Source organism: Falco cherrug, chromosome 3 (assembly GCF_023634085.1).
Source record: "Falco cherrug isolate bFalChe1 chromosome 3, bFalChe1.pri, whole genome shotgun sequence".
Taxonomy (NCBI): Eukaryota; Metazoa; Chordata; class Aves; order Falconiformes; family Falconidae; genus Falco; species Falco cherrug.
In genome coordinates, this window is record NC_073699.1 from 77,673,768 (window position 1) to 77,817,946 (window position 144,179).

Here is a 144,179-nt window from a genome sequence, read left to right on the forward strand (position 1 = left end):
CTTTCTGTGATGCACTCAAATGGGTACTATGTAGAGGAATTTTGGTATTGGGGAAAGGGGGGGGGGGCATTGGTGGTTTGGGGTTTTTTTTCTTTCAATGATTAGTTTTACTGCAATTTTTGAGGGCTTGTGTTTTCTTTCTGGGTTTTGGTAGATAAGACCAAGGATATGAAAGGCCACTGCAAGGCGGGAGGGACCATCTCTCTCCGTATCTGTAACAATGAAGAAATAAAGGTATTAACTTTGCAGCAAGGAAGATTCAGATTGTATTACAAAGAGCTTTTTTCAGAGAAGGCCAGCTTCACACTTGAAGAGCTTGCTTTTGAAGGTTTTGAAAAACAGGTTAGACATCTGCCACAAAAGATTGTGCACAGTTGATTCTACCAAGAGACAGAAGTGTAGATTAGATGACCTCTCAAGGATTTTTCCAGTTCAGTTTTCTGTGACTGTCTATTCCATCGTTATTTGTAAAAGGGATGTGCTTTCACACAGAGAAGTGAGAATGTGAGGCTAGTGGTACGGGGTCAGAGTGTTCAACCCAGTACATCATCCTCAGCGGGAGCTGAAAGCAGATGTGTGGAGAAGACTGTACAAACAGGGCAACTACGCAAGACGATACTTTTCTGTAGATGGTTTCTGTGTATTTAGTAGCTCTTGGTAGATTCCAGTTCTGTAAATTCATCCAATGCCTCTGGAACAAGTCTGAGCTGTTAGTGTTCATGGTGTCCCACAACCAGAAGTTTTGCAGCTGAGTCATGTGTGTGAAGACCCACCTCCTCCTTGCTTTGAACCTGACTCCCTTCTAGCCACATTTGGTCCTTTTTGGCACTTGTTTTTTGGAGAGACATTAGAGATCCATCCTCTCCTTTGCCACTAAAAACTTTATAGACCTTTCCTTTATTCAGTGTTAAACATTTCTGCTTCCAGACTCAAGAGTTCTAGCTTACTTAGCTACTTTTTATATGGAAGGTGATGCCTGGATTCACCTTGTTGCCCTGTTTGGAACATTTTCAGCTCTACATCCTTTCAGATGGAGGGAACAAACCGCATGCAGTGTTTAAGATGCAGGCACTCTATAGGTAGCAAAGGGATGTTCTCTGTTTTATTCTAATTTCCTTTTTGAGTAAGTTATTTTCTTTCCTTGACTATGGTTGCGCACCAAGCTTATGTTTCCATAATCTGTCTGTCCTAACCTGAAGGTCTCTCTTCCTGAGTGATACTGGTTGACTCATTGTATATCTGAAATTTGGACAGCTTTATTCTCCTGTGTACCTTTTTGTATTTATCTATATTGAATTTCCTGTGGTGGTTTATTGCCTGTTTAGTAAGTCACATAAGGTCTGTATGTAGTTCTTCATTATGAGCCCTCACTTTCACTATGCTAAATAATGAACTAGCATCAGCAGCTTTTGCCACCTTGCTACACCCTTTTTCTAGCTGGTTATAAATACAATGAGCAGCACGGAGTCCCAGGACAGGAGTCTACTTCCCTAACTCTTTTAGGCAATTATATTCTATTTTTTGACAAGTTCTCTATCTGTGCAAGAACTTTAATTGTTTTTTTGGTAGGTACTTAGGTTTTGTAAACCTTCTGCAAATCCAGATAGATTGTATCAACTGGATTTCCACTGCCCATGTGCTTGTGGGCGTAAAAATACAACAGTAGTAGCAAACAATGTGATTCTCTTTTACATGAGAAACTATTCTCACCAAATACAAATACAGTATTACATTCCTAGTTCTGATGCATAGAATTGCTGTGTTTTTTAATGCTCAGAATACAATGATTTCATCTGTGTCTTCATTTTTGAAATACTGGAATTATAAATGGATGCATTTTACCACTTGAAGAAAGATTTTGATGAAGAACATTAACTGTGTGCTGTTGAGTATGTCATGTTGTACAGTACAAAATTTGCAACCCATTTGAATCTTTTCAATAGGCATGATTAGTATTTAAACAAACTATATTTTTCCAGCATTGCTTAGTGTTGTGTTATTGCTGAGATTATTAAAAAAAAATAGGTGAGTCAGCCAGTTGTAGTGCCTTTTTTATTTCCTAATTTGTAGTTGAATATGGCTCAGCAAACTTGAGTGAGAGGAAAAAGTAGCTTCAAGTCAGGGTTATGCTCTCCTGGTCATGTCCGTTGCTCTGAGTTTGGCAAAAGGGCCGAGTTTACTTGCTTGCATTAGGGGTGTGTGTATATATATATATATATATATTTATATATATGTCCCCTTGCAAAAAAGGAATTTTGCTAATTATTTCATTGTCTGAGCAAGCTAAGTTCTCTGCCCCTTTAACAGAGAGGAGCCCTTCATTAAAAAATGTAATGCATGTTTTCAGGTAATGAAAAATGGTGCTGCTGAGTACTTTTCAAGGATTTTTTCCCTTCCCCCAATTCCTTCCTTCCTCCAACACAGTTCTGGCATGGGGGTTTGTTGTTTCCTGTAGCAAATATTAAGGGCTGATATGAGCAAAAGATACTGTCTTATCACCTTTTATGATTGAAAACAAATGTTTTCTGCATGATCTTGATTTTAAAAACCCCTACAAATATAATTTAAATTCCCCTCTTGAAAGGTTCTAAGGAATCTGTCTTCTCCAGCTAAGGATCTGAGAATGCATATAATTATACCTAATAATTTCACCACTGTCAGATTAGATTGATTTTTAGTCACTTTTGTGCAGATTAGGTTCAGCTCAGGTGCTCAAAGTGAAAGAAGGTGCATTAATCTGCAGTGACGTTCTGTCTCTCCTAATTAGCAAGTTCTAAGAGATGTTAGATAATGCAAGTTTGATGGTGTGAAGCATTTTTGCTCTCCCATGGATTTAGTAAACTTAAGGAGGTTTAGGCCTTCAAAGGCAACCATTAGCAGCTTAGGTGTTGGGCCTACAAAAAAAAGCATGAAAAATTAATGGAAATAAAGAATATTCCTGACGTATTTAAAGGCTGGAGACAAATGTTGGTGGTTAAATTGAGATTCTGAGGGACACTTTTTAAAACTTATGTTTCTGTAATGTAAGCTTGTAGTGTACACATCTTTGTGCAATGAAAATCTATCTTTCAAAATTTTGGTTAGAGTATTGACATTTATAATGTGTGTAAGTTTGCATGTAGCGGTTTCTCTAATGCTGCATAACCTTGTCATCAGGCATGTATGTGTTTCTGTGTAGTGTTGAAGGTCGTGCACTCATTTCTTCAAGCTGCATGCGGTCAGACTATAATTTTAATTATTTCCAAAGCAATAGTACATTAGCATTACAGAAGTGAACAGTGAAGGACAAAGTACTGAGAAATGAAGTGCAAATAAATGACATTGCAGTGTGTGCATGTCTTCTGATTTGGCAGAATTAATGCTGGCAAGGCTTTGCTGTAGCTCAAAGTATATGTTTATTGCTTAATTATCTCAGTTACTGAATATGCTTATTACATAATCTGGGGTAGCAGTAATTGAGTCCCTTACTGTAGATAAACAATTGCCAATTTATAGTACTTCAGAAAAAAAGTCTTGACTGTAAACAGATGTTACAAAATCTGAAATATTGATGCTATCTTACTTTTACCATGATGAAATCGTACATGATTTTCTTAATGTGTGCTCTGCCAATGCTTGTTGAAAATTGCCAATATTTTCTTTTTATTTATTGGAGAAAGGAGTCTACTCCAATTAAATTAAGATAATTTTTCCTTTTCACACTTTCCTTAATTCTTGGATCAGCTATTACTTTTTTTGTTTGTTTGTTTAATGTTGGTATTAGCTAATGTTAAGAAGCTAGGCTTTTTTAATAACTTGAGAAGATTGGCTTTTGATTAAATCAGAGCAATATGGGGTGTAATTTTAACTGATAGAGCAATGATGATTTTGTAGGCGTGTAGGCAGTTTTCAGTCTCCTACTTAAAAAGATATAATAAGTTCATCCTGTTTCAGGAATGTTTGCATAAATCCAAATTTAGTGTTAAAACAAACGAAAAAAACAACCTGGTAGGAGCTCAATATTAATACTAGAAACTAGTTTGAACAGCATGGTGAGATGTAGGGGGTTTCTTGCAGATCATAATCCCTTCTAATTTCTAGGTTTAATTCCTGATATCTTGCGAGAATGTTAACCTGGCTAATTCCAAAGCAGTGGTCAGTATCTACTTCCTCACTTTCATAAAATCTGATTGTTTAAAATTGTACCATAGGTTGGAAAGAGGGAATTTTGCTACATCTGATATAATCCACATAAGAAATAGGTTTAGTTGAGTGTGGGTTTTTTTGTTTTTCTCCTTTTATTGGTGAATCTGAATTATCTGGTGCTTTAAAATATATAACTACCAGACCCAACCCCCTGCATCAGCAGGGACACCATAGTCTTGTCTGAATTGTTTCTGTTTGGATGCAGCAAGGCCTGGGCTGATTTTTCTTGGAAGCTCAGGAAAACTTTCAATTGACCGTAGTTGGAGATAGAATTCCTCTAGGCAGAGGAGTTACTTCATATACTCAATAAGATTATGAGATTCTCAAATTGGAATTGGGACCTCTAATGTCTTATGAGAATGAAGCTGCAGCCTTTATGAAAGGCTTCCTGTCTTCTAACCATCTTGCTTTGTAAGCTTATATATGCTCGTATTATATGCTATTCAGCAGTGATAGATTGGATTTTAATACATGTATGAATATAGAAAGATTTTAATATTAATGTAACTGGAAGTCACATATATATATATATAAAGATAAAACTTTTATGTACGTATATAGAAGTGTATATGAGTGAGTGTATTGTAAAAGCAATTCAGAGGGCTCTCCTACAATCATTAAAGTTTTGCTATAGATTATAGTAAGAGTGAGTACATGCCTCCTGTTACGCAGAATTATTCTCCCAGTCTCAAGGGGCAATTTTGTATCTTATGCCTGCAAAATGAAACTGATCTCACAAGTACTTAGCCCAGAAGTGTTCATTTAATCTTGGAAGTAGTCCCACTGAATTTAATGAGCCCTTAGATGGTAAATTCTTTGGGGCTGTTATTTTCCTTTGTGCCTTATTCAGTGGTAAGCACAATCTCCATTAGCTTTTACATTAACATCTACTGTTACTTACAGCAAAATGCTTTTAGGTTTTGGCTTGAAAATGCTCAATTCAAGCACATAGGCACAAAAAAACCTCTGAGGCAAAAGGCAACAATTAAATTAGAATGACTCCAAAATTACATTTGAAGAATCTGAGTTGGATTTGTGAAATTTCAAAAACTACATTTTTGAGTACTGCTGCAGGGGTTGTATGATTTGGTCTTAATTGGAAAGAGTCTTACAGCCATTGGGATTTTTGAGAGTGGAAGGATTATAGACCTCGGATAGTAAATGCTCCAACCTGATGATGAACACTGATAGTCAAGGTAACTTGGACTTCTAGGTAGCGGGGAGTTCAGTGTAGAAAACCACAGCTTTGGTTGACTACGATGCTGACAGCCAAAGGTATCCAACTGTCAGCCATCAGAGTCCTCTGACATCCATTCGAGTTAACAGCATTCTTCCAAATGACTGCTCCAGCTCTGGATGAGCCTTCTCTTCTGCATGCTTCCCAAATCACATGCCTAAAATAAGCTTCCTGCAGGCTGGATTTGCTCAGTAGAATTGATGTGGTCTGATTATGTATTTATTAATAAGCTATATGTAAAGCACAAGCTCATTTTAGATAATTGACACTTTGGGGTTTTTTCTTCCCAGATGGTTTCAATGTTTAGTTTCAGAACAAAGGATAATTTAACCTTGCCAGCAGAGAATTTCTCAACTTTCTGAGTTTATAAACTTTGTAATCTTTTTGATTTAGTTAGAACAGCATTTCTATTCTGGTAGTATAAAACAATGTCCCACACTGACCAGAGGTCAGTATGAGGCTTACAGTGCATGACCATATTCCTTTAGCAGGAATTCATGGGAGATTATGCATGGTTTCTTACGTATTTTTATCTTAAGGTTTACTCTGCTAACATCTGTTTATTTTCTCTTTTGAGAAAAAAAGAGAGGGGTGGGAAATGGGATGAAGAGGGAGCAGTAATAAATACAAATGTATGCAATAAAACCAAACTAGTCTATCATTGCTATGAGAAAATTAGGTGAGATGAGTTGATTTGTGTATTGGTTTTCACTTTAAAACTGTGTTTGAAAGGCATATTATCTACTGCACTGGTTTTCATGTTAAAAAATGGTATTCTGGCTCAGCAGTGCTGTCAAGAAGTACAATATGTCCCACCTCATTAAGTACCATCTTTTTCCTCTCCATCTGTCTAGAACAGCAGGAAAACTAGTTTTCAAATGGAGAAATAATCAGTTTTGTACATTTATTTTCTTTACCTCTGTATCTGTACTCATCTAAAAATTCAACCAGATTTCCAGGGAAGTGCCTGTAGAACAATAATCCTAATAAAAGTGCCATTCAGAACATCAGGGCCTGTTGTTTGGGATTTAGCAAGGTGAGCAACCAAGCAAAAATATATTGGACACATGAGGGAAGGAAAATCTGCCTATTTAATAGAAATATAAACTGTGGCTGATTTGTAGCATAGCTAGAAGAAATTTAGAAAGGGAGGCATTTCCTCTGTTTTAATATGTGACCGAGTTCACTGTTCAGGTGTTAGAAGCAGTGCAGCACTTTGTGCCTATGGAAGTTATTTATTTGAAAGTAATTAACTGTGCCATATGTAAGAGAAATGCCCAGGAGGTTATATGATTCATTATGGACAGTACTGTTCGGATTAAGGGCCTGATCCGCCATAACCAAAGTGTAATGCTTGCTACTTGCTTAGCTGAGTAGGCAGCAGCAAACTGCAGATGCTGGCTTTACTGCTGGAACTAACAGAAAAACAACCCCAAAAGCCAGGAAGAAAAGGCAACAGCAGAAACATCAAAACATTGCCTATGTTTTCCGGTAATTACCTTCATCACCATTCAGCTTTGGGGAATTCCAGCATTCTTCAGGCTAAAGCAACTCTCCTCATGAGACTCATATCAGTGCCGTCTCCTTGTTCTTCACAGCAGCCACTCAGAGGTTCTGCAAGAAATCAATTTTAAGCCTGTATTGTCTTTCTGAAGAATGCTCCCAAAGACTGAATGAGGGTCTCTGATTAAACCTTTTCCTTTCAGAGGCCTCAGATCATACTGATACTGTTCAACTAGTTGGAGTAGTGATACTGAATGAATAAAACAGTGTTAATTTCAAAAGGTCACTCCTTTGCAAAGTCAGAGTGGCTATGGGCAGAAGTTGGCTGTACACGAGGCTGAAGTCCCACATCAAAGGTTGGGTAGAAAATTGTATTTTGCAGCTGAGGTAATACCAGAGGATGTGTAACTGTGTGTATGAGCATTGTTTGCAACACAAAAAGCTGTTTTTGAAAAGTAAATAAATACAAGTTTAGAAAAAAGCAAATCAGCTACCATAATGTTCTCTGCATCCTAAACTATTTGCATCTTTAGTTACATTGTAGACACAAAAGGTAAGAGACCCCAGTGTGTAACAAAAGGAATAAGCCTGCAAATCAATTTCAGACAACAGACATCAGTTACCAATTTGCCACTAGGTGATGTTTAACAATCTGAGAGTAATGAAAGGAATTTTCAGGGAGAATAATTTACTGTGTTCTGGGCTGTGCGTGTGCTATGGATGAAGTCATACTCTGAAAGAATAACTATGCAGACCATATTCAGCTAGACAGATTTAACACTTACTTTCCAAGACAGGAGTGTATCTTCGAAGAAAACACTTTTCTTTTTATGCAAAGCATTCTCTTTATCCAAAGAAGGACATTTCAAATCAAAAAGAAACTTTTACTCTTAAAACTGTGCTGAACAGTGGTATGCTATAGTGAAAAGGGAGATGCGTGTAATAAAATAGGAGCATGACCCAATAATGAAGCACAGGAGTGGGAGGGGAGGTAAGACCCTGAATCCTTTTGGCACGATGTCATTGACTTGCTTTGCTACCTGGGGCAAGATGCCAGTTTGCCTCTCTAAAAGCAGGGGTAACTTGCTTTACAGGGTCACATGAAGTTTAGTTTGGATTCAGTGTGGTGTCCCCCATCCTTGGTATATGTGTAGCTGTTTGTCTAACAAGAATGGGACTGAGACAGTGGCATCAGCAAAAGCTGTGAGAACCTTGGGTTAAAAATGTGGTGGATGTACAACATGTTTACTTACCTAAGACTTGCGGTGACTGAAGTGCCAGTGTTCCAAACACTCAATAATACTCAAATCTTGTGTACATTCAGATGAGCAGACAAAAAGAGAGACTTTGTTTAGATGCAAAAGAGCAACTTTAAAACAACATTTAGGAAATTATGATACTGTGCTTACTCTTGACTCTGATGGAAGTGATTGGCCCCAGAATTAGTACCAGGCAAGTGGAATGCAGTTTATAACCTTGAGCAGGTACTATATTACCTTCCATGGCCACCGCCACACGCTGCATCTTGCTGTTGACTTTGCCAGACTGACAGGTTCACACAAAGGTTGTTGGACTTCGGAATAGTTCGAAAATGAAACATCACATTCTTGCACTGTCCTTGACTTTCTTCCATTGTCTCTTCTACAGCAACCTTCAAGATCCCACTGGGACTTGTGGTATTTGGGCATTGTATTAAGCACTTTATCTAAGCTCTCTGGAAATACCTACTTACTGAGCTCTACTGGACACATCTGCTGCTCACTTACACTGGAAAGCTTGCAGACTTTTCCCTTTTGCATTATGGGATACCATCTCAGAAATGGCACTCTGGAAAGTCAAAATATTTTTTCTCTCTTTTTTTTTTTTTTTTTTTTTTAAATAGAAGACTGGAGGAAAATAAAGGTATGAAAGTAGATTCATATAAAATTAAATACTTGAATTTACTTCAATGCTGCTGTGCTGGTTCTAGACTATATACTACATCTTTTTCTCATCTCCAAAGCGTCTAACTCATTGCTTGCACAGTCTCTGTGCTTGTTACATTTGATGAAATAATCTTTCTGTATTATCCACCTGCGCTAGGATTTCTGAGCATATATCCAAGAAATAATGCGGCTTCTTTTTAAGTTAACAATGTAATATTTGGGTGGGGCTGGGGGAAAGGGAGGGGAGGTTTCTGTGGCTGTATTGCGTAATAGGGAAGAAAACAGCCTTTCTCCTGGATCCACAAGATTACTCTCCAGGTAGAACTATTTGCACTGCATAAAGGAAGAGTTAAAAAATGCAGGCAAGCCACAAGGTGGGAAGGAGAAGTAGATCAACAGTTCAGGCAGATCTTCCTTATTTTGTCCATTCCAAGCACTGTTGGTTTGGCTGTGGCAGCTGCTGTACCTCTAGGGCTGAAACAGCAGCTGCCAAGTATGACCCTGAGGTGCTGGATATTTTTTTTTTCCTCTAACCCTCCACGCTGGGCTCGTGCTCAGCCATGATGTGCTTGGTTCTGGTGCAGGATTCAGGAATCTTGCAGTAAGCTTTAAAACAGCTCCAGACAAAGTGATTTTTGTCCACCTGCTCTAAAATCCATGCAACTCTAGAAGGAAGGCAGTGAATGTACTAATATCCAAAATCATTTCCACACAGCAAGGCAGAAGAAAACTTGTTAGAATACCCTTATTACTCAAACGTATCCTAGGTAAAGTATTTTATACTTGCATATAGTTTGAGATTGTGGGGTAATAGGATTTAAGAATAAGAATGGAGCTTTAAGAATGTTAGACAATTTCCTAATACTCAACAATTGTTAGCAAAGAAGTTCTGAATGACAGATTATTCCTTGGTTTTAAAGCAAAGCCTTTTTATACTTTGGATAAATTATTTGGCCCCCTCAACATGTCATCCACTGGTTCCAGAAATCAAAACCCTAGGGAAAGTATGCGAATCCCTATGGTCTGGTGAGATCAGAAGGGAGAAACTGAATTAAGACTTGCCTTTTGCTTTTGCTAGCAGCTTTCATATCTACAAAGCTCACCTGCAGCAATTAAGTATTGCCAGTACATTTCAATTAAGCACATATTTAAGCGGAGACCCAGATGAGGATGATCTTCAGGATTACTGCCTCTGCAGACTTCTGCAAGTTGTAGAAAAAAAATGAACTGCAAATCACCTTTTTATTGAAAACAGAAACTAAACCCAAGTTCAGCTGGAAGCCAGAGAGGTGCCACCATGGGTTTATAGTGGCCCGTGTAATCTTTTCTGGGATACCCAGTTCAGGGGGTGTCAGAGAGAGGATATGAAGCTAGACAGACCTTTGGTTTGACCCAAACCATCCCTTTGTGCAGGTGTGGCTCATTTGCAATGTCATTTAGGTAAATGTAATTAAATCATTGAATTGCAGTGGGTGTTGACTATTTTAAAACATTAATTGGGCAATAAAACTGGAATCTAGATTATAGGTGGAGTCTTTTGGCTGGAAGTAACATGTGGGAATGCTAATTAACGCACATAATGTAGGAGCACCAGATTAATGGGAAAACCTACCAAATACTTATTAAGGGCTTGCTTTACCTGAAAGGTGAGTGTTAAGTAGTGTATTTTTATCACATCAGTCCACTTCCTTTACCTGCCACTTGTAATTGAAATGTTCCTGCTTGCTTTTGCTGCTTGTGCTTCACAAGCCATATATATAACAAATAGCGCTTTTCTAACATAACTGTTTATTAAGTTCCAATCATTGACTCCGCTAGAAACCTGCTGAAGGCAAATGGACTATTCAGTTGTCACTGAAGGCATAATTTAAGGATGCAGTGTTTCTCTACACTGATGAATTCAGCCTTTTTATTGTGGTTGATCTATGATGTATGGAGCAGACGGTACCTTCGTTTTGCAGACCTGCCTGTGGGAAGCCCATTTCCTGTCCTTTGCTATTCTGTATGTGATAAACAGAGCCTATTTATTGAAGAAGCCACCAAAGTACAAAGTTGAAGCCCTCGGGTGCCACTTCTACAGTCCCTTTTCAGAATGTACCTCCTCTTCCTTCAAGCAAGTGGTTTCCAAGCAGCCTCAGGCATCCCCTACAAGATTGCCTTGCTTCACATTTGGCAAAAAAATTATGTTGCTGACCCACTGTGTTAACAGCGATGGTAAATAGTGAAGGATAGATGGAAGCATTTGGGTGAGTAATCTGTGACAGGCTTTTATGTGAAAACATTTAGTATCTGCTCTCGCTTTAATCACTTATTGTTTTTAAGTCAATGACAAAAACATCCTGCTGAAATCAGAACACTGGGATCCCATCTGCAGGGAGAACGGATGGTGTTAGACAGACCTTACTATTGTGTAGACGCAACAGTATATCAGGCAAACAAAAAAAAAAATTAGTTGCTAGTTTTACTGTTGTTTTTAAGACTGCTTGAGAAAAGTTGCTTTAACCAGGCTTATGAACTTTCAAATGGCTACATAAAATTGCATCTTGTCTTTGTTTATCCATAACATAAAGCTACTCTGGTAAAAATAAAATAGAGACTTCATCTTTTAGAGGTTTACTATACCTTTGTGTTGCCTTCAGCTGCTTCTATTTTTCTTGGGAGAAAGCTCATTCATATTTCTTCCAGAATAGGACCAGTCACTTTCACTTTGTAAAGGCTAGAGCTGTTTCTGATAAATTGTCAGTCCTTTCGGTCACACCTGTATTTGAATGAAGTGTAATAGTTATTTTTCTTTCGTGGTTTAAACATCCACATTTTGTAGTTGTGGATTAAGTGTTTTGTAATATATTGAAACATGTCATTGCTGTAACAGAAATATGCTAGAAACATACGCTTTTCTTTTTTCTGTAACAAACTTAGAAATAAGTATCCAAAGAAATTACAACATATGAAATAACAACAGGCTGTGTAAGAATGATGAATAAGCTCCAGGTTTAATGCAGATGGAAATGGAAGCACTTTCATACCTGCCAAAACATTTTTAACATTTTGAAAACTGGTGTTTACATTCTTTGCAATGTTTATACCTAGAAGCAACCTCCTTCCTTGGCAAACTTGTTTTATATCATCTTGGACCTCTGACAACCAAACTGATGAATATACCGATATGCTCTGATGTTGTCCTAAAGCTTGTTTTCCATAGGAGAGTTAACAGAAGTGAAAAATTAAGGGCTGGGATTTGAGAAACTAGCTCCTGATGAGGAACTAACACGCTGACAACGTTAGCCTCTGGCGGTTTGCTCCAAGTAGGCCCCAACAGAAAAAATGTAGTATCAGTCAAGATGATTTTTTAGGAATATTGAAAAAAGACACTGCAGGAGTTGCCAAAAGCATTCTCTTTTACCAAATGCTTTCCTTCATTATGCATGGTCTCCTGCAACTTCTGACCCTTCTGTGGTACAATATTGCAGCATAGATGGCAGTAACACTGTGCAGCTGCTGTTCAGCTTGCACATGGTACCAAATGATTCAGTAATTATCAGGTTGTCAAACTCACATGATATCTGTAGGGTTAGGCTTACCTAAGTCCAGTTTTGCCAGTCCCGTGTCACTGGTTTTCTGTCCTTAACTTTCTCCTCAGATACAGGACAGTGTCCCAGTTGCAGCCCAATACAGGGAAGGAATGGGGTGAAGGAGACCTGTTCTTGCTCTTACTCTTCCCCAGCAAAGGAGCAAAGCAGACAAGAGCTGGGCACTCATGGGCTCAGGGAGCATCCATGGCATGAGAGTGCTGGGACACTTGCACCCTGGGACTTGAGAAGGTGCTCTACCCTCCCCTCTGGGGTACCAACACAGATCCCAGCTGTTCCCTCCTCCCACCCTTACAAGTGAGGTGAGATCAGATCAGCTGGGGGGTGAGATTAGGTTCATGAAGGATAGACAAGTTCTTATGGTGCTCTCCTTTTCTTGCTTGCCATTTGCCCCAAAGGGGATTTTTATTGTTATGAAGAAAAAATCACCTAGTACAGTCACAGCTCTCTTGGAGCAAAGCAGTGGTATAGGTGAGGAGCACAGAGATTATCTGCTCCTGTTTGCTTGGTTTGAGCAAATGAGCTTTACCCATCTTTATTCATTGCATGTCAGCAGAACAAATGGAGAACATAAAGTGCTTTGTTCTTGCCCAGGCTGGAGAAAAAAGGAAGTCATCACATTTAATAGACTGAAGTCTTGGATTCTGGAGTAGAAGCCATCTATGACTACCTCTCAGATGACACTCCAATTCAGGAAAAGTGGTGAAAGGACATCTGTTGGCAAATGGCCTTTTTGGGTTATTGAAAGCAGCAAGTTGAAAAACAGAAGAGATGAGGATACATGGGATCCCAGCTGACCATAAGAAATCAAATTGCACTCATTAAAAGAAAACTGATTACCAGACATATTAAGCTTTAATCTTATTTGCAGTTAGTAGCCCCAAAGAGAATGCTTTGTTGGAGACCTTCCAAGAACAGCTATTGCAGACAGCTTGTAAAACAAAGACAATGCGATGGAAATAATGCAAATATAGTTTAACATTTGCTACAATAAAGTTACTTTATGACACCTTTTGTAACAACCTGAACAATAAATGCCAATTTTTTCATTGGCAATTAGCTCTGATGGGACAAACCCTACCCCAAAGTTGATGTGAAGACAGTGCTTATACATTCCTTTCTTTTTACAAAGTGGATTGTATCTGGCATGTAAGTATACTTTTTATTTCTAAGGTTTTCTTTTTAAAATGCCATTTAAATACTGAATGAGTGCAAAATGACCTCTATTAAGATACTGCTTGTTTGTATTCCGTTCAAATGGGATGCTGCTTCAGATTCCAATGCAGTGAACTGCCAAACTCTGACACAGTGACCTGCTTCAGCTGGGGAATGTTTTAATCCCAGTTCTGTGAGGATTCCTTGGCAAGGCTGCTCCTGGCTATTGTCCTCATGACACTAAGCCATGCTGCTGACACGAATTACAGTTGCACATCCCCTGGGATCTGGCACCTGGTGCCTCTGTTTACCTTGCAGGTAGTTCGAACTTCAGTTCCTCATCTACCCTGAGCCTGGCAGCTTTGGCATTTGTCCTGGTCAATTCACCTCTCTGCAGCTGTAGGAGGGCTGCGCATGTAGGATGGAGACCGATGTAGGAAACTGTGCCAGTTAGTACCTGCTACAGTACAAATTACACAGCGGGGTCCCCTCTGCAGTATACTAGCTGTTTTCCCCAGACCTGGTATTTTGTGGGGTTCTGGGCACATCAGAGGAGTGGCACAGCTTGGACAAACATGTAACCAAAGCAAGAGAAATCCTAGAAATCCTGCCCGCCCTCCCCCCCCAGCTTTCTGCAGTATGTATGTCAGAGCAATTTGAGAGTGTCATGAAATCAGAAGGATAGCAATAGCATTGACTGTAATTACAAACCATCACAAAGATTTTTAAAATCTATTTGTTCTCATGACTTGGGGATGTACATATTTTAAAATATCCCTCCAATAATAATTTTATAAACTTGACTTAGTAGTGCTCCACAATCCATAAATCTGAATCTCAATATACTTCTCTTAATACAAATGCTATAAACTTAGTCCTTAAATTACAGACTACATGTTTGAATGTACACTTACTCCAAAATTACATCTTCTTATCTACATGGTTTAGTGAATTCATATCGCTTCTTAAAGTGTCTTTGGCTGTATCTAGATGTCTCACACTGACTTCTTTTCACAAAATGGATAACATTTTTGTTAAGTGAGTTTCCTGGACTTGGTTGCAATGCAATAGCATAGATAATTGAGGTGTCATAAAGATACTCCACCATGGGGATTTGGGATATGTCCTATAGCATCATCAATCATAACAGAACAAGTGTTAAGCTGCTTGCATGCAGTAAACTGCTTGCATACAATAGATCGTTCTTCCTAAAACTTTTTAGTATAAATTGAAAACACACATTTTTGGCATAGGAAAGCCTGATACTTCTTATATTACCTGCCTGTGTATAAATACACACATAGTCAATCCCCAGCCTATAAATGCTAAATGAAGGCAGCTCTATAGTTCTTGCACTGGCGTGTGTTACCGCTCACAGGGAAGCTGCCTGTTGTAGTACGCAGTCCCTGGTGAATGTATCAGCTGAGCAATACAGCAAAGCTCAAACACTGAAGTTGTTTAAGCACACAAGGAATCCCATTCAGCTCATTGAGGGTGAACACATGTGCGAGTCCTGCGCTGGGCGAAGAATGCCTCCTTGTCCTACTGTTTATGCATTGGCTACCTTGGTATTTTTACACGCATGTTTACTCTGTCACCTAGCTACAATTTTTAGCATTTTTCAAAATGTTTTTTACTAGAACTACGTCAGTCAACATTAGTCAAAGCCACTTTTAGTCTATTCCTTGGCTTACCCTGGCTAGATGTCTCCTCTCCTCAGGAATCCATCATCCACTTTTGACTGTCCCCAGCGAGGGAGGAACAGGCAGATGGAGTCCAAGTGCAACCACTGTGCTGCTGCCTGTCTCATCCTGCTTAGAGATGCTGGGGCTGAAATATCTTCTTTAGCAATTGCAAAAGTAGGCAAGTATACAGCTGTCAAAATATGCGTGCATCAAAATACATGGAGAAACAGGATTCTGTATGCTCTCTGCCCAGCAAACCAAGGACTCATCCTCAACAGGTCTGTGGGGGCACACAAGGATTCGGAACTTGCTGGGTTTGTCTGAAGAAAAAATGTCCCAAAGGAATGGCTGGGAAACCTAAGTGCCTTTAGAAAAAGGCCTAAGTTACTTCTGAGAGAGGCAGGAGCAAGGAGCACTTGCGTATGTGGCAAAGAGTAAGAAAATGAATCTTGGGGTTAGACAAAATAAAAATACCATAGGGGTAGTGGCAGCTGCAAGTGTGTGGTGGGTAAAGGACTAGAACGAGTCAGCATCTGAACAGAAACAGCTTTGAAGAGAGAAATAAATGGAAGCACCAGCAAAAAAACCCCGTCGATATAGCAGTGTTCGGCACTCACCTAACTTGGTCTGCACACTGTCTTTATTTTTTTTTCCTTTCCACGTTTAAATTGTATTTAGAATATAGGGTTTCTGCCAAGGAACTTGTTAAATATGTTTATAATGAGCACAGCATGGGTTTTGGGTTCTGTAAACAAATACCTCTTTAAAACTATACATCATTTCAGAGACTTTAAGATTCACTCGTCAAGGAACCCCAGCGTTTCCTTCGCTGAAAACTTTGCTAGTTGGACCTTTTAAAGAGGGCACACAATCTTTGATCTATAAACTTTAAAAAGCCGAATTTAAGAGTAGGGAAAAACAATTCCCAGAATTCAAGTGTCAAAATATGTCTCGAGGGGGGTTTGGAAGTGATTTCCCAGCTGTGTAAAATAACCCCTGCACACAAACGCTGGTACAGGGCACACTGTCACCCTTCGATGCTGCAACGGGCCGCACGCCCGCGGCCAGCGCCTGGCGCGGGGGGCACCGCTCGGAGGGGCCTGGCACGGCCCGGCGCGACGTTTCGCTCAGCCCCGGGCCCCCAGACCTCCTTTCGGCGGGCGCAGCGGGTGCCCGCACCGCACCGGCCCGCGCCCCACCAGCCGTTCGCCCCGTGCGGAGCCACAGCCCCCGCGCGAGGCACGGCCGCCCGCCCGCCGCGCCGCCACAGGGCTGGGGGGCGCGGGCCCGCGACGCGCGCACCCGCCTCCTTGGCGGGAACCGGGCGAGGCGAGCGCGCCCGGCGGGGGGGCAGAGCTGCCGGCGGCCGCCAGCGCCGCCGTACCGGGGCGGGCACACGCGCCGGCCGCGCGCCACGGTCCGTCCCTCCCCGCGCCGCCGGGTGCCCCCGCACATCCGGGGTAGCGGCGGGGCGGGGCGGGCGCGCGGGGGACGTGTCCGCGCGCCGGGGCGGTGACCGCCCCTTTCCCTGCGCCCGCCCCCCCGCGCCGCCGCCCCCGCGCCGGTGATGGAGCCGCGGCGCTGAGGAGGGCTCGCGCGGCAGCGGCGCGCGCGGGAGGGCGGGCAGGAGCCGCCGGCGGCAGCGGTGGGGCGTGGGGCATGCGGAGCGGGCGCCGCCGGGGGCTGCAGCTGCGGGCTCCGGGGCGCTGAGGGAGGCGGCGGCGCCTCCGCCGGGCTCCGTGCGACCGCGCCGCTGCGCCCGGAGCGCGGTTCCCGGCAGCCGCAGGAAGAGGGGGGCCGAGGCGGCGGCGGCGGCGCGGCGCTACCTCCCCGTCCGCGGAGCCAGGCGGCGAGCGGAGGCGCCGGTTCCCCGCGGCTGTAGCGGCGGCGGCCGCCGGCGGCAGCCCGGCTGCGCGACGGCAACGGCGGCCGCGCCTCAACTTGCTGCGAGGTAGCGGCCGCCGCGACGAGTGGCCGGTGCGCGGTTCGTGCCCGTCCCCGCCGCCGCCCGGAGGATTTACCCTGCGGGACTCTCCGCCCCGGGCGCACGGTGACAGGCGCAGCAGCGGCGGGGCCGGCGGCGTCCGTTGCCTCCCGCCAGCGACCGGCCGGCCGGCCGCCCTCCGCCGGCCGCCCCGCAGCGGCAGAGAGGGCCGAGGTGAGTGCGGGCTCCGGGCGCCTCGGGTTCCGCTTCCCCTCCGCGCTGCCGCCCCGCGGCTCGGGGGAAGGGCAGCGTCGGGCTTCTTCCCCCCTCCGGCCGCCGGCGGGGGAGCCGCCGCCTCGGCCCCTCGCCGCTTCCTCCCCGCCGGGCGGCCGGAGGAGCGGGGCGGCCCCGCCGCGGTGCCTGCTCGGGGGGCAGCCGTGGGGGGAGCGGGGCGGGGGGCCGGGCACACGCCGCCTGCGCGCTGCCTGCCGGCGGCTCCTGGGCGGCCGCTGGCCGGGGAAGGGGGCGGGCGGGGGCTGGGGTGTCCCGTTGCTGCTTCCAAGGGCTCGGGGTGCTGCGGCGTGTCGGCAGCCTCCGGGAGCGCGTGTGTGTGTGTGTGAGCACCGGGGCAGCATCCCCGGCCGTACCGCGGCACCGCTGTCACATCAAGTTCGATCACTTAATGTTTATTACATAACATGTGACTAATATTTTAGACTTTGTCTTATCTGCCGGAATCCGGATCAACCTTATTTATTTCCTTTTTAATTTATAAAGCTGACTGAAGAGGGTCGGGGGAACTAAGGCTCCCGTTCCAAGCAGTTGCCTAAAAGCAAATTAGTTTTCATGTGACTTTACCCGTGTGAACAGAGGGTTACAGCCTTCTTTCTCTCCAAGAAAGCAGAAGTGTGCGTCGTCTGTCCCCCCTCCCCGTTTATTATTAAATACGGTCAAGTTTCTTTAGGTCCTTCTTGTTTTTAGCAGTCTCTAGAACCTGCCGCTTCATAAACTTACAGGGTGAGATACTGAAATAGAAACTGATTTTTGTGCAGCAGCTGCTGAGAGAAATAACTTTTATGGCGATGAACAGGAGTGAACCAGCCTCTTCTGTTTACATAAATGATGTTGGCACTACATGAACTGTAAATGAACATAGCCAACAGCTGTGCAAACCAAAACTATGTAACTGACCATGTATTTTTATACACTGCTATTCTCAACTTTGTTCCTTTGCAAAGGCAGCGAAAATCATGCTACTCTGAACGCTTGGAACACCACAGAACTAGTTTTTCTTGTAAATACAAAGGATTGCTTATATTGGAGAAAGCATTTCACTTTCTGGTGCCAGCTTCATCTTTTTCTGTGACTTGGAATTTTGTCCATGTGCTCCTGTGATGTTGGCCTGCCTTAAGTGGTATTGTTAGTGCTTTGAATTTGGATTTGCTGCATTTTAGCAGGCTTACCTTATCTGTAAAATGCAAATGCACATCAGAGAGAAATATTCTTCGAATGATTGTTGATAGGGAGATTGTGGCAGCATGATAGTCTTCAGAAAAATGATATGAATGGTACCTGGCAAGGACACCACATGCAAGCCACCCTTGAGATCAAGGTGATAATGATAACACTTGGACTATTATTGGATGCTGCCTGGCTTTTCAGAATTGTAAGCTGCGTGAGTGAGGATACCTTGTTTCTCATATATACCTTGTTCCTGTAGGAATAGGGCAATTCAAAGATGCTAATGAAAGTCATGAAAATGTTTTAAAAATACTGTGTGACAGTCACTGCATAGCCTAGTGGTGAGGCAGTACTGTTTCACTTTTATACAAAGATTTATTCCTCCCCCCTCATCATCTCAAACTAGATTTGCTCAAATGAGTTCAGCAATAAGGTATAAAAAGAATGGAGGTAATTTAGAATAAATTTCAGTGCCAAGTTGCTGCTTTAGCAAAACAGTACCCTACTGTCCTTTCTTTGTTGTGTGTATGGTGGTAAACTATACGTTAGCTGTAAATTTGTTAAATATTTTTTTTCTATTATGGAAAGGGCATGATGTTTGTCTTGGGATGAGAACAAACAATAGCTCCAGGGACACTCATTTAAAAACAGGGTGCTTCCAAATACTTAAATAATTTGAATATTGTTTACATTATATTTAGTTCAAGAGACAAGATTCTTGACAGATTTTGTTAGTGATTTTTTTTTTTTTTGTAGTACACATGATAAGTCTCAAACTATTCATCTGGCACAAAAGTTTGATTCACAGGACCAAAATGGTCTGATCTTTGGCTCTGCAGTCCTCCCAGGTCTGTTTCATTAGGTTTCTTCTATGTGGAAGTGCAGGAACTATCTCTAGATGCAAGTTGACCTGTGCTGGGAGCCTTCACTGCTTACAAGGAAAAGGACTGGCCTACAAATTGAAATAGAACTATTTTTTTTAATATATATATAAGATGCATTAAAATGCCTTTTAGCAGTTGGACTGGTGCTGTTTCACACTTAAGAACTAATCACTTTATCAAGAATTTTTGAGTTCTTTTATTTGTCTTAAACTATTAACCAAAATCTGGAAGTCTGTAGTGCTGTTCAGGACAAGTTGTAGTGTGTGTTTTGCATTCCAGTGTTGCTCTTCAGGACCTTGATTTTTAAAGTTTATTTGGGCGGTGGTGTTTTGGCAGTGTTCCTCCTGTGTCGTCCCCCTGCCCCACAGGTCCAACACGGTGATTTTAGCATTGAAATTGTGGCAGTGGGGTTTATTTGGAGTTCATCTAGATGAATAGCTTGTAGCAGATACAAGAAGTGTTAAAGGAAGCAAATGTTGAATACTTCTGTTATGGTATGGATCTTATACTTCATAGAAGTAGTCATGGATCCTTAAACGTGATGTTCATCATCCCAGTCTAGTTTTCTGTGCTGCTTTGACTATTGGCAGATTCTTTATTATAAAGATGGACTAGAAATTACTTTGAATATTTAATTAAGCATTGCATCAAAAAAAGCATACCTCTGAACTGTATACTTCCCACTTTCACTGAGCAGCATCTGAATTTTTGGTGTAAATTATTTCCTTTCTATTTATGTTGTTAAGTCTACTTATACCCATGCATTTTTTCATGTCTTGCTTTGTGATTCTTTGTATTAACAGTACTAATTTCTAATTCTCCACCTAATCTAATACTGTAGCAGCTTTTTTTAAGTAAAGATTGAGAATGAAGCACTAGTTTTATATGAAGATACCACAGTTCTGCGAGTGCTTACCATTGCTTCTTTTGAATCTTTTGAATTCTGATACTTTTAATTTTCAACAGCTATGTTCTCATATTGAACAGAGATCTTTCTTGAGTTCCACAGGGATGCTTGTAATCCTCTTGTTTGTACTAGGTCTGCTTAATTTAGAAGGCTGCTGACCATACTAATAATTCTGTCTTTACCTTTCAGTGACACTTCTTCTGCATTTATTAATATTGAATTTTACTTGCTGCTTTGTTACCTGTCCATCATGGTTGAACTTTGTTTTCTGTACTTGACTAACCTACATAACTGTTAACTTTTTTTACTTTCTTTTTCAGATCATTAGTGCCTTTAAATGTTGCTTGCTTTATGGATCCTTGAAGCATCCTGCTGATACCCTTTTGCTGTGTTGAAGTTTGTGAATTCATAGTCCAAGCTTCCTGTTTCTTAGCTAGGGATAAACCAAAATATTTAAAGCAAAATATAACAGAAATCTGCAAGATATATCTGCAGTGCTGTAATCATCACTTTTATTTAACTTTTAGCACCAAATATTTTCTTGCCAATAGTGTTCTAAATTTAACATCCCCAAATAAAATGTTTTAGCTGTGTGATTGTCGTAAAAGCATTTTGACACCATCTTCCACTAATTCTGGCAAAGCATTTTTTCCCTTTTACAGTCTTTCTAGCAAGCTTAATCCATTATGTGAAATTGGCCCATCATAAAAATCAATGGAATTGATATACTTTTACCTAATGTATTAAAGAGCTGGCTAATTGCTCTATTATTCACTTTTTGATCACTTAAATATGGTTTTGTGCTATGAAATATGAGGATTCTTAAGGGGCATTTACTTTTTGGCTGAATTAGAAGCTTGTGACTTTGAGCACTGCATAAATATCTTGTGCATGTACTGTTGTAGTAACTCCCGACTCATTGAGGCATTCTTACCATCAGGTTCACATAAAGGTCTGGTTATAATCCACTAAAGAGAATTACTTGAATTCTAAAGCCCTGGATTATGCAGGTTACTTGGTGGTTTGTAGTTTCTTGTAGGAAATGTAACTTTCTAAGAAACATAGAAACATTTAGATTGGAAAAGACTTTCGAAATCAGCAAGTCCAACTGTTAACCCAGGATTGCCCAGTCCATCACTAAACCATGCCTCTAAGCACTGCTTCTACGCGTTTTGTAAATACCTCCAAGGGGGGATGGGATTCCACCACCTCCCTGGGCAGCCTGTTCCAGTGCTGATCACCCTTTCAGTGAAGACATTTTTCCTAATATCCAATATAAACCTCCCCTTTTGTAATTTCAGGCTGTTTCCTCTTGTTCTGTTGCTTGTTATATGGGAGAAGAGACTAACACCCAGCTGCCTGTAGCCTCCTTTCAGGTAGTTGTAGAGAGTCTTCCCTCCATGCTAAACAATGCCAGTTCCCTCAGCTGCTTCTCATAAGACTTGTTCTCTACACCCTTCACCAGCCTTGTTGCCCATCTCTGGACAAGCTCCAGCCCGTCTACATCCCGTTTGGAGTGAGGGCCCCAAACTGAACACAGTATTGTAGGTGCGACGTCCACAGTGCTGAGTACAGGGGGGCGATCACTGCCCTGGTCCTGCTGGCCACACTGCTTCTGATACAAGCCAGGGTGCTGTTGGCTGCCTTGGCCCCCTGGGCACACTGCTGGCTCATGTTCAGCCAGCCATCAGCCAGCACCCCCAGGTCCTTTCCCACCAGGCACTTTCCAGCCGCTCTTCCCCAGGCCTGTAGCGCTGCGTGGGGTGGTTGTGCCCCAGGTGCAGGACCTGGCACTTCTCCTGGTGGAACCTCATACAATTGGCCTTGGCCCATCAGTCCAGCCTGTCCAGATCCCTCCGCAGAGCCTTCCTGCCCTCCAGCAGATCAACACTCCTGCCCAGCTTGGCGTCATCTGCAATTTACTGAGGTTTCGCTCTATTCCCTCATCCAGATTGTCGCTGAAGGTATTAATCAGGACTGGCCCCAGCACTGAGCCCCGGGGAACGCCACTGGTGGCCTGCTGCCAGCTGAATGTAGCTCCATTCACCACCGGTCTTTGGGCTTGGCTGTCCAGCCAGTTTTTAACCCAGTGTAGAGTACACCCATTCAAGGCATGAGCAGCCAGTTTCTCCAGGAGAATGGTGTGGGAGGTGGTGTCAGAGGCTTTACTAATGTCCAGCCTTTCCTTCATCTACAAGGCAGGTCACCTTGTCATAGAAGGAGATTGGATTTGGCAAGCAGGACCTGCCTTTCATAACCCCATGCTGGCTGGGCCTGATCCCCTGGCTGTCCTGCACGTACTGTGTGGTGGTGCTCAGGATGACCATTTCCGTAACCTTCCCTGGCACCGAGGTCAGTCTGACAGGCCTGTAGTTCCCTGGATCCTCCTTCCTGCCTTTCTTGTAGATGGATGTCACATTGGCTGACCCCCAGTCTTCTGGGACCTCTCCAGTGTGCCAGAGCTGTTGATAAATGATGTAGAGTGGCTTGGTGAGCTGCTCCACCAGCTCCCTCAGTACCCTCAGGTGGATCCCATCTGGCCCCATAGACTGGTGCATGTCTGAGTGGAGCAGCAGGTCACTGGCCCTTTCCTCCTGGACTGTGGGGCTTCATTCCGCTCCTCATCCCTCTCTTCCAGCTCAGGGATCAGAGTACCCAGAGGGAAGCTGGATTTGCTATGAAAGACTGAGGCAAAGAAAGCTTTAAGTATCTCAGCCTTTTCCTCATCCAACATGTGGCAATGTTCCCCTCTGCATCTAAAAAAGGATGAAGTTTATCCTTGGCTCTTTGATTCCTCGTGTCGTTGTTTGAAGGGCCAATGGAATTGAACAGTTAACATAAAGGTGTGTTTAACTGATAGCCTCCGTTGTCACTGAAAGCAGATGTGCTTGGAGACTTGGTCACTTAAGAGTAGGTACACTTGATAAGGTGGTCTCCCTAGATTGTCTCTTGATACCGCTTACTATCCTTGCTTCTGTGATTCAGGGATTTATTTTCAGTCATTAAAATAACCCACTGCTTTTTGTTTTTCTTCCCTTATCTTATTCTGCCTTTAAATGGTAGGTGTGGTATGGAACTTGATTGTTAAGTGGCTTCAGAACTTTTTTTTTTTGCTGAGGTATTTGGTTTTGGTATTGGAGTGGCCACCTTTATTTTTCTGTGGAATTCAAAAGTTATCCTCAGCAGTCAATGCTTTGTAATGGTGCCTTTTCACTGGAATCAGCGTTAAATGACCACTGCAGCTTTCATTGATAGTTTCAGCTTGTGTATTTTTCCTGTATTAACAGTTCTTTTCCAGCATTTAAGACTGATATACAGGTAGGGTTATTAAGCGCTGTTTGTGTTGTAGACTGCTATTCTGCATAATCTGATTGTACTTAAGACATTTGTGTGTGTTCTTCTGTGAGAAGTTACTCTAGTGAAGAACAGTATACAGCAGCAGCAGTTTGCTGCTGTGGAAGTTCAGACTGTGGGACAAGCTGATGTACAGCTGCTGTGAAATTCATTCCTAGTCGAGGAGGGAAGTGTTTTCATACTTTTTTTTTTTTTTTCCCCTCCTTGTGCCATGCTAGTATCAACTTTCAGAAACTTTACTCTCTTAGAAAACTTAGCCAAAAGATAAGCCAGTTCAGTGTTCTGCTGTCTGGCTGAAAGAGCATTAGCGTCCTTTGGAGGCAGGTGTGAACTAGTCCTCTGTTCCATAACACTTGTCTTGCTTTTAAAAAAATTACAAGCTAGTGTAATACTGTAAATGTTTTGGAAAGCCTACTTTAGTTTCACTAGTGCTAATATTGGTTAAGCTGTGCAAGTGGTAGAGTCTCTAGGAATCGTTTTTTGGTGGGATTTCTTACTGTAGACAAACTTTGCATTTTTTATACATATACTGTTTTGTACTGGGGTGCAGTACTATTTTCATGTTGAGTTCCAATATTTCTTCATGTTAAGAGAATTCCTGATGTGTAAGTGAAGTCATGTGACAAAATTTGTAATCCTAGTTATGTGGAACATTTGAATCGGGATGACATTCAACATCCAAGTTGCCTGTGAAAACTTGTTACAGGCAAGTGAGAGGGTACATAATTTTCTTTGACTTTTTTTTTTACAGTGCATCAGAGTAGACTCCAGAGCTTCAGCTGGTGCTTTACATCAGCCACAAGAATTATGATAATATCACAGTTAAATATTAAATAAATACAGAACATTAAGTAGTTCTACAGGAGACAAGGAATACTAGCTTTATTTTACGGTCACAACATGGTGAAGGTCAACAGAGCCTGAAGAACTTGAATCCAAATTTGTTGACTTTTCTGTAGCCGCAGGTCATCATTATCATCTCTTTTCCCATGCGGTCTGTATGCTGGCAATGCTTTAGCGCCAATTGTGAATGATAACCAGAATTACACTGAAAATTAAGAGGGAAGTGATATTACCGGGAATTCTTCCAGGGAGAGGGAAACCAATGTTTTTTTTGGAGGTCTCTGTGAGGAACACACCAGGGGATGGGAATATTGGTGAAGGTCAATTGTCAGTGTGGAGAGAGATTTGGAAGAGCTCATTGCATATCTGAATGAAGAAGCTGACTGAAAAGCTAACTGAGAAATGGATCAAATGACCATGGACCTCTGTAAAGAGAAAGAGATCTCTAGTACTGGTCTTAATCAAATGTCTCCGGAACAGTGTTCTAAAATTAGTTTAACTAAAGAGGCCAGGATGAGTAAGGACTAAGACCAAACATAAAGCTGTCTCTCACTCCAGCCAAAAGTGGATGACAAGCAGATGTGATTTCATGTGGTCAGTTCTTAACTTTGCTAGGTGATGCTTTTAACACCTCCCCCCCCCTCCAAAAAAAAAAACAACCACCACCCACCCACAAGTACAATAGACTTCTGAATCTTCAGATGGTCCAAGTGCAAGTTAGTGGTAGGTGAAAAAAAACAGGACTGGTCAGAGCTGTGCTTTCACTCTGTGATATTTATCAGTTTGATTACCATTATGAATAATTTAGCATTAAGAACAAGCTGGGCTCTTATGATGTGTCCTGTTCATGATGTTTCTGCACTAAATACATTGAAGAGAGAACATTCACTGATGGGGCATTTTTAAACTATCTTTAAGGACTCATTTAAGTTAAAATTAAACTAATGGATTTATTTAATTTTCACTTCATTGTGTACTCAGGGTAATTGGAATTGATATACTTTTCAAACACAGAAGCTGAATCCAAATTCTAGATGCAAAATTCAGCTTTGACTATTGTTTCCAGACAGTACTTCTGTAAGAAATTACTTCAATTTCTGATTGCAATGCTACTTTAAATGTCCAGTTTGTGAGTTAGTGACTGTAGTGAAGAGGGTAGGGATGCATTTCCACAGAAGGTGGTTTTTTTAAGTCCAATTTGTGGTTTTAAACTCTGTCTATAGTATCATGTCAACAAAATTCATGTCTGCTCTCTTTATCTTTGAAAAAATGGTTGAAGACGACATACCAGAGCAGTCCTGTTCCAAAGAGATACTTGGAACAACAGGTATACTTCAAATAGCCAAAAGCACCCCACTCTTGCAGGCAGTGTGTGACTTAGTTCGCCCCTTTTCCAATATACTCTTGCAATTTTTTCTTCAGGGGTGGCTGATCAGAAGTTTAAGAAATACAGATACTTAAACCAGTAGTAGTTTAATAAACCTTTTTTGTTTTCATTTTTCAAATTCTGGAGGTAGTGTGGACATGTACACATCGTACTATAAATATTAAGCTTCCTGAAATGCAGAAGTACGGCAGTTTAAATATGTTTATTTGAAATATATATTTCAAAAACCCGAAATTCACCCCTTAAGGCCCTCTGCCTGCAAAGAGAGATTACAAAATTGAAGTCCCTTTTCAGTCTGACGCTTCCAAATATTAGATTTTGTTGTTTATTTTCCTGAACGGAAAGTCTCAAACAGCATGAAAAATACAAAGTTGTTCAGTTCAGTAACTTTACAGAGTAGGAAAGCACAGTACCACCTTCAGGAGCCCTAATGCAGTTTACACATTAGACACTCTTTGTAACTTCTTGCATGCTTTGAAAGGCCTTTAGATTCATATCACGACTTATTCCTTGCTCCAGTGCTGTTCATGTATAAAAAGGGTTACAGATGGGATACGAAAGTCCAGTAAGTTAACCTTGCATTTGCTTAAGACTTTGCTTTAAGTGTCTGGCCTCTTTAAAGAACAGACTGGTAATGTTTTGGAAATGTGGTCTAAGATAACTGTGGGAAAACAACTCCAAGCTGCTCAGTGGTCCCTTTTCTTCAACTTCTGCTGTGGTTTATTTGGGCACTGAAGTGGATAGGGAGAATAATGTGACAGGAAGGATGCACAGGAATTCTTTATTCTTTGTAAAAGCTCAAGTTCCCTGCTAAAGCAGAACAAAATAGGGCAGCTGCTGCTATGTTAGATGGCATAATCAAAAAAAATGGTTTGTTTTTTTTTTTTCAGTTCAGATTGGTTTTGATGTATGGCATCACAAGTTTTATGAACATTGGACTTAAATATTTTCAAAGTGTATAGATCAACACCATCCTTAAGGACTTTCAGCTGTGCAGAGTTCCAGAAGTAAATGGCTGATAATCTTGCCTTCAAATAACTCCAGTGGGCTGAGAACTTAAAAAGTATTGGTAGTGTACCTTTAGAAAAAAATAGTGTTCATTATAGGTTTTATATGCTCTAAAATATGTATTTGATGTTCGACTGTGAATAGATTAATTGAATTGCTGGGAGCTGCATTAATATTTTATCAAGTCTAAAATAATTTGTATGTTTGTAGTTGAAATACTACTTTGTTGTACAGATTGTTAAAGAATGAGGAAACCTTTGGTACTGTGACTGTCCAGTAACACTAACAGACTCCTGCTGAAAATATTGAACAATCAATCAACTCTTGTAGAAGTGTAGTTGGAAGAACGACGCTGAAATGTAGTACAGCAGAATCAGAGTTACTCTGACAAAAGCATCTGAAAAAAAATTCAACTTACATATTCAGAAGGCATATGGTATAGTCATTAAAAGTCAAATACTTTTTTTTTTTTGGTATTACGAATTCAAGTACTATTTCATGATATTATTCACATTATTCTGCTATGGTGTCATGTCATCAAATGAAAAAGGGTATTTAAAAATGAATAAGCTGAAGAGTCCAGTGAGTAACAGAACTGGTTAGAACATTTTAAAGCAACATGCACCTTGTGTATGCATACTCAACGCAAAACTTTTTTCTCTATCAGAATAGGCTGTCAGGCTATATAATAACTAATTTTGCACTGCAGTTCTAAATCATAAAAACATAAATCTTGAGTAGTTAATAATAAAAAATGTAAGTTAACCAATGCCCCAAAATTCCCAAGTAATCTTGTATATAGAATTTGTTAAATCTTTAAAAAAGAAACCCTGCAAAACCCAGAAAACCAAACCCTCTGTTTCTGGAAGTTACGTATTTTCTTTCCTGCCTTCCTTCGTCTCTTCCTCATGTTTCTATCTTTTAGTTCCTTTTAGATTTTGCAGAGTTGTCAAATCACATCTTTTATTTTGCCTTTCCATGTCCAGGAAAGCTAATCACTCTTCTGCAACCAGTTAATGCTTGAAATCTGCTGTGCGCAAGAAACCAATTGTCCTGATCTCAGCTGTGATCTGATTCACAGAAGTACAATAATATGTAATTTTCTTGCTCTGCATTATAGCAAAGCTTTTTTATGGAGCTTTAGACTGTCATGAGTATTGCTTTTTTCCTCAAAATTTTACTTTTCCAAACACACTAAGAACTTCCTAGAGCTGAAACAACGGTTTCTGTATATTTGAAAGACATCTAAGGACTCTTTTCAACCATGTTTTCCTCTATTGAAAACTACATAAAACATTTTGGCTTCTGCCAGGAAAACAATGCCTTTAATTTTTTATAGCATACCTCATGTTATTTGCAGTAGAGTTGAATAGCACTGAGTTGTGGTCACTCGTTTGCACTAATCCACTAGCTGCAATCACTAGCATTTTTGAACAAAGAATCCACAATGGGATGGTTTTTAAAATGAGCAGGCTTTCTTTATTGTCACTTCTATGCAGAAGAGCCCAGACTTAAATAGCATGCAAGTCAGGCACTGATTTTGAAATCAAATATTTGACCTTGGGATCCTCGTAGCTAACTTTTCAACTCTGAGGCTGTAAAAATATGTGATACCAACTTTCTTATAATGAAACTATCTTTTGTTGTGGTGGCTAATGAAATTATGATTCACTGCCACTTCCGTCTGCAGGGATGAGTATTTTTATGGAGCAGAAACAAGAACAATTTATTGTTATTCTAAGGGACTGTGTGTGTTTATGTATCTGTCACTTGTAAAATGCTGGCTAATTGTTAGTTTAAAACAGTTTTTATCAATTACTGTTGTAGCTTAAGTTGTATCAGCTTAAGTTTGCCATAATGTGTCGTTTCTCCATGTTTTCCTTTTCTTTGAATATGTAATGAGTGGTTGGTTGCATCATTAATTCTTATACAGAAGGATGTGGTAATGATTCAAGAATGGCAGCGGAGAAATATATCTGAAAGAAGTGAAAATAATAGAAATTGCTAGTAGTTTGTTTTTTTGGTTATCTAGTTTGACATGTCTTAGAGACCTGGTTGTCTGAAAGTGAAGCTCAACCTTTTTCAGCAAATCATCACTTTTTTCATTTAACTCAAGTATTTCAGAATTAAAATAAAATTATCTCAAAGTCAGCTTACTGAGAATGTTCATTTTAGTGTACTGGTGCCTGGAGAGTATTCAGAAAAGGTGTGAGGTCTTGTATTTTCATTTGCATGCAAATTCTTGACATAATTTAGTTTAATTTAATAGAGATGTTTCAATATATTATGAATAACTTAATGAGTTCCTTTGTGTTTTAACAATGTATGAAACCATTACATAAAAGGTAAACTAGGATATGTCAGGAGAAAGAGACAAGACTTCTTTAAGAGAAAAGTGATGACTGGCATCTTTGAAATAAATTGAAATCTATTTATGGCCAGGCATATTGAAGAGGAAGTGAACACAGTGGCCCAAGTGACAAACACTGTTTAAATGTTTCCAAATCAGAGTCTTGCGGTTTGGAGGAAAGGGAATTAGTTTGGCTCTTTGGTGGCAGCTGGAACTGCTACTGCTTTGGCATCATGAAACTTGTCATGGGGTCGAGCTGACACTTTCAGACACAAGAAGGAGAAAGTTTAGCCAGTCTTATTATGCAAAAAGTTGTTGAAGAATTATCTTTCTTTTCCAAAAGGGCTTTGTTTCAGATGGAGAGGAAAAAAATGATAGTTATTTATAAAAGCTTGAATGCTTAAGGAGAAATATTACTGAAAAGCCTCTAAGCTTATGAAATCAACTGTATATAGATGGGAAATTTTAAGAGACTTCTATCTTAAAACTGTGTATCTGTCTGAAAATCTTTGTATCTACTGTAAATGAAAGGTTATGGAAGAAAAGTGTTCTTTTTGAAGCTGAACAGAAAACAGTATAATAGAGTTATAAATAAACATTTTTATTTTTTTTTTTACATGGTTCTTTCAGGAGAAAGGAAAGTAAAGAGACAACTTTAATACACAAAAGGTTTGAAGGACATTTTGAAAAACTTGAAGGCACTTGCTTTGGCTGCATCTGTGTGGATCACATGTCCAGTCTTCAGGAGATGGGAGGGGTGTTTCCCTGGCCACAGCAGCACTGGCTGGGGTCCTGTTCTCCGCCTGCCGGTTGTCTGTTTTCTCATCATGTATCAAATACGGTAACATCATCCCCTGTGACAGTCCTTGTTGTAAAAGCTAATAGTGTTTTCAGGTGAATGCTTGCCCCAGCCAGGAAACAAAAATCCCTTTGGCAGGAGAGGAAATGTTGCCCTTTGAGACAGTTTGATCTCCTGCTCTGTTCACATTTCAGCCCTCTATTGCTCTTTCCCTATACAGACCACTCCCCCACCCCCTATTTGCAGACTGCTTTTAGTTATACTCTATGGGGAAAAGTCGCCAAAATATTAAATTGGCACAAATCGGGAGAAAATTGATGCTGAGGAAGAAGAAAGATAACTCAACAGTTGTCTGTTCTTTCCTAGCCTGCCAGCTCACCAGTGAGCCATGGTTTTGACTGACTGGATGGTATTCTGGAACCTTGGGACAAACCCTGGCATGTGATACTTCTTGCTGATTTGGCAATTAAGAGACATAGGGAAGCTAAAATAGTATCATGTGGGGAATGGATGTTTTGGGAGTGGAGGAATAAAGGAGAGCTTGTAAGGGGCAGCCAGCAGCAAGGTGCTGAGTTTATTGCTCTTCACTGAAATCTGTGGGAGATCAACCCACAAGTTCTACTTTCCACAAGGCAGGATAACTTGTTTTAGCAATGGCTGTTTGCAGATAGACTGTGATTTATTTGTAAGCATCCGCGTTCCAACAGATATTTTTCAGTGTGCTGCACCTCCTACTGCAGCGGGTCCTTTTAAACTGTAAGAAAGTAGCCAGCTGCTGCTACAGGGTAGGTTTTCTAGAAGAACATAGTGGTCAAAGTTAAACCGCTTTGCTTGTAGTAATGAGTAGTTGGTCATATTTCTTTTCCCTGACACAAAGTTTCAACAGTTTGGTTGTGAACTCTCGGTCTGAATTCACTGAATGTGTGTGTGTTTTTTAAATTTTTGTTTCTTTAATGGGAATAGTTTGAAAGCTGCTTATAGAAGAGATAACTAGCTTATAAAGTGGCTATTTTGGAAGTATACCTTCTCCTGAAAAAACAGAGGAGGAGAACAGACTTCAGACAAGATGAAAAGATTAATGTATTGTTTGTACATCTAAAGTATGTAAGCTGATGTAATTAGGGACAGTGATAACCTAGTTTGTTTACTCTCTGAATACCATGAGGAAAAGGAATGAAAGAAGCTCAATTCATTGTCTTCGTGCTAATATTTTCTACACAAAAATATTAAACTGGATACCTTACCACACTGGGAAAACTGAGGATTATTTCTTAACAGTGACAGCAACTTGCACAGAAGAGTGGTACGAGAAAATTGATAAAAGCAACTGTCTGCTCAGACATTCTTCAAATGCAGTTGTTGGATATTTAGTTATGACCTAGTTTCTTTGGTGGACATGTGTTCTAAGCTGTAATGGCACAGAAACTATTAGGAAGGACTTCTTACACTATAAATCATATTCTCCCACCTTCCTGAAGGTATGCTACTAAATGATATGATTTTAGGGACTTGATGTTACTAAGAAGTGAAATGTTATTGTAAGTGTGGACATATTTTTATTTAATTACCAGAATTAGCTGCTTTTTTCACATTTAATATGTAACATTATAACAACTTCCTTGGCATTAAAAAAAATTAAATCTAAAGAATTGATTGCTTCAAGCCTTGAAATTAATAAATACTAAGAAAAAGCTTAGGTTGTCTTAAGGTGTATTGTAACTATTTTTTCCATTTGATGTTAATGGTATCTGATTCATGTGTTTATGTTGATCTGCCTAATGGGGATTACTTCCCCCCCCCCCCCCCGCCCCCCCGCCCCCAGTTTAGCATATTAACAAAAAAATTGCAGATTACATGTAATATAATACATTCTGTTACACTCAAATTTTCCTTCATTCTGGTAATGTTCAGGGGTCACTGACATTCTTTTCACAGCATTATAAGTAAACCACTGGGTCACAGTATTGAAATACTGTAATGTTGGCTCCTCACCTCGTAATTATTTTTATAAGTATGTAAGATGTAAATGGTCAAAAGCTACACCTCAGCTTGAAAAAAACAAAATGAAATCTCATAATGAGACATTGCTTTGTTGAAGGCTCTTTCAAAGGAGGTACATTGCCTCAAAGTGCAAATGTTTGAGACTGAGGAAGATTGGAACTGGGTGGCATAACTGATGTTACCAAGCATCTTTTTAAGGATTAGAAGTAGTTGAGGGTGGGTCAGAATTAGATGCTTTGATAGCATATGAACAGCTTTGAAATAAAAACTCTGGTACAAGATCCTGTTGATGAGAATAAAGCTGTGATCTCAACTTTCTCTGGACTGAGTAATGTGAAGGAAGCAGCGACATTCCCCTCTTCAGCTTTTTACTTTGCTGCAGCTACAAGCAGCATTGGAGAGTCAGTGCTTTGCCTAAAGGCGTGCGGTGGTGGCTCCAAGTATAGGCAGACAGGAAACTGGGCAGCAAACACCTGTAGGAGAAGGGAACAGAGGAGCTGGCAAGAGATAATAAGGTAGGTGTCTTGTTCTAGAAGATAACAATATTCAGATGGCTAAATAGTATCTTGCCATTTCTTTTTTCAAATAGCGACACGGTTGTGTAGCAAGCTAATTAGTAAAACAGTTAGAAAATCCCTAACTGTTAAGAGAATGTAGGTGTAGTTTAGGGAGAATTTACCAGTTGGCAGGTGAAAGTTTTGACTAGTGTAGTTACCCTGTCTAGTAAGTTTTAGGTAGGAAAAAAATCAACTGGACTTCCATCCTGCCCTTCTTGACTCTGACACGAGTGAAGTTTACTCTTGATATAGAACTTAGTTTTCTTTTTGTGCTTGCTTGTGCTTTCTGGAAATGAAACATAAAAATGGGGGGAAAATGCTTTAAATTCTAAATATTTTGATATAACTCGGGTAAAAGAGGGTAAGCTATGATTAGCAGAAGAGTATCAGTGGGAACTTGGCAAGAAATGGGAGGGGGTTTTATACCCCAGTAAAGTGTAAAGTAGACATACTGTCTGCTTTCGTTTACAGCATAGGGCACACTGTTACAGCCCTGGGGTATGTTGTATTAATTGTTGAGGAGGTAGACAGGACAGTTGATATATTTGGATAAGATGTGATGTCAGTTGAGAGAAAAATTACATGGCACTCCAAAGCAGACTGAGAAGATAGTTATATAAGAAGTTAAATTTACATGTTCTCTACAGACTTGTAGTTTTCTTTTATGTACATGTGCTGAAGATAGCACTGAGCTTTATGTCTTGTACAAACTTTTGTCATATTCATTCTGGATGAGTAAGCAGAATATTGTTGTTAGGATATGGAAGATCAGGTTGAATTTTCCATTCTGTATTTAAAGGGCTTTTGCTGAAAAGACCATATATAAGTCATCATCTGTTTATTTAGAACTTAGTTTCTGGAAGTGTGGAATGCATTTTGGTGCAAATCTAAGAGTAATGTTGACAAGTTACTGGCTTGAGCATACCTGGTTTGTAGAACACTTCAGCTTGCAAAGCAAATAACTCTTCTCAGCATTTGCTATTCTTTTGAAGCTGATGAAGCACTTGAAATGCTACATATAAATTGGTTCTTATTAATTTTATATCAAAGTGATTTGAAGCTAAATGTACATGTATCATACTGTGAAAACCCAGCTTAGGTATTCTGACAAATGGATGGTCTTCTGTTCTGGTGGGAGCCTCTCAGGGAGGTAATCACAAGCCCCAAGTTTTCAGTTGCAGAGAAGGTCTTAAAAATGCTTTTACAGCTGGTACCCGTTCTCTGGTTTAGTTAGTAATGGTGAATTGGATTTTAGTTTTTCAAAAACAGTACGTTTCCCAGTATGCACAGAAAGTTAGTTGATACCTTTCACAGGAGCCAGCATTAAGAAGTGGTTTGCTAAGGGTATGACTTTGTCAAACCGTTTTGCTGAAAGCTGAATGAGTTGGCAGGCTTTGTTTTGGCCTATCATGAGGTGTGCAAAAGTGTTCAGCGCTTCCTGCTTGCTTTTCTTAATGTCACGTTAAACATTTCAAGATAAGTGGTTTAAAAGAGTTCTAGTACTTCCAAAAATTTTTCCCATCTGTATAAAGGAATAGTTCAGTGTCAATTGAACAAAAATAATATATTCATATTTCTGTTGCTTATTTAACTGTATTTTTAAAAGGTGCCTTCTTTCATTTTGGTGCTTGCAGAAGTATTCTATAGTGTAGCGTACCTGCTATCAAATAAAATGTTAAAATTTTATTCTTCTGTAAGTCATGGTTCAATCTGTATCCTGACCTTCCTTTCAACACTGGAAGTACCTAGCCTACTTGTTACACTATTTTGTCGTTAATAACTTTGTTTCTAGGGACTGATTAGAAAGTTAAACATTCTGAATGTTTTTGTATTCCTGCCTAACTTTTGATGTAACCTAGGATGAGCTTCTAGATGGAAGATTCCCGTTTCATCCCTTTCTAGAATATTCAAACAAGAATTATTCCTCAACTGTCATCCAGCCAGGTGTTTTAGGGAAGCAAGTTTATATAACTGATGTATTTCCAGTTACTGAAAATGCTAAATGGCTGAATTTATATCTGAATAGCTGATGGAGATTTCCAATAGTGAAAGTTTCTCAGACCCTGAAGCGTTCTGCCAGGTGTCAGATTAATAATCCTTCTCTCATTATGTTATGATGTAATTTAGTGTTCCTGGTCCAGCTGCTAAAGTAGCCTTTAAATTGACGTGGAAAGCAGATACAGAATAACTGAAAACCAAACAATTAGAGAAAATAGAAGACATAATTGCCACATAACAGGTCTGTTGAGATTTAGTGTAACAACAATGGCAAGTCTCAAAATTGAAAAATTAGGTTGTTAACTTCGTGACTGTGCCAGTCTGCCACTGCTGCTGAAGTAAACAGTCTTTTCCTGGCCATACTTTCTCTTCCTTAGGCATGTATTGTGAAATATATTGCAAAATTTTCTGGATTGCAGTACGTTTCTGTGCTAAATTAGTTCTAACCTGTACACAAACATGGTGATGTCAGGAAGGAGTGTAGGGATAGAAGCAAATGCTTAGGGACTAGGAGATGTTATTATGCACTCCTTGAGCAGCAGTGCTGATTTTCAGTATTCTTGATTTATATTTTTAACTTTATTTTAGGCATGAGGTATATGTAAACTGCATACCAAGGTATCTTCTGAGTTCGTGCTTGTAAAAAGAATGGTACTGGAAACAGATGACTTACTCAGCAATTAGTAAACTATGTAAAACAAGGTATTTCTAGGAAGAAACCTTAAAGTTTGCAGCATGATTTGGGAAACTGTATGCTAAAATGCTGCATTGTCAAAGAATGCATTAAAACAGAAGTGCTTTTTTTAGAAAAGCTAATTCATTGGCTTATTGTCACAGCTTCCTCATCCTGGTGGTGACAGTGTTAATATCTCTCAGTATTCTGTTTCAACTGCCTGCTACTGATTTCACAGAAAGGGACAAGAAAAAAGTTAGGATCCGCATTACTAACTGAATCCATTGTTTTGGAAACTTGATAACGTAATGTTTCCTGTGTTCCTTGGTGGTAAACAAAACTTCCTGAAATAGGGACCATTATCTTACCTGCAGCCAGAAAATGTTTGGCTGCCTGTTTCTGCTCAGAAGAATGGAAGAAACTTTTTTTTGTTTAAAGTGATCTTCCTACTTTTGCAGATGAGAAATGATAGTCATTTGTCAGCTCAGCCAAATTTCAGATACTGTTGCAAGCTTTGCCTGGAGGCAGATGAAGATATCCGAAACTAGAATTTCTGTGGGAGAGTTAGTATTTGTGTATGAAGACATATGCTCAGTCAAGCAGCTTGTTGTTTTAGGGTACATATTCTCCTGTTGACACTGACAGACAGTCTTACTGAAATGCTTTATATCTGGCAGAAGGCAGCAAACCATTCCCTCTTCACTTCTATTTATTTCCCTCACCACAAAATTTCTGTTTTAAATAGTGTGTTAATATTTTCAAAGAACTGAGCCCTCAGGCCAGACTTTTTTTCCTAGACATGGTTCTACATATTACTTCTGTGTTCTAGGCTGAGGTTTTTCTAAAGGTTTACTTTTATGTGCTGTAAACTTAGTGTTGCCTGAGTTAAAAGTCCTCCTAATAAGCAGTGCATAATTTTGGACTTCGGAGTTATGATATGCTTGTTCACTTCTTAAACAGCTGTCTCTAATACTTCCATTACTTACTGGGGGACTAATGTAATGTGTGATAATATAGGGCTTCATAAAAGCCTGTAGACAAGAACACAATTTCCACATTTTCCTCTTTGATTAACAAGTGCTAATTGCATCCTGCAAGAGAATACTTCCTATTTGATTTGTGACTTTTTTTTGGTTACATTTGGTTCCTAAGTTAGTATACAAAACAGCCTTTTTTAGCTCTGTATACAGCGATAAATTATTTGGTTTAGAGTAAGGACTCTAATATTTGTATTTCTTTCACAGTAAAGGTACAGAGCTGAATAGACAGTAGACTCTCTGTTTTGCCAGAATGCTGGAAGAAATGATTTCTTAGTGTCTAAACAGACATAATTAGATGTGTGGAGCAGTGGTTTTACTTTGGGGACTTCCTACCACTTAGCACTTTGTTTATTATATTCATGAGAAAATATCGTTGAGATGCTTTGTAAATATTGAGAAGCATTGTGTAAATTTGACATTTGCTTTTACAAATTTACCAGTTGACTTATTTCAAGTACTGCCTGTTCTGAATGGCAAGTCTTAGGATCTTGCTTAGATACCTCCCCCTCCCACTTTTCTCACTTTAAGTAATATGCTACAGTGCACACCATAATACTGTATATGTGTGTGATCTCCAAAAAATCTTAAGCCTTTGGTTAGAAGTAGAACAGTTCTGTAGTTCTCTTTCTCTACATACAGGACAGAGTTGCTGTAATTTTATTATCCCACAGTTGCCCGTTTCCACTTGCAAACTGATTTCTTGGCCCATGGAAGGATGAGGTTGTGATCTTTTAAGCACCATTAAAGCAGCATGTATGAATGTCCATAATTTTGCATTCCCCTGGTGTACCTGAGGTAATGGGAAATATTTGTGGTTATCTTGCTCTCTGTAGTTCCATTAAAAATTATCAGTGGAAATGGAGAAACTGGGTATGACGATAACTCAGTTTATCGTAATTTAATATTTTATTATATATTTTATATTTATATTCAATTTATATTTACTGTATATTTTATATTTTATTATATTATCATTTTCTAAATTCTGTTCTCCTGCACTCTTTCCCTGTAAGCTTTCCTGCTGTTTGTTTTTTTTGCAGTATATCAGAAAGAGAGGTTATAGATTATTCAGTAGAGTATTATACCTGAGAATATAGCAGGCTGCTTTCCTGAAGCTCTCTGCTCACTGTTGAAGAAAGCGTTGGTCATCATAGGGCATGCAAGTTTACCGAACATTTATGAAGGTAGCTGTGATTGATTTTAACGTAGTTATGTATTTAACTATTTTGTATTCATAATTAATTAGGATTTTTGTTTTCCTCAGCAGGTCTGGGAACTTTTTTTCTAATGAGTCAAGGGAGACTAGGAAAGCTTAAACAGAAGGCATCATCTTTCTCAGCTGAAGGGATCCTATGTTTGTTTGCCAATGTTAATGTCACGTATGCTTTTTCTAGCAAAGAACAGTACTCTGAAAATGGGAGTCAAGCCACATTCATAAGAACTAATTGAAGTAATCCACTTAGTGTACATACCCATGCACCTGTACACATGCACACATCTGTATAGGCAGCTGGGATTAATGCCAGTTGACATACTGGAGCAGGTTGATGATTCTGCCTAGTTGCTGCTGCTTGGTTTAAGGCTGTTGCTCTACTCACATTTTTTGAGGAAGATGGTTACTTGAGCTGTTACAGTAAGTGATAATTATCTGATGACTCCTGAGTTTCATGTGACTTGTGGTGAAGAGTTGTCAGTGAGGTCCAAAGTATACACTCTGTATACAGGAAGCATTTTGTCTGTTATGTCAGGGGTGTGCGCCTACTGCTGGTCCTACCTGAGCTCTGTGAGCCAGGGGAGAGAAGGCAAGACTGGAGTTGGAACTATTGCAAAATAGGAGATTTTGAGAGGGAAGTACAGCTCAGTCTTTGAGTTTTCAGTAGCTGGTTACAATAGAAAAATTACTGAAAAGCTAAATTACCCACTCTTTATAAACAAACGAAACTTGTAGTGGACACTAAATCTTATTTTTTTTCACTTCTGGGTTCCTTCGTAGTGAATGCTTTGTCAACTGAAGGAGCTGAGAGGTGTCTAATGCATTTTGCTCTGTGGCTCACATCCTCCATATGAATCCACATTGGTTGCTTTGCATACTTGTGAAACAATGAGTGTACTGTTTCCTGGTGGCTGAAGAGAAGGTGCAGAGGGTGTCTGCCAGCTCACAACAGTCAACACACAACTCTTTGTTGATAGTCCCAGTGAAGGCAAGCATGCCTGGACCATTGATGCTCCATGCTTTTACTTAAGGCTGATATATGTTAATGCTATCAAAATAAATTGGTTGTGATGATTGCTTTCTAATGTTTTTGAATCACAATAGTTAAGAAAGACTTCTGTCATCTTTACAGACCTGTAATGCTGCTCCTGATTTACAAATAATTTGGTTTTTGTCTTTCCGGAGAGCAGTGTGAGGTTATGAAAGACAGCTTTTTTCCCCCCAAGTAATTCCGCATAGGTACTGTTTGAATTATGACAAAGATATTTCTTATAGTCCAAGGAGACTTAATAATGATGCTGAATATGATAGTAGACGTTTTACTGTTGAGAGCAGTAGATTGTCTTGTATTTTTTTTTCTTCTGCTTTCCAGCAGTGTAATACTCTCAAGCAAAGTGAAAATGGGCTTTGCTGGATTCTTGATTTGGGGGCGTGTGTGTGTGTGTGCATTTTGCAGGTGACTTCTAAAATTAATATTTCCTTAAAAAAATCCCTGTGGGTTCAATCACTCTTGGTCTCTTTCATACATTGCTAGTGTTGGCTTGTGTTGCTTTGAGTCAGTGTCCTCAGAAGGCAGGAGGCCTGTGAGAGGAAGGTGACGCTGTGTTGTTTGCATGGCCGTACTTGCCAGAATCATGGCTTCGTTGGTGAACCTACAAGAAAAGTAAGGTCATACACTTTAGATGTCAGCTTGATCGAAATAACTGTTACCTTGACAATTTTTTATGAGTTTTGGGGAGATAGTATGGTAGCAGTGTGTACTTTACACCTGTTAAGCACATACCTGTGTTTATGGTTTGCTGATTGTATTATAAATTACACCTATGGATCTTACTTTTTTCTGACAAATTGCATGCAGGAAAAAAATCTTGGGATTGTCTCCATTAGGAAAGATTTATTTAAATTATTATTTTCCTTGCTGTCTTTCTGTATAAGATAAAGCCATGGAGACTTAAGGAATAAAACCATGGTTGTGTTGTTGTATGCTCTGGGGTGTTTTATGTATTGTTGGTCACTTCAAGACCAACAGGTAGAAGGTGTGGTTTTCTTAGTGTTATAAATCTGTTTTCTCTGGAGTTTCATGGCAGGCTAATAATGTTGTCTCCTTTTCATGCTTTCCTATTCACTCCCCTACTCTTGTGTTTCTGGTCATGTGCAGGGTCATACCACTGGACTGAGCTGGTAGAAAAACAAGCTGATGAAATGGAGTTTGCTACATACCTTATGGCAACTGGATGATTTTGTGTGGGGTGGGTGGTATGTCACTGAATAAAGAGAAATTGACTGTACAGACTGGGAAGGTAATGCATGACTGAAAAATCATAGTTAATCCAATATTATATTTGGGAAGAGGTGAAAGTGGTAAGTGGAATGGAGTGACAATTGGAAATAGATATTTTATTGTGCATAGATAACTCTGCATGATCATTGCTGTTATTAACATTAAATGTGTTAGAAGGAAGTTCTCTGAATAATGTGAGTGCAAATATTCAGACTGTTCAGCATAGACACTTAATATGAGACAATTATATTTGTACTCAATGTTGTGACTTTGAATCTGGTCAGCATATCAGAGTGGCTAGCTAAAATTTGCTTTGGTTTAAATAAAAACCTCAAGAGTATTCAATTCCCCTTAAAGTTCAGTTTTCAAAAAAATCCCTTTCTTTGTTTTATGTGTCACTTAAAAAAGCTGAGGCACCTACTGGTGCTTGTGATGACAGAATGGTGGTAATGGGGTATAAAACAGGACAGTGAAAATTATTGGCAAGGGAGATCTCTACCTAGAATATCTTCATCTAACCTTCATCCTGTGAAATACTTGGGAGTTGATATAAGAACTTATTAACAGAAGCTGCTTGGATTCCAAATTCCAAAATCCCAGCTCCAATAATTTCCTTTGAAGTCTGTAGGCTATTTTGTATGCACAGTTTAAAAGCAGTAGTAGTCTTCAGTTTAGACTGCATAGCAGTGTAATGCTGTATGGAGCATTGAAAGCCAATGGCTACTGGTAACCTTAATCTACGTACTCATAAGTGCTATTGCAGCAGATGCTTTCTTGTTTTTGTTCACCTACATATCCTGTTGTTGGTGTTCTTGTCTCCAAACCCACTTGCCTGCCCACATCAGGTTGGGTGTGTGTTGGTTATTAGTTTTTTCTGGGTTACTTTGGATTTACATGAAGAAAATGAAAGGGCACACTGCATCTTCTTTACCTTGGTTTCTTTTGCCTGTTTCTAGCTAAAATGACTTTTGTTTTGAGTCAGAACCATGAGAAAATCACCAGTGAGTTCTGCACACATACTGTGCCTTGATTTTTGTTCTTGACAGGATATAATGGAAAATCCAGTTAGAGTAGAATACTGAAGAGATGTAGTTACAGGTAAGATAGTCCTCTCTGAACATGCTGTTTAGGGAAGCAAATTTGAAAGCCTTCTGTGAAGATCAGAAATGCATTATCAAGCCGGTCTAACATCCTCTAAAACAGGAAGCTTATGGACTGGGGAAAGCCACATGTGATACTCTTACAGACCAACCAAAGGAAACGTGGCCTAGATTAATAAAAAAAAAAAAAAAGAGGCTGTTTTAGCATGTGTGTAAAATCATTAGGTTAACAGTAGCCAGAGTTTTGTTTTTCAGTAGTTCACTTTCAGCAAGGGGAAAGCATATTGTATGGGATTTTGTGTAGTTGTTTCAGACTATTGTTCCTGATCATGAATTGGGCAATGGAATAGCATATGATTGTGAGACCTGAAGACAAGATATGTTTGGGAATAAATGCAGATACACGAAGTTGGGCTGGCAATTCACTGAATCACAGAATGGTCAGAGTTGGAAGGGGCCTCTGGAAATCATTTAGCAGAGTCCAACCCCCTGCTAAAGCAGGTTCTCCTAGAGTAATTCATTCAGAAGAATCTTGAATGTTGGGAAAATGGCCTGAAAGAATAGGATGCATTTTAGAAGAATAAGTGAAATGGTTTATATGTGGGTCAAAATAGCACAAAAATAAAAGGTGAACAACTGTTTAAGTTGTTCCTGCCACCCTGTTCCCCACCCTGACCGCAAGCCATGAGTTACAAAATGAGAGTTAACAAAGTGGCGTTCTTTAGAAAGAATAGGTGTGTTATATATTGGCATGAATAAATGGTGGTATAATCTAGAGAACATGTGGAGTTGAACCTTGCTCTGTTCTGTATTGTAAGATTAAAGTACTGTATCAGTTTTTGTTATTGTACTTCAAGAAAGATGTAGGCACAGTTAATTTGCCTCAGGAGGGTGATGGTAATGACTGGTGATTTAGGAAAGATGGTATGTGCAGAAAGAATGACCGAATTGACATTTTTGTAACCCAAAGAAAAATCAAGGGAAATTACATGCTTGTAAGTGTGTGGAAGTTCACTATGAAGAAGCGAACATCTGCCCTTGGTAGATGTGCTTTGCTTACTAATGGCAACGTGGACCATTCTCTGTGTGTCCTGCTTTTATTGTTCGCTTTTTGTTTGTGGGTTTTATAGGAGCTATTTCTGTCCAGTGTCTGGAGCACACTGAACAAAGAGCCTGTCGTCTTAGGATCCTTTGAAGAAATACTTAAATTAGCAAAATCACTAGAATATGGATCTTCATCGAACTGGACAGATGTATAGATAGATACTTCAGTTACAACTCTTGAGCAAGTAGAATAAAACTTAATCCCAGATTTGGCAGCTGCTTAGCCAGTAATGGACTAGTTTCCCCATCTGTAAAAATGGATTGTGTTCTCCATCTCTGTAAGGCACTTGAGTTTTACTGAAGAAAAGTGATATAAAAAAAAGTTAATTTAACATAAGCATCGCTGATTTTTTTTTCTGTATTGTATGTGACAGTACAATGTGTAGAGCCTTGTCAGATATGTCACAGAAGTCTGTGTGTTTCACTTTCTTGAAGCCTGTGACTAATTTGCTTTGATAAAGGCGGTTGGATCTCTTCAGAATTGTCATGATCTCTTAATATTTAACACGTTCAGAAAGGTAACAGTCATGTGATTTATGTCAGGTGTCCTGCTGGGTGTGGCTTGGATCATCCTGTGAACCCGTATTTTTCTGGCCCTTTGAAACTTCCTTATTTTTTTCAGATTTGATAAAAATTGATGTTATTTCTGGGAGATTCTTAGCCACTCTTTTAAAATTCAGACTGTAAGCCACTTCTGTGGATATAAAACTGCTTACTATTCCTATTCTATCAGTATGTTTTATCAGTATTTTGGTAATCTATCCTCAAATGGAGAACAAAATTAGGACTTGAGACATTTTCCCTTTCTACTTTGATACCCAAAAAAATGGGAAACTGCCAAGTATTATACTTGCTGCACCTGCCTCGGTACTGGGGGTCATAATTTGTGTCAGAATAAGCAGTTGACAAACATGTTTTCAATCACTGCCAGTCTTAGCTTTCCTTACCATGTATTTCCTCCATACTGTCATGTTATCATAGTGTCAGCATCTTAATTTTTTTTCCTCCCTAGTACATAATTCTTCATCTGGACAGGCAATGCATAAAGCCAACAGTTTAAACAGAACAGTAAACTTAAATAACTTAGTAGGCTCATATACAATATGGCAAATACAACACACAAGGTCATGATGTATGGCAAATATTCCTTAAGTGTAGGCAGGTTACAAGCATTTAACATTGAAAAAAAATCTGCTTTCTTATTTGTTAAGATATTTTGTTTACTTTTCAGCTGCTTAGAATTTCCTTCAGATAGTGCTGTATCAACTGGGTAAAGGAAAAGATTTGAAAGAGTTCATTCAATATTGCTAAAATTTTAACAAAGCCTTGGAAAGGCTCAGCCATCATTTTTCAGGTGTCACTTTTAGAAGTGAAAAAACATTGCTTCTTAAGCATCAGGTCAGTGTTAGATTAGTAACACCTGTTTTTTTTACAAAAGCTGTCGTTATAAATGCTAATGTTTAACTTGTGGGCGAGAGATGAAAGAATGTGAAAAACCCTTACATCTATAAACTAGAATATGTATGGAAAAATTTAGTCCAAAAGAATGATCATCTGGGGAGCTGCTCATGTGAATGTGTGCTGTTGAGGAGGCTGTTTTCTAGCCTTATCAAGAACAATTCATAGTTTGTTGTGCTAAGTGTTTATGATTGGATAGAGGGCGACATATATAGAACTCAAAAATAGAGAACTGCTTATTTGGGAGGACAGGCAGTCCTCCCACTTAAATCATATCATCTGAAAGGCTAAAAAATTTTGATGACTTGTTCCACCTCTCCACTCTACCCTGCATATGTTGTTTTCCTCACAGGCTCAGTTCACTGCCTCTTTTTAGAAGCAGTCTTTTGGCTCCTTCTCCCTTGCACAGGATTTTGGATTTTGAAGTCTTAAATGCTGGGAAACTTCCCTTCCCCTTCCACCTCAAGCTATGCCAGAATTGAATCTGGAACTTATCTGAATTTCTGTTTTTCTTCTAGGACAGCCTTAAAACCTTGTGGATGGAAGAAATCTTCTGCTTCTACATTCATGTCAGAATGACCTAGGCGAGTCTGTTGCTCTATGGTCCCTACCCACAGGTGCCCTACAGCAATGTATCGGGATTTTGCCACCAGTGTTAGTGGACCATCCAGATGGCTGTGAACCTGCAGAGGAGGTTAGTACAAAATTTGATCTAGGAATTTTTGATGCTTTGGTCAGGTCTGTCTGCTTTGGATGTATCTTAGAGCAAAGGGAGACTGCATGTATGCTACTACTTTGTCGTTGCGTTGTATAGGGTTTGCATAGCACAGTTTTGGTATGGGGGGAGATGCAGGGGTGGCTTCTGTGGGAAGCTGCTAGAGGCTTCGCCGATGTCTGATAGAGGTAATGCCAGCCGGCTCCAAGACCAGACCCACTGCTAGCCAAGGCTGAGCCCATCAGCAATGGTGGTAGCACCTCTGTGATAATGTATTTAAGAAGGGGGGAAAAAATCCAGCAGCTGAAGAGATGCTTGAGAATGAAAGAAACAACTCTGCAGACCTGAAGGTCAGTGAAGGAGGGGGAGGAGGTGCTCCAGGCACTGGAGCAGAGATTTCCCTGCAGCCCATGGTGAAGGCCATGGTGAGGCAGGCTGTCCCCCTCAGCCCATGGAGGTCCCTGGTAGAGCAGATATCCACCTGCAGCCAGTGGACAGCCCCATGCCAGGTGTGACCCCCTGGAAAGGCTGCACTGGAGCAGGCTCCTGGCAGGACCCGTGGAGAGAGGAGCCCAGGCTGGAGCAGGTTTGCTGCCAGGACTTGTGACTCTGGGGGTACCCACGCTGGAGCAGTGTGTGAAGAAGTGCAGCCTGTGGGAAGGACTCACATTGGAGAAATTTGTGGAGGACTGTCTCCCATGGGGGGGACCCCAGGCTGGAGCAGCGGCAGAGTGTGAGGAGCCTCCCCCTGAGGGGGAAGGAGCCCCAGAGACAACGTGTGATGAACTGACCACAGCCCCATTCCCTGTTCCTCTGCGCCACTATGGGGGAGGAGGCAGAGAAAATTGGGAGTGAAATTAAGCCAGGAAGAAGGGAGGGGTGATGGGAAGGTGTTTTTAAGATTTGGTTTTTATTTCTCATTACCCTACTCTGGTTTGGTAAATTAAACTAATTTCCCTGAGTTTGGTCTGTTTTCCCCATGACAGTAATTGGTGAATAATCTCCCTGTCCTTGTCTTGACCCATGAGCTCTTCATTATATTTTCTCTCCGCTGTCCAGCTGAGAAGGGGATTGATAGGGTGGCTTGGTGGGCATCTGGTGTCCAGCCAGGGTCAATCCACCAAATGCATGTTCCATATTTTTGTGTTCCTTCAGGGTCCTGGTGAGCTAGTGCAGTTGTCTACAGCTATTAAACAGGTGTCCATAAGAATGCCTTTAGATACTAGCACAGGCCTAACTTAATCTGGTACTGTGGTTGTCTCTGGGTATTAGAAAGTACAATACCCAAGTGGGTAAAGCACCCCATTTTTAGTTTTCCTAAATGTACTTTTACTTTCTCAGTATGAGAATCACCTTGAGAAGAGTGACCTAGGGCAATGAACTGGAATGCAGATCAATAATTTTCTATCCATTTGAAATAAGAAAGTCTGGGGGTTTTTTCTGTGTTTCTACAGTAAACACAGTTCCCTTAAAGTATCCTTGTCATACGAGCCAAGGCCACTGTGTCACTGGCTGTCCAGTGACATGTTTAACAGCTAAGCTCTTGTCAAGCCTTCTCTCTGTGTGCATCTCCCACGTACTACTGTTTGGGGTTTTTTTAGCTTGATTGAAACAAGTTGGAGAACCAAATTTAATGGGACAAACTGGCAAAGATGTGGTACAACAAATGATGTTTCCTTTGGCAAAAAAGGTTAACCAGTTCAATGTATTTAGTGTGTTAAATGTTGTCTTCTGGTTGATATCTTTGGTATTGACATTTTGTGCTTATTTTTCACCTTTATTTTTTTATTTCCTGCAAACCTGTTAGCACATTTCATAAGATTAATTTTCGCAGACTGAGTTCTGAAGAACTCATTGGGACTAACTTTGAAGTTCAGGTTCAGTGGGGTAAAAAGGAAAAAGCCTGTTTCAGGTCTAAGTGGATCCTTTTCCAGTTGACTTCAAAAGATCTTAATCTGGCATGTACTCTTACATTTAGTGCTTAAAAAGTATAGCTTGAACAAGCATAATTTCAGGGGAGAAGGAAAAATATATCCAAAATTATTACCTAATGCTGTTAAACATTAGTAGAGGCTACTCAGAATAAAAAATAATTAGGGTAATTTTTTTTTCAATTTATTTCTGGATTTAAGGCTTTTGGTCTTTCGAGCTATAGCTCCACTGATATTTCTTCTGCTGTAGCCCAACCACCTCTTGGTTTTTGACTTTAACGGTGAATTTAATAAGGTTATGGATTTGAGTGGAAATAACTGCTGTTGGGGGAGGGTTACCTGGTTGGTCTGTATTGTTTGGTCTGGGTTTGCACTGGGAGGCTGATGTGGCTGAAAAAGCACTATTGTTTTTGGTTATTTTTCAGTTGTATTATTTCCTGGTTGAGTTTCTTCATTGCTGTGTAAATTTTTACTGGCAAAGCAGGAGGCTGGCATATTGGAATAAGAGAGAAGATAGAGTAGCAACTACTTACGCAGTAGCGTGTTGGTGAATCTTTAGCTATGGTCTAACCATATGGTATGGCTTCTTAGGCATGTCTACTTTCTCGTGTTGTAAAGACTAGTATTTTCAGAGAAGTTGCAAATCGTTTGGAAAGGTTACTGAAAAGTAATTTAGAATGTATTTGAGCACAGAATTTTAAAAAAGACTTTTTAAATTTAATCAGGTACTTTTAAAAGTGATTGTATTACTCAAATGCTGCAGTCTCCAATTAATGTATAGCTGAATTTGCAAAACAGTTCCATCTTATTCCCTTTTTTTAATGTTTTCTGACAGATTAACCTTTTTTACAGTGACCTGTTTCTCTCTTGGCTTCTAGTCAGATATGAATTTTGAATTGTAAAAAAGCTTAGAGTTGCTACCAGCTTTATACCTTCAAAAAATGATGTGTCAAATTATATATTAAGTGTTTTTTTACAAAGTGCCTGACAACTTCTGGAAAAAATTGGCAAAGTAGGAAGCACCTAAGTATCTGAAGAAACTTAAGTAATGTACTGAAGTCTAATACATCTCTGCCATACCTAATGTTCTGCTGATTTCTTTGTCTATGCAACTATGCAGAAAATTCTTAGCATCAGTCTTACAGGTAACTGGGGGGGAAATGTGAACTCTTTCAGGAAATAAACTTTCTACCTTAAATTTCATATCAGACTTCAGATTTCTCTGTACTACTGCACAGTGCAAGAAATAACAAATTCTAAGTTGTTGGTGGTTTTTTTTTCCCTTTACTGATGCAATGCCTATGTCTTGATATGGCTATTTTATTTAAATTTGCCAAACCTTTTTCATATTAGTATGAAAACTTAGAAGTTAAGCTAGATGGAAAACATTTTATTGGAGTCACTAGCTGTAAGAGTATAGTCTTGACATTTAACGTGTGAGCGAATCTGCCATTTTTCCTCTAGAGTATTAAGAAATAAAATCCAGCAACATTTGGAAGTATTTATTACAGAATGCTGAAAATATAGCATTTTTCTTGTCAAAATGACTTTGTTTAAATACTTTCTGTGATCTAAGTGAAAACTAATTTTTTCTGTTTACTGATTTGTGTTTTTCTAGCATTTTCTTTCACAAATGAACTCAAAACATGGTAGGTTTGCTTGTTTAAAAGGAGTACAGATTTTTGAAGCTGTTAGAGAATAGCAATCCTGATTTGCTATAGGACTCAACTTACTGTTTCCATACTATGGCTTTTTGACCAACTGTGAACTTGAATATCAATTGGTTTATGTTTCAATGAAGTTGAAAGCTCTAAAGAGTGCTCAGTGGTTCTGTTTTAACCTTTTGGAAATCCAAATTTTGCATCCAGTCCTGCATAAATGCTGTGAATACAGTGACTTGATAGGGCAACCCAAGTGCTTCTTTAAATTTACATCTGCCTGTTTGATGTAGACCTTTTTCTTTCTTGTTATGCCTTCTCTTATTTAATAGTGGTATACTTTTTATAAAGGTTGGTCCAGAGTGCAGAATAAAGTTCATTCTGTAAAACTATAAACCCAAGACATTCTTTGTCATACTTGGCTGGACCTAAATGCAACATACTCTTGGTCTCAGTGATCATACTTTACATTTTGAAGTTTCAGCAAACCAAGTTTAACTAGTGGATTTTATTTTATTTTTTCTAAATTGTTTGGAAGTACAACTTTAGTGAATATGAAGAGGCTTAAAATATTTATTGTAGTATTGGAGATGAGTCTAAGGAAAGTCTTCAATGTAGCCAGCGTTTAGTCTGTCTAGAAATAGTGGCAAATGAAGTCTTGGTTTGTAAGTATTTTTTTTACAACGCTATCTAACATGTCTGGTTGGGGGCAGAGGAGAGAGGACAAAGTTGTTCACAATGAAATTAATAGACTGGATTTCTTGTCTTTTTTAGTCTTTGGTGGTTTTCTTTTTTTTTTCCTGTATAGTCTCAGTAGTCTTCAATTAAAAGTGATTTTATTCTGCTGAACAGCCAGATAGTGTCTTTTTTGTTTGTTTGCCATCAAACTTTTGCCAGTCTTTCATGACTATTCAGTTGGGCTTTTTGATTTGTCTGCCAATCTAGCTTTTTCATGTATTCATATTTGTAGGGACTGCTAATGTAAAATCAGTTTCATTTATTTCCATTAGGACTGGCATGGGACCTGGGTGGATCAAACAGAGTTCTCTCCCTTCCACTTAATGGAATATGGAAACTCTGCCTGCACATAACTTGTAATGAGCTAGACATGTCCATGGTTAATTACAATTTCCATGCTTAGGTCCATTGTTTATCATTTTCTACTTTTACAGTTACAGAAGGACATTAGGTGGATAGGTGAATACTGTGTGCTTCAGGTTTTTTGAATCATATGGGCAGTTGCATATTTCTTAGACAGGTGAGGTCTTGTCTTCTCCTCCTTATTCCTCCTTTCGTTATATAATCTTGATTCCAGCAGCAACAGAAGATCACTTTTTCACCCTGCCTCTGCTTCACCTGTTATCTTAATTTTTGTTTGTGTGATAGCAGCCTAGGAGATGTAGGTGTAAGAGCAATGGGGGAAGGAAAGTGCATCTGCTTGCATGGAACAGAATTGGTCAGAGCTGCTGCCTGCTGGAAAGTTAAGGATAGTTTGCTTGCTGAATATCAAAGGGGAAAATGCAGTGAAGAGGAAAAGGAGAGTAGATTTCTGTTGTGAGACTGTCCCAAAATGTGAAACCAGTCTTTGAACAGTTCAAAATGAACAGTACTCATAATTGTGTAAATTCTCTTATACTGTCAGGCATCACAGGTGCTTCAGCATATAAACCTCTACAGCTCACCTGAAGTCTGAATTGTGGAGTTTAAGCTCTGGTCGTTTGGAAATACCAGTACCAGATCTAAAGACCAAGATGCTGTGGGGACAAAGTACCTAGGACCCTAGTCCTGAAGAAGAGCTGTTGCTGTACTGGGCTGTTTACAAACTATTATAGCAACTTCTCTCTTTCAGTTTCTTCTTTTCTTGTGTAATCTTGCAATTGATCCCAAGTTCTAAAGGATTTCCAGAACTCTGTTTTATTATTCTGCCTATTTAGCATTTTATCTGACAGTTCTTTTCTTGTTTACCTATTCAAACTAGAACCCAAAATACAAACATTGCCTACTTTAGAAATAGACTTTACATGGACAAATATATAGGTCCTTGAAGAAAATCTCATCGTTGTTCTTTTTATACTGTGTGTACATTTGCATGGATTGACGATAGAAATAAAAAATTTAGAAGCATGGTATTTCTCAAGCTTGTGTTGTCAGAGATCTCTGGGAAGACAGAATTAAGAAAAACTAAATCTAAAGCAAGTGAGTATAAGAGGGAAAGTGAAGGATGGATGTGAAGAATCTTATCCTTAGTGCAATACTGTGCATGTTAATTAAGTACAAAACAGTTGCTGGCAGCAGAAGTTACCTGCTGAGCAGACAGCTTTATGATGTGAAAACAGACTTCATGTGTGAATGTATGCTTCAGAGCTATGTGGCATGTCTGTATAAATACAGCCATTTTCTTTTGATGTAGACTTTAATTTGCATAGGGAGATAGCAAAGGGGCACAAATTTTGGACAATGCCGTTTTTTCTTTTTTTCTCCATATCTGATCCAGCTTTTCATAGAATCATTTAGGTTGTAAAAGACCTTTGAAATCAAGTCCAACTGTTAACCCAGGATTGCCCAGTCCATCACTAAAACATACCCCTAAGAACTGCTTCTACGCGTTTTGTAAATACCTCCAAGGGGGGATGGTAATTCTACCTCCCTGGGCAGCCTGTTCCAGTGCTGATCACCCTTTCAGTGAAGACATTTTTCCTAATATCCAATATAAACCTCCCCTTTTGTAATTTCAGGCTGTTTCCTCTTGTTCTGTTGCTTGTTATATGGGAGAAGAGACTAACACCCAGCTGCCTGTAGCCTCCTTTCAGGTAGTTGTAGAGAGTCTTCCCTCCATGCTAAACAATGCCAGTTCCCTCAGCTGCTTCTCATAAGACTTGTTCTCTACACCCTTCACCAGCCTTGTTGCCCATCTCTGGACAAGCTCCAGCCTGTCTACATCCCGTTTGGAGTGAGGGCCCCAAACTGAACACAGTATTGTAGGTGCGACGTCCACAGTGCTGAGTGCAGGGGGGCGATCACTGCCCTGGTCCTGCTGGCCACACTGCTTCTGATACAAGCCAGGGTGCTGTTGGCTGCCTTGGCCCCCTGGGCACACTGCTGGCCCATGTTCAGCCAGCCATCAGCCAGCACCCCCAGGTCCTTTCCCACCAGGCAGCTTTGCAGCCGCTCTTCCCCAGGCCTGTAGCGCTGCGTGGGGTGGTTGTGCCCCAGGTGCAGGACCCGGCACTTCTCCTTGTGGAACCTCATACAATTGGCCTTGGCCCATCAGTCCAGCCTGTCCAGATCCCTCCGCAGAACCTTCCTGCCCTCCAGCAGATCAACACTCCTGCCCAGCTTGGCGTCATCTGCAATTTACTGAGGTTTCGCTCTATTCCCTCATCCAGATTGTCGCTGAAGGTATTAATCAGGACTGGCCCCAGCACTGAGCCCCGGGGAACGCCACTGGTGGCCTGCTGCCAGCTGAATGTAGCTCCATTCACCACCGGTCTTTGGGCTTGGCTGTCCAGCCAGTTTTTAACCCAGTGTAGAGTACACCCATTCAAGGCATGAGCAGCCAGTTTCTCCAGGAGAATGGTGTGGGAGGTGGTGTCAGAGGCTTTACTAATGTCCAGGTAGACAACATCCACAGCCTTTCCTTCATCTACAAGGCAGGTCACCTTGTCATAGAAGGAGATTGGATTTGGCAAGCAGGACCTGCCTTTCATAACCCCATGCTGGCTGGGCCTGATCCCCTGGCTGTCCTGCACGTACTGTGTGGTGGTGCTCAGGATGACCATTTCCGTAACCTTCCCTGGCACCGAGGTCAGTCTGACAGGCCTGTAGTTCCCTGGATCCTCCTTCCTGCCTTTCTTGTAGATGGATGTCACGTTGGCTGACCCCCAGTCTTCTGGGACCTCTCCAGTTTGCCAGAGCTGTTGATAAATGATGTAGAGTGGCTTGGTGAGCTGCTCCACCAGCTCCCTCAGTACCCTCAGGTGGATCCCATCTGGCCCCATAGACTGGTGCATGTCTGAGTGGAGCAGCAGGTCACTGACTGTTTCCTCCTGGACTGTGGGGCTTCATTCTGCTCCTCATCCCTGTCTTCCAGCTCAAGATGGGGGGAAAGAGAAAAAGGAACAGAAGCATATATTCAAGTTGTTTTCTTTCTTGGGGCTTACTAGTTTTTTTGGATGGAGATCTGATATTTTCTCTGTATTTCAAAAAGTATTTAGGCCTGAAAACCTGATGAGCTACTTTAGGGTTAGTATTTTGGTATTTCCCTAAATGTGGAGGGGGTGGTGGTGGTATATCTTTAGTATTTTTTTCTTAAACTATCTTTAGTGTCACTGTTGGAAGTAAAGCTTATTACCAAAACTTTTGAATTCTTCACCATTCTTCATTTTATTTGAGAGAATATAACCCACCATGGGTTAAATGTTTGTCACCCTTATTTTGTCAAATTACATTTCCTAATTCCTTAAATTTTCACATTTAGTCACATGCTTTGTCCTATTAAACATTTTTTAACTTGACATCTGCCAGTGTTTGATTTTTCAGCGTGTTCTGCAGTTACTCTGGGCAGAATTCTGCCAGCTTCTCTAGGATAAACACCCCGTGGTCCCAGCATGTAGTATCCTTTTTTTGTTTACTTGTGGTGTTTTCAAAGCTTTTTTTTCTAGAATACTTACTATTTTCTTGAATATTTTCTACATATTTTGGAGGGAGAGAAAAAATGTTCTTTGAATGCATTTGCTGTTTCTTCAAGTTCCCCTTCTGGATTTTTAATCTATGATAGGAAGTTTTCAGAATTTGAAGTTTCTGCAGTTACACACGTAAGGATGGTTTAATCAGTTCACTGCAATTTACCCTATGTTTCCAGGAATCTCCTTTATAGTATTTTCTAATTAGCTGACTCTGCTTTTCTTTAATTCAAATTTTTGCCCATTAGTGGTTCATCCTTAATGATGAGTATTTGCCTATGTAATTTTCTGCTGTCTTTAAAATTGTTTGAAGAATTAATGAACAATTTTATTCCACTCTAGATATGTATCAAAGCCAAAAGCTGAAGAATAATCAGAAGCTTTATGGAAGTTTGATATTTTAGAATATTTGAGACATAGCTTGCAAGATTTAACAATTTTTGTAATGTATGAGGAACGTTTCAAGGATGCCTTGTAGAAGATTTATTCACTTGATTGTTCATAGTCTGCTTAGGTCTTTGTCTATGAAAAATGTGTAACTAGCTTGGCAACAGTGAATTCTTCTGACCTTTAAGCAGTGAAGGATTTCTTCTTGAAATTTGTGATTCTTTAATACAGACACGTGAGTTGCTAGTTTTCATCTCTTCTAGCAATAGTAGAATAAATGCCAACCCCCTTTGTGTTCATCAGTGTTTTCAAGAAGAACCTGCTTATTTTCTCAAAATATTTCAAAGCAAATACTACAAAATTTGAAAATTCTACTGATATTTGACACATCTGTATTAAAAGTGATCTATTAATAAGATTAGTGTTCTTTTTAGTTCAGTCAGCTGGTAAAAACTGAGTTTGCAGTTTGACATTTTAATGTGGAACTTCTAATAAAATTTGGAAGTAAATTTGATTTTCTGAACTAAGCAGAAACATTATAAAGGAAGATGGAGAATATGAGCATTGAGAATGGGAAAAGCTTGCTGTATTTTTACTTCCACGTAGTCTAATCTAGTGCTTGTTATTTGTTAAAGAAGATTGTTCGCAATAGTAAATCTTAATTTTTTCCAGTAAGAATTTGAACTCTAAAAGAAGTTGTGTCAGCTAGCCTATTCTACTTATAGCTCATCTTGCACCTGTGAGATGATTTTAAATAGTTCTTGAATTGTGTGATTTCTTGATTATTAGAAATTCTTGACTGCTGCATGCATTTGATCTTAGTGAATCTATGCCTTGTAAGGCCAAGTGATGCTTCTTTTGGCTGGAAGCCTTCAGGCTGTGTTACATCATGTCACAAACTTGAATATCTAAAATACGTGGAGGTGTTCACAGGTTTTTGTTGCAGACAGCAAATAGTATACTAATAGCCTGATCTCTACTACTGTGACACTATCCCATTGTAATATAAATTTTGGGTAGTTCAGCTTTTTATTTCTTAAAAAGAGCCTTGGAACCACCATTTAGTTCTAATAAGGAAACTAAAATTAGTTTTAAAAAATCTGTTTCTTCTGAGTAATAATGAACTTGCAAGGTCTGTAGCTCACATGACAGAATTGTTTTTCTTGAGGAAATTGAGGTCTTCACCTAGAACACCTGTACTGATGTGACCTGTATTTTCCGCTTCCAGCCCTGTAGTGTTGGGGTTGGAAGTCCAACTAGCACAGCTCATCAGGGATTTATTAAATGTTGGAGTCACTTTACAGCTCTGGGATGCTGATTGGCAGGAGTGTTGCTTGTACTGAAAAAGCTAAGTGCTGGGTCACCAACTGTGACTCTTCCAAAAAGAAAAAACAAAGAAAATCCTACCTCAACCTATTAGGCAAAGGGTAGTAGAAAGCTTGAGTAAGTCTTACTGATGCATCTTCAGCCATTAATTACTATATGCTGGGGATTTAGGAGCTTGATACATTGCTAGCACTGACGTTAAAATCCTCTCTTGCTGCTGTTGGTAACAATTGCATGTTGTCTTCACGCTGCCTGTGATACCGATGAAAATACTGTCTGTATTCTCTAGCTGGCTGTTATTCTTAAGTCAAGCACACTCAGTAGCGCTCCCAGAGTGCGTATGTGAAGTAGCTGTGGCTTTGAAGAGGAGTGTTTATTCTGTCAGCATCTGAGGCATCAGTAGCCCAACTTAAGACTGCAGTTGCTTCAGGAAAAGAAATAACTGTCTATCAGCTTATAAATCTACTTTCCTAAAAGGATTGCCTGTTCTGTAGCTGTCACGAGAGGCAATGTCTGCTGTTCAGTGTAAGAAGGAAAAGACCTGAATAATGGAGTTTTGAACCTGCCTGCCAGTACTGTTAATACCCAATAACTTAATGACTGTGCAAAAACTTCCTGCTGTTGACTTCAAGGTACTATATATCTGTGTATTCATTTCATCATGTTGTAATTAAATTGAACTAATGATGTACTTCTAATATTTGAAGCAGTACTGTAAAAATGTGTAAGGTTTTTTTTGTATAGGATTGGCATTATTAAATAACGTATACTATTATGACCAGTGAACAATCAGAAGTATATTTTAAATCTCAAAGCAGTTGAGAGAATGGAATTGTCTGTAGAATCCCTGACTAAGTCTATTTTTAAACAATTTTCATTCAACCTGGAGAGCAGACAGAAAACCTAAAATGTTGCCTCAGTCATTTGAAAGCTACTTTAAAGTCATGGGAGTCTAGCAAATCTCAGCTGTTTATATGAGTACAGTAGTCTTTGCACTTGTATTTTTGGTTTCCAAAATTTAGCTATCTTCTTGAGCTTTTGTGTTTACAGTGATATTCTGAGAGGCAATATTTGTCTCCCTCCTGGATCTATTTATTTTTTTCTTGAATAGCAAAAATTCTTGTAAAAGAGAATGTAAATCCAAAATTTGTGGATTAAATTGTTTTTTAACTTTTGATTAAAATATTCTTCATCCGGTCCTTTAAAACCTTGCCTATTGCACTTTCTCTCTGCAAGCAACACTGGGTTCTCTTAAAGTCAGTCGGAAAAGTATTGGCTACAGCTGGGGGGAAAAAGTAACTTAAGCAGCTTTTCAGAGACTTTCATTTGAGGAGTTCTGTGAATAATTTTTTATTCTCAGAAACAATCTATTGGGAGAATTTTATTCCTTCTAAAAGGCTAACAAACAACAACAACAACAAAAAAACCCACCCAAAACCAAACACCCCAAACACAGAGCTCGTATGGAGGAGTTTTATGAAAAAGATCTGGCATCTACATTTGCTTCTGGAAGTGATATATTTAGGCCTTTTCACTTGTGTTCATTACTCTCCTACGAATTCCAGGCTGGAAGAGGAGGAGTAGAAGGGGCCATCTGGATCACTGTGTCCAGTCCCCTGCAGTGGTCTCTTACAAATCCACAGGGCTCTGCTCTGAAACATCTCGTTTGCTAAACACATAGCTCTCCCTTTGTCCTTGCCTTGTGCTTCGTACAATGGTTTCTGGTTTTATGTCTAAGAATACCTAAATGATGTATCCAAAAATCTCATTGGCCTTTTATCCATGACTGGATGACAGTGGCAGCTCAGTGTTACTGTTATGAGCATTTGCTTTATTGAAACTCTTCAGCTGAGAGCAGTTACATGCTCCGGTGCATACTATTGAACATACTTTATTAAATGTTATCTTGATTCTGTTATTCCAGTCCACAAACCCATCTTTCTTCATACCTTATCACTTGTTCCTTTTTAATGGCAACAGGTCTTAAGATTGCCCATCTAGATCTAGCACCAAGGTTACTAAAGAAAACAGTTGTTAGATTATTGAAAGTCCATTCTCATCAGCCTATGAAGTTGGTTTTTTAATAAATCTTTAGTTGTTTATCCACATTATTTTTTGTATTAGTCCTGATCTTCCTCACCTTAAATAACAATTTGCCTGTGGGAGCTACATTTAAAATGTTTTGCACTAGCTGATAGCAGTAACTTATATCTATAAAACAATCAATTATGGATTGAATGAAATTTACACTGTCCTAATTTTATCAAAATTGTATTTCTTTTTTATTACACTTCTGGTCTGCTTACATCTCTGATCATTCACTTGGTCTGTTATAGAAACATTTGCAGTATTTATATACTGTATTAATTACTATTCTAATGTATAGTATGTTAATGCCGTATTAATATACTTTATTATATTAAACTAAGCATGTATGTCTGAACAACTTGCTGTCCTTTTAAATGCCCTTGAATTTATGCCTGTTTTAGGCAGTAAATTACCAGACTCTTCTGCTATCACACCTTGAAATTTCACGTGGCAGTTCTTTCTGGGCTCTACTGAAGGGATTATACAGGCTGTCCTGGTTTTACCAGAGTAGGTGGTCTCAGTTGGTTTTGCTTCCTCTTGGGTTTGATCATTTCCATTCTTTGTCCCTGTTGCAATTAATTTTCACATATTTCATCTTTATTAAATGGAGGTAAACCATATTTCTTGTATAGCTAGTATTTGGATCATACTAGGTAGTTATTAATCTGCAACTTATTATTTTTATTTGAGTAGTGCTGATTAGGAAGAGAATCAGGAAGGACTGTGTAGTAGTGGGAGCTACTTGAAAGTGTTGACCAAATGCTTGCTTGATTTCTTGAAAATTTTAAGATTTAATCAAGATAGTACATACTACTTACAAACTCATTTGAGAAACTGCTAAGCAATAATTTGCAAAATGATAAATTGTTTTCAGAAGTTAAATGATTGTAGTTAAGAGGTTTCTGAAAAGTGTAGGTACCAAAATAGCAGTGTCTTTTAAATTTTCTTGCAGTAACTGAAAGAAGAGCTTGGATTTGAAAGTGTTTTTTCTGAATTTAGAAATGTTATTTCCTCACTATGTATCTGTAGAAGTAGTATTAGAACTAGTCATAAAAATTTAGAGGTGAAGTAAAGACTACTTAGATAAGAAGGTCCCTTCCAACCCGAATTATTCTATGGTTCTGTGATTTTACACTGGAAGAATCCGAGGTTCAAGAGCACAGTGACTTAGTTCTATACACTTTGACAGAGTTGTGGATGGAGTACATACCTGTTGTTCAATTTTTGGCATTGCTTTTCTATGTGATGAGCAGGATTTTCATCTCATAAGAGCTTCTACTTTTATAAGCATATTTATGCATTTTAATTTAACTGGAGAAAGGCCTTTATGAACCAATAAATTCAGCTTCTGTGTGAAGTTCATCCTTGTTTTTCAAGTGTAGTCAGCTAATCCTATGTTTCTATTTTACTCCTCCTTCATTCCAAGGCCCACCAGTTTTAGAAACTTAACTGATGAGGTTTTTCAAATGGTCAATTTAAAAAATTGACTTATGAATTGAAAATTCACTTCTAATTAATTGGAAGTTCAGTCTTCCTACACAGACCAAGAAGAATAGAAATTGATGTTATTCACCTACATTTCTCAGATTTTTCTGAAGAGTAGGCTTGCTTTTAATGAATTAATGTCATACTGCTCAGACTAGTATGATCTGTTTTCTCTCATCACTTGTTCAGAACTTACTGTTTCTGAATCGTACCGAACAGATGACTTTTGAATACTAAAACCTTTCAAAATCCATCAAATGAGTGTAGGCCAATGAAGAGTACTTCTGTGTTAATTTCTGAGCAGAAGAGAGTACTGGCATTCTTGAGCTCATGAATATTTTTTTGCCTGATGAAATTTACCAGGTGTGTTTGTGTTTCTGTGAAGAAGCCAAAGAATACACCTGTTTTGCATAGTGATGGGTTGACCCTCTGATTCAAATGGTATTTTAAATTTGCTTTTGTAGCATTGAAACTAGGCAATGCTTTATTTGTCCTCAAATAGACCTATTTACTGATGAGCTGATGGTAATGAGCTCTCTGCAAAGCACTAATAATTTAACAGAGCATGTGCCAGTTAAAAGAAACCAACCCAAGCATCATCACAGTAGAAAAACTACTTCAGAAACCTGAGTCTAGTCGCTTCTGTTCTCAAATAGAGACATACTAAACTAGATAGGCCTCATTAATAGTTCAGATATATGAAGTTTTAGACAATACTCAATGCCAATTTGCGTTTGCTTCATTTTTCAGAAGTTTGTTCAAAAATCCATACATATGCCTAATATGTTACCTTAGAGTATGCCAGTATTTTCTCCCTCATTACTAAATGGACTGAGGAGCTGAAAATTCAATTTTGTGTAGGCCATCAATCTTTTCTTATATGCTGTTCAGTTAATTGCTTTCCATTTTGTTTAAATTGATATTAATGGCTTAGAAATAGCAAATGTGCCAGGATCTTGATGAACCCTTACTTTGTGCCAACTTCTGTTTATTCATATCTGCAAGTTTGGAAAGCAAACTTTACATCAGCTTTTTCAGTGCCACATCCAGTGTAGGATCCTGATTTCATTGAATAACAGCAATGAAGTCCTGTGTCAAGTCTGTTACAAAGTCGTATTGAAGACTGATTACTAGTGTAAATAAAGATGAAGTTGGTCCAAAGATAAAAATGACTCAATAGTCACGTGTCGTATTGAAAAGACTAAGCATTTTTTTCAATGCCAACTGTGTTGGTAAGAGAGGTGGTAAAGTGAAACAATGCACATTATAAGACCAGTAATTTTAAAGATGACCTTCTTCTATAGTGTATCATGGATTTTGTCGGAGGGGGGAATCACTTGACCTTCAGAAGTAACAAGACTTGAACATAGCCATTTTTCCTCCTTTCAGTTTATTCTTGCCAAGTTACAGCCTCTCTTTCTACTTCCAAGGTGTTTTTAATACTACTTTTACTTCCATGGTGTAAAGGTTTTGTGGTCTATTATCCAGTATATTGAAGGGAGGAAAAATGCCTGGTTTGGCAAAAATCTTCAGTGTTATTACATTACTCAGTAGCAAAGGCAATTATTAAACCAATGCCTTTTGGGATTATTGCTGTGGTTACCGGACTTGTTTATAGGTGCAGTTGGCTTTCTTTGCTGTAAGAACACACTAATTCATATTAAACTCGCTATCAGGCTCTAAAGGTTTCTTTCTGCAGAACAGCTTCCTAGCCTCTTGTCATCCAGTCCAAATGGATAATAAGGTTATTCAGTGCTGGGTACAGGACTTTGTACTTGGATTTGTTGCACTTTGTGAGGTTTTCAACCCAACTGTTTTTCTAGCCCTTGGGTGTCACAAGGATTGGCCACCCAGGGCTATTCCAGGATACTGTTTCAGGGAATCATCTGCATGCTGCACCCCCAGTGGGGTGTCACCAGCAACCTTGCGGAGCATGCATTTGTTCCTGTCCCCCAGGTTCTCGGTAAAGATGCTAACCAGCATCAGCTCTAGTTTTGACGTCTGAAAGATGCCACTGGTGAATGTGTCACCTGGATTTCGTACTGCTGGTCAAAACCCATGCAGCCTGCTGTTCCAGCTGGCAGTCCACCCACCTCATAGCCCACTTCTTCATGAAGATCATGCCTTGTTCAGTTCTGACAAAGTACTCTGGAAGACTGTCATCACAGTCCTTGTTAAAGGCAAGGTAAACGATATTCACTGATCTTTCCTTGCTCACCAAACCAGTCCTCTCCTTACTGCAAGCTGCCAGGTTGGTCAAGTCCTTGGTGAATCTGTGCTGTCTGTTCCCAGTTGCCACACACACCCCACCCCACCCTCTTTTTTTCTCTTTTTTTTTCTTTTTTTTTTTTGTTTGTTTGTGGATATAGATTCCAGGAGGATTTGTTCCGTAATCTTTTCAGGGACTGTAGTGACACTGACTAGAAGGTGGTTCTCTAGACTCTTCCTTCTTGATGATAGCTTTTTTTTTTTCCTAATCCTGAGGCAACTCTGGATCACTGTGACTTGTCAGAGATGGTAAAGAATGACCCTACAATAGGATCAGTCTGCTTTTTGGGCAGATCTGGGGGACCCAATAACAAAGGAGTCGCACTGAGTATCTTAGCATTTCCCACACCCATTGTCACCAGGTCTGCTGCCCCCCCAACAGCAGTGGATCTGCGTTACTCTTAGCCTTGCTTTTGCCATCATCCTTACAGGTGCCTTGTTGCTGCTCTCGTTTCTTCTGAACTTGAACTGCAGGGTTCATTGAGTACCTCCCTACACTCTCAGGAGGTTTCTTTATTCCTCTAAAGTAGCTCTGCTTCCACCTTCTGTGTGCTTCACAGAAGTAGTGTAAGAGCCCTTCCGTGATGCTGCTGGCCTCACTTTGTCACTGAGATCCTGGCCAGCAGCCCTCATTCCTCAAAGCAGGTCCTGTGGCCTTAGAGGCCTGCCTTTGACACTAGCCGTGCAGCCAAGTATTGACAGGCTGTGTGCGCTCCTGCCTGAATCTTGCCCTCTCACTGCAGCAATTGAGGAGAGCAGTGTCTGGGTCTCATGCCTGCTGATCTCTACCCTTCCAAGCTCTGCAGTTACTGCTCATATGCTCAGGTTCGCACCTGGTAGTATCATTGATTCACACATGAAGGAACAGGCAAGGAATGGTTGTCTAAGAGCTGAACTTGAGCAGACTCATCAGTCTTTCAACAGCATCCCAGGCAGTGTAACTGTTCTGGAAATGCATGGCTGCAGACTTTCCTTCTGTTGCCACAAGTCACTAATTTCACCACCTTGGGGACTCAGCCACCACCTTGGGAGTGTCCATCCACTTATCCTTTGAGTGCAATGCCTACCTGTCTCTTCTTCCTTGCATCATGGTGCTCAGACTTGTGGCACTGCAAGGTCTCTGCAAATGCATCTACCAATTGGTCACCCTTGTTCATGCTGTACCGGTGTGCTCACGTTGTCCTGTAGCCCCTTCCATTGAAGAAGCAGCTTCTCAGGCAGAGCACCGCTCCCACGAGTGAGGCCACCACCATCACTCCAACACCAGCTTACAGCCCAAGCCCTGCATGGTAGAGCTGTCTTTCTGGAGCTCTTTCTGGGTCAAGGCTCTGGCATTCTAAGAGCAGTTGCTTCAGCAGAGTTTCTGGGCCCTTCTGCTTCACTGCTGTGCTGCCTGAATTCTGCTGGTACGCAGACAGTGGAAGTGCTGTCTCAAAAAACAGTGGTAAAATTACAGTGTGATTACAGTGTAACTTGTGAGATGGTCAACAGCCCAGTGGAGTGAGAGCCTTTGTCTAAAGGGCCTTATCAATGGTCCATCAGTGTGTGTGAATTGAAAAAGCAGTGTGCAAAGTAAGTTTTGCATTGCTGTCTCTTACTCACTCCCTGAACCCTCGAAGGATTCAAAGGGTTCAGAAGGTGTCTCTTTCACATTTCACTGAACTCTCAAAGGAATTTTCTTGCATTAGAGGCAGATATAGTGCCAGCCAATGTATTTTAAAACACTTCATATAGTTGGTATTTTTATGGACAGAAAGGTGTAGGTTACAGTTCTACCAGTGTCTTGCTAGCCTGAGGACCCCTAAGCACTGTGCTCCTGTGTGTTTTATACTTTCTTTTATAGCCTAATATCTCACAAGTCTGAACTTACTATTTTTAATTAGCAGTTGTTTTCTTTAACTGCAAGCAGGGTGGTGGTATGACTTTTTGCCAGATCATTTCTATAGTATGTCGAATTAGAGCAAAAGAAGAAAGCTATTGTATGGAGAATTTAAGTACTGTCTTACCATGTCAAACAGATTTTATTTGTATACAGTACTTGTTTTTGCCAGTGGTTGATAGTGTATATCATGGGAAGAGAACAGGGGAAACTGTAATGACACTTCCTCACTGTGCTCTCCTAGTGTGCAGTGACTTGAGAGTCGCAGTCAGGGACTGCCTGAAGTAGGGGTGAGGGCTGGATATTTAATAGCTGATGAATAGACTTGCAGTGCTGGCAGTGTACTGTGGCAGGCAGTTCCCCTAACGTAACTACACGTTGTGGGGACTACGTTCCTTTTGGTTTTTAATGTCTTTCTGCTAAATTCACTTGATTTCTGCCAATATAAGAAGTAGGAGTAACAGGCAACAGTTATTCTCTGTTTATCTCCATGCAGCCTTTGATGTTATAGACCTGCCACTTGATTTGGGTTACATCTTTTCCAGACGAGAAGAATGCTATTGTCTTCACTTACATCTTGTGATGAAGCTATTGTCTTCATCCTTTTGCCCTTCTGACTTGTCCTTTCTAACCCTTCTATATCCTTTTTGAAATTATAAGACTGGATGTTCATCCAGCGCTTGAGACAGCAGATACTGTGTAATGGCATAGTGGTGGTTTGGTTTCTGTTCTTCGGTTAGTAGTCTGTAACAAATTATTTTTCTTTCACTGCTGCTGATCACCAGTGCTTATAGTGCAACTCCAAGATCCAGAGTTCAGGCCCACTTGTGTCTATTTAAAAACCCAAACAACCAATCCCTAGGATTTTTTTCTTAACATACTTCACTTAGTGTTTCGTAGTATAACTTCACCTGCTATTTTACCATCAAGTTGTTACTTACAGATACTTCCGCAGTTCCTAATTTTATATAGTCATCCCTGTATACCAAAACTATATAGATGCAAACTGAGATTATCCCAAACAAAACTCTTTCTTGGCATGTGGTGCACACCTATGCAGGAAGCAGAGGGATATATGCCCTTCCAGTCTTGTACAACTGGAAAGCTATAGGCTCCTACGCTACTATGCCATCCAAACCTATACCACTTAAGTGTATAGGGATGCATGGAGACATGAGTGTCTCTCCTGCAAAGAAGAATAAGCTGTATTTACAAGGGGGATGTCATAGTATTTTCACTCAAGAAGCGTGTGTGTGTGAGAGTGAGGAATCAAATTATGACAATTAGATACTAAAGAAATGGTAGTCTTAACGATGCAGTTTTTTGGTGAGGTTTTTGCATAATCGTGGTTTATGATTAAAGTTTTCCTTTCCAATAAATTCTTCAGTCTAGGCTGAAAGCATGTAAGAGAAGCTGTGTGTATGTCAATTTTCAAATCCTAGTGTGGTTTTGAAGAGTGTTATTTCTATGTATTTTCTAAGTTAGGAATATCTCATATCTGGTTTTAACTAGTAAGCTATTCCAATTGGGAAATACTTTGGGAGTACTTTGAAACATTTCAGCACTGCTGGGGAACCTTTTGGTTAAAAAAATAAAAAAAATGTAAATAAATTATCATATTTTAGTGTAAGTGAACAAGCTCCAAGCTCTTCTTGACTCTGCCCTACCCACCTGTCAGTCATGGAAAAAAAGCAGTCCTTGTAACAAAATTTGCTTGTAGTTTCAGTAGGAAAAAAGATAATTTCAAAGGCTGGCATTCTAAAATTTTAATGTATGCATGTCGAAAAATATATAAAAGATTGTTTTATAAGAATTTAAACCATTAAGCATCAGAATTATATAGTTGACACCTTTAGCTTTGAATGCCTAGTAAGTGATCACAATAGCTTGCAGGTACTTGCTTCACTTTACTTACTGTTTAACTTTACCAAAAGGGGTGTTTATTTTTGGTTGGCTGAAAGCAAAGCATTTTTCTTTGTGATGTAGGTGCAATATGCCATTAGACTCCATGTAAAATACAGGCATTTGTAGACTAGTGTTCCTAGTGATGAGCCCAGAAGGTCAGAGTGTACTACATGGGAGGAGCATGAGGAATATTAGCCATGGGCTTCATGCAGCACAGATTGATACCCTGCTTTCTGAGATGTTCCTGATTTGTCATTTGTCATTCATTTAGCTTGTTCTGATTTCCAGAGGATCCAGAGAGTTCCTTTTAATTTCATTATATGTGCCTGCCTACCCTCTTCTCCCGTGGCTCAGCAGAGCACTCTGTTTTAGTCACTCGTTCTGTTTCAAAGGACTAGAATAATGCTGCTTTAATTGACCCTATTCCCTTAATCTCATTGGCGTGCATAGAGGATTCATTTTGATACATACAGCATTTGGTAATTAAATAGTTACATTTAAAAAGTAGATAAAAATTCTGCCTTTAGCTGCTGGCCTCAGGTAACTTTTTGTGACTTTTTTCTTTTTCTTTTTTTTTTTCCAGATACAGAACGTGGCCTCTCAAAGTGGATTAAAGCAACTTGTTGATATTTTTATTTATACTTTTTTTATTTTTGTATTTGACTTAAAGTGCCATGAAAAAATTTGCATATTGCAAGGTGGTCCTTGCCACCTCTTTGGTTTGGGTCCTTCTGGATATGTTTCTATTGTTGTACTTCAGTGAATGCAACAAATGTGATGAGAAAAAAGAACGAGGCCTGCCTGCTGGAGATGGTAAGTTTTCTGCCTGAGTAATCTTTAAATTGTGCTCATGTAAAATTGCACTCCTTTTAAACGTTTGATTTTTTTGCCCCAACAATATAGCATTGCATCAGCATTCAGATGTTGCTAAATGTTCAATGTTTGTTTGAATGAAATAAGCACGTTGCTGAGATGTATGTTACAGATTTAAATACTTAAGATGTAGAATTCTAAGCATGAATGTGTATGGAAAAATAATAAAACTGTGCAACAGCAAGCTGTTTAGGAATGTGAGCTATGTTAATATAGTCTAAAGCATGTTCTAAATTTCCAGCAGTGAGGAAGCAAAGGCATTGTTAACTTCACTAGACTTGGTAGTAAAACAGGCCAAACCAATGACCACACTTACTTGTGCCCTGGCCCTGCCACAGTGCACACCACACCACTGTCCACCCCCCTACAAAAAAGCCCACAACCAAGCCCCAAACAAAACCACAAAACCCCACCTAAGCCAAAATTTAACTGACTATAGCAATAAAGGACAGTGAATGTTGTAATGAAAATAAATATATGAAAATAACTAGAATAAACTTGCATGTAAAAGTGACAAATATGGGGGGTATATACACATATATACACACATACTTATGTACTTAACTTTTCCTTTGAAGTGAGAGCCGTATTATTCAGTACTAAAGATCTTCAGATAAGATTTAGGTTTTGTTAACTGACATGGTAGTTTTTGGGTACCGGTTAGATGAGCTGAATGAGGTTTTTTTGGAAAGCCAGTACCATTCACGTTGCCAGCTTTATTTCAGGGAGGCCTTCATAGCTGATCACATGGGATAAAGAGCTGGTGTAGGGAGACTTCTCATCTCTACCATGTCTCAGCACAAGTATTTAGAACTGCAGGCACCTGCTGCCTCTAGTTCATTTGTGAAGCATCTAATTTTGTAGTTATGGGGGTCTCTCCCACAGGGAGAGCTGTGTTTGTATGTTTCGCTGCTGCTGTAGGAAACTTAATCAGTGATGCTCAATGTTAAGTCTGATCAGCCAATTGTACTTTAGATTAATTAATGCTTTCCATCACAAAAACATTTTCACCTGTTCACATCTGGTATGGACAACTTTGACCTTCTTGGGAAATTTTCTGAAATGTTTTAAGAACCCTATTGCTCTGTTATAGAATAACTCTGGGAACATGCTTAGGAAATGTTAGTTTTGTTGTAGTTTTTTTCCCCCATGATGAAAACAAGCCAATAAATCTCCACAGGGAAACACAATGTATAGGAAATGCGGAATTTCTGTGCTTAGTACCTCTGAACAGTAGTTTCCACAGCTGCATGCAAACATTTTATAGAGGTTCTAGTTCACTTGAGTTTTGCAGAAAGGGCATAAATTTTCAGCTGTTTGCATTTCATCTTCCGGGTTTCTTTTTCAGTAAGTGGAAAAGAAAGTGAAAAGAAAATTAATTAGGGTTCTGTAGAAAGTATGTCTTTTATAGGAACTCAGTCTTCCTTTTTTTTACCTCTCCCCCTCCGCCCCCACCCCCAAAGTTGGGAATTTTTTTTTTACATCAGAGTGTAAGATGATGACTGATACTGTGGTGGTAAGGAATGAGTCTACTTTTCAGGTTCCCACAAAGTTTTTACATGATGCTAAGGAGATAACTTACATCAGGCTTCTTTAGAATTGCAACAGGATTTTTTTCTGCTTTTGGCAAACAGCAATTGTAGTCAATATATAAATCAAACTTGGTTTGATATATGAAGGTGTGGAAAGTTCAGATGACTTTACACAAAGTCATTGGGGGGGATCCTTCAGGTGAGGGAAGATCTGCAGTTTTTAAAGCTTATAACTTTCCCTATGCAACATGAGTTTTACTTAGCTGAGTACAGCCTTCATTCTGGCCTTTCCCTAACCTGTGTGTATTAAACTCCTTTAGCTTTTTAATATCTTATAGTTGGCTTGTAAACAAACAAACAAAAAACCCCAAACCAACCGACCAAACAAAACCTTGTGTATAGTTTTGTATATTTGTCTTGTTTTTTTAAACAGCTAACTTTTCTTAAGGTATGTGCAGAAATATGTCTGCTAGAAACTGTGGTTGTAGTTGACACTGTGGCACTTATTTTTACCCAGTTGCATGCCTGATCTTAGATATTCCTGCTTGTACCGGTAGTTTACTGACTAGAGTCTGTAGTGGATTTATTCCCACTCAGAATGGCTAGAATTTTCTCAGATAACATTGAAGTTATTTTTTCTGTTAAGCTTTTATCAAAATCTGCTTTTGCACTTCACATTTCACCCCCCCTTCATTTCCATAATTGATTTAGTTTTCTTGATTCAGCATAAATTATGTAAGTGTTCTGAATTTAATAGTCTCTTGTCTGTGTCACTCTGGTATATAGCTTCTCTTTGCAATTCGTGGAAGAATTCCATGGCATTTAATGAACCTACTTGACATATGAGTTAAGTTTTTCTGAAGAGTTTGTAAGTTTATTTTAGGCTATGCTCGCCTAGTTGGAAAGATTTGTCTTTAGATATTTCAGCAGGAGCAAAGGATTTTGAGCATAATTTTGGACAGTTCAGGCTTTTTTGAAGTTACAAGGATGTTTTCCTTAGGTTTCTAATACAGAAAATGAAGGGAGTTTCTTTTATCAGAATGAGACTTAAGAGCCGTGGTCTAAATTGCCTTTGGGAAAAAAATTTCTCCTAGGTATTGATGGCATAGGATAGTAGCATCTTAAATTGTGAGCTTCAGCTTATGCATCTAATATTGGATTGTATGTATACCACCGTTACATTTTACAAATTGCTCAAAATAAGTAGTAAAGGAATGTGGATCTGTGGAAAAATGTACGTACATGATTATGGGGAAATGTAAGATGAGTGGGATAAAGGTCCTTGTGTCCACTATCAGAGAGGTGTTGAGGGTTGGTAGTTGAAATGATGCAAATGTGGAGATGAGGGGACAAAAGGTGATATGGAAAAGGAACAAGCGCTTACCAGGCTGTGAGCGAGAGAGCTGAGATGAAGATGTTTCTGGAAAAGGGGGCCTGGCATGGAGTCTGGGTGGTACAGGTCTGGGGAACTAAAGTGATACCAGAGGAGGAGTAGTTACAGTCTAGTGACTGTAATTGTGTGGGATGGTTTGGCAGTAGGCTCCCAGCCCCTCCACCATGGCGGAAGACAACAAGGGTAGCTTTGGGAGGCAGCCTGCGGAAACGGGATCAGAACATCTAGCAGTGTTGATTCCAGCATCAGTCTTGGGAGCTGGGAAGGGAGCCTGTGTTTGTCCTGGCTGGTACTGCTGCTCGCTCTTCTCCCCGCTGTGACCACTCCAGATAGGTGGGAGTAGGTTGGGGAAAGCTCTCCTCAGTGCTCAACCCAGTTTGTCCCACCTATTCTGAGCTACCCAGTTGACCTGGATGGTGTATATCCCTTGCCCAAACTGTCACAGATTTTCTTTCTATTGGTATAGCCTCTGGGTAGTGGCTCCCTTTTTATAATTCCTGATGGTTCATCAGTCAAATTCACAAAGAGTAGCTGTTGATGGAAGGCTATTGGTGTAAGTTTAAAGGTTGTCGTGAGTTGGAAAGATAATCACAGAACCTTAGTAAGCGTCGTCCATGCTATGTAGTCGTTTTTTCTAAACCTGAAAATCATAGAATAGCTAGTTGAGCATTATTGTTTCCAGGTGGGGTTTTGACATTACAATTTAGATTTCACAGCTTGGATCAGAACTTACTGATAAGTGTAAACGAGTTCTAGACTTAAAGAAAGAGTTCAGACTGTTTTCCAACTATATAAAAAGGGACCGTTTCTGTAAACAAAAAATGCCCAGGTGGTACTGTGGTTTTACTAATAAAGTTTTTTTTGTGTAGCTCCATCTTATTTCTGTAAGAGTCCTGTATATCAGCTCAGAGGTCTTGACTTAAATGAAAATCAAATGAGTCCTTTGTTACCACAGTTACAGGCTCCCTAAAGATATGACTGCAAAGGAACTTTCAGCTTTGGCACTTGATGCAGTTTCTAAGTAAACTTCCAAACTCATCCTTTTTCCCTTTTTTTTTTTGCCTCAAATGGCATTCCAGTTATGTAATGATTAGAATCCTTGGAGGGAAAAAAATATATCTCAGACCTAGGATTGGTATTGCAAGAGTCTTGTTATCTCAGCTACTTGCTATTTACATTCTTTTCTTGGGGCAATGACAAATTTAAACTAGGACCAGCCATTTTTGTCAAGTGCCAATTAAGGCCTCATGTTCTGAATTTTGAGCTCTTTGGTAATGATGGATCTCTTAAGTTGTGACTTGGTTCTGAATATTCTCATCTGCATAAAAAATTCCTAAGAAGAAAAGTGAGCAGCTTCAAGATATAAAACACAGATTCAGTTTTTGAAAAGAGGAACTGTTCATCAAAAAAATCAGCCTAGTTCTCTAAAGGCTGAGGTGTGTCTAAGAGACAAAACTTCTCTGAGGTTTTACCTGTCCATAAAATTTGTAATTTTGGGAAAATCATGTTGGTTTGTGTTTATATGGAGCTACATGCTTTTGTGGGAAAACAGATTACCATAAATGCAGAAACCTCAGAGAAAATGGTTAACTTTTCTTGGAAAGTCATCACTGTGCCTGCACGCCAAGCTTGCTTGTCTTTGCATTTAGTGAGTTCCATAAAATATCTGTGGATCTAATTAGCTGTTGCTGGATTTTTCTGCAGAAGTGGGGGCTACTTTATTTAGGTAAAATGTGTAATCAAGTAGTATGTATTTGCTAGAGAAATTTAAAAATTCAACTGATGAATTTGTGGAATTTATACACCTGGAATCCAACTTGCTGATGTCCTCAAGTAGCATCTAACAGCAAGATCTGCAAATGTGAAAGATGTGGTTTTGGTTAATTTAGCTATTCAGTGTAACTGGTTTAGTCAAAGTTAAGAAACAACTCGGAGTGTAAACGAAACAGGAAATTATTTTTTCTTCTGAAAAGCAAATATGGTATTCACTCTTCAGAATGCTAAAAATCATGGTGACTATAACTATATTCTGATAGCTTTTGTTTAATCATTTTAGGTATGTTGAACATGCATCATTTAATCATTTTCTGTCCAAGTGAACCTATACACTAATTGCTATACACTTAATAAAAAGTTATAGTAGCCCACGTAATAAAACCAAGATGAATATCTAAAGTAAGCCCAAATAATTGACTGATTGTGTACCATACTTTTATATTACTTATCCCTCCAAAAGACAAAAATTCTAGTTTAAAAGGTTATGCAATGGCTAATCAGCAAGTTTTGATGTGGGTTCAATAGTACTTTCCTAGGAGGCAAAGATGCAAAGCAAACTGCTTGCTCATTTTAACCCCTGGTTAAAAGAGTGCCTAAGTCAGTCCGCTCAGGACCTGCTTGGACATACTCATTCTGTCAGTTTTCAGTGTATGTGTGGATGGCTGGCAGCTTCTAGAATTGTATAGCTCAACTGGAAGTCAAGGGCATTTTGGTAAAAAGAAAGCATCTCTATGGCGGGAGGATTTTCTCTGCTAAATGTTACTGTGCTAATGCAAATAGTGCAATCGCTTCAAGTACTTGAAAATGAAAGTTTCTCAAGGAACACATTGTGCTTTTAACAGATAAATGCTAAATGCAAACTAGCAAAATGTTTCAGTTATTAGTAAGAATATATATTAAGTCTTAGTGTTTCAGCAAGGATGGAAGTCTTGGGCTTTCTTTTAAATTTTATTTTTATTCTTTACACGGCGACTTGCTCTTGGCATAAGCTTTAATTACACTGTGCTGTCCTAGATGCAAATTAAAGATAACTTGAAGCTAGGCTTATTACTGAGGGCTTTGGTGCCTTTATTTTAAAATACCTCCAGTTCCTCCATTTAGATTTTAAATTACTATTTTTTTTTAATTAAAATTTGTATTCGATTTGTAAAGTAGTAATATATTTCAAATTCAGTATTCAGGCATTTAAAACATTCCAGTTCAGGAGAAAATAAATGAGTATTTGTAAAGAAAATGTAACAGTTTTTTTTAAATTATTTTTTAATTATTTGTTTTTTCACTTGTTTAAAAAAAACAAATAATACAAGAGTCTGGATTCCTTTTTTCTTTCCTGTCTCCCTCATCAGTTTGATCAGATATATGCTATTTAAGATTTCTTCGGTTTAAACATGCTAAATGTTAATGTTTCTGTTTCAAGTAGTAACATTAAACTCCAAAATGTAATGATGTTGACTAAAAATAACGTTAGTAAACCTAAGAGAAATTGTTTCTAAACTGTAAATGCCGATGTCATTCCGTCAAAATAAAAATGTTGAAATAAATATAAAGATATAATTTTACTTGAACCTTTACTAAAATCCCCATAAAGAAAAATCCAACTTTTCCTGAAAAGCTTGTGTGTGCAAGAACAATCTAGATTATAAATGTCTGTTGTTCTAGAACTTTAACAGCAAAGTCAATTAGGACATAATGCTAATAGATATAAACCCTTACTGTTTTTTCAAATGAATTGTGGTGTCCAAGAGTAGTGCATAACTACTTCTGTTAAACTCCCAAATATGAAGATTTGTTTTCAATTCCAAAACTTGGGGTGGGGGGTGGGGGTGGTGTTTAGAACACTGTTATAAACAGGAGTACACACTCCTACAGTGTAAAATAAAGTATCAACAAACAAAAACAAGCATAAAATTAGTTACCAATATTTTATCTATTTTTAGTTCCAGAACCCATACAAAAACCACATGAAGGACCTGGAGAGATGGGGAAGCCTGTGGTCATTCCAAAAGAGGAGCAAGAAAAAATGAAAGAAATGTTTAAAATAAATCAATTTAATTTAATGGCAAGTGAAATGATTGCACTCAACAGATCTTTACCTGATGTCAGGTTAGAAGGGTAAGTGCTTTATGTTGTATTAAAAGTGTACTCGACTTAAATGAAGAATGTGCAAAGAATGATCCAAAACAGAGTTCAGTTCTGTAAGATCCTACTTTTGAAGTGAAAAGTAGGAGGATTTCCTGTTTATTGTGGTACTTACTTGTAAAATAAGATTGAGCAGCAGAAACCGGTTTTATTCAGTATTATTTAACTTTGAATCCGATTATGAATATGAAGCCTGTTCAGGGGAATGGAAATTAATTTGGTTGAAGGAAACAAAGTTAACTTAAGACTTGGCATTTCAGGAAAAAAAATTACTTATTTGAAAAATTCATGCACTGCTTGTAATGAGGCAAACTAAAGTTCTGAATTATATGAAATATAAAAGGTTTGATGATGAGAGAAGTACTTTAAAAATTTCTTACCTAATGAAATGTGCAAAGCCTCATTTAGTTTGTATTATAATATTTTCTAATATCCATCTGGTTTGGGTTTGATCTTGCCTTTGGAATATTGATCCTTTCAGAGCTATTTGAGTCATAAGTAATTTAAAAAGAAAATTGTAGCCTTGTTTTAAATAAAACTAAGATTGCTTTAGTCTCCTGGGGCTACTGTGGCAGGGTAGCTGATGACTCCCCCACCCTCAATCCCTCTCATTTATGAAAGGGACTCTCAAGTTAAATGAAGCTCATGAAACAAGATTTTCCCAATCAATTATCAGCATTCTCTTGCAAGAATCAGATTCTATAGAAACCCCATTTCTTTAGAAGCTTTGCTGTTGCTTCTGTATATACAAGGCCAAGCTGCTGGATTAATTTCTTTTCATTTCCTACCTCAGAAGATAATACTAGAAGAATGAGATGAAGCTCTGACCACTTTTCATTTTTAGTGAGTGATAAAGAGCTGGTTTGTAGGTACTTTCATCTATTTTAATGAATGTGATTCTATGTAGTGTGAAAGTTCCTGGTAGTGCAGGTGTTCTTAATAATTGAACCGTATATTTTTCAAAATATTGATTTCATAAGTCTGAATTAGTGTAACTTTTCAATTGATTTTCAGACATATGAGTCAGATTTTATGGTCACTACTTGCCTGTTTCTCTGTATGATGGAAGAATGCAAATCATGAGCTTGCAGGGTTTTCTTTTGAAACTGACATGTTATGGGGGGTTATTCCTTTTCTCTCATGTTATTGCTCTGATTGTGGTTGTAACTTGGCAATGATATCCCTTGGCATTCATGCAGATTCATGTATAGTGTCTGCCCCCTCTATCACACTCTACAGAATAAGAAATTGCCTCACTGTAAAGGGGTTACTTCCACTGGTTAAGGACTTGTAGTTAGTATTCTCAACTTGCTTTACTCGTGAGAAAAATCCTAAGTTTCACTGGAGACTTGCCAAACCTGGGATGCTAATTTGGGGTGATTTCTTTATGTTTTTTTCTGGAAGAGATGAATGGAAGGAATTAACAAAACTATGGGGAAATTATAGTTACAACAGTTGGCTATGTGGAAGGTAAACATGAGTGATTTTTCATTATGACCGTGGAAGTATGAAATAAATTAACATCATCTGTTTATCAGCATTCATATTGTAAAACTTGCACGTATGTATTCTACCATTTTTATAGTGTAAGTGCAAAGATATGAAAATAACTTTTTAGACCCACAAATTTGACTTAATCATAAGCTTTGTGAAGTCTAGACTTCTAATAAACCAAAAATGGAAAGAGAAATTGTTGTACACTATTAAAAAATGTATTACTTAAGTACCACTCAAGCTTTTGCAGACAAATGGAATCGCAATTTTAAATCAAGTTGAGCTACAGGAAGTTTTTGTCTTGAACACTTGGCTATGCTCTGCAGTTACTGTATTTCACAGTAAGATATGCATTATAGATTTAGTAATGTTGCATTTGTTTCTCTTTTTCCATTTGTATGGAAAGAAATACTGTCACTATATTATGCGTGTGAAAGTAGAATCAGAATAAAATTTTAGGTAAGGTTTCAGGGTAGGGTTGGATTTTCTGTTTTTGTGAATTGGTGCCAACAGTTTTAATTTTTATTTGCTGTGTACATTTTTAGTAGATTTTGAGAGAGAAATGGTCCCCAAAAAGCTCCTCCTTTGGTCATCTCTTCAGTATGTACTCTATAAGGTCACACCGATTAAGAAGTTAGGGAATGTGTTAACACTTCTTCAGCAGATTTGAGAACAATGCTGTATTTACAATGTAAGGGTATCTTAATCTGTATGTGTGGATTAATATTACTTTCCAAGAACACTATAGCCATTTTCAGAATTGTGAAAACTATAAATATGCTCTGGTGTTGTATGTTTGTCTTACAAAAGTATTTGTTTGATTAGTCAAAATACTCACATGGTCAGGAACACTTTGTTGTGTTGGAGTTGCTTCTGTTATAACTTGTTCTATCTATATCCCTGCTAATATAGAAATAGTTTGGGGAGAAGGAGAATGGCTAATTTCTAATCATTCCTTACCACATTTATATACTTACAGCACAGCTGCAGTAGCGCTTTCAATCAAGGTTTTGAAAAAGCAGGGTATGTTCAAAGGCATACTTAGCTGTTCAACCATGTAATTATTTTCTTCGCAGGTTTTGTGGGTTGCTTCCTTTAATGTAGTGTGGGGAGAATATGTGACTATTTCAAGTCCTATAATTCTCCAGCATGTCAGTTTTTCTATAAAGCAGAAGTCTGTAAAAGTTTTGCCTAACGGTTCATCATTGAAAAGCTGGTGGAATCAGGTGTGCCAGGACCAATTTGCTACATGTATTTAATGGGGGTGGCATAACCTCTCGGCTGGAGAGCAGCTTTTGAAGTCTGCATTATACTTCACATTAATTTCTAGTTCTGCCAAATCCCCCTGTCATCCGTGCAAAGGCAAGCACATTTGTGTGTCCACTCAGTCCTCGAGTGCTCATAGGTTAATGTCTATAGGCGACCCACTCCGGGCATCATATTTATGTTTTGGCCAAGAAATGTTGTTTCCTTACTGGAAGAACAAATATGTGAGCTGTTTTAATAACTTCTAGGCATTTCTCCAGCTCAAGGAACTCCTCAGTATGAGACATCTACAGAAGTTGAAAACTGTGTTCTGTTGAGCTGTAACCCAGTTGTATTAACAGATTTATATTTATTTTTACTATTTGGCACAAAATTACTGAGGCACACAGATACCTTTAAAAACATTGACATATGCCAGAATTGCTAGTCATTTTATGTCTGTAATTGGGAGCTTTATTCTACCTACTCTTATCGTTATCCCAACTGAATGATTTGCTTAAGAGAAAAAGCTAAATCATAAGTAACTTTTTAGTCTGGATACTTCTCGGAATCTGGACTGGGGTATGTTAGTGTAACTAACTAATGTAACTGACAGGGCCACAGCCTCTGGGGGGGATATTGTTGCAGGGCAAGAAGCAGCTGGGGATAGCAAGTTGTTAATAGAGTAATTTCTGTAAGCATGTCTTATTCTGATCTGTGAATCAGTCATCAAGGTGGGAGCTGATTCACAGTTGCCAGGAAAATATGCAGCTGTGGGCTTGGGGCTTGACATGACAGCAAAGTGAAAGATGAGTGATTAGGAACACTGGAATCTTGCCTTGAATTTACTGGGGGTGAGGAAGGCAATGAATAAAATAGGTATCAGTGACTAGAAGAGGTGTTCAGCTGTGTATATGTGTCTTAGACTGGTATTCAGGCTGGAAATGCTGTGGTTAAATGCATGACATTTGTATGTGTCATATGACTTGGTTTTACTCTCAGTGCTGTTTGAGGTTAGTTGGAAGCTGCTTTGCAAAATTAAGAATGGGTACTGTGTTCTAAAGCTGAGCTTTTCAGGCTGTATTCATTATTTAATAATTTGTGGAATATGTAAAACATTTAAGGAGACATTTGTGTCCCGGGTGTGAGAGTTTAAGCCCAATTCTGACTTTTTTTAAACTAGAAAAGAGCATCTCAAAATGCTGCTCTTTTCCAGGTACAAGTGGTCAAGGCTGGAAACAATGGAGGCATAGCTGGGACAGAATGCAGTCATTCATCTAAGCTCTGGTCTACACTGGAGTTTATGATGCTGAGCTAGGAGGGAGTCCTATTTTGCAGGGTGAGATTTCTAGGGAAAATGATAGGCTTTCCCAAGCAGACCTGCAGCAAGGAGGAGTGTGTTTTTTATTGCTTTGGAATACCTTAACAATCTTTTCCCCAAGGCTGCAGGTTCTGTAGAAATTCACATAAAAGAGCTTCCTAGTCTTTTTTTTTTTTTTTTTTCCCCTTAGTTGGTATAATTTTGCCAGAGTTAAGGGTGTCAAAAATTTTATTATACCTCAGTCGGTTCTGCATAACATTTGGGATCTTTTAACTGTCCTTTTCTCAAACTGTTTGTATCCGGGAAGTAGGTAGCTGGGTTTCAAATGGTATAAATAGTGTTAGGGCATAATCAGAGCTTATAGCCAGGTGGCCCTCCATATTTGAGTGAACTGACTCTAAGTTCATACGAACTGTGACATCAGCCACTTAATAGAAAAATAAGATGCAGATCTCTAACTAAGACCTTAATGTTTAACTAGGACATTATTAAGGCTTTTTTGCTGAATCAAACTACGCTGCTCAGTTCCTGCTGCCAAGCTTACTTGCACAATTGGGAGGAAGCAGGCAGGTTTTTTTTTTTTCTGAGGTTAAGCCTTTTTTCTAAGTCTAAACTAAATGAATGTTGTGGAGTTTAGAGCAGTTATGCTGGGCTCCTTTCTGAGTAAGTCCAACATATGACTAATTCTGTCGTCTCTTTGCTTAGAAAGAACCATATTTAGGTTTAGGTTTAGGCACTGTTAATTATATGATACAATATAATGCTTTTCAGTTATGGGACTGTGATCTGGTTTTCATACATGTACTTTAAAAATATGTTGTTTTTAAACCTGAATTGTACGTGTGAGATACACTGGAATTTGGATTTTTAACTTCTCAGAACAAACTGATTTGCTGTATATCTTAGGATACTACAGTTAAATTGTAATAGAACACATTCATAAAATTTACACAATCCCTGTGTGAGGAAAATAGTTTGAGTAAATGTACTCATAGTAAAACTAGTAAGGCTACATATGCTCTTACAACTCAGATGTGTGACATTTTATGGGGTTTTTAAATGGCAGCACTTAAAGTATTTATTCTGTGAGGGTTCTGAAAGTGTGTTCTTTTTGCTTTTAATTATTTTAATTCAGGAGAATAGCTAAGGGGGCAGTTTTATACTACATATAATCTGGTGGACTGCAGCCAAACAAAGTGTTCTCACTGCTTCTGTTCATACTGATCTGATGATTGTGTGGCCTTGGCATTCACTGGCTGGATGGAGGATTGCACACCAAAGAGGAGAAAAAAGTATGTTTTGTTGAATCAGCAAACTGAGGCAACACACAGCAGCTCTGTGATTACCAGATCTGGTGTAAAGAAGGGGATGGGACAAAACTGTAATGGTCTAAAGTGGGATTGTTGTTTTTGGCAGCAGTTTGCAGTTGCACCAGATTAGGTGAAACATGGGGGGAAAAAACCCTGTGTGTATTAAGACACACTTTTTTCTTTTTTTTCCTTTTTTTTTTTTTTTTTTAAATCCCCATAAGATCATGGGGATTTAAATAGCTCCATAAATTGTGATATGCTTTGTGAACTTTTGGTATTCATTTAGCTCAGGTCATAGTGACATAAAAGATAATAAAAAAGAGCAAGTTGCCAACATAGGTGGTGAAAGACTTCAGAAGTTTATTCAATGTTTTGGTACAGGCTAGAATTCTAGACTGTTAATTAACCTGGCACCTGTAAAGGAAATCTGCTAATCTGATGACTAGTAATGTAACTTTCAGCAATGTCATGCTCAAAGTCTGAAGCATGTGAGGCATTAAAGACTTTACGGTTCTTTCAAGCAGGAATATTTTTTCATCTGGCTTTTGTGGTGCATATAGCTTGTTGCTGACCCACTGTAGAGTCAACATTTGGAAATGTTCTTGTTCGTGTTGACTTAATGAGTTAGCTGGAAGAAATTACCTATAAATCTTTTTCCTAGAGAAAGTTTAGAGGGGAAAAAAGTCACTTTAAAATCAGCTTGCTTCCTGTAAACTGGTTTGGGGTGGGGTTTTTTTGGTTATATATCAACATACATATATATATACATACATAATATCCATATGTGTGTCTGTATATACATGCAAACACTTGGCAATCTCATTCTTAGTTATGAGTGTTTTCCATTTTGGATGAGCAGCCATATCCTGAACTTTTTAAAAATTGATAGGTCAAGTATGGAAAATAATTTGTCTAGAGGACTTAAGGTTCAATTTCAGGCTTTGAGGACAGAATTGGTTTTGCTTCTGTCAAGAGGTTCTTTCCTGTGATCACTTTCAGGATAAGGAAAACAGCCAACTGCAGCTTATTATTTTTGTGAAATTCTGCTTGAATTCTGTAACCACGATGGTTTTAAGGACCATTTTGGATTTTGTTTCCAGGGTCTAAAGAAGATTTCTACTTGACTCATGAGATAATGCGACCTTTCTTATATCCAAATCTTTGAGATCAGAAGAAAGGAAAATATCATACTCTTGATGTCAGGTAAATTATGTAACACTGTTGAAGGGAGACACTAAGCAGGCTGGATGGAAATGTTTAAGTAAGAATAAAGGATTTGCCTGCATTCAAGTCACCTGCTTAGAAAGATTAATTGGAGTTGTGATACAAATTATAGAAATGAAGACCTTTCTAAACCAACTTGTTCCGATTTGATTGGACGAAGCAGCTTCAGGGTTAGCATGAAGTTTTATTGCAACCTTACCTGTAGCGCTTTCTCTTTGTGCGGCCACAAGTTAAAACTGTGGTTGTATGCAGAGTCTGTGTAGTGAGAAGTGGTTTGGCATGTTATGACAGTCAGTGATTCCATCTTTCTCAGAATACTTCTGAGAAGTATTGCTTTTAGCCATGTTGCTTCTGTGTGAAAATTAGATCATTATCCAGCTGGATTGTCTTCGATTTGAGAGCTTGAGGTATTGTTAAAGTTTATGTCACAAGCAGATTTATTAACACCCTTGTTCATAACGATATCAGGATGCTGCTGCTCATATCCAGGAAAGACTAAGTCAGTGTTCACCAGAAACACACTACTTGACTTAAGTGCTGGTGGTTCTTGCTGTAGTGTTTTGACACTTTCTGTGCTACCCCTGCCACAGGGCGTTACCTTCTGGTGGAAATGTAGGTCAGTCTCAGCAGCTTCGGGGTGACTCTCGGTCTTGTTTCAAAGCCGTTTTCATTCATTACTTCAGTAGAGAGGAGATTCTGTGTTGGGCATAGCTGTGCCTCAGCTTTGTTACATTAACTTCATTGCAGGCTATAACTTATGGAAAATGGACAGGTAAACAATGGAGTACTGACATTTTATGGCGCTGCAGCAATATTCATCAGATATCAGTAATTAAAGCCTGGCGTTTCATGAGAGGAGCTCAGACTTCCTGATTTTCTCTCTATTGATTTGGCATTAACTTTGGTAACCTCAATAGAAAATAAATGTGTGTTTTCAAGTCTAAGAATACTGATGCTTACATCCCAGATACTCCAGTATATTTTAATACTAAAGAGTATGCTGTTTGTACTGCATTGGTAATATTAAACACATTTATTACGGGGGCTGTGCTGTGTATCGTTTCCTCAGAACTTCAACTCTAACCTGATTTTTAGCAAGACACAGATTATTCCTTTGTCACATTTAAGTTCTGGGATACAGTTTATTTATAACTGCAGCTTTTATTTATAACTCTTGTTTGTAGTGTGCAAGATAAGGCATTGTACTAATTTTGTAAGATGACGAAATATATCTTCCTCCCTGCCCCAATCTGTTGCCAGCACAGCTTTCAAAAATACATTGGCACTGCATTATCCTACTGCACATACGAACTCCGGTCTGAGCTCCGCTGGGATTTCCCAACTGAGCTGCCTAGTGCACAGGAGACACTTTTGCTTGTGTTCCATCTCTGTCCTTTATCAGAGTGCTCTGGGCTGTGTGCGCTGGGCTAGAAAACAAGGATCGCATACGTGTTTTACTGCTGTTGATGTTTTTGAGCCACTGGAAATTACTGGTCATGCCTTGTTTCTGTGAAAAAGTGGTGGAATCTGGGAATAAACTTGCTATCAGGTATAGCAAGTCAGGGTTCAGGTAGTGTCTGAGTCTATTGAATTTTGTGATTAGGTAAGCATAAGTGGCCTCATTTTGAAAATTCCTTATTTTAAAAAAATACTCTGATGTTACTTGTCCTCTCATTGCTCTTTCATAGACAATAACCTGTTGGTGGCATCAGAAAGAACAGAGACGTGCACTACAGTATTTAGAAATTTAGCATTTATTTCTAATACAGAATATAATGATGACATCATCTTTCTAGAAAATCATCTAGATTTTTTTTTCACGTTCCATTGTTCACCTCAGTGAATGAGGTTTTCCTCATTGTGTCTCACTGCATAGCATTATGAAAGTGTATACTTGATTTCCTACAAGACCTCTGCCCTGTTTATAGCTGTTTTTGGGGGTGTATGGTTCTTTAGCCTGTGAAACAAAAGTGTTTAAGAGCTATCAGGACATTAAATCCCATTTTATTATATTAATTTCAGAAATGATTTAGCATGACTTGGAAGAGTGTGCAAACAGATCACTGCTAACATTTAAATATTTGTCTTTCAAGATATGACAATATTGCACATGTAACACTCAATTTTGGGTTTTAGGGATAATTTCTAAGTAAATTGATCCACAAATACAATTTCATAACATTGATAAAATGCCAAGTGCTGTTCTGTAGTAAGATGGCTGCACAGTTGCACCTTTTTAAGATAATATTTGAAGTGTTTGTAAAAGTGCCAACAGTAAGCTGAAAGAGGAGGCATTGGCATAGCGAAGGGTGGTGTCCCAAGTTCCCAGCATCTGTGCATCTTGGGTGCTGGTGGCTAGAGCACGTAAGCCTTATTGATCTCCGAGTAGGGCACTGAGCAGAGCTGATAGGTATCAGAAGTATTTCACCTTCTGAGGAATTCAAATGAAGGATCTTGTAAGATTGCCTGGTAGATTTCTTCTGTCCCTGCGGTGGTGAAGTATGTTTTTCTCATTCCCTCACTGGCATGAGAGAAGAGAGGCTTCCAGTTTGGCCAGATGTGGAGGAGGGTTGAAAGTACGTGGTTGTGGTGTTGCAGAAAACACAGTATGAGGAGTTGTCTTTCTGTGCACGACTGTGCTGCAGCAGCAGTTAAACTATGAGATTTAATGGTTTAATTTTATTTGGAAAGAATTGCCTTACTTGATGTCTCTTCTTGTTATTTCTGTCATTTCTTCTGTGGGCTATTTGTACCCTGGGGTGAAAGAGAAAGTAGGAAAGCAGTTTCTTCAGAGGCTTTTCAGGTGCATTTGGAGTAGCATCAGGTAGTTTTCAAATAGCTATACATAGTCCACTGAATAAAATTCTGAGATTATTTTTTCCCCTGAATGTCTCCCCATCTACAACATGCAGAGCTTCTATATGATTCAATTAACACCTGCACAAAAAGTCGTGGTAACAGAGAAGCATAACACAACCCAGAGCTGCTTTTGACCTCCCATTTTAAGAACTTCTGTAATGGATTTAAAATTTGAAATCAGGCTACAGGGTATTAAGGACAACAACTTGTACTTATTTTGCTGTCACTGTTCTTCTTTAGGAATGTTATACACATATATGCTAAAATCTGTCCTTCCTTTGCCTTTAGTCCATTGATCTGAAATTCAAATTATGATGGATTTGGACCTGTTACATTGCCTTGTGCTTTTGGGGAGGTGTGGACCTAGGAGTAACCGTGTAGCTATAAGGAACTAGGCCAAAGTATTCTGAATATATGATGCTAAATTGCAAAAAAGTGACATTCTGTGAAGAATGTTATTAACATCTTAACAGAGGTTGGAGGAGAGTTATGTCTTTATAGTCCTGTTCCTTTGCACAACAACTTTTTAAAGTATCGTTTGTAAACTCAATTTTTTTCTCAAATCTGATTTTGATGGGGTATTAAAGATCTTGGATAACTTTAATTTTATTTCCTAATTAATTTTCCACTTCATTTCCTAATTACATGGAAGCAAGAAATCAAACAGGGAAGAATACAAGGCTAATGCAGCTGAAGGTGGGGATTTAAGTGCATGAGACGGAGACTTGCTATGAAATAAAGTATTACTGATTTGAGCATTGGAATGTGTACATTAAGAAATGTAGACTAACTAGGCTTTTTGTTTTGATCATATTTTAACAATCTGGCCTATTCTTTTTCTGTGTCTTTAGGTAATAGGGCAGTAAGTCTCTGCTTGCATTTAAAATGTCTGACATTTTTGGGGAGTTTCCACAATCTAAATAATGTATGGAATCACATTAGCCGAGAGTTTGCATGGTGAATGCCATAGGTTAAGGAAAGGATGATGCATTCCATATGAAGTAGACATGCTCAGCTGCCGTTTGGAGTCTTCATTAAATTACTGGAGATGGTATGCCTTCCTAATATTATGCACTCAATTTTAAAACTGTTTGAGGCATGATCCAAGAAAAGGAACATAATGTATTAGTAGTTCATTAAAATTCAAATTGTCCTTAATTCATACCCTATGTGTCATACCCCTCATGGTTATATTCCGCTACTAATGTTGCGTAACTGTTGGTTGAAACTAATGCTTTATTTTAAATTCTATAGTAATCCCTGTCTGGTGTAATTTGTTTTCAAATGAAAGACAAAAAGGATTCTTAATTTAAATGTTTGTTAGTAAGGATAAAACAGGTTTACGTAGAAGGCTAATGCTCTGATCACAGTTATCAGCTGTTCCATTTTGCTTGGTTTATGTTCTGCAGCCATACATTCCTGAGGGTGGGAAGGAGTGTATGTAAGTGTTGTCAAAATGAAAAACAAGAGGGTTTATTCATATGCGTTCACAAAAAATTGTACAAATACGGCTAAAAGTTATATACAGAAAGGCAAGTGAAAGGAGTATTATAAATCAGGTATCATGCTATTAATTCTTTCCTTTATCCTGCCTGCATCAATGAGTCTTTTTAGAATAACTTCACACCAAACACTTTATTAAGAATAGCATTAAAAAATTCCAAGCCAGAAACACCCTTGTGTTATGCATGGCAGCCTTTTACATATTGGTAAACAAACCAGTCCAGGGTCACTTTTTACCCCAGGTACAAGTTTTTACCCCAGAAGGGGTTGATCTCTGTGGGTGAGAATAGGCAAGTCTTGTTATGGAAAGGAGAATGTTCACCTTCTGCAGGACAGGGCAGTGAGAATGCCTTGCAGGGGGAAAGTGTGTCCCAAAAAATACCTGGTTTTCTCATATTGCTAATAAGTTCCCCTTCAAAGACAGATCTCAAATGTTTTGTTATATTTATGCTTCAGACTGTAATCGTTCATAAACATGGTAGTCTCTGATCACTTGGCTGGCTTTTATTATACCAATTCATTGATTTGAGCTCAGTAAAATCAAATCTTCTGTAAAACTGTTAAACAATGCGAGGCTGGAGGTGCAAGATTTCATATTGCGATGGTAGATCCTGTGGCCACTGCAGCAGGATACTCCTGATGAATGACACATTGTTATTGCTTTTTACAGAGAACTGGTAACAGGTTTCTCACAACTTTTTTACATTTATTCTGCCAAAAAGTAGAGGAACAATTGGTGGATTTGTATTAGTACTGTAGCTGAAGGTCTACAATCAGACACTTATTTTCTGGTGTAAGGAACAACGCAGCAGAAGGAATAAAACATTTAGAATTCGATTTTAAAGTAGCAAAATAGGCTGAAAAAGTGACAAATGAAAAATTATTTGGCTTGTCATTGAATTTCTCATCTGAAATTCATAGCATTTTTCTGAAAAGGTATTAAAGTGATACCACAGAAATAACATTATCAGTCGGCATGCTTTGCAAGGTTTTTTTTTACACATTAATTCAATTGGAAAATATAAGGATGTATGGCTCCTTTTCTTAAAGATTTTATGCTGTTCACTTCAGTGTGGTGAATAATTAAATTTGGCCATAATTTTATAATAAGTAAGTATAATATTGAAGACAGTGCCTGATCCTACTGCTTCAGTTCTTAGAAATGAAACATGATTCCACAGAAGCTCATCCAGGTATTTCTTCAATTGTACCTGGACTTATCTTTTCTGGGATCTCTGGGTACACTGGGCTTTTGTCACCACATCAGAGCTGAAATGCCTATGTATTATGAGAGCTGCTCTCACTTAGAAGAGCTCTGGATAACCAAGTTATCCAGCAAATAAAATACTCATTTTGGGACCCCAGTTTTGGCTGTTCCTGGTTTTTGCAAAACCCCTGGTTTTGGCTGTTTGACGTTCCTGGTGTCACTGGGTGGGGTGGGATTAGATGCTGACACCATGATCCTGTATTGGCAGGCTGTTTCTTCAGTATTATTTTTGTATGTTCAGGGCAAAGAATATTCACTAGGTATTTCTTAAGCTCTCAGACAGCACTGCTGTTCAGGGGATAGTCATGAATACTTGTTAATGCATTTTAACAGTGTTTAGATCAGGTTACATTACAGTGAATCAACTCAATAATTTGGGATCTAATAAAAGCTTTTTTGTTGGAACGAAGCTCCACTGAGTATATTTCTTCTTCTGCTTCAGTGTTTTCCTTGTGTTTGAGATCTGCATGTATCTCTCTAGCTTTGATTCTTACAGGATTTAGCACCATCAAATCTTATGTAAGTTTCTGTGTGTAATTTTGAATATGAAGGAGGAACAGATCTGTGGGGGGAACACTTAAATTTGCATGGTTATTTTTTTGAGCAGAATTGTATTATCAGAATTGTTAAGAGTACTTTATGTACAGCGTATTGATTTTTCTACGAGATAATGAAAATATCACTTGTGTTAAAATAGTGTTGCAGAGTGTAAAATATTGGCAGCATGTGGAGTTACTTGGAGTGCATGTCATATTTTGCACAAATACCCTACATATGCTGTTAGAAGAGCTAAAGCTATGGTCTTCCACGCGAACTTTGGAGTGTGAACGTAATTCTCTTTTAATTTGATGAACTTTTATAGTACTTCCAACATGTATACAATGAGGAGAAAAAAAAACCCCAAAAAACCCCTAACCTCTTCATGTAATATAAACACGTTAAATTATGAAATGTACTTAACTCACTGGTTTTATAGGTAGCATGCATGTAGTCTTGGCTTTTTCCAATCATCAGCTGTGTCTAGAATTCTTTACCTCTTTTAATTATTATTTGGGGTTTTTTTTTATTGTGTTTTTACTGCATTTACTTCCTAGTTTGTTTGCCATTTCTTATGTGTCTCTCTCCATTCCCCCTCTGTCCCCATTACAGTACTAGGGTTTCTCCCTTGTCCTCTGATGGAATGCAAGCCTAAATCAGGGGCTTGGATTAGTGTGTCTGGACATGCTACTCTTCAAAAAACATGGGTAGTGGAAACAAATAATCTGCTATCATCTCTGTGTGTTAGCAGTATGGATGTCTCTCTCATTTCTAGAATTGGTTATTGAATTGATGTTCCCCCTTTTTAGTGGTAGGAATACATAGAAGTATACATAAAAGTCAGGATGTTTTTTAGGTAAAAATATAAATCTGTGCACCATTTGCTCCTTTGTCATATTTCACATACAATTGCTATGTCATGAATGTTAGTATTGATACCCAGAAATAAACCTAAACATTGCAGTTCTAACTGAAGGCTTGGCCTTTACAAATATGTGCCTTATTTTTGTTTATAGGTGTAAAACAAAGGTGTACGTAGACAACCTTCCCACTACAAGTGTTGTCATTGTTTTTCACAATGAGGCTTGGAGCACACTCCTACGAACTGTTCATAGTGTGATAAACCGGTCACCACGACACATGCTGGAAGAAATTGTCCTTGTCGATGATGCCAGTGAAAGAGGTAATGATAACGTTGATGCTTTAGCTTGCTGCTCTTTTTACTTCAAAACCTGAGACTGACTTCTACGGGCTTAGCTCTCCTCAGCAAGAGACAGTAACACAGTAGCTGGGGCAGGGGAAGGCAGAGTGAGCGATGCCCATTTTGAAATACAGGTGGATCATTCTCTGCTGAAAACTAGTGTAAGTTTATCTGGTTATGTTTCTGTTGACTCTGTAGAGCTTGTGTTTGCTAGTGGGATTATCCTATTACAGTTTTCATGTTTTGTGTTTAAACGCATTCCTAAAGCTTGAGGGCATTTAATACCTGAATCACCTGGTGAATAATAGTAAATAGGCCTGCTTGTCACACATGTCCAAATTCACTGTCACTACCACTGTTAAGCTTGGTGTTCAGAGGGATTAATTTTGATTATTCAGTTCAAGGGAAGTTGAAACTCAACTTCTATGCTGTAAGAGATTCTGCTTTTTACTAGTGCTACAGAATGAAATGTTCCATGTGTAATGAAATTAATAGAAAAAACTTGAAGCTGATTTATTTAGATTCTACTCTTTTAGTATTTTTTTTGTGAATTACAATACAGTGGAAATAATTATTTTCTAGACAATAATTTATATTTAATTTTGGTTAATAGTTGGTATTTGGCTTGTTCTTGCTTAATCTTCGGTGGTAGGGATTATAAAGTATAACTTGAGGGATATTCTTTTTCCTTGTGTTTGTAAATGGACATGAGAGGGTATTATGTTGATTTTTAATCTAAAACGTTTCTATATTTTTGTATTGAATCACCTATTTTTCTATCTTTCTACGCTGAAAGTTTTTTACTAGGACTAATAGCTAGTAAGCCACCAGAAAATGTCTTAGCAGCCACCAGTTGTAGGCTGTTACTTGTCGCAGCAGGAATTCCCATGCTTTAGTCAGGGAAGGTGTTTATGCCCAGCATGCTGACGTGTCTGCCTGATACTTTTGATTCCAGTCATGCAAAATCCATATTCTACTGCTTATGGTAATTCCAACTTCAGAGTAAAGTGGCTGACTGTTGTTCGAACAAGAGATGTTGTTTAGACACATATGTACAAAGAGAGACGTTAGATTCCTGATCTTATGGTCTAAGTAGCAGAATGGCATATGGATTGCAGTGGTTAACAGGAGGTTTTATGATAGTTAGTAACCATTAACAGGAGTTTTTGTAGCTGAAGAAGAGGGGATTTTTGCACTTCATATCTAATTTGGTAGAAAGTATAATGAACTTCTTCAGGTTGTGTGTACGTATGATGCCGTAGCATATCCAAACTATGTAGGTCTAAAGTACAGCTAGCTGGTGGTGGAGCACCTGAGTAGACTAAAAGAAAGGTAGTATCAGCTAAACTGAGACCTGACCAACGTGTTTTCCTAAGGATGAATAGCTTGTGCATTCAGATTGTGTTTGCACTCTTATCAGTCTGTGTTCCTTTCCTCTCTTGGGCACCTTGCTTGCTTTTTCTTTCTTACCTGATACTAACTTTAACTGCTTCAGCCAATTTCAGTGCAATTTGGAAGAAGGGACAGAGGCCTTAAACACAATTACATTCTGGCAGCAGAGGAGGAATGCCCATGCAAAGGGCAAGGCTGCCATACAAATGTGTTCCAGATTAGGTGAGAGGTGTGATTGACTTTTGCTTTTAGAAAGGCACAAGGTCAAATTTTCACTGTTTTCACTTGTGGGGAATTTGTAATTGCATCCCTCAATTTCTTGTGTTTTTTCAACCTTTATATAAAATTTCCACATTTCTTTGGTTCTAATGCATGTGAAACTGCTCACTTTTTTTGAAGTTGTTCCCAGGGAACAATCCTCTTTTTAACACAGATCCTGATAGTTGGGTTCTGGGTGCCTATACCTGGTTATTGTACAGGTATATGCTTCCTTAATGGAACAGAGACAATACATTTGTTTTGGTTAGCTTTTGTGTGCAGACTCTTGTTAGGAAAACAAAGTTTATTGCAAGTGTTGTCTGTTTCATTTATGAAAACAGTCCTTGGCACTAATTCAGATCAGTGCTAATGATTAATTTTTACAGGTCAGCTTTCAATATGAACTAGAAATAAAGAGCAAGCTAAGAGTAAAATAATGTAGACGTTATCTGACTTTTGCTTTACCTCTTCAATTTCCGTTTTAGGAAAAATGTTTAACATAGCAGCAGCCATGTCCTCATTATGAAGTAGAATTGTAGTCCAGTGAAAAAAACCATGTGGCTTTCTCTAAATAACTGTTTCTGGGTTTGGGTTAGGTAATAGAAGGAAGGGAACTTAATTCCAGGCTGAAAGATACAGCATTTCAGACTTTTTTTGGTGGTATTATTGAACCTGTTTCAATTTGAAATCTGTGTTCTTCATTTCAGATCATTCAAGCACCTTCTATTTGTAGTTATTTTCAATGATTACTGAAAGTCCTGTTTTGTTTTTCAAAACCTTGTTATTGTTGCAGCAAGCATGCTTTTAGATTAAGTAAAACAAAAGGATATGAAGTTTAGTATATGTACTTGTGTTCTTTTTGTGTTGAACTAAACCAGCAGACTTTTCCAGAAAAAAATATAATGTTCAGCCTAAGTAGGCTATTTTGAATTCTAGCACCGGAGTCAATTTAATTGGAATAAAGTAGGCATTCAGTCTGCCTGAAGCATACTTTGTACCTGTTAGTGTCATGCTCTTAGAAGAATGAATTTGCATAATAACATCACACACACAGAAACAAGATATATCTGTAACATTTTTCGCTAGTTACTGATCAGAATTGCATGTTTCGTTTTTAAGTATTGATCTTTGTTAACTAGTTAAAAAAAGTTAACAGGAGAAATCAGGATTAGTCAGTACTTAAAACTAGGTCAGCACTGAATGGCCAGGCATGGTAGGCAGATTGCATCGGGCTAGAATACACTCACAGAAGTTGGTTATACAGATACAGATCAAGGCAACCTAACCAAAACTAAATTCCTGCCAATAATGTCTTGTAAAAGTATTCACATTTCTGAAAACTGTGTTTGGATGCTTGTATGTGATAAAATGAGTGTTTTGGTATAGTTTAATTTAAAAAAGAAATTGTTTGAAACCAGATTTTTCATTTATATTCATATAGATGTGATTAATAGAACTGGCAAGGTGTTTTTCAATTTATGCACTTACTTGACTTGAACTGAATAGATTTACTTTTTTGGCTTTCATAGTTGTGCTACTGCCATAGAAGATACTCTTTAAACTGTCCATAGTCATGGGTAGCATTATGCGTCCTTTTGATACGGAAAAAGTTTGAAAGGAATATCCAGCAGAAAGAGTTAAATGAAAGTGAAGTTATACCTCTGAAAATACATGAATTATTATTTTTCCCAAGTAAAAGTATTTGTGGATTTGTAATTTTTTTTTAATATTATCAAACCTTACTCTGAGGCATAGAAGGCAATGCTAAAAATTTACGCAGCTGTCATCCTGAATGACTTGTAAACAACTGACTCTGTAATGCACAAAACTTTTCATTCCAGTGTTTAATACAAGTTTTAGTATAAATATGACTAATAGGGTTGTATAGAAAATAATCTCTCCTGCTTGATTCTGGCATCTCCTATAGACCAAACATTTATTGCATTAGAAGACTTTTCAAATACTTTTTTGTAAAAATAAAAAGCAAGTCTTGCCTCACAAGAAACTATTACCAGTTTCTGGATGTATGACTAGTCCAAAACTCTAGCCTCTTGCTACTTGAACTAAGGAAGCAGTTTGTGAGGGATGTGTATTGCTCTAAGAAGCAGTGCTCTGGAAGGAAAATAGCTACTTAGATTTGAGCATTTAACCCTAACTGGTGCTAGTATAGGAGCACCAGAAATCTTGATGCTCGAGTTATCTTCCATGCTTTTGTAGGGATGAAATGTCAAGCTTTACCTTTTTGCTTATTTTACTGAAACTATAGTAATATTTTAAGGGCACGGTTACTGAATGTCTGTCACAGTGTTTTGCTTCTGGGAAAAGAAAACTTCTGAAGTTTTGAACAAGGTGTTCAATCAGAATATTTTTATGGACGCTGTTAAACATGGGAGAAGGACTGATCTTAAACCTCTTCCCACCGTAGTGAAAACACTGCATACATCTGTGATTGTTTCTTAGAGAAAAAAAAATTGAAAACTACTTGAAAAGATAAATTGAAATTTGAAATACCTTACTGAGAAAATGTAGGTAGGACTTAGGATTTTATATTAAATATGTTGACCCATGGTTTTCTGTAATGCAACTTTGTTTTATGCTAGTTCTTGAATGGCTGCAGTTGTATTATTGAAACGTGTCTCTTCCTCTCTTCCTCCTGGTAGAATTTTACCATTCTGTTAATGTAACTCTGTGTTCAAGGACCAATGTAACAGCCTATATTCATTCAGCTTTAAGTAGTTAGAACTACTTAGAAAGCTTATTGGAACTACACCTGAAATGTGCAGAGGAACATGCTGATCTGTGTGACATGCTCGTGAGATGGTTAGCATAGAGAGAATGTTTTGCCGTTTTATTCTCTTTGTGTATGTCATGGAAGCCATATACATTAAAACTATAAACATTATCATTAGTTCTTTGTAATGCATGGCTTTGGAAAGCTACACTGTAAAGATTTGAGATTGTTTGCTACAGCCTCAGCCAAATGATCTGTCTGTGCTCGACCCCAAAAGGCCTGCAAGATGTTCAGACGTGTACACTTGGTTTGTACTAATAAACGTTTATTTATGAGTCTCTGTTAATATGCAAAATAAGAATTAACTTGCTGTGAGTTTCTCTGGAGACAAATATTTAAGATCTATCAACCTTTTATGCTCTTTTAGCACAGTTCAGCTTGCAAGATCTGTCAGAACTTATTTCTGTGGGTTTTTGTGACAGTCCAACAATGCACAGAAAAAAATGAGGAGGCAATTAGAACTCATTCATCCAGAGCAGTGGTAAGGAATGGTAATCACCCTCAGGTCAGCTCTGCCTCTTGAGATTTACAAAACAACCACTAAGAGTTCATGCTGTGCCTTTTTTCCTCCCCTCCAGTGTCACGCTTATTCTTATATGAGGTACTTACTACCTTATGCTAAATCCTACTACAGGCTTTGCACTGGTGTAGTACAACTCCCATGTGCTTTGAGTGCATAATCTGATATATTCCGTAGCTGTGTTACAAGACTGTTTTTCTTTTTGTACAAATTCGGATCTGCAAGTTATTGTTTGTGTGACTGTCAGTTGCGTTCCCCCTCAGTTCTTTGTTCTTCCTTTGGCATCATCCATTATAGTCTAATTTTTCATGATGGACAAAAACTGTGCCTGGCAATGGGAAATTTGTTGATTTAGCAGCTCTTTGTAATGCAAGCAATTTTGAGTCCCTAGGCATACGGTAGTCAGTTATGGCTGTTCTATTTTGAATAAATTGTTCCTCAGCTAAGCTGAGGTTTGTTGGTGTTACAGATACTCATTTATATATAGTTTATTTTGTCTTTATTTTTGTTTTATGGTGTTGTAGTGATAAATTAATGGAAAAAATATTAGCCAGAAAAATCTAGAGAAAGCAAAATTGAAAAAAAGATTTGAGCATGTTTTCAGCTGCTTTCAAAAAAATTACATTCCTGTTACGGTTCCTGTAAAAGTTACATTCCTGTAAAAGGCAATTCCTTATGTTCAGCTAGTCGGATCATTTTCTGTATTTTCTTGGTAGAGAAGTTTTATGTCCAAGAGCACTTATGTGTATGTTTTTGAAAGTAAGAGTCATATCTACTCCATAATAACAGCTTGCCTATCCCATCTGGTTTCTATGTAAGCATTCTACACTCTCTTCATTTCCATGTTTTCCATAATGAAGAGGAGGAAGAACTTCCAGCTCTAGCAAGTGAAGCACATGGAACTGTGGAAGGGCATATTGTGAAGTGTAGAATAAGCAGCAGAGGAAAGTAGGAAAAAGAAAAGAAATGAGGAAATGTCTCTTAATTCAAGTCTCTTCATTCAAAGGAGAGTTGGGGGGAAGAAAAGCTTAACTATGTAACTAACAGTTTCCATGGTTTTGATCATTCTTTGCAGATTTCTTGAAAAGACCGCTGGAGAGCTATGTGAAAAAATTAAAAGTACCTGTTCATGTGATTCGAATGGAACAGCGTTCTGGATTGATTAGAGCCAGATTAAAGGGGGCTGCTGCTTCTAAAGGCCAGGTCATCACCTTCTTAGATGCTCATTGTGAATGTACAGTAGGCTGGCTTGAGCCTCTGCTGGCAAGGATCAAAGCTGACAGGTAATTATCCATCTTTGGTCCATGTTGGTTTTTTTGGTTATTAAGAAATGTTCAAAGTATTACAATATAGCCTACAAGCAACTATCTACTTTTTGAAGGGGTGGATAAATGCTCATTGGTGTAAGTATAAAAGGCTAATTCAGTACAGCTTTTAAAAAGTAAACTTGATCTAAATTGAAGCTTATATTGGGAAGTGTGGGATAGTGTGTTAAATAGCAGAAGACCTGAGCACAAATGGAGTTGAGAAAGCAGTGGAATTTGAGGTCTTCCGTGTGCAACCTGGCCCATTTCTTCACGAATTTGGGAAGACATTATTGAGGAAGGGATGGAGCCCTAATCTCTTGCAATGCCAACGCTCTGAACAAGAACTGTCAGGTTTACTGTTTTCAGGTTCTCATTGCGTTTTCTTTATTTTGTAATGTGTTTCTATTGTGGAAATACGTGCTGTGACTTGGTTTTCTGTGATTACTTTCTAGAGTTAGAATAGCTACTGGAATCATACTGACCTACACTGCAGTATCATAGCTTTATATTTCTATCTTAAGTCAATACTCACAGCACTTATATCCATGATAGTGTGATGGAAATTGTATTGAGAGGAAAAAAAAAAAGGAGTGAGAGAATGGTCTGCTTTATAGGACATTTATACATCTGAGCAGTAACTCTGTAGATGCACACCAGTCTGTTAGTGAGCAGCATATTAAATAGACTAGATATTAAGTATGTAAGTATGGCGTTACAGTTCTGTTTTGTTCTTACGGTTATAGATTAAAATAACTTTGAAAATTTAACGTTACAAAATACAGCATTACACAGTGAAAAATCCTCAGATAATGAATCTTTGTTCAGCACTGTGCTGATGTAATACTAACCTTTAAGTTACTATTAAAACACTTTTTATGAGACTACGATACGTAAGTTGTTAAAATTTGTGCAAATGGCTCAACTAAGTCCTTTAAATATAGTTGCAACCCCTGAATCTTTTTGCAGAGCTTTCTGTGAGAGGGAGCCTGCTTGAGGATGGTTTCTTAAGTGTTTTTAAGATGATTAGTTTCTGTGAGTATGTCTTAATAATGTCAGGAGAGTGGACAAGGAGGCCTCTTTCTGTCAACTTTGATACAGTAGTTATACTTCGTTAACAATGGCTATCATTTCTTAGTCCTAAGGGCATATAAGAATACTTCCCCAGACATAATGACCACATTTTAATTTCAAAACATGCAAGTTACTTTGCTTAACTAGAAATGAAAACCTTGTTTTCTATACAATTACTATACCACTGAGAAAGCTGTGATCAATTTTTCTATCTGCAGAGAGATGATTCTTTATTACTGGTAATAATGCAAATATTATTTTTAAAAAGTGCTAGTATTGCCAAAATTGTATCAGAAAAACACATTGTCCTTTAGGGGAATTAACTCTTAATTAGCAAGACAGAGAGTATGTTTCATGATAATAATCTATTGAGTACAGTTGTTAAGAGATGGCATTATGAAAATTTAAACTGCATGTGTTAAAAACAAAATTAAAAAAACACCACCATCTTTTTTGACAATTTAATTAATAGGGTTTGATTCTCTCCTTTGTCTAGGAGAACAGTGGTGTGTCCTATCATTGACGTAATTAGCGATGACACCTTTGAATATATGGCAGGGTCTGACATGACCTATGGTGGATTCAACTGGAAGCTGAATTTTCGTTGGTATCCTGTTCCTCAGAGAGAGATGGATCGACGGAAAGGAGATCGAACCCTTCCTGTTAGGTAATGAGAAAATATTAAGTCAGTTAGTGTTCACATGATTGTTTAATGATATCCTTTTTACGTTAATCTTGTGAGTGAGTACTTAATGAATTGTGTTGTCGCATCATCTTTGTCTGGCCAAAGGAACAGCATAAAAGTTCTTTGACATGGACTGGTGTTGGTTTGGTAGCAATGAAGGAAGCAGTCAGCCTGTGACTTGAGAAAATTTTAAGTTTTATGTCAATTACTGATAAATTGCTAGCTTTTAACTAGTTTTTGTACCAATATACAGATTTTTATTGAGGCTTTTTTTATCTTTTACTCAAACAAGTAAACAACATTTTGAAAAGGTGCATCGATTTTTTACATGTGTATGTATGTATTTGTGTGTGTGCATACATATATAAACGTAATTTCTTCAAAGTGCATGGTTGAGAGGTGAATTAATACTAGGATGTCATGCAGATGTTGTAGCAAAGGTAATAAGAAAAAAGATAACTTATGTATAATGTATACTTCTTAACAATTGCAAACTTACCTTTTCTGGCCTTCCTGTTCTGAAAAGTGGGCGATGTTTACTTACCATAAAGTTGAGGATATGGCCTTTACTGCTTCTTGGGTTTTGGGTTTTTTTTTTCATTTAAGAAATCAAGAGTTCTTCTGAGGATATGGTTAATTGTATAATCCCACCACCACCACCAAGTTTCCTTTCTAGGGGAGAAAGCTACATAAATGTTTTGTTAGATTGTGACCTGGTTTATATTTTGTGTCCTTCAGAAAAAGTCCAATGCATTTGAGGAAAATGACTAGTGATATAAAATAATTTATTCTAAAAGTGTGAGTAATTTGTGTACTTGAACTGCAAAGATGTGTCATCAGCCTAATGTATAATTTACCATTTGTACACTTGTTGACTAAAAAGGTGGAAATCTGGGAGATGTTGGTAAAGTTAGGAGAAACCAGCACAGTTCTCTTTTTCTACCAATAAGGAATTTTTAAAGAAAATCTGGATGTAACCCTGACGACAGTTTTCTTCTATGAAGCAATAATAGTGCAAGCAAGCAGGCCGCTTCATGGCCTCCCATAACTTTTTCAAGAACAGTTGCCAGAAGTATAAATTTCCTGTCAGAAACTGGTTTCTTTTTTATGAATTACCAGCACTGAAGCCAGAAGTCTTTCTCTGGAATTGCAGCAGCTTTCTAGGAGCTGTTTACCTGGATTACAATTTGAAGTGAGAAAATAAGGAGAACTGTCAATAACTGCTTCCATCCCTGGAAAATTTTGGGCTAGCAAGTACATCGATGGTAACTGAATTTGGATGGAAACCTACTGAGCAGGAATGTGTTAGAAACTTGGGAAATAAAAAGATATTTTGTCAGTGTAAGGGTGAAATGTATTTAAGTGTATGTTTTCATAATGACTGACACTTACCTTTTGTCTTCCCCTCCCCCCCAGGACACCTACAATGGCAGGAGGTCTTTTTTCAATAGACAGAGATTACTTTCAGGAAATTGGAACATATGATGCTGGAATGGATATTTGGGGTGGAGAAAACTTAGAAATTTCTTTCAGGGTAGGTAAAACTTTTCAGTGTTTTGTTACTCAGGACAGTGCATCTTGAGTTCTGTAAAATACAGATCTGCTGCCTGCATCAGTGTCCTCCCCTGTTGCAGTTAGCACTTTGCTTCTGTCGTGTTCTTCCAATGTAGATATGTAAAGACTGTAGCTGTTAGTGAAAAGTGCATGGTGAATTGTTGGCATAGCTTTGTGATTAAAAGATTGGGACGGTCATTCTGAAGAATGGCTGTGTGTCAAAAGGAGTTCAGTTAGAAAAGCTAATTGGGTAGCATAAGTTAAGGGTGATATCATCAGTGCATGGTTTAATGTGTCAGTGAAATGTGAGCACTTCTGTTACAAACTCTCCTCGTGCTGTTTTCTAACTTAATTATTGCATCTGTTCATTTGGATGTGGACTTAACCAGTGGTGTTCTCGCTTTGGTTCCTACCAAACTGAACTATTTGCTTTTGGTTTACTTATTATCTCAGAATATACAGGTGGATACTTCTGAAGTAGTTCAGCCTCCTGGATTTGCATTTTTAGAGGTCCAATGTAAAAATGCAAATATTTTCAGAATCTTTAGTTGGGAAATGTATGGGGGTTTTTACATGTATATTCTACTTTATGATAGAGTTTTTTGGACAGATCACCACCTGTTACTTCCTGTGATTCATGTGAGCCTTTTCCTCCCAATGCTGTCAACTTGCCCAGTTCTCCAAAGTAGCCTTGCTGATGCATTACTGCTTCGAGGCCTGATATACACTTTATTATGGTGCCTGACTCATGTTTGTGAGCATCTTTATCTGTTGAGCAGGAAACAGGCATATGTTTCTCTTCCATGCAGTATGTGTTTGTTCTAGACCTCAACTAATGTTGTTTCTCCAGCTCGAGCAGAAGCAAGTGATTAACAGTTTTAAACTTTTTTTTTTAACAACTTGAAGCTATGGAATAATTGTTCTATCACTTTCAGATCTGGCAGTGTGGTGGCACTTTGGAAATTGTAACTTGTTCACATGTTGGTCATGTGTTCAGGAAAGCAACACCATACACTTTTCCAGGAGGTACAGGGCAGATTATCAACAAAAATAACAGGCGACTTGCAGAAGTCTGGATGGATGAATTCAAAAACTTTTTTTACATCATTTCCCCAGGTGAGCAGGCCTTTGGTTATGAGAAATACCTATTAAATATTAAAACGTTAACATCTTTTGGCTTAGTAGAGTTTGCACTTCACTATCCAGAGTATAGGAACAGGTTGCTAGTATACTTGTCTGTATGATATTTATTATGTTTCATAAAATGGATGTTAAAAAACTAAGAGGATGTAAAATATGAGAGCAAATTTACTATTAACTCAATTTCTGGAAAAAAAAAATAAATCAGGGAAAGAGAGGAAGCCTGGGAAATACTGATTACTTACTTTCCACTACTGAATATTGTTGCTGTTGTTGTTGTTGTTCAAAAAAACAAACGAAAAGAGACAAACTTTGGGTAACAACAGACATAATTTCTAAATACTTGAGACAATAGAGGCTTTTGACTTTAAATACGAAGTGGTAGTTCTATATACCATGTCTGCTTTTCCAAAAATGTATCTTTAAAACTAATATTTCCTTATGACTTATCAAACCTGCATTAGTATTCAAATTTAAAAGCTGTAATACAATGTAGTATGAGTCTGAACAATGTCAAATTTTAGATTAATGGTTTTAAGAATACTTGTTGAGAACAAGTCACTGTGCAGATTTATGTTCTTTTTTTTTTTGTCTTAAGAGAATGTATTACTCAAGACTGTGTAAGATTTTTTTTTTTTAATTAAAAATAATTCTTACTGCTACTCAAAGCTTAGCTGAAATCAGAAGCTAATAGCTTATGGTTACTGCCCTGTGTTGTTGTTAATGAAGCATTATGAATTCAAACATGACATGTATAGATATTCAGAAAACTTGTATTTAAATAGGTGCAATCATTTTTGGTTAAGATTGCTTTTATGCATCCATGTCAAGCAAGATTTTAAAATGTAAAAAGTAGCTGGAACACCTAACTATAAAAATTATCTAATTGTTGAAAAGAAATTTACATTACTGAACACCATGATAAGGCTGTTATTTTATATATAATCTCTGTAGTCCTTCCGTTTCATGTGTTAAGTGTAGGCTACAAAAGGAGTCATACTGTTTGAATTTTGTAGGATTGTTATTTTGATAGGACTTACTTTCAGAGTTTTGCAGTGTTGTGGAATATACATGCATTCTGCTGTTGGAGAAAAGGAATGAAAGAATTCAATCTAAACCAGAATAGGGTAAAAATTTTGAAATGGTGAAAGTAACTTAAGCAGTTGTCTAACTGCACTGTATATTTTCTTTCCTTTCAAAAGATGCATGTCTGCATAGTTAGTATGCTGATAGACTGAATGATTGCTGGATAGGGATGTGTTCTTGCCAGGCTCCTCTTAAGAGCATCTACACCTTCCAACTGGCACACAATCTCATTTCTATACGTGTGTCCATATTGACACTGCACTGAAGTTTAATAGAATTTCTAAGCATTTCAAGAATAGGATCATGTAGTACCTGAAGAAGTTGTTGCTCTGAAACTGATTTGTTGCCTGGGGCTGTGAAAAGAGTGGTTAGTACTGTGGGTCATTCTTAGGTATGATGTAATACCTGTTGTTCATAGAATGAGCACATAAATGTACTCAGTGCCACTCATGCCTCTCACCCCGCCCCCCAAATCCACGTAAGTTGTGAGAGCCGGTAGGTGTTAACTAGAAAGGATTGCTGTCTTGGGAAGTTCACAAGCACTTTGCTGTTGTTATTCTGATATATCTCCAATCTTACCTGAGTGTTGCAGACCCTGATCTTACCCGTTGACAGCAAGTAACATCAGTGTGAATTTCAGTAATTCTTTCTGGCCAATAGTTGTCTTAGAAACTCAGTGAATCTCTGCTGCATCGGCTCATTTAGCCATACTCTGCTTTTCCAGGTATCCTTCTAACATAAACATTTTAATGTTTAGTTCATACAGAATGATGGTGTAGTGGCCCTCTGGCAGAGTACAGCATGCAGCTTGTGAAACTCTTCGCTAGTACAAGTACAATGTGTACTTTCAATATTACTGTGACACTGTCTTGAGTTCTTGCAAGGACTGAGGTGAGAATTTTTAAGCTGATGCTGGTTTGCAAGCCTGGGTGCAGATGAGCAAGGAAAACAAGCAATCCGCTGTGCACCCAGGTTTTTTCTTATTAGTTGACATGGAAGAGAAAATTGGATTTTGGGGGAGGTAATATACTGACAGGCATCATTGAGCCTAGCTAACAAGAAATTTGTTTCCTCCTTTATATCCTTTCTATTCTGCTCCCCTAAGATACTGAATCACAGAGGGATTGGTCCAGGAAAGCAAACCTAGGATTTTCAGGTAGCTTTCCCACTTCATGTAATTTGTGTTATGCGGGGGGAAAAAAAAGGCTTACTGCTTGAATGATAGAGACTCAAGAGACTGTACTATTAATGTAATGTAGTTAAATGGAAAGCTGCCCTCTTGAAAAATAAGCCTGTAATCCTTTTTTCTGTAATAAGTACAGCCTAGTAGAAATTGTTACTTGTCTGTTTTAAGGTTTAATGCATTTTAGAAGCCACCTCTCTCCTTAGGAGTGGTTAGGTTGGGTAGGGCAGTTGAGTAGTTGGGCAGGGAAGTATTGCAGCAGCTGCTCCTCAACTAAAATCAAACCTATCTTATTGCACACAACAGCTATTTTCCATGGCAGTAATGGCACTGGCTATAGTCTTTTCTCATTAGCTGACTGTTTTCCTCACAGTCATGCTTTACGGCAAGGTGTTGTTTCCCAGACCGTTTCCTCTTAGGCTTTCAGAAAATGGGTCCAGCACATGCAGATGAATAATCTGATTCCTGGCTCCAGTGATTCTGTTCTGTGGACACTGCCACTTCTTTATTCCTAATGGTGGCCGTTCATCACTTTCTCCAGCCTAAAATACTAGGACTAGATTGTCCAAGGTGAGGCTTCACAAGATGGCGATGGCAGTCTGACAGCTTGCTGTGAGGAGAGTGCCTTGCTTTCCATGGCAGGTGATAGGGCTTCACCTCCCCTCACTTGTTGACTGTTGTCTGTGTCCACTGATTGGACTTGCCAAACCTGTTAGGGTTATTTGTCCTGTGGGTTGGCTCTCCACTGGTTAAGTTCACCCCTGTGGCAGCACAGGAGGTGCAGCAGGAATCTGAAGGTGAGCAAGGGAAAGCTGCCCCTTTCCACAGCAGAAGCTGAAAGCATTAGGCTGGCTTACCACAGCTACCTCACCCTGCCCTTCTCTCCTAACTACTAATTAATGATAAAGTGACAGCTGCAAAATTTGGTATCCTCAGTTTAAAAGTGAAGCATGAATACCTTCAGACTGCATGGTTTCCCTGTTCTGCATGTGAGTCTGGGTTCCAGCTCCTACATGTACCCCCACTCCTTGTCCGGCATGCATTCTTGTCATTGAGCAGCCTCTCCCATCCCAGCTGGCGAGCTGAAGGCATCTTAGAAAGCCACTTCAGTGAGCTCGGGTAGAACCTCATCTAGCTGGTATAGAAATTAGTTTTATTGTTGAGCAAAAGTTTGCCCTTGAAGGTATCTTCTGTTGCACTGGGGCTAAGTGGAAAGGCAGAAAGCCTGAAAAGACAGCATTGCAGAATTACCTGAGCAAGAGCCATCTAGGCAGACATTAGATGTGTTATTCTGAAAACTGCATCAGTAGGCCTAGTTTCTAATTGTTGCATGCACTTGTCTTGAGGCAAGCATGGTAAGTCAAGGTTCCATAGGTAGACTGGAAATGGATAACTTTTTTATTTGTGTGGTTTTGTTTTCAGCTAGTATTCCCTGTTAGCATTAATTGGGAATGCAAATAATGGAACTGTTCAAATTGGTTTAAAATTATTATTGCTTATCGAGTTTCATAATAGTAAAAACAAGTTCTATGATTTTTAACAGAAGACTAGTTTTAGATGAAATAGTTTTCATACTTGTCATGCTTTTGAAAATGATTGAACAATTGATAGTCTTGATCAAAATATGCTGCTTTTTCTTTCAAAGCAATTTAGCATAAATATATTGCCACATGTTGAACTTTGCAAGCAATTTTTTAGTTGTTTTGAAGTTCTGAGGCTGGCAGAACTGTTGCAGCACAACCGATAGGAAGCTCAAATATAAGGTGACAAAGAAAATTAATCTGAAGGAGTACTTTACTGATAGACATCATTATATGTATGTGTTTCTAAAGGTGTAAGGAAAGACCATTATATATTACTAATCAGAGTAGTCTGGTACTGCATACCAAACTTCTTCAAGAATAGTGGTAGCACAAGCTGTTGCTGAGATGAGTCTTTATTTGTGCAAAAGAACTGGTGGTGGTGTAACTTTTTTTGTGTGGTAGTTTTTGCCTTATCAATATTTAATTTTTAGTACATCTTTAAATATATGTGTGAAAAAAAAGCATGTGATTGTGGACATAGCTGTGGAGTCTGGCATAATTCTTTCCTGGGGGGAAGTTTTGATCTAATTCTTGTTTTGTGCTTTGTTTTTTGTTTTGTTTTTTTAGCTGAGCCATTAAAAACAAGTACAAAAACACTGGAAGATATATGTCACTTTCATGTGTATATAAACTTTACTGGTCTGTGGAGGAAATAACAATTTACACATGTACTTAATTTTTATATGTTTTATACTTTGCAGTTTTCCTAGTTGCGTCCTTTTTTTCTTTTCCTTCCCAAAAGAACTGTAACCCGTAAGTGACCGCCACTGCACTGTATAGGAACACTCAAGCTAGTTTTGAGTAATACAGATAAAGTACCAGAAATCTAGGAAATGGAGTAATTCAGCCTCTTTAAAGGATACCCCTAAGGCAACTATACCTGTTCTGCTATTCGGTCCATCTGCTAACCTGCTGCTAACTGCAGTTATGTGGCAATATATAGTTTGGTGCAAACCTAACTTAAGAGAGGATTTCTAAAAAAATCTTTCAGACTAAAAATGGTTAAATGTAATATAATACATACCTTTTACTGCATTGTAACAGAGAGAAAATCAGCTGCCACTTTTCTTTCTACTTGTTGACATTTTAAAATACTTTAAGAAACAGCATGCACATATGCTATTAAGTCACTTTGCATTTAATTGTTTATGGTTGTGACTTTAATTCTTACTGCCATCCAGTGATGTGACAAAGCCTTAACAGTGTTGTTTTCTTAAGGTGGTCGATTTAGCAGACTGATGAAATAGTTTTGAGTGCTGTAAGGTTGTTGTAAGGATGGCATGATAACTGTTTCATCCATCAGCAGCTTTTTTATCACTGAAAAACGAAGAACTCCATACTTAGCTGTGGTTGGTACAACCTTTCTCTTCTTGCTTCATCATCTTTTGAATGAGTGCTCCTTTTGGTGTAGAGCAAATACTTGCTTTGGTGAAGATAGAACAGTGGTTTTTTTGGAGGTTTTCTTTGTCTTGTGGTTTTTGGTTTTGGAATTTCTTTTGTGACTGGAAAGCCCAAACTGAAGTTTTTTGGTATTCTATTCCAAGAGATTTTTAAATTTCATTCACACTATTCAAAATATTAAAAAAACAAGCTCTCCTTTGCTTTCATTCCCTTTCCAGTGTAGTTCTCAAACATCTTTGTTAAAAAGCCTTTTAGGTTTGTATTTAAAAAAAAAAAAAAAGCCTGTGTAACATTTTTTATTTCTGGAATACTGAAATTACTAATGTTTTTATTGATGTTTACAAAGATTTAGCTGAAACGGCAGTTATCTGTCTTAATTGAGTAGACATACACCATCTTCTGGTTGGTCGATGTAATAACACAGTATGCTAACAATGTCTCGAACTCAATTTCAAAAGTTCAACAATTTCAGAGGTAATTCACAGTCCTCTAAGTGGAGGGATTTCTGAAAAATGTATGCAGCTGGAGGTCTATAGTGTGGCGGCCAGTTGAGCCATATTTGTGGTCTGTGAGGGGAATTTAAATTGCTAGGAATTGTTTTTGTTCTTTTTTGGTTTAGGTTTTCGTTTTATTTGTTGTTTTTTGGGTTTTTTGTAGTATATTACTTTTGGCCTGTGTGTTATGGAGTGTAGTGTGGAAAATACAAAAAACCCATGATGCCTGAAAACTAGAAATTATTCTACCCTTAATTAATCAGTATTACTGGAATATTAATGACTAGCGCTTAATGCTGGTCAGGCAAAAATATCTACTGATCATGCACACCTTCCTTAACCTGTCTGCAGATGGGACTTGCACAAATTAATCTTTGGAAGGAATTACAATAACCACAAAGCAGTAGGAAGGTACAGAAAGAATGAGCACTTTGATAAATGAGAAGCAAAGGAGAAGAAAGGCAAGCAAAATACCACAAAAAATGATAACAGTCTAATGGTGAATGTACTTCCTGCAAATGCTGCAGTTATATTGAACAAATACTGAATTATTAAAGGATTAGTTCCCTGTATGAAGGCTGCTTTCTGACTGTTTCTTTGTGCAGTTAGATAGATGGTGAAGGTCCAGCAGGTGGTACCTGGCTTACAGAATTAAATTAAAATGGAATTCTCCTTGCTCCAGAGGAGACTACCATGTTATACACCCCGATTGCCATTGGGGATGGAATGGCGTTAGTGACTGTAATGGTTTTAACCTTGCTCCTTTGATAACTTAGTAAGCAACTGCATTCAGATTGTTCCACAAACCACAGGTAATAAATCGACGTGTAGCACAGATGTAGTGATTCCATCTTTTCTATAATTATCTGGAAAAAGAAGTCACAGGTAGTGACTGACATGTTCTTTCTGAGAATATAAACAGTGTAATGCTATATTAAAAAAAAACCAAAACATTTTGTTGTGTAGAGATGATTTTCTAAAGAGAAAGTCTTTCATGCAAGCAGTGTATTATACTGATCATTTTTGTATCAAGTGGATGTACATAACTTTTATTAGCAGTCATTGAACAAAACTTTCTTTGTTGCTACAGGAGTTACTAAAGTTGATTATGGGGACATATCGTCACGACTTGGACTAAGACGCAAGCTCCAGTGCAAGCCTTTCTCCTGGTACCTGGAGAACGTTTATCCTGATTCCCAAATTCCACGCCATTACTTTTCTCTAGGAGAGGTGAGATTTTATTCTACATATCTTAATGTGCAACTTACGTTGGGTAGGTAAGTTGTGTTCTGAACTGAGTAGTGCAAACAAGTTATCTCCAGCAAAGTCCAAGTATCTTGCACCTGTGTTCCTTGTGAAATGATACATCTGGCTTCTCAGTGAGGCAGAAAACTGAACTTCGGTATACAGTACTGTAACTGGAATGTTCTCCCTTTTTTGCTACAATACTAAATGTTACATAGAAAGGCTTTAGAAATATTCCTTCAGAAACTTATAGTTATGAATAACTTTCTATATAACATTCTCTAAGTAGAGTATGAGCAGAATTTTGCTTAAAGATCTAGACCAGGTCAAGCAAGGGCTTGGCCCAACAATAGCTCTGAACTTTACCGCCAGAACCCTCGTCCGTGACCAGCAAACTCCAGTGATCCCTAAACCTTGCTAGACATTTCTCTTACTTTTTCTTTAAAGTTTCTTAGGTGACTGTAAAGGTAGTACAGATGATGCTTTCCTAAATGAGCATGCACCTACTCTCCCCTACAAGCCACGCTGAGGCAAATATTGAGCGCATTGTAGGGTGATTTTGTACCGTTTGTTTTTAAAAGAAGCGCTTTTAACAAAATGGAGCAGGCATTCATGCTGCTGCATGACTATCAAGAGACTTGCTACCCCTGCCTGCTTACTATATAGTAATACAGGGATTAAGGCTGTAACTTAAGAAGTGAGGAAATTGAAACCAGTCACCCATGATTTCAAAGGGAATTAAACCCACCATGCCTAGGAGAGTGCTTTAAAACTTCTGAAGGTTTTGGGCTGGAGACTCAACTGTGTCCATTTTGTTATAGCTGAGCCTTTAAGCAAAGAGAGTCCCCAGGATGGAAGGATCCCTGAAAGAAAGTAAAGAAACAAACGTGGCTCTGTAACCTGGTAGCTTGAGAATTTGCTTGGGAGTTTGAGTCTCAGACAGTGGTTTCTCATTGTAGTACAGTTGCTGCTATATTTTACATTTCATTCCCATAATCTCTGGTGTATGGCAGAGAAAACTGGTGCCAGTGTGGTTTGATATGGACCTAGTTCTCTTCTAAAAAATAACCTTTGGTGAGGTGCTCTTTTTCACTCCTAGATAAGAAATGTGGAGACAAATCAATGTCTGGATAACATGGCAAGGAAAGAAAATGAGAAGGTTGGAATTTTTAACTGCCATGGAATGGGTGGCAATCAGGTGATTATTTTGTTTTATTTTCTTAATATATTGAATTATTTGGAACACTACTTCTCCTCACTGGGACAATTCTTCAGTTCTTTCAGTAGTTATCTTTAAAATATACCAAAGTGGTAAAGTTTAGGAAACCCTTGCTGAAAAAGATGCCTGTAAGAGGAAATGCATAAGAAGATTTCTTGAGTGGTTTGTCATTTGTAGATTTTTGAGGCCTTATTGTAATAGGTTTTAGATCAACTTTCAAGTCAAAAAAGAAATGAGGAGAGAAAGGAGACCTGCTGCAAGCAAGACTTTTCACCTCCTGTAGGTTCTCTGGGACTGTCTTCTGGTTAGATGTCCTTATTGGCATTATTACTTTAAAAATAAAACCCAAACATGCCTGTACCTGAAACGCTGTTTATAATGTACATTTTTCTGGGGGTCAGTTCTGGAATTTATTTTACATCTTGGTTTTTGTTCTATTTCGTCAATAATTCTTGATGTTGGGGTTTTTTTCAGTATACAGGGATTACCTGTGTTGGGGATTCTCCTGTTTCTGTACAGGAAGCAGTCTAGAATTAAAAAAAATGTCAGTTTTGACTGAAGAGCTTGTTCGTATAGTGTTTATATTTATTCCCTAAAAAACCCCACCATAATCTTTCTATACACGCTGAATGGAAAAGAATAAAACCCTGAAAGTTTTAGTGGATATCAATGAAGTAATGCACAAATGTTCCCCCTGCCCCAGGAAGTTTTAGTTGAACTTTTTTTCCAGTTCCTCTCATTCTTTTTCTGTCTAGGTTTTCTCATATACTGCCAACAAGGAAATTCGAACAGATGATTTGTGTTTAGATGTATCCAAACTTAATGGCCCAGTAACGATGCTCAAGTGCCACCATCTAAAAGGAAATCAGCTTTGGGAATATGATCCAGTGGTAAGTCTTCTAATGACTTGTGACAACTTGGGTTTTACATGAACCTACAGAGCAACATATTCCAGTGTGAAACCACTACTGGACAGTCAAAACAGGAAACAAGGTCAGGGTTATGTTCCCTCTGTTATTAATTCATTGTGTAATCACTAAATAGACATTAAATCAATCTGTATCGATTTAATTACCTGGTGAATTTTGGGGGAGCTTTTAGAAGAATATATTTAATGTGCTTTTTAGGTCCTCTGGAGAAAGATTAGTCTGCTAGTGTAGTGTTGTGTTACAGTGAGATTAACAATGGAAAAGTATTCCAGGTATCTTCTGGACCAGTAAAAGTTAATGCTAACAAACTTGTGACAAATTCGTCACCTGGTATCTTATCTTGCACAAGGTTAAAAGGAAATACTTCTCTAATTAAAAAATCAGCATCCCAAAATTATAAGGAAGATTTTACATTTCTAATCATGATATGTTTAAGGTTGAGATGCTTAAAGCAGCTTTATTTTAATTTTACCTTTAATTTATTCTTTTTCTTGTACATCATGTTCAAATTTATTTGAAGTTCACATGTTGAACTGCCAGATCTAGAAATCATTGATTGTTGATCCATTCATCACTAATTTGATTTGCAAGCTCTAAAAACTCCCTTGTGATATAGTGCTGTCAAGAACTCTGACTTAAATCATGGCTAGTTAGTAAGGAATAGTTCTAAAACTTCTTAATTTAAAATCACTTATTGCAAAAGACAATTGTGAGACAATTTGTGGAAGGAGAATCTTGCCAGTATAATCATGACAACTATTTTATAAAGAGAACATGTGGATATTTAGCTACTAAAAAGTAATTTCACAGATTAAAAAAAAAAAAAAAAAAAAAGAGAGCGAGAGAAAGAAAAGAAATAAGGGTGGGTTGGGCATACCTAACAAGGTATTTCTAACTAAATAGACTTGCTGTAGATTTTAGTAGCTGAGGTGTTAATGAAACCTACAGCCTTTAAGACTAAAAGGAAATATGTATGAAAGATGATTTTTTCATTAGGATGGTAGTTAATGTGGAAGATGGTGGATCTTTACTTGAATTTCTGCACGTTGCTAGCAGCTGCTGGTAGGAGACTGAAGCAAGCTGTTGAAGGCTTTCAGGATTAAATGTTAATTGAAATGATTAAATTTGAATCTTGGGAACCATTCATTCTTGTTTTTAATGTAGTTAGTTCACATGACTTAAGTAAATAAGATGAGTAATATTACTACATGGCAGCGATTCACCAAAGTACTTTTTATTTTGTTTCTACTTTATCATTTGGGAAGAACATTGCACTTAGGTGTCTGAAGATGCAGTAGTCTGTCTTGCAATGATTGACACAGACAGTAAAACAGTAAAGACAGTAAAACTTCCCCTGTGTCAATCTTGAGCCATAGATTTGGCTGTATTTGTATTTTCTCTTCATTCTGCCAGTGGAAAATCTAGGTATAACCTTCAGAACTTTACTGAAAGCTGGCTAATAAAACACAAAAACAATTTAGGGAGTACTTAGCAAGAACTCCTGCCTGCTTAGCTGGATGATTTTCGTGTAGGTTTTATTTTTCTTTTGCCTCTGTTCAGGAGACATGTAAGAAGCCCCTTTCCCTTGGTGTCTACCAGATAGAAAGAGAAAGGAGGGGGAAGCAAAACCTAAACCTGTGTGTTAGTTATTTGTTTGCTTATGTCTGTTCCAACTGTCTCATTCGTTCTTCATGTGCTGTATGAGCGGAGGAAATGTGCTCAGGTTTTTGGTTGGGGGTTATTTTACCCTTCATTGCTTGTGCACACAAGGCCTGCTTGTTCTGCCACTTTTCTGTCAGTCCAGTAGCGCTGCTGAGTGAGAGAAGAAATACTGATAGTAATGCCTGTCAGTACCATAGAGAAGTTGATGCACTGATGAGTACCCACAGCACAGTGGCAGGAAATGCAACTTTTGAAGATCTGTTGTCCATGAGGATAGTGCGGAGGTAGACAGAGTGGTGTATGGAAGATTGCATAAGTAAGATTAGTAGGTATTGCAAAAGATACATATGTATGTGAACTTGTACGCATCTTTTTTTTTTTTTTAAAGAACATATTTTTTAAAAAAACATAGTACTAAAAGAACACAATGTAAGGTCAGTGTTGTGTCCCCAGCTGAGGATAAAAGTGTACTTTCAAATACATATTTCACGTGTTCATTCTGATCAAAGCTTCTCTTATAACTAATAATTGAAGTTGTATATCTTACCAAACTTTAATTTCTAACTCCTCAAATATCCCTAGGTATATAGTCCTATTTAAAGAATGGTGGATATTGCTTGATAAAGAACATGATTTAAAAGTTCAGACTGTTCTGTTTTTCACAAAGCATTGTTTTTAATATCTACCACATCAAATAGCATGTTTCAGTGTTCTTTAGGATTGGGACATGGAGTCAGTAACCAAGGGGTCTTGTCTAGTTCCTACATACCTGTGGAAGAATTTTAATGGCCACTAGAAACTTTTTGGTGAACTTATGCCTGGTGAATTTTGTAAAACTAATTTCTTTTTGTTTTGTCTTCAAGAAATTAACCCTGTTGCACGTGAACAGTAACCAGTGCCTGGACAAAGCCACCGAAGAGGACAGCCAAGTACCCAGCATCAGAGACTGCAATGGCAGCCGCTCCCAGCAGTGGCTGCTTCGCAATGTCACCCTTCCAGAAATATTCTGAGAGGTTCTAAAAAAAAAAAGCAAAAAATTGACTGGGCTACCTCGGCTGATACTTGGGCTACACTGTTAAGTAGCAACAGAATCTTCTGCTCTGCAGAATCCACAGTTCATCAGCTGTTAGAACTCCTGCAGCTTCTCAGTAGCTGTGAACCAGCCTTCCTGTATAAGGATGTGAAACTACCACACATACTAGTGAAACTGCGCCCACTGATGTTTACAAGATCGAAAAAATTTCTTTCAGCAAGTCATTTTGAGAACGTTTGGACAGTGGAAACATAATCAATGAAATAATCTCTCTGAAGAGCTGCATATCGTTGTAGTTTGCTTGCACATCAGTAAACTCTGCTGAAAGTGCTGTTGTAATGAAGAAAGTTCCAAGATTTTTTTTCCCTGGTTTAGCAGTGGTAACCAGACTACTAAATATAGATTCACAAATAAATGAGAGAGCTGGAAACCAGATTCAGTAACATGAAATAAGAATTCTGTGATTTAAAAACAAAAAGTAAACAGGGTTTAATGGAAACTAAATCAGAACTATGAAAAGTACGATTTGTTATAGTGAAGTATCAAATTTATATGTAGATTTTATACCTCAGTGGGGGAAAATAACCAAGTCAAAAGACAATTGTTTCTCTTTTTCAATTGTGAGATAGTCCATAAATACTCTTTTTTTTTTTTTTTTTTTTTCTGGTGAGTCTAAAATTCTTTTGGGTGCAAAAAAAGCGAGCATAAGAATAAACATAGCTCTTGAATGTCAGGTCAACTTTTTTCATTTTTTTATTTTAATTTCTTGGCTGTTGGAATTGTATCTTTTTATTACTGTCTGAAAACTGGAGGTTAACATGCTGTCTAACTGTTTTGTTTTATTTTTTTTTTTTGTGTCCAAAGCTTCTGTTTCAGTTTCTACTTGGGTCAGTCAGCTTATGGTCTTTCATGGCCAAACAAAAGGTTTAAGTACACTTTGAAATTATTAAGTTAACTTGACAGGATACACTTAGCGCCCAAGACCTATACTACTGTACTACAGTTTTGTTTTCATAGCAATAAATCTTTTGTTTCTTGTTTGATTTCAGTCATCAGAAAGCCAGCAGAAAAGATACATGATTTGGCTAGCAGGAGACTGGCAAAATTGAAGGTTTTCTGGAATCTTTTTTCACTTCATATTCAGATGTGCTTCATTGTCAAGTGCATATTTAGATTAGACTCTGAATTGTAATGTTGATCTGCTGCTTTTTTCTAATAAAACCTAAAGAAAAATAGCAAAATTGGCATGGTTTTTAAAGTCAACATAGCCAAAAGCAATATGACTATGTCAGTACATTGGTCTGCATTTTTTAACTGAATTGCTTTGTTTTGTTACAAAAAAAAAATCTGTGTGGGCTAATCTTGAAAATGAGCCACTGAATGCTCAGAGTATACATTGAATTTTCTTTTGGAAAGAAAAATGAGATTTGCTTAATGGAGAGGATATTTTTATGATAAATGTCATTGTTTGGCCAACTGTCCTGTAAAGCAAATTAAACCTAGACTCATGCAAAAGTTGTGTGGAATTATATTTGGATGTTATGGCTATTTTAGATTTGCTATTCCAAGTTGCTTTAGTCAGTGTTATGTCCATTATTTCTGCAGCAGTACACAAGAGTTTTCATACACTAAGCAGGGGAGAAGTTAACAAATTGCAGTATTATGTTGCTGCTTTAAAAATACATAGGACGAGATGGTGGGATTAATATCAGATAAAGCATCTAAATATCTATCTTTCATTGACCCCTCTGTGGATAGCCCTGCAAATCTTATAAAGTTGAAGTGATTTATGAAAGAAATGGTATGGTACATTTATCAGAAAGATATTGAAGCGTGCCAAGATGACTTTAAAAAAAAGTCTTAGTGGTGATGTAAGAAGATTTATACCTTTTGTTACAGGCCATGATGAAGATGGGATGGGCAACCATGTCATCATTTGTAATTGATGCATATTCTTGCTCCTTAGATACTCTGTGGTCCCTGCTGCTTTTATACTGTTTCTGAAGTTTTTGTCTGATACTGCTTATTAGCCACCAAAGCACTGTTTTCATTTTTCTGCTGTGTATTGGCCAGTGATGGCTCGGGTCATGTTTTGGGTTTTATTTTAGCTGATCTTAGCAAGCTAGCACTTTTCGGTGTGTGTGGGGGGGTGATGGTATGTAAAAATGAGGGTATTAGTTCAGAAACAATTTCTGAAACTCAAAATACATCCCTTTAAAAACATCGCCAGCAAAGAGGCTCTAAATCAAAGGTGGGTAACCTTTTGTAGAATGAGAACAAGGAGTGTCAGAAGTGCAGCATAAAAGTCCTGTAAGTTTTGAAAATTTCTTAGTGTTTCAGTTTTCATAAGTATATGGCACATCACTGAACACACAAAAATGAATCATTTTCACTTTATATTTGTAACTCTTAGGATTAATGCTGTGTTACTCTGTTAACAAAACTGAAGTGCTGTGGCTTGTAATATCACTAAACCTGTAGCCAGACCTCAGTGTTACTATGATTTTACCCTTGTTGATTCAACAACTCATTTTACATGTTGGTCACATAGAACTGCAGTAAAAATCATCGCACAACTGAAAATGCATGTCTTGAGTTGTCAGCTTGTTGTGGTTTAACCCCAGCTGGCATCTAAGCCCCACACAGCTGCTCACTCACTCCCCCCTGGTGGGATGGAGGAGAGAGTTGGAAGGGTAAAGTGAGAAAACTCGGTTGAGATAAGAGACGGTTCAATGAGTAAAGCAAAAGCCATGCATTGGCAAAGCAAAACAAGGAATTCACCACCTCCCATGGGCAGGCAGGTGTTCAGCCATCTCCAGGAAAGCCAGGCTGCGTCACACCTAAGAGTGACTTGGAAAGACAAACACCATCACTCTGAACATCTCCCCCTTCCTTCTTCCCCACCTTCAATTTTGAGTGTGACACCATGTGGTACGGGATATCCCTTTGGTCAGCTGGGGTCAGCTGTCCCAGCTGTGTCCCCTCCCAGCTTCTTGTGCTCCTCCAGAAAAGCCCTTGGCTCTGTGTGAGCTGCTCAGCAGTAAGGAAAACATCCCTGAATTATCAACACTGTTTACAGCTCAAATCCAAAACATAGTCTCACAGTAGCTACTATGAAGGAAAGTAACCCTCTCCTAGCCAAAACCCGCACGCAGCTTCGCAGCACCGAAGCAGCAATCTGATTTCCAGTTCATACCTTACCGATCCTTACCTGCTGAATGTGGGGAGGGGAAGCAGCAGACTGGAGAGTGTCTGCAGCCTCTAGGTGTGTGGGTCAAAACCCCTTAGCTCAGCCAGGGCAACGGGTGCTGGTTCACTGGCAGCGGGCTGTGCTTAGCTTGCCCATCTTGCTACAGCTCATGCTCAGCAGTTGTACTGCGCTGGATAACAACAGGAATTCTGCAAGGATTCCCTGTCCCTCTACTAGTGTGCATTTCAAATAGTCTGTTGTATTAAGCACCTCTCAAATGTGGCCACAGAATATCTCTGCCTGCCCCCAGTTTTCTTCTGGCTTCTCTTACCACAAACATGGTGGCTGTGGTCAGAGCTCCCTGCAGCAAGCGACCTTCCTTGGTGACCACCTACAGTCTCACAGTGGCGGTCCTCCGCTTACAGGCACAGTACATCTGTGTCCCAGCTTGCAATAGGAACACTAGTCGACTGTCCTTTCGGAGTTACAGGTACACTTAATTCCTTTCCACTGAATCTGTCTTCTCATACTGAAGTCTTCATATGGAATTTTTAGAACTTCTGTAACTATTTTTGTTTAATCTGTTCTGAAAAAAAAAAAAAAGCAGCACTGTGGTTTTTTCTTACTGTGTAACATACCTGTGTGATTAGGCATATGAACAATTTCTAGTAGAAATCCCACTCTGCTCTCCAGTGCCTCTGCATTTATGGCTGTTTTGTTCAGATCAGATGTAGGAGGGGGAAAAAATAAGACCACTACTGTCTTATTTAACATTGATAGCAAATACACACAGGGTAAGTAAAAATAAAAATCAGTAGTTGTATTTTGGAGAGAACTGGTAAACTCTCATTTTGCCCTTCTGTGCTCGGTGTATTTAGCAAAATATCCTATGCATGCTTTAAAGACAGCGTTGTGTTCTGTTCCACATCTTTTCTCATTTGCTTGTGCAGACATTTATTGAGAAACACCAGTGCCCCTTAACTGAGTTGAAGTGTATTACATATTATGGTACAAACTTTGGATAAGTACACTGTGCCACATCTGATTAGGTCATCTTCAGTCTGTTTAGATGCTGTAAGTCACAAAACTGTTATCTGCATGTACATGCAAATATGGATGTTTTTGTCTCCATCTGCCAGTTTGTTTTATCAGTATGAAATTAAGTTGTATTTTAGTAGCTTTATTTTTATGGTAGTGCTATACAAAAGGGCTTAGCAGTCGCTTTCCATTTCATCACAGCAACAGTCATAATCAGAGATATGTACTGTAAACAGAAGAAAGAATCTTTGTTACAAGTTAGCAGCAAAAGTAAGATAATCTTTCTAATTCTTACTCTGCAGAATGCTTCTTGGTTGCTTTTATTTGTTCAAGTAATGTAATGCATTCAGAGAGATGAGCTAAACCTTGACAGATTTATTCTGGTATATTTCCCTTTCAAGGTAAGTAAGGAGATGCAAGTGTGCTTCAGAAGATTGACTGAGAAATAGTTACTCAAAGCTTTCCTTCATAACGTTAACAATTCCTCCATGCTTTCAAATGAAGAAACGCAGTAAAACGTGAGTGTTACAGAATAGATTTTAATAGCTTTGAGAGCTTTGCATCTTGTTTGAAGTTAGTTGTAATACTAGAGATTTAAGGTAAGACAGGAATGCATCAAGTTAAAATGATCAGACTTGCACAACATCATAGTGCTGTTTGCTCTCAGGTCTGTAAGAATATTTCTTACAATCATCATAAAGCAAATTGTTCCCAACCTTGTCTTACTCTAAACACTCTAATAATTGAGAATTGCTCAACTAAACATAGTTGTAAAATTATGTGAAGGTGAGATGGTGCTCGTGGTGTACAGTGCTTTGAATAAGATAGTACTTTTTGTGTAACAAAAGTTTTCATTGTAGAAAACATGACTGGCACATAGCTAATAGGTTATCTAGAAACTAAGAATTATGACACTGAGATGAAAACTAACTTGCTACATTGTTCACTTATTTTCATTTTAAATCTTGGGAAATGAGTTTGTAGAGTTCTGCTTGCATTTCATGCAGTGTCAACTGATCCTTGCCATGCTAAGCCATTCAGCCAGGTGATGCTACTCCATATGAAAACCAAACTGAGATGAAAGCAAGCTGCTACTTCTGACAATAAACCAAGTAACTGCTGTATCACCAGTTCAGGGCATAGACAGTAACCTGCCTCTGAAATGATCATTTCCGGTTTCCTTGCCTCTGAAGCAACTAGTAAGATACACAGAACTTCCTTTTGTTCAGTTTTAAATGCATTTTCCTTTCAGTAGGTGAATGTCTTTAGGAGTGCTCAGATAACCTTGATGTTATTCATGCTTTGTATTCAAAAAAGCTTTTTGGTCTCACCAAAGTGAAGTTCTGTCTCGCTGTTATCACCTTTCTAGTCTTCTTTTTTTGTATTCTTTCAAAGATTGGATTATGGTGTTTAAGGTACTGGTGATTTTCATATAATGTCTTTAGACATGTGCATTATTTCTGTTACCCGTTACACATTCTAATAGTGCATTAAGTAAATGTTTTTGTGGAGTGATCTTCAGTGGCGTTTTAGTCTTCTGAACATTGAGCTTATAACACAGGACTATAGAAGTAATTCTGTGTTCCATTTTGCATTAAGTTGAATTTTTAGATTTTTGCTTTCTTTCCTTGTATGCTGTTTAATCATCTAGCTTTGGTTATTTTGATGTCTTAAATAACTTGGCCTTCTTTCTCAGTACTTAACAGTACTGGTTCAGTCACAAGTTTCTTGACATTCCCACTTTGGCTTTTCTCTTGGGTTGGAATGGACTTTTGCAGGTCATCTGGTCCAAACCCCTGCAAAAGCAGGGCTGCCTTCAAAGTTAGATCAGGTTGCTCAGAGCCTCATCCAGTCAAGTTCTCAGTTTCTTGAAGAATACAACCTTCTGGCCAACCTGTTTGTGTTTGACACCTCTCATGGTAGAGGTTCCTGCTCCCCCCCCACCCAGTACCTAATCAGAATTTCCTTTCCTGCAACTTGGCTGTTGCCTCTCAGTCTCTCACTGTGCATGTCAAAATCAATCATACATCTTTACTGTTCAGATACTCTGTCTACTATGTCATTTTCCTCTTTCTGGGACTATAACCAGTTGGCCATGTATAGTTTCTATACTGAAAGTGTACTGCTCATAGGAAGTAGGTTAAACCAGAGACTTCACCGCTCCTTCCCCTAAATTCTAGAAATATGCCTTTCCTGCAAACAACTTTGGCAAAGGGAGGCACCTATCCTGTTAAGTGGTCCAAGAAAAACTGTTGGGTCTGTGTCCAGGCCACAGGAAGTGGGAAGGGAGCCCAGCCTTCATCGCTGAGGCAACTTCAGCGTTGGAAATATTCAGACTGAAGAATTCGAGAGTAAGTTGTAGTTGCCTTGGCTGCACAACAAGGAGATCTGGATTGTTTCAGAGCAGAAGCCCTGTTTCAAGTTCGTGAAAACAGGAAGAATTTTCTAGCTGCTGTTTTCCATCATGGTTCTGATGTACGCAAATTGATTAATCAGGGTATCTGGGTCTCTAATGGATCTTTTTGTTCTGAAAATGTTTTCAGGTAGCTAACCAGATTAGCAGAGTAATAGTTTCAGATCTATGCCAGTTAAACGGACACAGCTCACATGACCATTTCTGATGGTAAGTATTCTAGGATCGCGGGATATAACAGCTGTCACTGTAGGTGATTGCTGTAATGCAGTAAGTGGTGGCTTGTTGCAAGCAAAGGGTTCATTGGCATTCAGTTTCTCCTGCAGTCTTTTAAATCGGGGAGGTGCTGGGAGTGGAAAGTGTCATTTCCATTACCAGGGTAAAGGACCTCTCCCCATGTGAAATGAAAAAAGAAATGTATCCTTGAGGCAGTGAGATCAAGTTGCACATGTAATTCCATTCAGATGTGGCTCTACTAATATGGTGAATGAACTGGAGACAAATCTGAAACTCAAAAATCTTCTTATTCCCAGATGCTGAAAACCACAGGAACCAACTCTATTACCCATATTTATGGCTTGCTTGAATGTAGTAGCTCTCAAAATTACTCTTTGAAGTCAAAGCCAATCATTATTCTGATCTGGCCTGGGATTTTTTGTGATCTTCAGTGTGAATTACTGAAAGAAATAGCAAAGAGTTATTTAATTACATATTGTGCATATGTGTGTATTTATGTGAAGTAGTTCAGACAAAGCACATTAAACCACTTCAACCAATTATAACTGAAGTTCAGCCCCCCAGCAGGAGTGTGCACACCCTGACACATCAGAGGCTGGTTTACTTCTGCATTATCTGTTGCAGGCATGCTTATCCCTGCCCCTCACGTTTGGTACGTAAGATGCAGTCAGTGCCATCCCAAGCCTGCTCAGTCAGGTCCCGCGTGCAATGAAACACAGCATTGTTCTCGTTTCTTTTCATGGTTCTGGAGTGCCGGGAGGCGTTGTGTGCCATTTCCACTTTTCTGTATTGTACTCTTGCCTTGAAAAGTGCATTTCAGCCCCCTGCAACAGTGCTGAAAGATGTCTTGAAGGAAATTGTATCTTCCATCTGAGTCATGGGTTTTGCAGAAACCAGATCCCAAAGGTCTGGCTAAGGACTTGCCAGAGGCTGGATAGCTTGAATGTGTCAAGATGAGTCCCCTAAGACATGCTTTCTTTCTCTGATACTTCAGTCCAATTGGATCAGTGATCTTTCAGCCTTGTGAGAGCAGAAGCTATGGAAGTATAAAATCCATTCATTCAGTTGGTTCCTGCAGTGAGATTTATGACGAATGTTGGAGTGATCTTAAGTAATCACTGACATCACTAAAAAGAAATTAATTGTTTTCTTCAGGTTCCCCAAAATACACACTTTGTCAGTAGAGAATGGATTTTTTGCGTTTGTCGGGACAGTAACTGGAGACAACTCTTCAACTGTGCTCAGGCATTGGCATTTTAGAGCTACTTGCTCACTCCAGTTCAGCACAGCTGGTCTGCTCTGCCTTTGGCATTGGAAGCAGCTTGGCTGCGAGCACCTCTCTGCTCCTGCCACCACTGTGCTGCCACCGTAATACATCATGGGGAGGTGGCAGTGCCCACCCTACCTTCACCTAACCCCACAACCAGGTGCCCGAAGTTTGCAGACCTGGTTTGCAACAACCTGGATGGATGGATGGTTTCATTTTGAAGGTCACAAACTACTGGCTGAAATGTTTTTGGGTTTTTTTGGTGTTGGAACTGATTTGGTACTCAGGGAGGTGGCAGCCTCTGTCCCATTTTTGCCTGGGTAGCTAATTAAAAATGCTTCCATGTAAACCACTTGCTTAGAGGAGAACCAGCCTATTGGCTCCTAAAGGAGTAGGAGGCCACATTATTCTGCACAGTGAACAGGCAATGCCTTTTGCATGGTGTTTCATCAGGATCTTCTGCGATGTTACAGAGTGTTGTCAGCTGCATGTAACCAACTGGTATAATATCCACAACACAGCAAAATGTTGTGGTTTGGTGTCGAAGCAGTTGACTACTGATGTATTGATGCACTGAACCTCGTATTTGTTTGTGGCTCATTTACTGCATGCTCCTAATATTCTGATGCGTGGGCTGAATTGGTTCAAGTTTCCATATCTCCTGTAGGAAATATCAGAGGAATGTGTAATGGACTGTCTTCCAGACATGGGGCTATTTGAATCTGCCTGTTAATTGTATGTTTGACTTGGACATCAATAAGACACATTAATTGTTCTCATCCTGTCAGTGATGTGTGGGAAATTAAAAAAGAGGTCCCTTAGATGTGATTCTGGCTGGAGGGCCGGAAAGGCTGATGTACAAGTTTCCTTCATTTTTCAAAGAGATGACAGAACTGGACTCATCATAATGATGGGAATGTAGTAATAATCGATGTGGTTGGTGGGGACTGTAGTGATACTGGGAATGTCTTTACTGCTCTCTCAACGCTGTTCAGTGATGCTGTCCCGTCTCCCAGACCTCCGATGGAGAACGGTGGAGCACTGTGCCTAACAGTTCTACTGTACTTGATCTTGGGAATGGGTGAGACAGCTCTTTCAGGAGCATACATCTCTTCTGCCTTGCAAGATATTCTCATCAATGGCAAAACCAGCTACACAGTGTATACTGTCGTATGGTTTTCCAGAGTATTGTTCCTATAGTCCTTAATATTGCCAGTTAGAGTAGTGGCAACTGGAGAAGACTGATTCGTCCTTCAGTTTTAGGGACCTCATGCTGTGAGGGGTTTTGTTTTCATTCTGTGCGTTTTGTGGTTTTTTGTTTCCTGTTCTTTGCTGTGTTCACATTCCGTAATATTACAGCTCCATAAGGAAGTTAGATGGATCCTACTTGCCCCCCTGATGGAATTTTTCTATGAAGATATCTGAAAGAAGGGCAAATTCTGCCAGAAATACAGAGAAGATAGAGCACTTCTGGATAATAACTCCCATACCCTGCACCAACCTGTACCCAAGCTTTTTTGAGATACAGTAGTTCAGTTTAAATTTCTAATCTGATGTCTGCTTGAATTGTGCTATAATGCACCCAGGTTTTTCATTAAATTGCTCACACCAAAAGCTGTGCTTCATAGCATTACCTCAGATAGTTTTGCCTTTGTCAGTGGTACGAGGTTCTTTAGACAAGCCCACCCAAGGTTGTCTGTAGTATTAGTTGACAAAGCTAGGAGAATGGTCACCTCCGTGTACACACTATGGCCTCCTCCTTTGCAGCGTACTTCACTACAGTTGGAGTTATCTTAAGTGTTCTTCCTGCCACTTCTTAAGTAGCTTATGTGATGACCTAGGGCTAACATGGCACCAGTAAGGTGTCTGTGAGAAGAAACCCTCAGACAAGTAGTTATCAATGTCAGGCACCTTATGTTAACACCACAGGTGGCTCCATGCATCTTTCTTTTGATAATAGCATAGTTTAAAAGCCACAGTTGGGATTAATTAGATGTGTGTGCTCATTTTCCTCCCTTCTTTCCCTTTCTGTAAGAGTCCTTACACTTTGTGGCTATCAGTCAAGTGGCTGAGAAGGAACTTAGATGGTACTAGGCATGTCTGTACCCCAAATATGAAGAGCAGAAGAGTTATTTTCCCCGATATGGATACTAGAAACAAAGATTTGTGTTATATGTACAACCAAGATGCAAATGTGCAAGTAGACTGCAACTTGGAGAAATCCAGTTCGAGGTAATCTGAGTTTTATGCAAAATTGCATATGATTTTTTTTTTTTAAACTGATGAAGTGAGCCTAGACTTCTGACTATCTTAATTATTCGGAGCATGTTGCAAAATGCTAATGAAGTGGTTGTTCCTGCATCCTGTGGATGTAGCTTGATAACTGCAAATTTCAGCTAACTTTTTTTATGATGTGCCTGGGCTAGGAATGTTAACTAGCTAAAATAGATTTAATACAGCTGCATATAATCAAGGAGAGAAGGAATAGGAGCTCATATTCTACCTGATGGGGTTTAGATTAAAATGTAATGGGGTAAAAGTGACTTGGAACAGATTTTTTCCTTGCTGTCACACCCAAACAAACAAACAAACAAACAAAACCAACAGCTGAAAAAAAGCCAGCCCTGACCATACTGTTTTAATAATTTCTCACAGTTAGGGGGATAGTAAAAAAACTCAATGAACATTTGAAGTTGCTTTCCTGAATTTCTCAAAGATTAATTTCTAATGCTCCTCTACTTACTGAAAGCTGAATTTTTTTTCTTTTGAAGTCCAAGACAGTTTATCTTCTTAACCAGTGTTTGCTGTATATGCAAGCGCTTTACGTGGGAAATGTTTAGGGTCAGCACAGGGAAAAGCTATGTTTTCCCAGGAGTCATTCTGTTCGTTCAAGTAACTTACAATAAATACATACAGCTGAGTCCTAGAAAAAACAAATTATTTTTCTTTTCAGTTAGGAAAGCCAAAAACCATTATCTGGATCACTACTGGATAAAGAGACGTCTTCACAAGGTTTAGCTAAACTTAAATCTCACTTTTATGCAAACTTGTATATGATTTTTTCTAAACTGATGAAGTGAGCCTTGACTTCTGACTATCTTGATTATTCAGAGCATGAGGCTTATTGAAAACTAAGAATTCAGAGGATTTTATGATCCTTCCTCTGAAATAGGTGATTGAGCTCAAACGCTTCTTATGGGTAGGTAACTAATGCCTGTCACCTCTGTGAGGAGCGACCAGCTCGGTGAGAAGGGCCAGCTCTGCACATTGCCACTGCAGAGATGCCCAGGGAACTTTTGCTTTGGGCTGCAGCTGCTAAGCACAGCCCAGGGATCTGGGCTCCGGAGTGTTGTGATGGGCACAGAGCAGCTTATTGAGACACAAGAGCAGAGGTCTGTTAAAACGCGATGGCAATGGGAAAAGAACATGAAACATTGTGAACTGCAGAAGCACCCCTCTGAAGATTTGCTCATTGTGACTTCTTGACACTCATAGTATCATTCATTTCTTCTCCACACAAGGGGCTTCTGGATGTCCTGAAAGAGGAGGGTATGCTGAGGCTGGGGGATTGTCTTTCTAAGGGTCAAAGCAGCACCAGCCCCAGGACTGGAATTTTGCAAACAGGGACTTTCTCTGAAGTACAGCTGTGGTGGTTGTGTCAGAATGGCCATCGCAGTCGCTTCATGCTCTGTTCAATTTTCATTCGTGAAAGGGATAGCCCACAAAAGCCATCCTTCTTTTCTCATTGAAAAGATAATGTTCATCGTCTTTCTCTCCCTTTTTCTGCTCATAGGTAGAATAGATTAATTTACAAAGAAAATGAAGCTTTGTTTTACAGTCAAAGGAGAAACTGGTTAGGTTCTCTTTTTGTGGGAAGGGAGGGTGCAGGTATATGGAAGCAGAGACTCTTAAGAGACTGTGTTTAGTCTTAAATGTCTCCATTGAACTGCACAGAAAGCCTAGCTAGGCAGGCATCTGCAGCTGTCAGCATAAGCATCTAGTTCACAGGAAGAAAAGAAAATACATAAAGCAATATTTTTTTATTTTATACAAATATTTTATACAAAAAGCAAATCCAAAGACACTTCCATGGCTGAATATTTTGAAACGTTTACCCTTAAAGAAGAACACACAACACATCATTTCGCAAAGAATTGGCAAAGTATTTTGAAGATGAAGACAGCTGAAAGAGCTCAATTTTTCCTTTTTAGGTCTAGTTGCCTTTTCTTGCCATTGCAACATCTTCACTTTTTTTTCCCCTTCCCCCTTGTCTTGAATGCCAAAACTGTAACTCTGTGGTTACATCAGAGACTTAATCTTGGGGCAGAGCAGGAGGCAAGCAGGTGTGGTGTCTTGCTGCTCTAGCATTGCTCTGTGCTTTGCTCGATGGTAATTATTCTTGCAATTCTGCTTCCCACTGTTTACACTTTTACAGACAGTTGCTTCATGTGACTTTTCACTCACCAAATCAGAACAACTACCCACCCTTCTGATCTCAAACCAGGGACCAGAGGCACCATTAGATTTCAAAACCTTCCTTACTCTGGGTGTATCTCTGATATTATCTCCTCTCTGCTTTCCCTCCCCAATGCAAACGTGTCGTACATCTAAAACTGGAGCCCTATTCAGAGGACAGATCCACATCTGTGGTTTCATTTGACTGCCTATTTGACTGAATTGCTGTAGCAGACACAGCTAAACCAGCCCTGACACCATCCCTGGGCCACTGGGGCTGCTGCTGGCTGCCCAGCTCCCACAGTCCCACCACCTCCCACAGGGCACCCCCCTTTGCCTCCCATCGTTTGGCTGCTCTTGGTGTAAATGGCTTCTGCTCACCTACCCTTAAGGTGCAACCCCTTTCAACGTGACAGCTTCAAGCTGGTGGCAAAGACAAAGTAGATTGATGCCAGCGTCATTCCAGATGGTGTATAAAGTGCCTGCAAGCATTTTGATTTTTGACGACATTTTACAGGTGGGGAAAAGAAAAAAAAATAAAAAGTGCTCTTTTGGTTTGGTGCTATGAAAGGCACCAGTGATCTCCCTGGTGGCTGTTAGCCATCAGCATGGTTTTTGTCCAGCTAGTAGACTTATGTAAAGCTAACTTAGAAACCAGGGAATGTGGCCCAGCCAAAACCAGGTCTCTTTCTTTAGCAGTCTTGCTTGTGAGTCACATTGTGGGTTTCTCCCAAGATGTGCAATCTTTTTTTCCTCTGTGTAATGAAAACCTTTCAGAAAACTTCTTGGCATTGCAAGCAAAATCTTTGCATAGCAGCAAATGATCAAATCTTAGCAAAAACTATTTTACAATTGTTTTAAACAGATTTGAAGTGTTTGTATTGGACCCCCTGTTTTGTTGTTAAAGCCAGGATCATCAGTTACTATGAGTACAGCTGTGCAAGGCCACAGGCAGCTGTAAAATCATATGAAAGAAATTAAATGTCTTTCCTCTGCCTAACAATGTGATGTGAAATTTGAGGATCTTGTAGAGTAAACAGTAATCATCAGCTTTCTTGTCAAACTTTGTCATATCTGCCTTAAAATGCTGGAGTAACCATGGAATTACCCCGAACCAAAGTACTCGGCTCCAGTCCCTTTCCAAAAAGCAGAGGAATACAAAGAATGAGAGAGTAAATCTTTCAGGCTTATGTCAAACAGGGGACACCGAAACTGCAGCTGGCCATGTGAAACCAACCTGCTATTGCCACCACATTTTGCTTCAGTGCACAATGGTTACAATTTTCAAGACATTTACCCATGACTTTTATCTAGTTTGCAGACTTTGCTTTCAAAGACAGCAAGTACCCTAATATAAAGAGTAGAGGTAGCTCCAGTTATTAATTTGCACTGCTGATAAATGGTCTCTCCTGTGTTTCTCTGGGTAAGTAAATTGACAGTATCCCTGATGGTCTTTTTTCCCCCCTTACTGGCGGAGTAGGACTGCAAGAACTACAACTTCCCTGTGATTTAAAAGAAGTCATCTGCTTCTTTGCTTCTCTGCTTCACTACATAGGGCTGGAATTCAGTCCTGAAGATCAGGATGTATGCAAGTATTGCACTTTAACCCTGTCTCATTTGTTCTAAAACTAAATAAGAAATTTGCAGAATCTTATGTGATTTCCACCCTGCTTTTCAGGATTAAAATAGTGGTCATTCCTTGACATTTTCCTTTCTGTGCTTATATTTTACTGTACTTAAGAACTGGTCTAGAATTGACTTGATCTTTCATATTGCTCAGCTGAACAAGGCGAGTTTACAGTTATTTCCAATAAACTGAGAATGCTGGAAAGAGAGGAGAGGATTTGAATAAGATGACATGGCCTGCTTTTAACTTTGAAATAATAATACTGCTCCAAACCTGTAAGCAAAAACTAAATAAAACCCTTAGAAGAAAACATTGGTTTTCTGCTATGATGCAATGGGACTCCTTTCCTGAGGCACAGCTCTACCAGAAAAGTGTCTCTGGGCTATAAATGCTGTCCTCTGACAACCGCACCATGTGCCAAAGGGTTAAGATGGGGAAGCTGGTTTAGAGCACTAGTTTGACTCCCCCCACCCCACCCCTCCAGCCCCAAAGTTAGATCAGGCTTTTGTTACAGAAAGTTCCTAAGCTGCACTTGGATGATATCAGAGTTCAAAGAAAAAAGTGAAGGGGAAGGAGCAGAGGATGCAGCCGTGCCATCAGCCTCTGACGTGTTTGGTGCTGGGTCAAGAAGTGTAAGTCTTCAGTCTTTGTGCTTCCACCTTCTCAAATGCCAACATGTGATTTAGTGTGCTAGCTATTATTTAACATGGTTGTTTAAAATAACTATGTTTCAGAGTCTGTTACTCAATATTTTTTACTCTTGTTTGCTTCACATAATGATCATCATCTGTTTGAAATTAAGTCTTCATTTGGAAATAATTTGGAGTGCAATGGTTGTTGTCTTATTTGGATGTGTTTTTGTTATTTTTTTAATATTATATATCTAGGTCTGACTAAAAAAGAAAAAGAGAGGGATTATGGGAGTATATGGAGTGTTTCCATCTCAAGAGCCACTTGTAGGGTAGCTAACTTCCCAGTAAAAGCCTGACCACCATCTACTGAATAAACTTGCATTATTGTTGTGTTCGAGCAGCGCTTTGGTGAACTTTTCCTTCATCTGTTTGCACTGTGCTGATGCCAGCAGTTTGCTCCCTGTGAGCCTCCTGAGCCTTGTCAGGCAACGTTTCCATAGACTGCAGATGGTTTTGCACGAGGGGTTTGGCTGGGGGGAGTATGTTGGTATTGTCATCTTCTGATAGGCAGGGTGCGTTAGCTGGCCCTCTTCTCCCTCCTTGCCCTGCCGCCTGTGGCTTCTTATAAAGAAGAAAATACTGTATAACACAAAGGTCAGGTGCAAGCAAAATTGTTACCTCGGGGCTTTGAAGGAGGGAAAGGTAGGTAGGCTCCTGGGGATGTTGGTCCCCATAGCACATCCATCTTTTCTCAGCTAAACCTGGCTTCATAGCCTGCTGCAGTACAACACAAGCTCCTGAGCTTCCATCTGGGTTTGCTATGGCTGTTCAATTAAGTTGCGAGCTGCTTTGCATGACTGCCTGGGCTTGCAACTGGAACGTCCTTGTCTGTTTATTGTAGCATTCTTCTGACCTGAGGCAGTTGTTTGATCTCCTTTGGTTGTCACCTGAGGCCTTCCAGGGGAGCAGGAGTCCTGTCCTCAGCTTCTCTTGGCTTCCTTCTGCCCTGACATGGGGGATGGCAGGGATGGCGTTACCTCTTCTCTCCCAATGCATCTTTGTCTGGAGTGGCAAGCTGATGTGATGACTGCTGTCTGAAGTCACTGCTGTCTCCAGCAGATGTGGGCTTGTGTTGCAGAAAGTGGAGGTGGGACCTAGCATCAAAAATCAGAGAGCTGTCTGTGAAGTTTTACCTACCTTTTACATATCCATAAACCCCATCTCCTCTGATATCAGCTTTCAGCATCACGGTCACCCCCGTCCTTAATATGAAAACACTTTGTTTACCAGAAACGTGTATTATATTGTAGATCTGCTCTAAATTTAGCTGTAGTAGACACAGTTTAGCCTAACATCCATTATCAGTTGCTGCTTCATTATTTAATACATTTCCTGTAATATGAAACTTGCCTTGGTTTGTGTTTGTTCTGGCTCTTTCCTGAGGTGCCAGTCATCAGTGTTTATGCTTCCCAATATTTTTAACCAAATCAACTGGTCATCCTAGAAAGAAAGTATTTGGAGGGTAAAGCTCTGTAGCGAGTAATTTTGTAGTTGTCTTAATCGGGTCTTCAGGGTCCATGTATTTAAACACTTAGAATTTTGCTTCTGTGGTGCAGCGATGAGCAAGCATTCCCATCCTTTATCCAGTATAAGGTAGAGCAGTGTGTTCCTGAGCACAGCCACAAGTATTTCCTTCTTCATTAATATTGATGATGGCTCACTCACCAGCATGCCGAGTTTCCTTTCTCCTCTTACAGGACAGGCTCTTCATGATAAATGCTGGATTCCCTGACAATTTTTCAGTACTTGGAACTTCTTTTTCTATTTAATACTGTTGTTTCTGGAAACTGACTTGTAACTGTGTAACAGTATCCAATTGAAAATTAATAATCTCATTTGCTTTTCAGAGTGCTTTGCAGCAGGCTATGGACAGATTGTCAATTCCCCTTAGCTAGCAGTGCTTGAGGTGATCATTTCTGTCCACTGTGTGTTTGCCAAAAATGAGGCAATTCGTTGCATGCCTTTATTTTTTCCTTCATCTTTTAATTCTGTCTTGGCCAGTGGAGTTCACCATAGCTTGCTTGACTGGTTTTAAGATCAGCAGGATTTTGGAGGCAGACAATCCTGACTGCAGCATCAGAGTCTCAGCTTCATTTTAGGTTGTGTGCAACCTGTAGAAATTAAATAGAGTAATCCAGGGATAAGTACAGGTCTCCTGGTAGTCACTCTAGGGCTGCTGCTTTGGGTTCCCACTGCAGTCTGATTTCTTTTCAGGCTCCAACAGTGTCAGAGAGGCTGGTCAAGGTAAGCCCTGCATCAGTCACACACTCAGAACCGTGTTGTACTGCTCATCTCATCATGGACCCTTCCTATTATCTTCCTCTGCCTGACTCATCTGACAGCAGCTAAACGTACCACACACACCACTTTGCCAGATGAGGTCCTCTTCACTGTTGCTAGTGAGTTCTCACTTTGTTCACAGTGAAATGCTGCGTAAATATCTCCATCCCTGAGGGACTCCATACACTCAATACCAAGGCATTCAACTCTTTCATCCTTCCAGGTGTGTGTAAATCCAAACTCTTCTTTTCATCATGCCCTCAGTGCCCGGCGAGCAGGTCCCTGGGCATCTGAGTACCAGAAAGTGATATTCTGCCTGCCGGGCCCCCTTGCCCCGTTCAGACCTCTGGCAGCTAAGCCACCTGTTTGCGGACTCCCAGTTCCCTCCTGGCCGCTGTATGTGCATGGGTTCAGCTGCTACTCTCTGACTGGAGTTGGTTGGTTCCATGAATGTGGTTGAAATATTTATTTTGCAAGTTTCAAAACTGTTCCTGTGTGCAATAACAGCCTAATGAGTAGTCATAGTGTCAAATGGCTGGAAAACATTTTTTTAGTATAAGCTTCTGTGTGCATATTAAATATGCCTATATGCATATATAAAAATAATGAAGATATTTAAATGTGTGTCTATATGGTATTTTTGGCGGGGTATTTTACAGAGGGATTAGGGTCATATGGACCGTGTTTTCCATTTAGAAAAAGAAAATTGAATCACTGTCCTTATTTATTGATGGGAATTCTATGCTGGTAAGTAAAGTTATTGTAAGGGTATAGATAAATGGATTGCAAAATTAAGTATATCCAAATAGGCAAACTGCTGTGCATTCACTGAATGCATTTGACATCTTTAGTTGCAGTGTTTATTAGCCCACTCGTATATGTTGCACAAACCTTCATGTTTGGTTGCTGTTCCCCACACATGCAAGTGAACACACATGCACACAAGCAGATCGAGCATAATCTTTCTCTCATTCACTTTGCTATTTTACTGTTAATAAACTGCCTGTGTGTGGTTGATCCATCTGCAGATTTTAGCAGTGACATTTACGTGTTTGGCAAAACGATGTGCATTGTTTTGAAGAGCCAGCTGTCCTCTGTGGCTAGCCGGGCCAGCTGTGACCAGTGGCTGGGTGCTGCAGAGTCTTGCTGGGCACCACTGTGGCAGCCCAGGCAGAGAGCACACTGCCCTCCGCTTGGGCTGCTTTGCTGCTCAGCCTGTGTCCTCCAGCAGCTGAAACTCACCCATCACAGACCTTTATCTCTAGGAATACATTTATTCATCAGGTTTGATTATTTTTTTTTATCTGTCCAGGTAGATCCAAGTTTTTTCAAAAAGGTAACATATTAATAAATTTTGGGTTATTGTACCTGAGGAATGCAAGGCAGGAACATCGTTTCACAAACATTGTGTTAAGACAGTGTGGCGTCAGTGGTGGGCTCTGGAAGATCATCACTGTTTGGGAAGGAAATTGCTCCTGTGTTTTACATAAATACACTGGGGGGAAGAAACAGGTGAGGCAGCTTGACGAGTCCTCTGGGGTCTAGCAACAATAAAGGATTTTACAGATGAAAAGACCTATTTGCAGCATTGGAGGCCTATTTGTGTTCCCTGAACTTTGTTTTAGGCTGTGGGCAACCGGCAGTAAATGAATTGCCTTAGCAAGGGATAAATACGGGTCTCCTAGCAGTGTCTCTAGGCAGTCCCTACCAATAAAGGGCCCAAGGAACCTCCTTGCTGTGACACCCTTCACCCTGCCCTCGCTTTCCTTCTCCATGCTCTTGGAGACATTTGTGGCTGCTACCATACAGTTGGTTTGTCGGTGGATATAAGGAGACAGGAGGTGCGAGCACCCTGGAGCGAAGGCAGAGGGATGCCCTGCAGGCTGAATGCTTTGCTTGTCTTGAACTTTGTAACACGTCTTGTTTTCTCTGTTTCTGTGGAACTAATGCCAAGTCAGGAATGATGTTATAACGTTGTCAGAGCTATAAACAGCCCTTAAAAAATCAGAAAAGCAAAATCCTGGGTTAAATCAGGTTTGTTTGGATATTAGTTTCTCAGTGTTTGTTCTGAACTTGTAAACATGAACATGTAAAGAGATGTTTACTCATGTGAACTGAAACCAAATCTTTCCTTTGCTGTCTTTCCTGACTGATTACATCAATACCACAGTCTCAGGAGACATGCTGCGTATGGGAGGTCGGCACTGGACCTGGGTGGCCTTTTCCTCCTTATGGTACCCTGAAGGCCTGGAGGTGCAGTTGCTGCTTCTGGTTGCATGCAAGAAACAAGTGCATGTGTTGCACATCATGTTGCCATTATCAGGGTGTTGCTGCCAGGGCTCAGCAGAAAGACTTTCCAGCTCAAGCAGCAGTTGTTGAAAGCTACTGGGGACAAAATTAAAATGAGAGAATCACCTGGTGTCTTCAATATGGTGTGATTGCAGGAATGTGGAAAGAGGAAGAATCCTTAATTAAATGCTTTCAGAAGTCTTAATGAAATCAGATGTCTAATCCTGAAGGTAGAGCTTCTTTTAACTAGATAAGGCATATTCTTCTCACATGAAGAGAATGAACTCATTGAAAATCAGCTTTGGTTTCACATTAAATTAAAGTCTCCAGAGATGACAAGGGGTTTGAATAATAACAACACTCAAAGTTATCAATAGTTTTTTGAAAGTGTGGTTGTATTATTAAAACGCAGTTTGGATTATATTGCCTCCATCGAGGCATGGTCCATGAGTAGGAGTATATGCATGTCAATACATGCCGACAGGTAAAGCATCTGACTGTCTCAAACACACATCATCTGCTTCGTGCAGACTGTGTGTATGAGTGTACGTGACCATCAATGTGCATTTCTGTTTAGCTAATGTGCAGTCCCCACATTTTCTTTCCATTTCTCCTCCACAAGCAGCCTTCATGAATCTTATTTTTGTTCTTCGAATGTTTGCAACAGTAAGTTATAGGGGGAAAACCTCATTTCTTTGTCCATTTTTATTTTTGTCCTCCTCTCTCAGGCCTTAATCTGCAATTTGCAAATTCTTCACCCTGCCCGGGTGTTGCTTTCACTTGACTGGAAGTGCACGTTGGTGTAGCCTGCAAGTATTTGGGCAAGGCCTTCAGAGGGCAAGAGGCATAAAAGGGGAAAGGAAGCTTAACAAACTGGGAAAAGTGTTTGTAGGAATAGAAAAAAGTGCAGATGTATTGACAGCAGCTGTGGTGCCATACTTGGAGTTCAGTTCTGTCTAAACAGGCCAGACTTTGAGTTCAAACTTAGTCATCTGAACTGGTACTGTGCAGCACGCTGGAGGTAACGTAATATCCATCTATCGCACGGGTATCTTTACCAGCCAATACTGCACTCATGTTTATGGATAAAAGTGACCATTGTCACACATGGGTGGCATTAGTACATTCTGGCTTTTTTTCAGCTGAAGTAGTTCAGAACTCAGCTTGGAAGGATTTTCCAGAGGATGTGGGTGGTGGCAGAGCACAGGAGACCACAGAGGAGCAATGACACGTTGTGCATCTTTCATGTCTGTATTCTACTGATTAGCACTTGTTCAAACCAAACCACAACAAGAAAGCTGCAGAAGTCAGGAACAATGTTGGCTTGTGTGTGTGCAACTCTCTTGCTTCCTGCCTTCAGCTCTTAGAGGCTATTCCTTTGATCCACGATGTTTCTCCATTCATGCCTTCACCTTGTAAGCTGTTGTCTGAAGAGGCAAGCTGTGTCTGTGGAAATAGTTCTCAGAAAGACTCAGAATTCACGTGGACAAAATTACATTAAGAGAATATGTAACACTAACTGCCCTGGTATGGTGTGATGAAGAGACAGAGGTTTCATAAAGTGTGATGTTCGCTCAGTTCGTGGTAGAAGGAGGTGTGCTTCAGAGCTGACCTTCAGCCAGACACCTCCAAGGGCATGGAGGCACATGTCATATTATTTTGTCTGAGCAAGGGAGGAGGGGTTAGAAGCAGACACCAGACATGAGCTCATATTTCTGTAAATGGAGAGGAATAACCAAAAACCCAGGAGAAGTTGATGTTACACCACAGGATTCTAAAAGCAGTTGTTAATCAGAGCTAATCTGTTCAAGGAAGCAAAATAGTGAAAAAGCTCTTGGCTTGCAAATGGAAAATGTCTATTACCACAGATGTAACTCTCTTTTAATTTAGCAATTCACACTCTTTTGCCCCCACCCCTCACCCCCAACAAGCCCCATGGATCCAAATTCTCATCAAAGTAGTAGAAAGTTGTGGCTCAGCCTCACTGCTTTTGAGGCTTTGAAATAGGGACTGAATGTTCAGGACGCTGTAATGTGCAACCACATCAGAAAGCTGTGATGATACGAACAGATCCTCTCTATCCAGGTTTCGAGGCAAGTATGTACACCAGGGTTTACCTAGGATGGCATTGGGCAGCAGCCTGTTTTGACCTGTTCCTTCATTCATCTCCTATGAAATTCCTCAGAGGGTGTCTTGGCTGATGAGTAAAGGGGGAGTTTGTGTAATTTGAACCTTAAGGAGGAATGATAATATTGCTCCCACACAAATGCATCATTGTGGTAAGGAGGTGAGGTGTTTTTAGCCAATCATAAACACTAACTTATGCAAGAAAAAATGTTGGAATTGAACCAAACAGGGTGGGTTTTCATTTCATCCAGGAGTCACAAGTTCATGTCGAGTGAGATATCTGTGTGTCTTGGTAGAAGGTTACTGCTTCTGGAACAATATATCGATACAATTTTACGTTTACCCAGTACCTGTGATTAGCTGAGAAGTAACTATTGCTATCTCTTACTCCAAAAGCCAAAGTTAATCTATAGGAATCTAAACAAACTTGGTGGTGCAAGACATTAACTGGGACACACCAGTCAATTTAGCAGGATCACAGGGGTGATTACTTGTGTTGCAATGAGAAACAGGTTTTGTAACTGGATCAAACATATAATTTTAGCTCTGATTCTTGAGATATAGTGCTCATGTGCATTCCTTCAAGCCTCCTCTCAGATCTCCTTACCAACAGAAGTTGGTGGCAAATTGTAGGCTGGCACATATAAATTAGACCTAGAAAATTCCTGCAACCCTCACAGCCTCTGGGATAGCAAAATCAAACCCAGTATTTTCCACTTAACCTATCTGAACTATAGAAGACTCAGAGTTGCCTGCTAAGTGTCCAAGACCGAGACACCTTAGTAAGCAAAGTGTAATGTGCTGTGGTACTGTCCTCAGGTGTGGGGTTCCAAGAAGTTCTTGGAGGTTTTACCTGTGGCATTTCTTGGTGTTCTCTTGCTGCTAGACATTCCTTTTCCCATCAGTAACCTATGACTTCTGTCTCAGCAGCAGTTGTAAGGGTCAATGTTTCCCTTCTGTGTTATTTTTGACATTATCAGCTGACATACAGGGCATGATTTAGGCTCTTTACTGTGACTAGTATTACCCTTGCAACTGAAAACTGGCATAGGAGAGATTTAGTAAACCATCATAAATGGCCCCTTCCTTCAGTTTTGTTCATTCTCTGTGACAGGCTCAACTCAAACCAGATGAATAAGCTATCATGTGGTTTGGCATTTTGCTGGAAGGGCTGAGTGTGCAGGTTTTTTTATTGTAGTCTGGATTTCCTGCTATTTAAAAATATATGATATAAAGGCAGGGAGGTTAGGGGATATTTTGCAGATACTTGTAAATAGGAACATTGCTCTAGAGAGTGTCCTTGTGGGGCACTCCCAAACAATCCTCTAAATCAAGAAAACAAAAACTTCATATAAACCTTGACGCAGCCAAATGAATCCCAGTTTGTTCATGACTCTTTCCCAATTGTTGAGTTGCTTTGTCTGTCTCTGAAAATTTGAAGGTCAAGATGTAGTATCTTTAGGATGTGATAAATGTGCAGCTCCACAGTATTCAATTATAACAAAGTGCATTGTGGCTTGTTAATATCTCTTGTATCTTGGTAAGCAATATGTAGTAATGTTTGCATTCAGATTTTGCCTAAGATCTGATGAGGTCTACCCTGCTCCTTGTGTGATGGAACTGGATTGTCCAGTCAAAACTGCAGAAGTCCTCTGAAGCTTCTGCACCTGAGAGTTGCACCTACTTATCAAGCAGATTTTAGTTCGTCACAGCCTTTAGTTACTGGGTTACCAACAAATCACACTCATGATATATGGGAGCTTACGCTGGTTCTATGGTATACTGGCTTAATTTGAAGATGATTGCAAAGCTGGCATAGATTTTAATGGCAACAGGAGGGGCTGTTTTAGGAGGTTATGCAGGCCCTGCCATTTGTGTTGGTCCATGCCCTTCATAGTTCTCCAACATCCACAATCACCATCATAAAAATTATAGAATACAGCTTTGCCCAGTCCTTTCAGAAATAATTTCTATATTGCCCGTGAACTTAATTCCTTTTTTTTAACCAGCTCTTACTCTCAACATCCATGGTTTGCTCTGGCAGCAAGTCCCAGAAGTTCACTGCCTTCTATGTAAGGAATTGTTTTCTTTCAACTTTAAACTGGTTTCCAGCCAGTTTCCTTGAGTGTCCTATAGTTCCTGCAATATGAGATCACTTGAACAATTTGGCTTTCAGCATGGCCACCAGCTTTGATATGATGTCCTTATATTAATATTGCATTGTATGATATTCCTTGGCTTTGTCTTTTGCAAGCTTGAAGAGTCCTAGTCTCTTACTATCTCTCCCTGTTGGGTAACTGCACTATCCCCTTAATCACTTCAGTTAACCCTTCTCTGGACTTTCTTTAATTTCACAATGTCCTCTTTGAGATGCAGACACCCAAGCCACATGCCATTTTCAGGATGGAGGCTGCCAACTTCTTATGTGGCGGCGAAGCATTCCTTCCTGTCTTGTTCTCATTACCCTTCCTGATGATGCCCAATTATGTTGGTGTTTTCTTTCTTTCTGCTCCTGTGCACCGAGTTAGAAATTGCTGAGAGCTGTCAATGATCACTCTAAGATTTCCTTTCTGAGTTGTAACTGCCTATTCCCAAGCTTCACATCGTGTAGGCGCAGGTAAGCTGTTTTTCCCTAGGTGTATTTGCTTGCTTACATCAACACCAAAGCTCACCTATCACCTTTCTGCCTAGTCAGCTCTGTTCTGCTCCTTCTGAAATTCTTTGCCAATGACCTGCTAAAAAATGAGCTCAGCATCATGCTCAGAGTGGCACGTGGATCAGAGTTTGCAAACAGGAGGAACGCCGCTGATGGAGCATGTAGATAAAGGAACTGCAAAATGTTAGTACTGGATGTCAACAAACATGCCATGTGTGCATCAGCTGTGCTTGAGGAACAAGTGGCCTGGATGCTGCCCCCAGTTTTATCACAGAGATCAAGCATAAGTAACCCAGGCCAGCAGATAGGAGACCTGGGATCCAAAGCCAAGGGGTACCAGAGGTCCCAGGCCCTATCTAGCCTGCCAGCCAGAAGATTAACCAACTTCATAATGTACCTTTAGGGAATTAAAAAGATTTTTAAAAATATTTGACCTAAAAGCTCTTGCAATAAATCTGCAAATCTACCTGTTTCTTAAGCTTGGCCTGTTAGGGCTGCGCCATTAATTTCAGAGCTGAAGTAATGAGGTAAATTATCCAGCCGATCTCATGTGACTGCAGGGACCACCTTGACACGGCAGCCAGCTTCCTTGCCTCCCCTAGTACCTATACAACAGCAGAGCTAGAAAGTCTGGCTTGGGTGTCTTTATGTTGCACACAGTCTGCAGTATGATGCTGTGTATATTGATGTGTATTCAGAAAGCAGGTTGTATTTGTGATTTATGTGATAAATCATACAAAATCTAATTATGCAAATATGTCAGAAATTGTATACTGTTTCAAGAAAAATGTTTGCTTTATATTGTGACTTGGGAGATGTACGTGTTGTCCTTACATATGCATTCTAATGCCAGGTGCTACAGCATGCTAGTGTATGAGATTCTCTTTAAACTGTGTGTTACGTGACAAATAGGAGGTGATTAGGCAAGGCATGTGATATGTAAAGAATAAAGCTTGTGCTTGCAGTTGCTGTAGTGCTGAGAATCACAGGCTTGACTGTGACTAGAAGAACGTACAGACGCCAGACTGAGATTTTCATTGCCAAAACTTAAAATCAGTATCGGTGCATGCAAAAAGCTTGTTTCTTTAAAGGAGAGTTGAAATCCCTGATTGTAAACTCGCTTCACAAAAGAAGCTTTCCCAGGGCATCCTGGGAACCACAGGGCATGCGTCTGACTCGCAGCAGCGGCAGCGAGATGGTAGGGGTGATAGTAAGGAATAAGAGCGTTGGGCAGGTAGATATAAACACAGCCTGTAGGAAGCAGTCAGCACGGCTTTTAAGAAGGGAAACCCTACCAGACTAGCCTCCTGGGTCGCATGGGGTTGTCACTACGTCTGTGGTTAAGCAGGGCCCAGGACAGTGGGATGCATGTGGATTTTCTAGCAGCATTAGGTAAGGGTCCACACCAGAGGTCAGAATGGACAGAAAACTGGTTAGAGGGTGAGATGCTCTGAGAGACACTGAATCCAAATTTCAGATGCTTTGAAAATGGAATAGAGTCTGATCCAAGTCCACAATGAAAATTCACATTTTAGCTTCCCTGTGAGACAAAATACTTAATGAACATTGTGTAGAACAGGCTTCTGGGTGAGTAACCGCTGTGTTCAACATCATTGATAATGAGTCTGTGGCCTGTTCCTTCCAGGGCTTAAAAGGGCAGATATAGTCAGAAGGAAATTGATGGCCCATGGGCTTGCAGAGGCCAAGTACATAAAAAGAATGGGTTTGGGTTGTTGGCCCCTCACAACTGATGCTGGTCAAACCACCCAGCTCAGCCCATCTGTGAAACAGAAGGATGAGACACTTGCAACTGAGCTACCAGTTAAATAGAAGATGTGAGGAGAACACCACAATTTCCTTTCTTTTATTCCTTCCTCTATATCCTCAAAAAACCTGCCTGACCGTTATTCAGACTCTCATTGTTGAAAATAACGTTAATAAAAATATTTCTGAGGTAGGGAAAGGTGTGAGAAACTTCAGCCCTGAGGAAGAACAATACGTGCAAGTGGAAATTACTTTTTGCATTGGAAATATTTGTTCAGCCTTAATGGTATTCACTGGTCCCATGAAACAAAGCAGGGAGAAAGAACAAAGCTGAGCAATCCAATGCAAGGTTTGCCCATAGGTGTTTTTTTTCCCCTTTACTCAGAGTTGAATTTGATCCGTTTTCTTTTATTTGCTCTAGAATAACAATGATCGTCTGCTCCTCCAGCAGTAAACATTGCAGCCTGTGAGCATCAGGCTTCAGCAAGCAAACTTTCAAAAATCCCTTTGCAGGGTAAATGTCAGGCTGTTGTTCAATTAATTATTTTTGAAAGTGGATTCACATGCAGCAGTGACCTTTAGCTGTGCTGCATGCACACTGCTGCTTTTCATGATCTCATTTGGTGTTTCATGTCATGGCCTAATGCGAGGGGCTGGCGGTGTGAATAGTGGCAGAAGAGACGCCTGTGGTGCTGTGTGTGGGGAGAGGTGCTTCCTCTGCCTCACCGGTTCGGGGGGCAGGGGAGGGAGGTCAGCGAGAGCCCCAGGCTTCAAAGGGGAGATCTGCCCTCCCTAACCACCTGAGACCTGTTGGGGCCCCCTTGGTCTTGGTCAGAGTCACCCAGGCTTGGGGAAGGGGGTGAAATGGCTGATCTCACCTGGCATCTTGCCCCCCTTCTCACTGCTAGCATCCTCTGTCACCAGCAAATGAGACACAGCTGGGACTCGTATGCTGAAAGAAGACAAAAAATTGATGTGGTTTGGAGTCCTATAAATGAGACTGTGCTGTCCTGACCTCTCCATCTGGTGTATTTTGTTGTCTCACCCGGTGTTGCTTCAACATTCAAATGAGGAAATAACAATTCCTTTTCACAGGGGGACTGAGGACAGCTTTATTGACACGAGACATACATGAGCATCCCAAGGGAGCAAGCAGCCAGCTGGGGAGTGCTGCAGTTTTGTGAGGCTTCTTATAAAGGTGTGGGATTGCAGATCCTGAGAAAATGCACCCAGCAGCAACAAGAACATTCACCTGAAAATAATCCGATGGACTAAAATGTATGTAAAATACCAGTGATGGAGTCTGAAGTAATTGCAGAGATGTTTATGACTCTTATTTGCTCTGTAAGAAAAGAAATAATCATATCTATCATGCACCACGGCTGCTCTCCTGAGTTCAGAAACTTAAAGAAAATCGTACCTCATTGGAAGGAGCAAAATATTTTATATTTTTTACTCCCAACAGGTGATAACACTAAAACATTTTGATAGCCTCTCAGAGATGCATGGAAGACCACCAACCATCAAGAAGTGAGTGAATGAAGGCAGGAAACTGGAGTGCCTGGGTCAGGAGCGCCCTGTTAGATGCACAGGGATGTGGTAGAGCTTTGTGTGACTGCCACATGCTGGCTGGAGACCCAGCAACTTTGTATTAGATAAGTCCATTTGAATTTGACCCAACTCAGACCCTTACTTGGTTGTTTGAACTTCCCAGCTGCTACCAGCTTTATGGTTTTGTTTCATTTGCAGTGATTTTTGCCTAGGTACCCTGCTTCAGAAAACAGTGTTTTATGTTATGAAAACCTTTACCTTCTCTTTTCTGGAGGATTATTACATCTTCTAAGAAAAGCTCAAATGTGACATTTGATATCAAACCATTTTTATTTGTCTTCCTCACTTTCCTTTCCATGACTCCCATGCTCTATATTGTTTATATGATAGACACAGAGCCTAGTACTTTACTGTGCAAGCAAAAAACATTTCAAGGAAGCACATCCAGGTGCATATATGCCCTTTGATCTTCATTTACCCCTAGTGCTCAGCTATCCCTTGCTTATGGCATGTATATTCTGATATTGCTTCATCCACTTAAGAAACCCCACCAAAATAGTGTAAATATTTGAAACTAATTACCCTATTTCTTGACACTTACACTGAAGAGAAAAAGGAAGACCAAATACACATGTTTTAGCTGAAAAATCAGATTCTTCTTTCCCATGGTAGTGAAAAAAGCAAAACTTACAATAGCAGAACAGCTGGAAAAGGTCTTTCATTTTTTGATCCGCCACACATTGTACGTATGCATACATATGTTCTAGATATAGTAACACTGATTTTGAAGGATCCTCAGCACAGGATCCTTCAATGTTCACATGTAACTTACTCCTTAAGATTGGGATAAGGATTCAGATTCAGCCTTGCTATTATGCTTAACAAAATGCTAAAAAGGCAATGTTTTCATTCATATTAGACTCGTGCTCAAATTTGTGTGTGACGGCTCAGGACTTGAGTCTGCCCTCCTCTGGAGTAAGAGAAGACTTGTGTATATTATCAGCATGAAGCTCTTGAGTTAGGGTCTCTGCACTATAAAAACTGCTGGCTTTCTTGCAGATGACCGTAATGGAGGGCAGCAGAGGGGTGCATGGCAGCTAAGGGCCTCAAAGCAGATGTTCGTGAGAAAACTTCAAGCTTGCATGCACAGTCATTTCTACTTACTGTGCCTGGTGACAGCATCTACTCCTCCGCTGCTTTTGTGGTCATGCAACATCATCAAGGGGTCAATGTAACTGTTTTACCAGCTATTAAGGATGAGGGTAGAGAAGGTTTGTGACCAGTACTTCCTCTGAATATTATTTAATTGAAGAGCAGGGAAGATCCTTGCAGTACGAGATACTTAATATGCAAAGCGTCAGTGCCTGGATCCATTTCCTGTCATTAGCCTTCCTGGAAGCGCTTTCCATGACTAATGTGGCCCTTTTATACAGAGTGGGGTCATGCAGTTTGTACCCCTGGGGTAGAAGCACCTGGTTTCTGGAGCAATGTGATGCCACAGCAGCTGCTGCCAGCAGAATGAAGGGGGAGCCAAGCTGGCAAGGCTGAAGGAATGTGGGGCCCATCTCCCCAGCGGTCTGGCAGGAGGGGGGAAAAAAGCCTCATAAGTAGTGACAACAAGCCAACCGGCTTATGGAAAATGCCCAGTTTGTATCTGTCCTCGTGGAAACAGGACCCATTTCCTAGAAGCTGATACCAACAGGAAGCCAAAAGTCAGCCTCAAACGCAGGTCTGGCTCACCCTCATCCCTGCAGGTGCATCCCTCTGGGTATCTGGCTGCTGAAGCATGCTAGCAAGAAAAAACACAAGCTCCTATTGTCTCGTCTGCCACATGTTTAACCTAGAGATTAGTGCAGTATTTTAGCTTTCTGTGATCTCAATGTGACGTTCAAAGCCTATGTTGCCCTCAGGAGAGTATGCAGACCCTGAGAGAGCACCCCGATGCACTTTTCCCTGGTGTTTAGGTACTGTGGAACCTCAAAGTACGGTGTAATCCTTAGCCTAAGTTTTCTCCTGAATTGGACTGCTCCTCAGTCTCCCTTCTGAAACGTTGTTAAGGTCATTCATTTAAATGCAGAGAGATGATTCTCCCTTTTTCGCTTGTTGAAGCTAACAGAAAAGCATGGCTTTATCATTGATACATAGGCTTGAAAGGCAAAGGTCGTGTATCTGGGCTGCTCCTCTGGGGTGCTACAGGTGCAGTGTTGGAGCGCTGCTGATTGCTCACTTAAGTCTTTCAGTCAGTGTCAGTAAAAGCACTTTTCTTCAGGTCAAAACACATTAAAATTAAAATAAATATTAAAATTCAGGTTCATTAGCTGGTTGCTGGGGTTGAGCTTATGCATAAAGATCAAATACTGATGTGGATATGAAAAGGAAAAAAAAAGACTCTGGACAGAACAGAGCTAATTGCAGAGCAAAGACTGAATGTCTGCAGTGCCTTGCTCACTCTGTGATGTTTTTCTTAAAACCACCTTCAGCAAAGAGACTCTGAAAATGCTAGCTCAGTCTGAAAGCAGGGAGTGATACTAGTCTAAGTTAACCATGCAGACTTGGAGTAGAAAGACAAGAAGCCAGACATGACATCATGATAAACTGAATATAATCAGGGTTTCCAGTGGTTATTAATATTAGATGATAATGTCGGAGCGCAGCTGGTAATTACACAGGACAGCTGCCGAGGCCAGTCATTAGTAATGTTGATCTATTCACTGGAAAACCAGAAAAAAACATTGCAGATGTTTCTCTGTCACTTCTGTTTTGGCTGTAATGGACACGATATCTCTCTTCCTCTGTTGCAGGTAAAAAGTTCACCCCTTTGCATGACAGACTTGGATTGTTTGAGTTGCCACAGGATGTTCTTAATTCTTAATTGTTGTGTTTGGCTTAGGGCTCTAAATCATGAATACTAGGCTGTGTATTTCTGACTTTTATTACATTAATGTATTTTAAGAGCAGGAAATCTATAGGTTCTTGGCTCAGTGCAGCAGAAGCAAAGCACAGTGGGGACTCTGTGGTCAGGAATGTTCTCAGAAATATGCTTCTTGCTGTAAAGGTGACCTCAGGATAATCTTTGCTCAGCTTTTGCGTTGGGGAAGGGAAAGCATCTCGACTTCTCAGCTCAGATGTGAGCTAGGAGATGGGTTCTGGGTGGAGGAGTTCATTCCCTGAGACTAGCAAGAGGGGAAAGGGTGAAAAAACTGGTGTTAACCTTAGGGCTGAGACCAGCTTGTGGATGCAGGACCCTGTTTGCACAGGATCACTGCAATGCTCATCATTGCATAGCATCATCAGCATAGCTGAGACAGCAGTTGAAGGCTCCTGACTCCCCAGCCTGGTGCCTTTTCCCTGAGCCCAGGTGGCAGCATAAGCTCTGCTTGCAATCTTTTCAGGAAAGTTTAGGCATTGGTAGCCTGGCTTAGTGAAACAGCCCCAGTGAGCTCCTGACCTGTGCTCTACTTCTCAGTGAGTATCTGTGCCCACAGGCACTTCCCACAGCCCCACAAAGAAGGGGGACAGGTGGGCTGGAGAACAGACTTGAATCTGGGGGTACAAAATAACGACCAAGTAGCTGAAAATCAGCTCTGCCCTGCATGCTCAGCCCTAGGACTCCAGTTTCTGCTCTTGTTGATGCGTATGTTACTGCTTTTTGGATGTCAGCAGGGATCAGGGAACTTAGACTGCAGCTTGGCTTCAAAAGTCTGCAGAGATGAGGCTATGAGTAACAACACTCGGGGAGGCTCTTTCCTAGTATCCCTTTTTAACTATATAAGACGGAAGCGTTATGCATAGAGGTAATATCCACCTCTGTTTCCTCAACAGGAAACTTCCTTTCTAGGCATTAAGCTATCTTAAATAAGCCTGATGCATTTCAGGAAGCTGCTCTCCATCCCCACTGAGTTTCAGTGTTGCCACAGCACACAAAACTGATCTTCACGTGCAGTAGAAAAATCCTTTAGGCTTGTGGCTGGGTACCACTGAAATCTGCGTTCAGTGGATGTAACTGTGGGCAAACTCAGTAATGATCATGAGCTTCTCCATGAGTGTGTCATTTTCCACTCTGCTTTTGCACAGCAATTTTAATCTGGGGGGAGGGAGAGGAGAGAAACCAGACTGACAAGCACTTTGTCTGCAAGGCCAGGACTGCACCATCCATTTAAGATGGCCTCTGGGCTAACGAGCTCTCTATATTGCTCTGCCTGGGGAAAAAAACATACTTCCCTGTGTGAATAGTTTAACCCGAGAGGACTGTCAGTGGCATTCAATGGGCTCTGTTAAATCTATGAAGTTGCCAGCGATGACAAGTATTTGCAGGAAAGATGTTCAACGAGCATCAATCTTTTCAAAGGCATAAAGGATGGATTGCTCCTTTTTTATTGCTTCTGAATATCCTACCCTGAATGTACTGCTCTCCTTCAACTGTAAAAGTGTGCTGGAGAGTCTTGAACGTAAGAGTCATGGTATGGCTCTTGATCCTTCTCATTCCTAAGTGCCCTGCCTGCTCAGGAATGCCTCAAGTGAGTAGTGCTGAACAGCTGGGGCAAGTGTATCACTATGATACATTTTAGCCTTTCTTTTAGCTATCATATGCAGGGAGAATTACACTAAACCAGGTCATAATAGCAATGTTGCAAAATGGAAGTTGAAATAAGAGAGACCTGCTTTGGTAAAAGCAAAAGTGGAGAGGGAGGGATGCAAGAGAGGGAGATTTGAACTGCATCCCCAGGTTCAGCCTCTCTAAAGAGGAGAGGCAGTGGAAGCTAATGCAGTGAAATGAGCTGTAACAAAACCACGCCAGGAATTATTCAGCTGTTCAGAAGAATTCTAAAAGAACTGTAATTGGGAAATGATGTGAATATCAAACAAAATGTCACTTGACTGGAAGCCTTTCAAAGAGGGGAAAATAAAGTAAAATTATGAAAAAACCCTGCATTACATGTCACCTCCTTAGACACACTCTGAAAGAGTTCTCTACTCCCCACATAGACCCTTTGGCAGGCTATTGTGTAGCATTGTATGTTTCTGTGTGGGGTGCTTCTCCTTGAAAGAAATTAAAATGATGGGAAAGCTGGCTTGTCATACTAAATAATCACATGCTTTTCTGTCTGGGAGGAAAAAAAAGAAAGAAATACTCTGCTGAGTTCCAAGAAAATAACTGCTGAGGAAATGAATGCAGCGACTCGGGCCCTGTCCCTGGAAAGTAACAGCCATGCCAGAGTGGGGAAATGTGCTCTGTGTCCTGGCAGGGCTCATAGGTAGGCTTGAATCTCTTCTGCATGCTGTTTGCTGGTGACCTGCAGCCTTGATTGTCCACATCACTGATCTCTCCACCTGTCCAAAATGATTCTGAAGTTTAATTGTTGGGTTTTTTCCTAAAATTTGGAATGTATTTATAAAAAGCAGGACTGTTAAACTCCATTTCTGCTCTTTGTTTGCTAATATCCACTTTTTTCCCTCTAAATTCCCCGTCTGCCATTCTCCTCCAGAAATAAATCACCCTGAAAGCACCTCATTGTTCTCTTCTCCCTCATCGTTACCTTTCACAGCCACAGAGCACCACAGGTCCAGGTTCTCTGGGCCCCTTGATGTTCTCCTCAGCACTCACAGGAGTATTGCCCTTCAGATGACCTGCAGGTTCCCCATCTCTTTAATTTAATCTAAGCCTTTGTCTAGAAACACTGAGAAACCACCTGCTGCACACAGGAACATAAGGGCCACAGGGGCCATTAAGCCCACTGTATGCTTGGGGAGAGGAAGAGGACCAGGACCAGATTTGCTTTGATGTTTACCTGAGTGAAAAAGTCCTCCTTTCTCATGAAAGATGGTAATGTCAGCTCTGTGGAGGAATCACCCATCGAGAAGACAAGAAAAGCACTCTGATTTCAATTAGACAGAATTTCTCAGTGGCCTCACCATGCTCCTTCTCATCTCAGATTTGCTGCAAACAAGAACTTAGAGGAGGGAGTGGTACAGGTTTTGTTTGGTTTGGTTGCTGGGGCTATATGGAGGAAAAGGTGTCTCAAGAGAGTGCAGTAGAGATAGTGGGTTGTCAGAAATACATATGGAATATAAAACGTATTTATAATATAATAGGATACATATTCTGTACGTTATACATAAAAATAAATATTATGTTTTAGTAACATTCTAAACATTGTTATACACATGTCATGATGTTTAGGTGATTTTGCAGGAAACTCTTCAGGCAAACACTTTTAAAGGCCTGATGAAACAGATGTGCTCACTTTTATCCATAAACTGTAGTGATTTTGATGGACATTTCCCAATTTGTTTCTTAAAATAACACTTCTAATACAGCAAGCATAAGAAAAATCCTGCCCTCAATGATCACAGCTGAACAACAAAAAACTAACCCCTCTTGCATTTTTCCCTGATAACTGTGTCTTCACTACAAGAGCTGGGAAACACTTGCCAGCTTTAAAAGAAGAGGAAAAAGTAAATCCATTCTCTTGCTGCTAATTCTAGAGGATGAAGTTCTGCAGTAAGATTTTAAGATTTCTGGCTAATACCTACTGATTCTTGTCTTTGAATGTGTAGTTTTTTGAGGTATTCTTTGTTGTTGTTGTTGTTTAGAGGCTTGTTTGTTTGTCGCTGTTTGGCACTGTTTCTAGCCAGTGACCCATCATCTCTAAAGGCATCCCCCCCTCAAGCTGTGTTGGGGCACAGTTACCATAAAATGTGCATGCAAGCATAGGACCACAGCAGGTGAGGCTCTGTTCTCAGCTGCTGGTGTCAGTTTATGTAGCAGCCAGGGTATCTCTATACCCTTGAAGTAAGGCTGGTAGAGCACTTTGCTTGGCTGAGCCCAGGCAGTAATTCCCAGCTGCTGTATCAGTGGTCCGGGCAGAGGTCACTGCACCCCCCCAAATGCCCCTCGAGCACAGAGGGAGGGTGGAGAGGTTATGGGAGGTGATTTGGAATGTCATCACTGTGGTCAAATTTGCTCCCGAAGAAAGAAACCTAGTCAAAGGGTGCTGAAGAATAAATTCAGGTGTAAAAGACCCAGAGACATAATTTATTCAGGGAAGCTGGTATGGCAGAAAGAAAGCAATAGGGCAGGTCAGCGCTAACAGCCAGCTTTGTGCACCTCCTTAGCAGAAGGTTTTGGCATCTGCGTGTTTCTCCCAGCCCTGTCTCCCATTCCAAAGGAAACATGAAGAAATGCAGATGACTTATGGCCTATTCTTATTACTGCTACAGAGAATGAGTATCGCTTCTAAGTCTTAGCAGGACCAGGTCTCATAGCTTCTCCATATCTGAGCAGGTCCTACGTCTCCTTCAGCCACACAACACTGTTGTTTTTCTCCCCTGACTTAAGGAGCTCACAGAGGCAGACCCCAGTATATATGTGTTTTCATCTTTGGTCTCAATTATTAATGGGTTTAGTAGTTAACATTTGTTTGGATGAGACCTTATTAATCAAAGGCTGCCTGCTCTAGTAAAGGTTTAATGGTATTTTAAAGCTCTTTGTGAACAGTTAACCGAAGTCTTCCCTGGGCTCTACAGTGTGTCACTAAGCACTGCTGCTTTCCCTTGCAGGGATGGCTGCTTTTTGGCTGATCTGAGATGCATAGAGCAAAATCAAACTATCATATCTGTTCCATGTTTAATTTAAATAACAGTGCTGCTGCTTTTCTGAATTCGGTAGCATTCCCTGAAATAATTTCCTGGGCAAGCATCTGGCAGACATTACTTTCCATTTCATGCAAATGTGAGCTGTTCTTGCTGTTTCAGAGTGACTGAATGGAGGAGTTTGCACACTGTGGTGTGCTTTTGATTTCCTTTTTACTTTATCCCTGCATTTTTTCCCCAAAAAAACATAGAACATTATGAATTCACTTGAAAAGCACTGTGGGGGGATTTCCCTGTTATGCTATACAAAGTTATATCATCAAATATTACCCTTCAGTGGGACTTTTTCTTAGCTGGCTGTGCAGAAATACAATCGAGGGCTTGCATAACCCATGATGTCACCGTAATGTTCTGAAAAGCTTGTGTTAGGAGTAGTTTTTAGCTAAGTTTAACCACAATGCAAAGTGCAAAAAAACTTGGTGCATGACCAGACTGTTCCTGATCGCTTTGTTCTTGTAGCATCCTATCTGCTGGGGGCAGAAACTGGTCAGTTTTAAGTGCTACTGTAATGGCTCCCTCTGGCAATACATTATATGTTATTACAAACCAAAGAGCAGAGCTCATACTTGTACATTGAACCTTCACACAGCCCTGGTTATTAACTTTATACTCTTGTTGAAACACCTGGTGTGGTGATGGTAGAGCCCAGGGTGGTGGGTCTCACCTGCAGAGGAGTGTGGGAAGCCCATTGTAGGGAGAGCAGGGGTGCTGCTCTGGGCTTGGGGGTGATGGGGAGCGGGAAGGTGCCAATGGTGGGTACAGCAGGC

At 39.4% G+C, this 144,179-nt stretch overlaps 1 protein-coding gene and 1 long non-coding RNA gene across 4 annotated transcripts; both read left to right on the plus strand.

Moving 5' to 3' along the window:
* Positions 1-16,891: 16,891 nt before the first annotated feature.
* On the plus strand, positions 16,892-109,688 carry GALNT1 (polypeptide N-acetylgalactosaminyltransferase 1). 3 transcript variants are annotated; one of them, XM_055706052.1, is made up of 13 exons: positions 16,892-17,438; positions 44,141-44,316; positions 64,530-64,759; positions 71,458-71,632; positions 85,436-85,602; positions 91,657-91,864; positions 93,456-93,626; positions 95,061-95,178; positions 96,134-96,314; positions 103,176-103,315; positions 104,430-104,528; positions 105,305-105,439; positions 108,004-109,688. In XM_055706052.1, the coding sequence occupies exons 3-13, from the start codon at positions 64,621-64,623 to the stop codon at positions 108,148-108,150; spliced, it is 1,680 nt and encodes a 559-aa protein (XP_055562027.1). In that variant the 5' UTR covers positions 16,892-17,438; positions 44,141-44,316; positions 64,530-64,620; the 3' UTR covers positions 108,151-109,688. The 3 variants fall into 3 exon arrangements, with proteins under 3 accessions (XP_055562027.1, XP_055562028.1, XP_055562030.1); XM_055706053.1 differs by having other exon boundaries at positions 44,146-44,316; XM_055706055.1 differs by lacking the exon at positions 64,530-64,759.
* Positions 76,831-82,202, plus strand: LOC129735719 (uncharacterized). The gene is made up of 3 exons (XR_008731548.1): positions 76,831-77,011; positions 78,130-78,232; positions 81,964-82,202. It is a non-coding gene; the product is annotated as an uncharacterized LOC129735719 (long non-coding RNA).
* Positions 109,689-144,179: the final 34,491 nt, after the last annotated feature.

Bases quoted from the DNA above. Each gene is read 5' to 3' on its own strand.
- GALNT1 (XM_055706052.1), top strand. From the start codon at position 64,621: ATGAAAAAATTTGCATATTGCAAGGTGGTCCTTGCCACCTCTTTGGTT. The intron at 64,760-71,457 runs GTAAGTTTTCTG...ATCTATTTTTAG, and splicing joins AGGCCTGCCTGCTGGAGATG to TTCCAGAACCCATACAAAAA. The intron at 103,316-104,429 runs GTGAGATTTTAT...TTTCACTCCTAG, and splicing joins ATTACTTTTCTCTAGGAGAG to ATAAGAAATGTGGAGACAAA.